The sequence below is a fragment of the Buteo buteo genome, chromosome 3 (genome assembly GCF_964188355.1).
Source record: "Buteo buteo chromosome 3, bButBut1.hap1.1, whole genome shotgun sequence".
Classification (NCBI taxonomy): Eukaryota; Metazoa; Chordata; class Aves; order Accipitriformes; family Accipitridae; genus Buteo; species Buteo buteo.
The window spans coordinates 28574248-28718426 of NC_134173.1; the positions used below are offsets into that span (position 1 = coordinate 28574248).

At 43.8% G+C, this 144179-nt stretch overlaps 1 protein-coding gene across 3 annotated transcripts; it reads right to left on the reverse strand.

Moving 5' to 3' along the window:
* Nucleotides 1-8891: 8891 nt before the first annotated feature.
* KCTD1 (potassium channel tetramerization domain containing 1) lies at nucleotides 8892-114840 on the reverse strand. 3 transcript variants are annotated; one of them, XM_075023182.1, is made up of 5 exons: nucleotides 114753-114840; nucleotides 46566-46744; nucleotides 19089-19233; nucleotides 16464-16769; nucleotides 8892-12541 (listed from the first exon to the last, which is right to left on the reverse strand). In XM_075023182.1, exons 1-5 carry the CDS (start codon nucleotides 114759-114761, stop codon nucleotides 12383-12385), a joined length of 798 nt encoding a protein of 265 aa, XP_074879283.1. In that variant the 5' UTR covers nucleotides 114762-114840; the 3' UTR covers nucleotides 8892-12382. The 3 variants fall into 3 exon arrangements, with proteins under 3 accessions (XP_074879283.1, XP_074879281.1, XP_074879282.1); XM_075023180.1 differs by lacking the exon at nucleotides 114753-114840 and adding an exon at nucleotides 79223-81210; XM_075023181.1 differs by lacking the exon at nucleotides 114753-114840 and adding an exon at nucleotides 47206-47502.
* Nucleotides 114841-144179: the final 29339 nt, after the last annotated feature.

A 144179-nucleotide genomic window follows, 5' to 3' on the forward strand; every position in this document is an offset into this window, starting at 1 on the left:
CTCTCACATAGGAACACTTTGAATATTTTCCCCCACTCCTATGGAAGTCACTGGTGAAGCTTCCCACTGAAGTTGTGCTGGATCCCAAGTCTGTAAATGCTGCCATATTAAGAGGGAGAAGACAATGCAGAACATAAGATAGAAAAGGGAGCCTTTAACCTGCTGAACAAGGCTAAAACACAAATCTAGTGGTTATGTTAAACAGTCCAAATGAAAATTATCCAAATGTACAGGATTATAGGAGAAGAAAGAAAACAGATGACTGGAAAGAGATGATGAAAAATGGGCTAAGGGAGGAGGACCATACAAAAGCTGGGAAAATGAATGGGAAAATCCACTCTGGGATGAGGGAAAGGCCAAAGAAGATGTGAAAGGAGGATACAAGTGGAGGAATGCTGGTGTGAAACACAGGAGGTGCTGGGTGCAGGGACAGACACAGGGGTTTGACATGAGGGTCTGAGCACCATCGATGATGTGAAGAGACTTCCCTGAGGAGTACTGACACCTCCAGAGAGGCTGGAAAATGTCTGAGCTGTTTGTGGTCTCTACAGAAAAAGACATAGGGGTAATGGGGCAGGGAAGGAACAGAGTGGGGGGGGTCCCCTTGTCTTGCTCAGCTTGCTAGAGATGCCCCAGGGACCAAGCCTGGGCAGGTGCTGCAGGAGCCCCTGCTTTTTCCTGAGGGGCTTCAGGGCTTTCTGCAGGACCAAGGAGCACAGGGTAGGGGTATGTGGCATGGAGACCAGGGCAGACCCCGGTGGCTCCTCCACCATGTACCCCCTGCCCTGACACACACGCACACCCCTCTTTGCACCACTCTGCTGCTCCCAGCCTGCGAGCCAGCACCAGTGGGGTACCCACAACCCATGTTGCCTCTACACCCCTACATGGCACATAGATATTTGGGAGCCAGGGTGCTTGAGAAGTTGCTGAGCTAACCCGGGATGGCGGCTCTCCCCACAGACCCAGCACGCAATGCTCCTTGGCCACCACGTTTTAAACCAGGTCCATGCACACGAAGCTGGGAGCTCAGTTTTGACCTCTCCTCCTGTTCCTGTCCTCTCTCCGGCGCTCAGAAATTTTTGGCCACAGTTTGGACAGGGTCTTGGCAGCACAGCAACATGCTCCCCCCCTGCTTTCTTCAGCGAAATACTCACCAGCACACCGCTTCGGCAAGGAGACAAATACCTCAGGTTCAGAAAACAAATTTTGGACTTTTAAGAACAGTGAAATGAGGCAGCTGCCCATTGTGGGCAATTTAGCTTAATGTGATACTGAATTCAGCTGTTTAATACACCCAGATGCTCCAGCAGTGAGTGTATTAAAAAAATTCTTCAATAAATAATGGACATGTGAAGGGGAGGGGGGGAGTTGTTTTTTTCCTTTTTTAATGAAAATGGCAAAAGCAGTAATTTGCTACTGTACATCTGCATCAGTTATTTAACATGACATCTTGCTGTAGTAATAATCCATCAACATCCAGTATTACATATGGATTCATAAAAAGGTTTATGCTTGTGTTGGTGCATTTGCTGTCTGCCAAACCAATTATATACATTTTACAATAAATTATACATATTGAACTGAGAACCTGCTGTGTTAATTGCTTACATTTTTAAAGGGGAAAAACATGGTCATGGAGTGATTTTTCTTTTTAAGTATACTGAGAACATGGCAGAACATGCTATGTCTTCCATTTTTCAGAGCTGAAAAATCAGTATTTAGCCCAACAATCAGTAAAACAAACAAAAAGATCAGAAAGAACAGATTTTGGGAAGCTTTCTCTGGTGTCTTCTCACTCGTCTTTCTTTTAAGCATCTGTGTCTTAGCTTGGTGAGGTATGGAAATATATGCACAATTTCAGTACTGCGAGTGTCCCACTGAAATGAAGACTAAAGTTTTACCATACTGACGGCTACGGACACCCTGAAATGCCTTTCCAAATCAGGGGCCCACAAGGGAGCTGTGAGGAGCACTGGGTCTACCTTTCTCAAAGCTCTGCTGTTCGTTTGTTCATTCTTCAGCAAGAATGTCATGTAATTATGAGCTTCGCTGTTTGCAGAATTTCTATGAGTAATACTTTAAATATAGTTTATTACATCAAGCTCAGCACTGGCACCTGATGGCTTTCAACCCCCCATTAGGACTGAATCCCCATTCCATTCCCTACTGAAAAAAAATGTTGTAAAAGATCTCTTTCGACTGACAAAAACAAGAGGACAGAATTAAACCCTCAGATTATAGGACAAGGAGAGGAGAGCAGAATGAAGAGATGTCTTACTTTTAAGAAGATGCAAGACAATTGTAATGCTCCAGAAGTAAACAGCATAACTTGAGAGTGACACTTGGAGGAAGTTTGTGGCTTCTTTGGATCTCTGAGAAGTGCAAGGAAGCATGAAAGCCTTTTCCCTGCTGATTTTTATTTTTGAGGGAACACATGCAGACTATTTTCTGTTTCTGACACTGCTCGAAAGGCTCTGTTTTTATTTATGTTTGTTTCATGTGAGTTCCCAGTTGCCATTTGGGAGAAGAGCTCTTCCTGCAACCTACTATCAACTTTATCCCACTGTGTGGAGCAGAGAAGTTCTCCTTTCCTGCACTTCTCAAAGCAAATCTTTACTCAGACTCTGCCTTGCCGAGGTTGTCTCAAAACAAAATTAAACTCCAAGGTGGGGGAACAGACAGACACGGAGTGCATATTCATTTTTAAGAAAAACAGTCGTGTTGTTAGTGTAAATAATGATTGTTTCTGAAAAAATCTCTATATTGTTTATATCTCTCTTGATGAACTTTCTTACAGTCCACAGCACATGTTGAGCAAGACAGAATGAAGTGATGGCCAGGCAGAAGATTGACTTTGTAATTAATGTACAGATGATGGCAGGAGAAAGTAATAAGAACATCATCTGTAACAAAACAGGCTTTTTCAGGATGTCTCTTCTTTTTTGCTCAGCATAAAGTGGCTGGCCTGTATTTTTTATTGCAGTAACAAGTGTAACAGTGAAGTTTTTCTTCTTTAAAGAATGAAAGCAATCAAGATAATTTTCTCATCCATGCACTTGCACTCAAATTACTGTCCTTCTCCCACTCTGGCATGCTAAGGAAAAATTACATGCTAATCACTTACCCTCATTTATCATTCCCACATTTTGCCATCACTAGCCTGAATTCACAAGTGGCCTACAAAATACAGACCTAATACCAGAGTTGCCAGTGAGCCTAAATGCTCTTCACCTGTGACATTGCTGTTAACCATTTTTGATGACTTACAGCTTTGTTTTCCTGCATTAAGACCCTTTCTTGTTTACACAGTGTTCTTCCTTCCGTACGCTGCTTCCACCCCTGCAGAGCTGAGCTTGACCTGCAGAGCAGCAGGACTGGGACCCAGGGCGCTGAGCCCTCCATCCAGCTCACTACTCAAGCATGCACTGTCACTCGGGGACACAGCGGGCCCGTCCCAGTAATGCCCTGCTCACACCACTAAGTGCTTCACCAGCACCCTCAGCCCCCGGGAAGCCCCAGTGCCTTTCCATGACGGGCTTTGATGCCTTCCTCCAGCCTGCTTTCCCCGGTGTAATTTTTTTTTAACAAGTCTTGTGGGTTTATTGAAGGTGCTGTGAGCACCAGGTCTACAGTAACGCTGTTTCCTGCAGATAGTGCTTTTTCCTGGCCTGGCCGCACACTTCTGCAGCCAGCACTATCTCCTCTCTGGAAATTTTTTGCACTCCTGGTGCGTCACTCTGCAAAAAGAAGAGGACCTTGACGGCACCAAGCAGGGGGGTAGGGCTGCATTTCACTCTCCCTGACAAACTTTTCACATCTCTGTCAGTCCAACCTTCTTGGAAACGACAGAAACACAGGATGCTTGAGGCTGGCAGGGACCTCTGGAGATCATCTCGTCCACCCCCCCTGCTCAAGCAAGGGCCACCTAGAGCTGGTTGCCCAGGACCGTGCCCAGACAGCTTTGGAGTATCTCCAGGGGACCCAGAGGATTTGCCTGAGGGTGTTGCAGGGAGCCGGGCACCCAGGACACCTTGCTGCCAGCAGCACCCCTCCCACCCCTGCAGCCCGGGCAGTCCCTGGCGGGCGGCGGGTACAGGAGCTGCCCGGGCCTGCAGCCCTCCCTCGCTGCGGGACGGTTGCAGCCACAGCGACTGTGGGGTGGTTTCTCCTCACTGGTGCTGCTCATGCAGCAAGGCCCAGTGAGCTGGGGAGGGCACCGACACAGAGGGACCCTTTGTCACCCATGCCAGTCGGTCACCACTTCTGCTCTGCAGAGCACCAGCTGAGACTGGACCAGCCGAGACTGCTGCAACAAAAATAAAGCCAAGCCAAACATTGAGGACAAGTAAATGCCCTAATTTTTTAATGACATGCATTGAAAGAGGCAGTTCATCTTGTATTGCAGCTGTTAATCAGGCCAATGAGAAAGACAACAAAAAAAGCAACAACCGAGGATGTGGCTAAATGTCTCAAGTTAAAAAAATAGACGTATATTTAGGCGTACTAGCCAAAAGTTGTTAAAAAAAGACATAGCTAAAGAGTAACATTTACTACCAATATGTGCAGAAACATCTTGCTTCTCAGCTTCTCATCACAATATGGCCCCATATCATGTCTCTGATGGAAGAGATTAGAAAAAGACCCACACCATACACAACAGGGAAGAGGAAAGAAGCACTTCCTAAACACTTTGAGAAATGCACTTTTTTCTCCCCTGCCAAAACAAACTATATGCTACTCTGATTGATTTATTATCTCGGCATTGCCCTTTGGGCTTAGTGGATATATTAACATTAAGCAGGTAAAGACTTAAGAATAATCTAAAATAGAGCTTACAGCAGTCGCAGATCTGACTGACTTCTGCTGATGGATGGTGAAAAAGAGAGAAATATTCTATTAAATTTAGGGAAAAAGACAGTTGTGTTTAAATGTGTTAGTGAGAAGGTGGTGAGACTACAAGTGGCAGCAAATTCACTACCGAGCCAGTGCATGAACAACATGGTGCAATTGGTTCCGTCTCACAGAGAAGGTCCTTCCTCTGAGCCTGACATTCATTCACTCTCCAAAGAGCAACTGAAGGATTTTTCCCTTTCAGAAAGTGGCAGATCAATCAGGAATGAACTCGAATGCATGAAACCTTAAACCCACCAAGTTACATGCACTGTATTTGATTTTTCTTAAACATTGTTTCTTTGTACTTCCTCGCTAGCCTTCAAAGTACTCCAAGTACTCTGCTCATGCAATATCTGGTTTCAGGCAAACCAGCGTGGCAGTTTGCCTGAGCTGAGAAAATATGCTTGAAGTCTGCATTCACAGGCGGCTTCAACATCCTAAGGAAAATGCTTTGTTTTTGTAGCCTGAAAGTATGTCACAAACATGAATAGAATTATACGCTCGCTCTCCCTCGCCCTCAATCCTCTTTACCTTAGGAAAAAATTATACACTTCCAATTACAGGGCCAGTTAAAATCAATACAAAGGTGGGAGAAAACAGATCATTTTTCTTATGGAAGTAACTGTTTTCATTAATTTTTCATTAGTCCTGCTTTTGTTGTGCTATCCATCACTGAAGGAGCTGGTATGCAGTAGATTACATTTAGGTTATCTTACATGCTTCCAGGATTTAGTAGATATTGCCTGATAAAGCTGCAAGCTTTATGGCTTTAACTTACACCTATCAATAATGCATCAGAAGAGAATTTTTCTGCAGAACAGCTGTCCCTGAGCCAAGCAGCTTTCTCCTGGAATAGCTGCACTGGTTACAGCGGAGATGATAGCACAGCTTTTAAACTACTCATCTAAAGGCTACAACTGTGAGAAAGAGGAGCAGATGCTTAAGGAGGAAGATAATCCGTGAGGGTTTGAGCCCTAGTTTTGCGCTGTTGTCATTTTTATTTTGGAGCGTTTGAAGCTGGGAGACAGCCGTGCCTTGCCCCATCTCAGCAACCACACCTGAAAAACATTCCTGCCATCAACCATCCCGGCGTGCATCAGGATTTTGTTGTGACCACCATATGAATGACCAAAGCTTTTTCACAAATTGCACTGGAGCTTTTTGTTGCTATTCCCCCCCTCCCCCGTAATGCCTGAGTTCTGTGGTAAGGAACTGAAATATCATAAACAGAAAATTACAGTCACTACTGAAGAGATGAACCAGAGGAAGGAGATGAAGACATTGGTAAACCCTACTTAAAACATGAAAGGTGAAGGGAATTTTTTTTCATTTATTTTTCTCTCACTTAGGAAGGAATTAGAAAAAAAAAATCCCAACAGTACCATCAAGCCTAACATGGTTGTAGTGTTACTTTTTTAAGCTTATTCAGACATTTCAAGGATGCCTTGTATTTGCTTGAATAGCTTGCAACTCTCAGCTTTAAAAAAATCCTGTGTCATAGCACCTCACCGATTCCAACCTCTTCCTATACTGCAAGAGGGGTTGTGAAAGAGGGTGGCAGCTGAGTGTGACTCTTGAAGTGCAGCCTGCCACCCGGGTGGGTGGAAGTCGAGCCTCTTCAGCCTCCTCAGCTGCAAGACGAGCTTATTGCTACTTTCTTCCCTTACAGGTGGAGAGATGCTTAATTGAAGGTTTGTACAATGCTTTGAAGAGACCAAGCACTGTGTTAGGGCCAAAATTATTACTCTTGAGCTTCCCAGGCACAGCCCCAAGCAGAAGAAAAACAAGCCTCCTGAACTGGAGAAAGCAAGGGAAAGAAATGCACAACTACTTTTGTTATTTTCTGGTAATAAGTGTTTTTAATGTGAGCCACCCACAGCTGAAGTATTTATTCAGAAGCGGCAGGGATTAGTGAAATCACTGCTCCAGACCTTCAGAACTAATGTCCACGTTCTTCTTGTTTTGTCTTTTGTTTTTGCAATTTCTTGGACATTAATCAAATGAAGTAGCAAACATCCACTAGGGTTCCTCACTAAGCACTCTGGTTTGAACTGAAGCCAGAATGAGTGCAGTACACAAGTTTAGGGGACTTCAGCACAGGCAGTTTTTGTTTTAAGTCAATGCCCACTCAACAGGTTGCTGCCCTGCCCTTTAGACCACATCCTAATGGCGAGCAGGCAAGGCCAGCCATCCCACGCTATGCATTTTCCTCAGGAAAATCAATAACAATACTGACAAGCTACATAATAGAACAGAAGCTAGAAGACCATTTGGGGTTGTAGATGAGATCATTTATCAGTCCAAACTCCATGCTACAGAGACAGATCTCCCTCCCGCTATCTCTCCTCAGACCAGCAAGTCAGAGCTGTGCTCTGAGGTCCAGGGGACGGGGCTTGCTGGGCTGGGCAAGGGCACGGGCACCAACACCCCATGCTCCCCGAGGGGCACAAACCCAGCCTGTTCACACCAGTGACAGCCCTTCCAGAGAGAAGAGCTCACACACATACAGTTTGAATGGCGCTCAGAGACGAGAGTCTGATGGAACCAAGCACTCTGTCCTGCAGTGGAAAAATACTGTATTTTTTAGAAGCAACATGCAACAGAGACGCCGTAGTATGGCTGTCGATGCAACAATACTGACAGGCGATCACCATGCCATGCCTCCTCTCATAATCCCTAATTTACGATAATCAGTAATTCAGCTCATACCTTGGCTGTGGGACAAGTTCACCATGAATACAAAGGGCAGAAGATGGGATCCAGCCCATAATATCTGACATCAGTTGAAAAATAACACACACCTCACTATTTTAGGGGCACAGGACTCAATAACGTAGCAAACCCCCAGTCAACAAATGTGGAAAAAACCCAAACAAATCACAGATTCAAGGAAAAGTGGACTTTTTCCCCATCTGTCAGGGGACACCTCCATTTCTGGAGCCCATCCTTGCACAAACAGAAGACGCTGCAGCAGGCTGGCACTAGGATTTCCCCCCAGCATCGACATTAGCATCCTGGTTACCAGCTAGCAGAGCTAACTCAGCTTACAAGGGGGTGAACTTTTGTACTATGTGCCTGCATCTTTTTTTGGAAGAGGAGTAGGGATATGATTTTAGCAGTTTCAATCTCAAATACATGATCCCAAATATTAAGTCAGGTTTGGGGTTTTCAATAACCAGATCAATGGTAGCAGCCAAAGCCAACACAGGGACCTGATGCAATGTATTGATTTTTGGTGGTGGCGATCCCTCCAGACCCTCAAGAAATAATATACCACTCAAACTGAAGTCTGAGAAAAAGCAACTGGTCTACAGGCCCTAAGGATGCCTTGGTTTCATTTCCACTGTAAATAAACCTCAGGCAGCATGAATGCCGACATACAAATACCAGTTGTCCCTAGAAATAATTCATAATATAGAATTCTGCAGTCAAGAAATGACAGATGGAAATAAATGTTTTTATTTTTCTGAAAAACCCACGATTGGTCAATAAAAATTATTTTCTCACCCCCCAAAAAGCCAACCCTTCCTCCCCCAAGTCCCCAAAAATGTGAACATTAAAGAAAAATGCACTTGACAAGTCATTTGGGTGACAGTAAAGCCCCTGTAATTAGTATAGCAATCAATTTTTAAAGGTTGCTGCAAAAAATTATGGTCATGAACAAACTGTTTCTCTTCAAATTGAAACAAGTGCCTGTTTAGCATAAAGAAAAGTAATTGAATGGGTGGCTCAACTTTCATGTTTTCAGAGGGTAGTAGGTTGTCCCCACTGGATTTTGTTATGGATTCTATTGGACATCAAAAACCAATGCCTCAACTATACCTGCTCGTGACAGTCAAGCACTGAAATGATCAGCTTTCTTCCAGACATGTTGCAATAGAGGGGAAAAACATTTGCCAGGCCAGATTATCTGGCCAATAAGTACCTGGAGATAGAAAAAATTAGCAGCATCTATTTACAAGCAAGGCTTCTCGAGAAATGGATTAACCTAGTGACTGAGTGGGACTTCACTTTCTCTGGCGCAAGGTAAATTAACTCGGTCTTCAATGGGACACTTGCTGTTTAAAGGTTCACCCAAGCGTGCCAGGATCCATACTTACATTCTGTAGCTGTTTGGTACATTAAGGAGGCAATAGAGGAAGAACTAAACCCTGCGTCAATGGTTATTGCAGAAATCCAGTGTTCACATTACCAAAAGAAAAGGTGAAGACCCAGTTCCTCTGCCTGTGTCTCATTGTGGGAAGGGGTGTTAGGTGGCATCTGCAATCTCTGCATGTCCACAGCAGTTCTCCTGGCAGCTGCTTAACCGAGTAGTTGAAGTACAATGTTGGCAGCTACTGTTCACTGCAGCTCTTCCTCTTGCTATTAAATACAGCACCACTGAGAGCATAAAATGGAGTCATACTTTTTAATAAAAAATTAGATAAATTTAAACTACTGTACATGTCAAAATTACTAACCCCCAGAAACAAGGTGACCGTAATCTGGTCCTTCTTGGTTCCCCTTGCTTCCCCCTTCCTGGATCTATTGCTCATTCATCTGTTGATCAGTTTTTTGAAAGAACATTTTAAAAACACATGGTTACAAGTCTCAATTGCAAACAGGACTAATCTCATTTGCTCTCTAAAAGTCTACATCTAGCTTATTCCTGCATACATTTTTTATCAGCCATCGCTTTGTTTATTCATGACCTCTTACTCCATGACCACATCGTAATTGCAGAGACATTTACATTCAGGGTCTTGGAGTGGTTTTTGACTCCATCAACAAAGAACGAAGGCTCGGTGGGAGGGTGACCCGGCCAGTCAGGGGCTTGGGAGGAGCACGAAGGTATCCTCAGTGTCGTTGAGTCGGACAGGTATGCGCTGGGCAAGCAAAACCACCAGCTGAGCACAACCTGATGGCTTTTGGAGCAACACAGTGAAAAGCATTAGTGGCAAAGCTCCTCACCCTCCCCACCCAGCCTATGCCAAGGCTGCGGGTGGTGTGGGCGCTGCCAGCGCTGGGGCAGGTGCTGGGGGGCTGATTTCAGGGCTGCTGATGCTCCTGGCCAGGCAGGCTTGGGGTACCTGCTGGCCAAGCAGCAGGGAGCAGGGAAAGGAGCTGCAGCCCCCCGGCTCCAGACTGCACCGGAGCATGTGCCCATATGTAAACACGGCGGCTAGCAGGGCAGGTCTGGATTTGAGAGTACCTTTGGGCTTAACAGACAGTGTAAACATATCCCCGGGTATGCTGTGGAGGCCCCAGAAAGTGAGGCTCCACCTGGAAGCGTGGGGAGGGCTCCTGCAGCAAACAGTCTCTGAAACATCAGGTCACCCCGCACTGCTACCCGTGTACTCTCAACCCATGGGGACTGGCATCTTTTTCAACATCACAAATTTCATATCACTTCCAACAGTCTGAAGATCTGTTAAAAATATTTATTTCCCAGGGTTTTAGCTTTCCGACTTCTATGCAAACTAACAACCAAATTGTGGGCAGTAAGAGCAAGCATTTGTTTATTTTGTAAGAGGACTACTTGCTGCTAATTGAAAACAAGCTTTTTCAATGAGGCAGCTGTTTCAGTACTGTGAATAGACAGATCAGCATCACATTGAAGATCTAATAACCCGTTAATGAACCTTAATTTTTGGAGCCCCCTCCCTCACCCATTTCCACATTTCAATAATTTCAAAACCATTGATATGTGCTGCCAGAGAGTTATTTAAGTATGCCCTCTGACACCTTTTAATAAAACCCAGAAAAATGGTAGCTTTTTTTTTTTTTGAGTTATCAGACTATATTAAAAACCTTGTTACATGTATTTAACAATTTCTTTTTTTTCTTTTCTTAAATAAATAGCAAAGTGTCACCAAAATGAATGGAACGCCGGCACCATTGCATCAATAGAAACTTCCATACTAGGATGAATACACAGTCATATTCTGGAATATTGCATAAAAAGATACTTTGGAGGAACGGTGGTGGTTGCTGGTGCATCTTAGGTGGTGAAAGCATCAACTCGTGAACGGTCCATGCAGCGGTATCGTGACGTGGCGCCTTTGCAAAATCTCACCTGCCCGAACCAGGCAGCTGCAGAGGTGGCCTCAGTGAGACTCTGCAAGAGAACAACTCGCAGGACATCTAATGCAGGACATGGACTTACCGCCTGCTATTAAGAGCAATGCAGCCAATGGCATAACACAGGGGGCTGACCATCTCGCTCTCTAGGCAGAAGAACACTAGCTTTAAACAAGGGAAATGAACAATGTTAAAAACAAACAGGCTGACTAACACTCAGCAGGGCAAGGGCTTGCAGAGTTGAAGCTGCCAACTCCTTAGGCAAGAGGGAAGGATGCAACTGTTGACTGTTACACTGAAGGTTACAGAACCAGACGTCATTTTTTGATGGGTTTCCCTGGCCTGAGCTGGTGTTATTTTTAACTCTGACCAACAGCCTCTCTTCAAACCAGGACAGCGCTGAAGGAAGACCAGCAACGTGCGGCACGCCAGACAGATCCTGCAACAGCGCCTGCTGCCTTTAACTCACTCCACTGTGCGCGGGCAGTGCTGCCCGCCCGCTGCCTGCCGGACCGGCCGCCACGCCACGCGCTAGAGTGCAGTGAGCTAAATCCCACCTCTCTGCTCCTGTTGGCTTAAATCAGACCCTCGTTATTTTAAACAGAGTTTATTGTATTTAATACATTATAAAATTTGAAAAAATTGTAGGAAAGCAGCAGATTCAAACCAGAGCATCTCTACCAAATATTAATTATTCTGGCCCCCTTTGAAAAAACACAAAACAAAACAAAAACAACAAAAAACCTCATTCAAAAGAAAAGTTAACCTTTCACATCTGTGAGGGCAGACAAAAAGTGTGCGACTTCTGTACAAACTACATTTAAAATTTCAGTCGACTAGCTTTCCAATGCAATGGATGGTTGTCTCCTGAACACCTGCCCATCCACCTCTAAAAAAGACAGACATAAACCTCCATATGCAAATAAAGTTGAGTCAAGGTGTGTACACATTAAAAAGTGGATGGCTGTTTGGCAATGGAAAATGGGTGAAGAGTAGTCTATGTATCCCCCCAATGGTAATGGCTTGTACACCGTTAAGTGAGCCCGAGTAAGGCCTAGGACACTTAATGGCCATCACAGCACCAACCTCATCTACCACTTTTTTGTTGTTGCATTTCCTACCCTTTGACATATACATACATATATATATGTACATACATACATATACATACATATTTTTTATATATATGTGAGTGTGTGTGTTTTCTTTTACACCTTGAGGTTATTATTATTATTACTACCATTCCAAATGTTCCCATATGAATTCAGGTGTGGTCTCTATATTTGATATAAATGTGTCTTTTATTCAATTTTAGTTCCAGGACTTGTTTGGAGTCCAAACTGCACATGAAATGTCCCCCTTTTTTTTCCTTTCTCTTTTCCTTTTTTTTTTTTTTTTTTTTTTTGCATAAAGAAACATGTCCATTTTAGTCCAGAGGCTCTTGCTTTATTCGAATGACGGAGGGTGCACGAGATGTCCTTCTGAGTTCTCGTCTCAGTACGTATTCACTGAATTGGGAAGAGTCCACCCCACCTCCACATGAGCCAACAATCTCAAACCCTCTTTGCTGTAACCTCTCAAGTACCTGCAAAAAAGAGGAAACAAACACCAATGTATAAGTAAATAAACAGACTATTTGGTGTCCGAGGATGATACTGCTGTTTTCAAATGGATCCAGCTAGGAAACAAAAGTAGTGACACCGATCTGCTAACTGGTTCCCTCAGCTTCACTGTATTGGACTGATTTCTGCTGACTTTTTATATTTTATTTTTTAGTACTGTCAACAAATCCAGTATTCTTCTAGCCACAGAAACATGCCTGGAAAAATGCATTCTCTGCTTCACAAAATTTGCAATACGAAAGGGCAAATACAGGATTGCACAGCAGATACCAGAGGATGCTGACCAAACACCTCAACTAAATGGTGACAATGCAGATACTGCGGCCATAATTTCAGAAAAGTTACCGTCATATTTTCTAGAGACTTAAAAACCAACCGCGACTATGAAGGTTTGTGGCTACAGTTACCTGTGGTAAAACCTGTGACCTTTTAACTTTAATTATGGGACTAACGAGTTCTGCCTTTTCATCTTCTTTCCTCCCTTCTCACAACCTGAGTGTTGCTTCCAGTCGGAAATAAAATGGCAAAAAGAAAAAGAGAAAAAAGAAAACAAACACAAGGAAAAAAGAATAGTCAGGCATGGTCTGGGAGCAGCAGGGAGACATGCCCAACACAGCTTGCCCAACAGATGATGGTGCAAAGACCTCAGCTCCCAGCACCAGCTCCAGGGTGCTAAGAACATGGTCTCCTTCCACACCACTATTCCACTATTTATTTTTTTTTTAAATTACCCATGTTCATGCTGGTTTTCTGTAACTGCAGGGCTGAGGCATTCTTTCCCTTGTTTACACTCTTTGCTACTTTTATCATCATCTTTATCTGTTCTGCTGCCTGGGCTTCCTCCACCTCACCTGTGAAGGAGACTCTTCCAGGGCTTCACCAGGGTCAGCTGTGATGGCCACCGGCCCCAAGGTGGGGGGCTGATGCTCCCGCACCCCACAAGACATGGGCCTCTCTGTCCAGCATGACCGGACCTCACTGCGTTGTGCTGGGAGCAAGTGCCTACTGAGTCCTTCCCAGCTATTTCGCCAATTAGCAAATTGGCTTGCACGTGTGCTGGGACAGCAAGGGCAAGCAGAGCGGCAGAAGGCTGCATGGAATTGGGGTGGGGGGAGAAGCAAGCTGTGGTTTAAAACCACTTAAATCAAGACATACCATGTCTTTACATGTATTGCTTCAGGTCAGCAAATGTCCTTCCAAAATACCTGAGCATGGCTAATTGCACGGCAGACAAATCTCAAAAAGGAGGGGGTGGGAAAAGAGACTCAGAAGGAACCATCAAAACATCTCTGCAATTTTTGTTTACCCTGATCTTTAGCTTTTAACAATATAAGCCAAAATCCCCCCAAAATGTCTCAGTGCGAGCCACTGAAAAATAAAGCAGGAGAACTTAGGTCCTGAGAAGAAAAATGTGGTGGAAGCAACTGGTCAGGAAACTAGCCCAGCCCTGGACAAACTGTTTGGTCTGTCCCTCACTCTCCAGATCTATTTGTAGTCCCTGTCCCGCCCCACATTGTTATTAGGACTGGGAGATGCTTACGTTCCCCCAAAATGGAAGATGCAGCATTATCAATGTGGGAACATCATCTCTCTTGAAGCCTGTGTGTATTTTGCCACTCTGACTTGGGTTTTTCACATCAGTAAATATGCTTGGCAATTCTTATTTGTGTGACAAAAATGTAACCATCAGAACAAGTGATAAACAGCTAAAGGATACAACTGCTTTGAGAACTATCATATGACATCTGGCTAAATAACCCTCCTTGAAAGTCCTATCCCTTTTCAGTTGTAATCCTACATTTAAGGCAGTTCTAAATTTGCATTAGTCACTACAACAAAACAACTTTGATATTTCAGCATGACAGTAAAGGCCAGTAGGAGACAACTGTCCAAGCATAACATGGGTCAGCCGTATCTCGACAGGCCTAGATAGGTCTATCCCGACTCCTGTGTTAAGTGCTAGCACACATGCAGCGCCTGGCGAGCCTTCGGTGCACACTGCGGCACTCAGCTCGCTTCCTCTGGGGAGGGAGCAGAGCAGAGCTGCTCCACCTGGACAGCAGGACCTGGCAGATGGAAAGACGCCAAGCTCAGCTTGCAAGTCTCTTCTGCGTAAGAACTTGCTGATGAGTCCGCACCATTTCGGAGGTGTGTCTAAACCAAACAGCAGCAATAGTGCTAGTGACAATTCCAGATGCGAAGAGCTGTTCTCCCTCCAAAATGCTGGCTGTGCAGGACGTGCTAACTAGGTGGAGACAGGTGTGTGAGGTTGGTTGTTTTTAACCAACAAAGGATAAAACAGATGACACCATATGTTTATTATTATTATTCCAGAAATTACCTGCATTTGCCTCCCAGATTTTTTCTTAGCCATTTCATAACAGCTACTGATTTTAGATACTGCTACGTAGAATCATAGAATAGTTTGGGTTGGAAGGGACCTTGAAAGTCATCTAGTCCGATCCCCCTGCAATAAGCAGGGACATCTTCAACTAATCAGGTTGCTCAGAGCCCTGTCCAACCTGGCCTTGAATGTTCCCAGGGATGGGGCATCTACCACCTCTCTGGGCAACCTGTTCCAGTGTTTCACCACGCTTATCATAGAAAATTTCTTCCTTCTATCTAGTCTGAATCTACGCTCTTTTAGCTTAAAACCATTACCCCTTGTCCTATTGCAACAGGCCTCTACTATGCCTTAAAAAATTAGGAAAAACCCACTGAAAGTGAGACAGGAGGGTCTTCCCTGAAACCACAGAAATGGATGGGTCCCTGTTTGCAATAAGCAGATGTGCCTTTGCTTTTGTTACCACAGCAAGGAGGAAGATTGAACGTGTTTTCTTCGTCCAAATTAAAAAGGATATAGTGATTTATTCAAGAAGTATTAGAGAGGTGTTTATCAAATGCAAAAGACCTCGGTAACACTGGAAAAAAGATGCCCTAGTTTTTAACCACACCTGTGATAACTCCTCACCCCCCGCTGTACCCTTCACATTACATGTCTTGCCTGATAGTCTCATTGAAGGGTCAAAGTCCTCCTAGGATGTCCCAGTTTGAAAGATAACAGAGGGGGCTGAGGCAAAGTCCCCTCTACAAGGGTAAGACTCAACAGATGCCTTCTCCTGTGTCTGCAGGCTGCTCTCTTCTCCAGAAATACTGGGTCCTGTTTCAGGAGGAAGGACGAGAAAGGAAGACGACACTGGCTGTGCTCTCCCTCTGTGGAAGTGTGGCCCTCCTTTCGGTAGCTGGCCAGTGCTACTGTCCCATTGTCTCTTTCTCTCATTAAATCCCCTTTCTCCTCACTTCTCACTTGTTACACCCAGAGTAAAAAGACTGGGGCTTCTCCTTTTTGCTCCTCTGTTCTTCCTATTTAGTTTCAGAGCTCCTGTGGACGCTGGCAAATCAGATCATCTCCACTGCCTTTCTCAGGTGAAGGGACAGCTCCCAATGCCCTCACAACACGCTCTGTGGGGATGTGGCGTTTTCCCTCCCTGGCTTGAGACATCCCTGTGTCCTCTCATCAAGCCAGAAAACAATTTATAACAAGCAAGGCAAGGGACTGGAAGCAGGTTTGAATGGTTGCCCTATATTCAAATGTAAAAAAACCCCACCATGTTTCTCCAAATATACAATGTCTTTATAGTGAGGCAAACACCTATCTTCTAAAGCAGGTTATTAACACTACTGTAGTTTGCTTGCAAAGAGATTTGGTGATGATATGTGTGAATTAAATCGAGAAAGCAGCCCTGACCCACAGAAGTAAATAACTAGTTCAAAGTCTCCAGCTGATTTTGTTCACCAAAATGCTCCAGTGACAGGGAAGAGGGTCAACCCAGTGGTAGCCGGCCAGTAGGCTCCCTTCCAAAAAATGCATACATGACTTCCTACCTGAACTGAGTTGAGGTGACAGTATCCGTTCAGTGGAAATCGGATGACATGCGTCGAGTCGTGATTCCAGCCGGCGTTGACGGAATTACACATCACGTCTCCGATTTCTGGAAACACTTCTTCTATCAATGACTTATCGCCACTCAGTGTAATCCTCTCTCCAAGATCTGGGGCAACTCGTACCACCAGGCACTCACAAGACTTTGAGAAGCGGCCACTCTCCCGGTCCTGTTTCCACCTTTCCATCTCTCCTAGCATGGGCTGAAGCTGGAAATACTTTGCTTCTTCATATAACAAACTGTAGTCCTGAAAGACACGTATATTACTGTGCATAATTAAGAAAGAGGCATTGCTAATGTACCGCTTAATGTATATGGTTATTCAGGCTAACGCCGCTCTAGATCTGGAACCCTTCAGACATAGTTCCTAATTACTGTGTAGGAAGGTGTAATAAAATAACAGTGCAAGCAAAAAATAACCATCAGCCACTTGAAACAGACTGGGTATAGCAGCACTCGTTACGGGAGGGGGAGGCTATGCTTGCTCAACTCCCTCCTGCTATGGAATAATCCAGGCAAAAATCCCACTTTTCCCCGCATTTTATCCCCACAGTGATGTCATAGAATAATGACCTCATTGAACAGATGGAACAGAATTCAATCAGGATTCAGAAAATTCATCACTACGATCCATTGCATCTTACAGCAATACTAGCAGGCATTGTAACAGGTATAAGAATGTAAATGAGGGAGGCTGCAATGGTTCTTAGTGTAAAATGATTCAGATATTTGCATAATGGATTGCACATATTACTGCATTTTAAAAATTAAGTATTTTTTAATACCTCCCCATTTTGCCAACAGTATTGTTTACTACATCGTCTCAAATGCCAGAGCAGAGAGAACACATTTCCAAGCATAGCCAGTACTGAAGTAATTTACAACTGATGATCTGGAGTCTGTCTACTGCCGTTTTTTAAACTAAAAAAAATCTTGTTTTTCTAGGTTTAAGAGCATAAGACCATTTGGAAAATATTTATACAGAGAAAAGCAATACATGAGTATTAGGGAAGACAGAGGAATAGAATGACAAGAGGAGACTGCTAACAGTCAATATGGCCCTGAATTTGAGATATAAACCAAATACTTGATAAGAATGGAATACCTAAATCATGCTCAAAATACTGCTTACATTTAATGTGTAACAAAAAAGTCACACAATCTATTTATTTCTAAGAAACAAGGACTGCTGTTCGTTTTAAGCACCGATCTTTTGGACACTTTAAAGCACAACTGGGAAGGACACCCATTTGAACATCATGTTGGTTGGGAGAACTTGCGAAGACTTACATTTCTAATTTCAGCACAGCTACAGTATATTTAAGTGTTTAAAAGGCTCTGCATATATAATTTCTTAATAACCCACAGAAGGTGGCTTTTCCTTTTTCTGTATTTCTGATTACCTTCAGGACAAGTGCCAAGAGCAGCACAAAACCATGCTAAGGCTTCAAAAGAGGGATATGATGCTTATCGGCTAGTTCCAAACTCCCACATTATTCAGGTAGATCTGCCCTTGTCACGCATGGGAGAAGTAAGTATGCGTCTACAGCAGATGATTCAAAGGTTGCTGCAATACAGCTCTTGAACTCAACCTCACACCTGTTATGCCCCAAACACCTGAAAATCTGTCTCAGATACGAGGGATAAAAGACTGCACACCAGTGTGAACTGTTCTAACCCTTCCCCATCACCTCTCTTGTTCAATCTGAGTTGCTATATTTCCTACGGTGAACTAATGGCACAGCCAGCTACGTTGATACGCATTCATTAAATAATGATAAAGATCTGTTCTGATTGCAGCCGCGGTCTCCAGCACTGAATTCGCTGACAGCACGCATACACCCACATACCTACAAGCGGATAAACACAGAACAGCACGCGGAGTCTGAAGTTCTGCCTGTGTAGGCTAATGTCTAACGTGGTAAACCACCACAAATTTAATTTGTTATTAAAAAGAGAAAAAATGCAGGCTCTTTAATAAAGTTTAAATAATAAATGTGGAACTATTCTTCCCTGACTTCTCTAAAACTCCCAAATTAAACTTGCAATATGCATTCAAGAGTCTGAGGGAGAAAATATTCGATGACGTAATGCTCAAATATTACCATGTGTGCAGTTTATTTTGTCAATACTGTGATTCCCACACCGTTCTCTGAATTTCAGCGTGGGAGTGGAAGCTGGAGCTGCTGCAATCAGAGGGGAAGCATAAAAGTGGATGAGAGGACAAGTAATCAGCAAAGCTCACGAGCAGTCGGTTCCAGACTGTAACATCCTTTCTGCCTCCATCAGGATCCTACGATATTTAATTTCCCTAGATCAAACATGGCAAGGTTGCTCCATTATGCTATAGCCAGGAGGGGAAAATTTAATATTGATGCCACTCTAGGAAAGGCTGACAGATGCCACTTTAGCAACCCCATGCTTACTTTTGCCACGTACCTAAAATCAAATCCCATACCCTACACCCCACCCCCCCACACACCGTCTAGAGCTCTGTTTTGACTACATGCCGGATACCTGCTTTACCAAGGTACATGCAAAACACCCAAGTCCCTTGAAATCTCACCTTGAAATCATCAGGAATGAGGAGTTTCGATGTCCTTAAAAAGTTCAAGATATATCTGAACATCTGCCCATCTCTGTCAATGAAATAATGCTGCTTGAGACTGTCGAGGACAATGGGCTCTGTGCCATCAAAAAGCCGGCCGATTCTGGAGAGGAAACAAGAGGCAAGCGGCAGGGTCAGACCAGGCTGGGCTCAGCAGCCACCCGAATGGCCCAATGCTGTAAAACCCCCTGCGCTGGCTTCACCGAAGGAAGCAGCTTTGCAGTTGCACTTCATAAGAAAAGGGTTCATTTCAAACCATGATTTAAGCTGGGTGTTTTCCAGTATGGCTTCAGAAAATTTTAAGTAGCACAGCTCTGCTGAGGAGGTAGAGGGGGAAGCAGCTGGGGCAGGAGCCTCTCGCACCAGCCTTTCTGCCCAAATCCATGTCTCATGATACGACACCCCTTTGATGATTTTGGACATCTCTCTCAATAGCCCCCATCAGCAGATGCCATCCCCCCCAGATGCACCAACCCCCTTGATTGACTTCATTCTGCTTTCCGGGGGACTGCATGGCGAATCTGATTTAGTTTAGAATTGCACTTGGGAAATGTGGGGTTTTTTGGTTCTTTGCTTGGGTTTTGTTTGGTTTTAAACCCAGTTCATTTTTTGGATGCCATTTACTTCAACCAACACTTGAACAGGCACAACTGAGGGGGCAGCACATTGTGGGAATAAGAAGCTGGGAATACAAAGGTTATAATATTTCAATGTGAGGTAACCATTAACTATTTGTGGGAGGTATCAATTACCACACACTAAAATAATCAGGAAAAAACCTTCAGTTTTGACAGAGACCACCCACCCACCACCAGAACCACACAGCCACCTAGAGAGCCTCTGTCAGCCAACAGGTCTTGCAACATCAACCGCTGGGCACACACACGTTTTCTAGACATGTGCCCCACAAACCTGCTTTTGTTACAGCAACAGGAAGGGCTGAAAACTCTGAAGAAAAACCCTGCCAGTGTAACATGAAATACACGTTGTGTTTCTGCACCAGGGCGTTTGCAAAATGCTCCTGAGTCACTCGCAGTTTCCCAATGAAATTGGCAGGAGTAACTGGTAGGTTTGATTCTGTGTGCCTGTTTATACGTCTGCATGTGCAATGTGGAAGTACTTTTTGATTCTTTCCAACAGCAGAACTGTAAACAAAATGGTCTCAAAATAGCTCCCTTGCAATACGTCACACGGACACTCCGTGTGAAATACTGCCGACAACTTGGGATGCGATTTCAGAGCCTTGTCACAACCTGTTACATTCTGCAGATACTGCGTTTTCATTATCTTAATGAAAGGGCTCATTCATATGTAGTTTTTGTCCCAGTATAACCAATCTGTTTTGGGAACCAGCACAGTAAAACCTCTGCAGGTTACTAAAGAGCATACAGTAGTATCACTGGGCATCAGCACGGAGCTGGAGGACCAACAGGCACTTGTATTCCCTGATCACACTCAGTTTGTGGCGTAGGTATGGTACAGGTCTGTCTTCTCATAAAAAGGATAGAGTGAGCACAACAAACAGTCATGGCACGCTATTTTTGTTTTACAAGAAGTGAAGAAGCAACCATTCCCCACCACCAGTAGAAAAAAAAACCACCAAAAACTCAGAGGTGATCAGCCCTCCTGGCTGCATGGAGCATCCCAGGCTGAGAGACACCCCCATCCATCAGCCAGCAGAAGGGGATCACCAGGAAAGGGTCAAGAGGCAAAAGACAGAAGCGGTTACCAAAGACGGGGAGGCAGCAGGGTTTGCAGCGGGGTCTCGGGGAACTGGAGAGGGACAGGGCTGCAGGTGACCACACGCCACGTCACACCCACAGCCATACACCCTCCCTTCAAAAGTGGCACAGCCAACCCAAATGGAGTGTGAAGGGATGTCTGTGCCTGCAGCAGCGACCTCGGCAGTACACCCGGTAATAAGCTGTGAACAGAATCCAAGTCTCATCTATTCTTTCTCACCAGGTGGGAGAGATGAAGACCAGGGAAGAAATAAAATGCCATTAACCTCAACAGGCCATTGACAATTCTGTAGGAAATGTCCGAATCAATTCAAGTCGCATGAAATCTGTAACGTATAAGGAATTAAATATATTTTGCAGGATGATCGGGTACAAAATATTTTTTTCAAAGCCATCCCTTAGAACAATTCAAGCTTTCTTCCTTGGATACTTGTTACTGCCTGCCCTGCTGCTCAAAATGTAAGCTGTGACAGGCCATATAATACAGGTTCCCGTTCTCTAGGTGGATGAGCAACATTTATGTCTAATATGGATACACTCAGCATTTAGAATTAATTTTCCCCTATACTTAAGCATGTTGTCTTGGAATCTATCATGGAAATCACACACAAAACATATATATTTGGCCAAGTCAGTCATTATTGAAATGTATAATGGTAATTGGTTTCTGCAGCATTTTCCTAGTTCTAAATTACTACTATAATTACATATTTTAAACCTCTAGGCTTTTTGTCTTCGTTTTATTAATTGTTTAGGAGAATAACAAGATAGTATCAGAGGATGGAGCCTTCTGACAAAACCAAAATGCTGACAAGAGTGCACAACCATCAGGAGTGCTACCTGGGACCTGAAAGCCGTTGGGTTTGGGCTGGAAGAGTTAACAGAAAGCGCTGCCTTAGTGCAAAAAACCCAAGGAATTGCAAAGTCCCAATTCCCCTGGCATCCGCCCCCAGGGTCCCTTTGCAATACACAACTGCACTTTCACATGTTAAAACAGCTTTGGAAGGGTAGACCCCCAGCAGAAAGACTTCTGTAAACAAAATTAAAGTTTTTTTCCTTTTCAGATGGAAAAATGTAGATTCCAGCTTCCTTCACATGGCCTCCAGGGAAAGACTTGAGATAATAGGGGACCCAAATCTGGTGGCACGGTCATTCTCCTAAACTGCATTTGCTACACTCATCAGGAGAGGAGACTGGGCTATGCCAGGATTTGGGAAACGACCAACGCCTTCACCCTCCAGCCTCCCCCTGTACTCCTGGGTTCCTGGAAGCACAGCGGCAAGCTCTCTGCCGTGCCTCGCTTGGCAACTTTTCTATACAATATGATTTGAGTAACCACCCTCCCTGTCACCCATAGCTCCGGCTGTCACTCCTGCTTGGTCTCACAGTGCAATCACAAATGCTTCACAGACATCAATCCACTGGCACAAAAAAGGAACTGTTAAGTCATGTTTATTAAAATTTCACTCCCCAAGAAAACCTGAAAGATGTTTTTCCTCATCTTCTTGATGATGTTGGCCAATGATTGGCAAAAATAACTTTTTTTTTTTTTTAAATTACAAATACGTAAGAGCCGAATGGATTTCCAAACAGGAAAGTGCTTTGAAGGAGGCTTGCAAAATAAGCTGATAATTATATGCAGAATTAGCCAAATATCAAGGGTAAAGGATAAGAAACTGTAGTCCATTTACAAGAAAATGTACTTCTGAAATATTTAATTAAAACTAACAGGCTGGAATTCTCTGTATATCAGGAAAATTAATGTCCCATGGGTTGAAAGTGCGACCTCCAATGGGTAATAATTAATGTCTATGGCTTTAAGTATCATGTTCCACTGTCAGAAATCGAATGCTTCAAGGGTTGAAAATATCACCAGTGGAAAACTCAGCTTCTGTCAGATAATTTGGTTTTACTTTAAGGACACGAAACAGGTACAGCCACAAGCCTGGTTTTAGTGGGCAGAAAACAACTGGATATGGAAGAGATCAATATTTTACTTCCACAAAATACTGTAGGGATCCTACTCCCCACAGACCAGCACTCCCATAGCAGTGTTTCTAGACCAAAAAGCTAGCATGGGGAGATGACATTGCTTACAGGATTTTTCAAATTCTTCAGAAACAAGTCCTGTTTGTCAAGTATAAAAATATACTCAGTCTGCAGCAAAACTGTATACATAGTGTAAGTGTTTATAACCTTGCTTTCCCCATGTATAAATATTTATATATATTATTATACACATAAAGAGAAAGACTTCCCTTTAGGATATTCTGCCTCAGTCAAGAATTTGGGGAAGCAGCAACAATTAGGAACAAGATGGCCAATATTAATTAAACAAGTCAACCATTGCACAACTTTCTTAACGCTTAAGAAAACTGACACGGTTCTGCAGATTGTTTTAGTGGCTTCAGTGGACAGAGATAAAATTCTTCACTTCTGTAATCGAAGGGATACAAGGAACATGGAAAAGCTGCAAGCCTTGATGTTTGCAAGCATGCAGAATATTGCATTATTTTCAAACAAAGGTAGAAATAAACTTTTTTTTTCTCTGAGAAAATATAGATTCCTTATTATTACATATATTCAGTATATTATCTCTCATATTATCATCTTTATCAGAGGACACTATGAACTCAAAACTAACTGAAAATCTTTTGCAATAAACTTATTTTCAACAGTTCTAAGCTGTCCGCTTTCCCCACTCTCTGTGTCTTTTGCAGAACAAAAAGGGAGAACTCCTGGTGTGAAGCCCTTTTAATAACCCGGCAGAGGGAACTGTGCAGCAGGAGGAGCATCAGAGATGCCCTGGCACCTGCAATCCCATGCTAACGGCGAGGCAAGTAGCTGCCTGGGACTCCACTGAGGTCAGATATTTAGTGGCTGGCAAGGGGCAAAGCACTCATGAAAACACATCCGGCTCCCTCCAATAATGAATTACATGGCAAAGAAAAAGGATTTTAGTTGAAATCTTACTCACCTGGTTGGAGCCACTGTGGCAAAGTGAGTAGGGGTTTGGCCCTTGAAAGGGTAAGTGAATGCAAGTTTTACTATCACATCATTATATTTATGTGGCTAATGGGAATGCTTATTTAACACTCTGGGGTGTGCAGAGAGCGAGCTGGAATAGGCTTTTACTCTTTTTTTTCCTCTGTGACTTCTTAGTCCACGTTGTCCTTATTAATTTCTTTTCATTTTCTTTAACTAAGTGCTCAAAGGCAATTTGCATAAGAGCCCATTATAAATTAGATCTGCTTAATAGTATGCTCATCTCATGGCTATTTAATTTTACTTTCTTGTATGTCTAAATTATATAATTTTGCACTGTCCCCTAGAAGCTAGTACATTTGAAGAGGCATCCACACCAGGCAGAAATGCTATCCTATCCAACTGGAGAATGATGACGTTTCTATTCTTTTTTCAGAGGACCACTTTAACAGTAACAGCCTGCTCTTCTTTTTTGAATACCTCACGTCATTTGGATCCACAGTGACTGAATACCTAGCAATCTTTATAACTCTGCATAACAAAAGTTGGCTCATAAACATAACAGAATACATTTGCAATTTTCAGGAACATATATTATGAAAACCGCATTTTAACCAAATACTCTGTTGTAATCTCTTGCTCTCAGTGCTATTATAATTTGTTCTTATCTCTTCCTCCTTACATTTAATTTAAGGTTTCATGTCCATGAGTCTCAGGAATTCCTTGGCACAGACAGTTCCTATGTTATCAGAAGAGGCATGAATACAATGATTATAAAGCAAAGGCAACAGGGGAAAAATGTATTAAAACCTAAAATCTCATTAAACCTTCTATAGAAAAGATATTTATATAGAAGCCAAAATGGCAGAGCAAGAAGGATGTACAGGAGGATGTATTGAAACACCAGTTCTTACGAGAGTTAAAAGAAAATGTTACGTGGCACTTTAAAGAACAGATAAATCCCCGATACTGAGTAGAAGGATGTCAAACCTTTGTGGAAATATTTGCTAAAGATTAAAGAACTGAATCATTTACATGGAGATCAAGACTGTTATTTGAGCATGGAAGCGAAAGAAAAGGTAAGGGCAAGCTCAGAGGGCTAATAAAACATTTAGAAGAAATTGAGATAGACAAGAAGTGGTGAATAGTCTTAAATGCCGAGTAAAGCATGTGAGGAACAGATGGGAAGGATCTGAAATGATGAGTGAGGTGGTATCGTCAGGGAATGCATCAGAGAAAAAAAAAACAACAAAGCATGGGATCTGCTGTAACCTGCCTGATCAGAGGCAGCACCAGGAGCAGAGATGAAAGCAAATCAGACATATTACAAAATGAACTAACAGTCACTGGATCTAACCCACATGGACAAACTGACACATTAACTGGAAAAGAATAAATTGCACAACACCCTGTAGTGCACCATGTAGTCATGTTGCAGGAATGCTACTTATACTAGAGTGAACTCTGGCTTTCTACGCTGCATATGAGCATGGAGGTGATGAGACGTGTAACTAAATGACAGGTGAACAAAAGAGGGTATGTGGGTCACAGGAAACATTGGGGTGAATTAAAAAATGGATGGCTAAGGCTTCAGAAGTTAGTAGCAACAGCCTAATCTCTGTTTACCTGAAAAGGAAATTTTTCCAAGAAAAATAAAACCTGTATTTTTCCCGCTAAACAGGTGATCTACCTACCTAGGAGATTCACACCAGAAGTAGTAATTACACTACAAAACAGAGCTAATACAGTAACTCCCCCGATGTACATAACACACTGGTTGACAGCCTTATGGTGGGTGCAGGGTGCCTGAATGTCCAAAAAAACCACAGGCTCTGTCACAGCCTTCTCCCAGCACGTTCAACCCCCACTCCCAAACTCAGGACCATCATCCACCCGGACCCAAATGGCTCTTGTAGAAATGCTGACATTTTAGAAAGGAAAGGAATAAATAGTTGGGATGGGATGTCAAGAGCTGGTGACTCATGGCCAGAAAGCTATATATGTGGGCAGATGGAAACCGTCTCCCACGTCGCACAACGGCAGGCAGCAAGGGTGAGGCCAGGAGATTGTGATGCCCAGACTGCGGATGATGGGCCAGGGAGTTTCTGTTTACCATATACCTTCTCCCTCTGCTCTGGTATACCAAAGAGATACAGACAGATAAGAGGAACAGGCTGCGGCCCAAATCTGCACCTTTTCACACAAGGCTGGGCAGGTAAGTGTTTTAAAAGCAATTCTAATACCGTGGCAGCCAAACCTCCTGAACCTCTAGGTTGCGTTACACGCTTCACATGTGGCTGAGATGGGTCTGTCCTCTGCTCTCCAGCTGTTCCCCCACCCCAAACCAGGATCCTCATCCCCACAATCCCCATCACTGTTGACAAAGTGAGCTTCCTCCATCTGGCAGACACCGAAGTTGCTGACACTTCCCAAGACGTCGCGTCTATCCCTGACCCTCACAGGAACTGTCTGTGCCAAGGAATTCCTGAGACTCATGGACACAAAACCTTCAATTAAATGTAAGGAGGAAGAGATAAGACCAAGTGCTCCCTCAAGCCCTTTTGCTACCACACAAACCCGTCTCCAGAGAGCTTAAGTCTTGCAATCCCCAAATAGGCTGTTCCTTCAGCCAAACCACCATCTACAGCGCGGTACCGCAGCCCCTCTCTCCCTCGAGGACCCCGAGACACCTCTCCGACTGGCTGGCTGGCTCTCTGACTGACCGACCCCGCATGCCAAGGTAAGGAGACTGGGAGCAGGGGAGGAGGCTGCAGATACCTGCCACCGTCCCCTCTCATCACCAGGAGCGTTTTGCTTCAGCCGTTTGTGAGGCCATCAGGCAATGAGCAGCTACATGCAACGGCTCACCTGCACGCCTGCTGCTCCATAGCCGCAGCTTGACCACTGGTATTTTCTGCTTTACAATACCATCTCTCCTTGCTCTTTTTTTCAGGCTCGCTCATGCACTGGATATAAAGAAGAGCAGACTGCAAGCCTTTAAGCCCTGCATCTCCTCCAGTGCTTGGTATCTTGCAAATAAGTCCTTAAAAACTTTCTAGTTTTCCAGAGCATATCAAAACCACTTTTCCTAAAATAATTTAAACCAATGAAATGTTAAATCAATTATTCATGCAAATACTTTTTCCATCTCTGTTTTTTGTAACCAAGTTTTCTTGGCAATGATAACATTTCACAGAAAAATTAACAAATATTCTCGTTGCTTGCCAAGATAATTTTACTAAGCTTGAATCCAATTTCATTGAGGTACGTTATTTATGTTTTATCTTGAGGGAAGCTGCCTATTAAGTTAGTAGCAACCGTGTCCTTTTGCTTATGATACGGTTATTACCAAGTTATCAGGAGTACCTTTAAGTTATTAGGTGCAATGGCAAATTAAGTACTTTGCGTCATAATTAGCTAATAACTTTTGAATTATATTTTAATCATGTTTAAGATGGTCAGGTTTGCTGTGAGTACAGATAATGGAGGGTAGGAGCAGAACCAGAGTGTTTATCATTCAATACCAAGAGCCAGAAAGTAGCTAAACTGGTGGATGCACAACATCCTAAAGGCCATGATAATCTATATATTCAGAACACTGAACTCCTTCACAGGCAGCAATGTAAAAAAAAGTAGAACTTGTGTCTCAGGATCATGTTTAAATAAAAAGCAAAAATATATTAGCTCCAACGCACTCTCCTTTAAGCCTGTCAATGTTTCTTAAAAAAGACATGTTGGCAATACCCATCTTCAAATCCCTATCGACAAACCTGTAAATGCAGATTCCACAAAGACAGAACACTGTTAAAGCAACTTAGAAGAAGCTGCCAGAGCCATTTCCCTTTCAAAAATCTGGATGTTGAAAAAAACCCTGACCAACCAACAAAAAAACCTTCTCAGAATGGGGGAAATCCTTTGATGTATTCCTTCATACATCAAGTTTGCCCCTCAGCTTTCATGAATTTCATTCAAACCGCTATTAGCTCTCAGTATTTCCTCTGTACCCTTGAGAAGACTCAGCATCAAAATTCCACATACGAATCACTGGAAATTAGGAAATGCTCGGAGATTCTCCATGAAATCCCTTAGAAAAGTTGCAGCAAAATGAGTTCTGCATCCAAAACCAACAGATACCCCAGTTAAGCACGTATATGCTATGTAAGAACTGCTATGATATCACTAACTCTGCCCCCTTCCAGGATGTTACTTTGGGAACCAGGCATCACACTGTGTATGCCTGGAGCCTGTGCCGCTGTAAGCGACAATCATTGCAATGAAACCATAATGAATCGAGCTTTCCAAGCTCTTCACAACTCTGACTACTTGGCCAGAAATCCTGTCTATGTTGTTTTGTTAACTGCTGCCTCCTCTAAGAGAAAGGACAACACGTTTCCATAGACAGGACAAGAACACACTTGCCCTTCCCTTTGCAAGAGCTGCACAAACTCCTCCTGCACTGCAGCCCATAAAGGCAAGAGACTGTACAACTAACCTCTGCGTGCTGTACAGGGGATCCTACGGGGACTGCTTCTCAAGAGAAAAAGCAGCCACTTCCACATTAAAGCCTAAGTAAAAGCTTCTCATTTATGAATAAAATTCAGAGAGAGAATGTGCTTCTAAAACCTTTAGCTGTTAACTGTGGTGAGCCTGTGGCCCCAGAAAACACTGTCCTCCAGAGCCCAGAATGGAATAAAGTATTCCCAAACATCCTCGCTCCTCTGCTCTCAATAAATACCCATGCAAGTCACTTGCAAAGTTCATAACATCCTTCTCAAGTGCAGTTCACGCAGAGGACAACAATTTGCTACTGGGAGCTTGTGCAGCAGAAGCCTGTAAAACAGATTAACAGGTTTCAACCCTGCTGCTGAACTTGGGCTCTGTCACAAGACAAATTTGAGAGGGAAGGTGGAAAGGATGTTCAGCCTGCTTTTTTAAAGCCCTACAAGAATAGACAAAGGAAAAAAAATACACATATAAAGAACGTTATGAAGGTAGTCAACACAAGCTCCACAAGATATATCAGATATTAGAGACGCTCCTGCAACTTTCATTTGCAAATCTCCCTCTCCATGAAAACACTTTAGACTCGATCTTTAATGACCTACTGTTTTCCCACAGCACCCTCAATTCAGCATGCAAGCTGGGGATAAGCCATGGTTGTACAGCGTAGCAGAGAGTTGCCCACGGGACCCCTGCTTCATCTGTTGGAGGAGTAGGAGAAGGTCTAATGGATGAGGAAAGGCCTGCAAGAAGGGAACACAGGCAAGACAGATGGGGGTTGCCTTGGAGAAATGAACTCTGTCCAAGCATGTGCCAGATTTCCTGCACGATGCTACCATTAAGGATGCCTGCCTTACTTTTTTGTGAAGCAAGAAAGTACTAGACTAAGGAATGCTGCAAAGAAAGCATGCAAGACTGACTCTTCAGAACAGGACTTGAATAATACACAGAAAATACAGCCCAAGGACACGTGCTGAACTGAGGAGGAACAGGAGATGCTGATGACCTGTTTAGTAATTAAGCACCACATTTCTCTGTGCACAGCAGCAGGCAATCATGTATTGGAGATGGTATCAGTACACATACACCATGAAGATTACAAACTAAGGTTGCCCTGGCTGCCCTAATAATGTTCTTTTCCTATAAAGCTGACTTTATTTGCAATGAGAGAAGCTGCAAGGCCAGCTACACAACAACACGTTTATTATACTTCTCTCAAACATTTGTGTTTTGCTTTACTACTTAGTTCACCTGCTCACAGATTCCTCCACCTAGACTGAAAATGGTACTTCCAGGCTAATGTCCTAGATTATAAATTCTTTGAGAAAGGCAATCCAGATAGCATGAGAGCGTACACAACAGAGGCAACGAAGATGTGGGTGTTACAAGCACAGCATTTACTATGAGAAACACAGGTCTGTACACTGCTTTTGTTTTGATTAACTCTAACTTATATACATTACAATTACATTGCTGTGATTCCTAGTGTGGACACACACATGTGCCTACAGAGAGACGTGTTTATACCCGTATAACTCATTTCCATACATTTACATGTTTAACTGCTTCCATGCTAGAGGTTGAAATGATTTAAGCATTTCAGTAACTAGGAAAATCACACCATTAACCAAATCAGTTCATACAAAACCTGTGCACTAATCAGTTAAGAGGACAGGAAAGTCCACCTACAACAGCTTAGACAGTGGCTCTGAGCAATAAGTAGTGCTTAATGCATAGGTTAGAAATGCCAAAGCCACACCTGCACATTCTGCTGGTGGTGGGGGTGATAAAAAACACACAGATAACATTATTTCCATTGACAAACTTTACATACACAAACCAGCGGCTTTATTGTTTATTAAATTAGATGCTGTCATGGTATAATCACCCCTGCAGCCATACCAAACCTAACAGTATGTCAGATGTATTTCTGTGGAGGAGGTAGAGAGAGAAGAAAGGAAGAGAACCGAGATACACAGCACAGAAGCAATATAGCCCCACAAATAGTGGCATAAGGAATAATTAATCCACATATGTGAAAACAGACACTATAATTGCAGCCAGTGAAATCCTCAAAAATACCACATGACAAAACTAAATGTTACAGCATGGTGCCTTTAATACGCAACAGCCAGGATGTGATTCAGCTGCCTAAATACAGGTGTCTGGTACCACTCGAGATGCTCTAGGGCATCTCTGGGACTCCCAAAGGTCTGAGGGATGGCACAGGAACGCACACTACTGCAGACTCGTGCTCTCCTGGAGCAGCCACAGGAGTCCAGGCAGGAACTGTGCACGGGCACTAGCTGCCTGTGTTGAGGCGAGCATATCCCACTAACAAAATGACCAGAAACTAACTGTACCAAAAACCTTATATTAAACAAAGTCTAACGCTATTCTTCCTAGATACTCATTTCAATAGAAAATCAGGCTTTATTAAATAAAAAATAACAAATTTATATGATATGAAATTGTGAGCAATAGTTTGTAGGGCTCCTAAAATGTGTAGGACTTTGTAACGTTTTTAATTTAAGCGCTATTTTATCCTGCAACTCAGGTTACCCTCACACAGAGGAGCTGACTGTTCTTAGCTTCTTCCCGAGATGCAGCTTTACCAGAGGAAATACAGATGAGTGTCATCCGAAGTCATACTATACTGTAAGTGTGTTAGGATCCCCATTTCCTGAATGCAGGCAGTCTGACTCTAGGATCAAGCTGCAGCGAATGGACAGACACAGACCCCTATGGAGGGCAAGCAGCCCAGCCCACCTACACGGGACTGGATCTCATTCCGTGTATGCCTCGTGCACCGCTGCACTGGAGATCCTGCAGCTGAAAAATTATGACAGCTCTGTCATGTAGCAACTCATAAATTCTGAACGCAGGCAAACAAGCGGGAAACAATCTGTGGAGAAACAGGCAAGCAAGCATAACTCCATCAGTCTGGAGGATTTACAGTAGTAAGGATACATGTCTTGCATTGGTTGTGATCTTCCTGGTAGAAACCAGCACAACCCAACAGCCAAAATTTCCCTGTGGCAATTCCAGGCTGCTAATAAACAAGAAGTTGCGTACCAAGCTGAGCACTGCTTTTAAACTAGCAGAAAGATGTTGATCATACAGCAGACTACTGGTTGAGTTTGTACGTTTTCATTCTTTCGTTCACTTAACTTTGAAGCCTTTCTTTAAAAAGACACAACCAAATTTAACTACACTTGGATTAAAATAAGGGTGTAGGGGGGAAGCCATTGCCTACAGGTCTTTCCATACCGCATCTGTCCTTGTCCCCAGACACTGGTACCACTGCACAACTCTTGTATCAGTAGATTAAGTTGCAGCTTGCACTAATACTGCAAAAAACCTGATCAACAACCAACGCAGGTATGTATGCCAAAAGGCTATGACTCCCTTACCAAACAGAAGAAAAAAGCTGATGCTTTAGTGAGAAAAATCCTGAATTTCAAAACTACAGTTTTTTTAGAATAACGCAAGTTCCAATACAGGCATTTTCAGGGACAGAAAGCTGTTTCAAAAAGTTCTCCTCCTCTCTGTGCTTGCTGAAAATACAACATGTTACAACCACCTTGCATTACCCCCTCCACTTGTGTAGCTGCTTAATACCGATACTTTTTGTTCTGTATCTGAATGTAATAAAATTTCAAGTTAGCAGAAATCCAGGTGTTTTGGTAGATTTCTGATTTTTTTTTTCTTGCATCACCACAAGGCATAGATATAATTGTTTTCTACTATCTTTACAGGAGATCTGCAGAACCACATTATCGAATGGTGCGGAAGCCTGAAAATGACTGGGGTAATCAAGAACTGCGCTGTTTCCTCAAAGCCGCGCCTCTCCAGAAGCCACCAGTGTTGTAACAAACAGTTTGGGGCTATGGGATGATTCTGATTATTTTCCATTACCTTCATAAAAACCTACTTCTTTAGAGGCAGGCAGAAGCCAATTAGCACAATGAAAGGAAGGAGTCTGGAGAAAGATAATGTCTTAAAACAACCAACTCTGACCATGAAGCCAGACCACCAAACTATATTCTCTTGCTAACCACCACATGCACAAAAATATGTATTTATTTGCATTAACCAAGCAGTCCTGTCATAGAAACCTACAGTGCAGTCCTTGGCCACTCACTGTTGCACAACTTTTCTTTCCCCAGTGTATACCACAAGATGCCTACCAAAAATAAAAAAAAAAAATCACAGAAGGCGAATGGACTCGAGTGCCCAGCTGTAAAGCAGGAGGCAGAGAACCAGCTGCTGAGCACCAGCTTCATGATGGGTTTTAACAGGAGGGAGAAGGCACTGGAGGTCAGATTGGGCTTTGGGATACTACCACTGATACTGCAGCAATACAGTCAATAGAAAAGCAGCAAGAGGACTGAGATTGGCTTGCAGCTGCCCCTGTCAGATGCTTGCCCCAAGCCCTACTGCTCATCAGCTGTGCCCATAGGACCCACTCCATCCCTGCATCCAGCAGCCCACCCAGGGAGAGCTGCGGCTGTGGTGGGCAGCAGCAGCGCAAGTACACAAGTGATCTTTGCTGCCTCTAATCGCCACCAGCCACCACCTGCCTGCTTTGATGTTAGAAGTCCTCCGGCAGGGATATGCCCCAGGGACTTACACTGCTGGTAAGGAAGGAAGGAGTCTGCCACTTCTACGCCAGTAGTGCAAAGGCAGTTAGCGATGGCTCTGCAGGGATCAGTGAGAAGTGTTGACTAAGACTTGGGCCTTACAAAAGACTGTCAAAACGAAGGGGTATTTCTCCACTGTGCTTCAAGGGCTGGAAAATCCTCTGCTAAACAATACTGAGGGGTACAGAAACAGCCAGTGTATGACTGCGGATGGCAGCTCAGGCTTCTTTGCAGGATCAAAGTCAGACAAGACATGTTTGCTCCTCAGAGTCTGTGAATACGGGCAAAATTAAATTCCACATCTAATTTTGGGAGTGCATCACTGGCTTATTATTTATCATCAGACACTTAGACAAGACAAAGAAGGAGTTTCACCTCAACCTCCGAAGCAGGGAAAGCCAACAGGAATGCATTCCTGCTGGCTGAACCGTGTGGAGTCACTTGGTACCGGGGGGGACCGGCTCTCCCCTGTGCTACCCGCCCTCCCACCCCGCTCCCTCACCGCCCTGCCATGCCACCACAAGTGTCCTGTTACTAAGGCATAATAATATTAGCACAGCGACGAGGAAAATAAACTCTCTCTGCTATGATGGATGTGCCCTCATTTCAGGCGTACAGTTAATCATCAATGTGCTACAACAAACTTGACCTTTATCAGGACTAGATTTCACTGACACTTTTTTGGGGGACCTCACCCCATTTATTTTGTTCTGTCTGAAGCCTATGCAATTTCTGGCTGATCAAACTTTCATCACCGCTTACCTTACCCAGTGGAAGCACACTGCGAAGAAAAATATTCAGGCATGCAAGGCCAAGGGATGAAGTCCTTCCTGCAGTCCTTCATAGCAACAGAAAGGGCCCTTGGAAAAAACACTCCCAGAGGAGCCGCAGCCAAGCTGTCCCAATCGGGAACAGCCCAGTATGCCCCGGCAGAGCTTCTGCAGGCACAGGGACAGGTTTGGAGAACAACATGACTAATTTTTCTTCTTTGAATGAGAACTGCACTACCGGCTTTATGCTTTCTGCATGGTACAGAAGCCTGTTATATGTTCTTCATGACTCCTAGGGCCCTTCATGTTTGTCATGTTTTCAGGACTTCATTAATAAAGAGAAGGAAGGAGGACTCACACCTCTGATGGAGCTACTTTCCATTTTAATAGGAAATAAAGTGACCCACATGGAGGCTAAATGCAATTGAAAGTCACAGCCATACCAGCTGTTTCTATTTTCAAACCAATGCTTTGTGCCTTGTAATGATACCAGACAAGCAGTGACTTCCAGTAGCATCCTTTTCACCCCTTCTTTTGTTGAGCCTACCAAGAGAGAAGTATGAAACATACCTGATTAGGGCTTTTATTTCTACTTCCCAAGCAGGAAATTAAATGCTCACCTCGAACCAGACCTCTGCAGTCCAGAGAGCAGCATCCATTCAGTTTCAGAGAGCTACACCATTAATCCAAAGCGGAAGCAGGAAAGCGCAATTGTAGCTCTGCTGATGAGTTTATCGGGGTTAGCTACTAAGCAAGAAAAGGCCAGTATGAAAGGCATGGCCCAAGGCCCAGCTTTATGAGACAGCAATATTGGAAACTGGGAAAATGAGAATGCCTGATAAAAAGTGGAGCCTCCAAATACACTTTAGCTACAGAAAAGCAGCAGTTTTTCTCCTCTCCCTTTCCCGTGAGTTAGGTCTTCCACAGGGGAAATACAAGCAGGGAGGCATCTTTCCTGCCACCATTCCCCCAGCTTACATCTTTCCTAGAATTTACCACCACTTCCCTACTCGTGTATCTCCTTTGCACCAAAAAAGGCGGACACTGTCACAGGGCTTTCCTCTGCGGCAGTGTGCTGGATCCAGCGTGACTCCCTATGGCGTTACTGCAGCGGGGCTGGAAACTGCCATGAGCAGGGGTATGGCACAACACCTACGTCAGGTTTTGGAAGGCCAGAGGGAAGATTAACATTCAGGGGAGCTCATTCATAGGAAAAGCTAGCAAAGTAAAATTAAACCTTAATATTCTGCAGAGGATGAGGACATTGCTTTTGAGAACGTTAGCAAGACATGAGAAAAACCTATTTAAAAGTCAGACACTGGCACATAAGGAACCAATCATGTGGACAGCAAAATGTTTGGAAAAAGTGAAAGAGGAAAATAAATACAGTCTACATGCTTGAAGAGTATACATGCTAATTGTCTGCTTTTCATATGCTTGATGGTGACTTCAGTCATATGCAGCTGTGTCCATGGCACTTGGAGAACAAGCAAATCTTTTTATTGTTTCAAACAGAACACGAGCAGTTTCATATGTGACAACCTCCAAGTATAAAATAAAAAAAAAAAAACCACACCTTTTTTCTAAAACTCTGAAATTATACTGCTAGTAAACTAGAATTTAATAGCAAAAGTGAATAAAAAATAGCTTTTGAGGCTGGGGAAATTACCATCATGGTGTTATCTAATCTCTCCCCAGAAGTCAAGAATTATGACTAAACCCTTCCAACACAGACATAGCCTGAAATTCTATGTCAGAAGTATGTCCAATTGCATTTGGCAACCCTTAGTCAAGAGAGAGGCTGACTATAATTGGATGAGTATTTGAAGTGCTTCATTATTCATGTAGGAAGGGTAGGTAAAAAGTGTTTTGTAGTCCCAAGACACTGGAGGGTGTGCGTTATTGGGTAATAACCAATTAGGAACGTTGACAGCACTCTGCCTTTAGGATCACCCTGGCCAATAAAGCACCTGGGTGTATGTTGTTGTGCAAAGGCACACACCCACTGCCTACTGCTCAGTTTATTTAAGCAGACCTTTCACCAGAGGAAATGGAGGACACCCCAAAGCATGTGCGTTTGACAACTCAGTTGCATTCAAAAATACCGTTTCTTCATTCCTCCCTTTGCCCTCCAAAAATACATTTTTTCAATAGCACTTCTGAATTATTGATACTATTGGTTATTGGAAACAAATCTGATTTCTTCTCTGTTTTATTGCATATAATCTGCCAAAGAGCAACATCCTTATTATTTGCAGTAAGGAAACACCGACAGCAAAAGATCAGCGCCTAACCACATAAACTGGTAAAAAACACCACTATGCCATTAAGTAAATACTGCAAACTCAGAACACCAGAAATCAAAGATCTTCCTTTCGTGCTAGTAGTTTAAGAAAAACATACGAATCATTAGTACAGGCATGCAAAAGACTTAAAAAACTTCAGTGTTTAAAAACTAACAGTTCTGACACTTGCTCACAGGAACCAGAAATTCAACACCAATTCAGCTCATGATAGAGCAATCCAACCCTTTCACTACCTCCTAAAACAAGGCTAGAATGCATTGATGGTACAAACACTGATTTTTCTTTTCTCCTTTATTTTCTTTATCATTGTAATGAAAAAAAATCTGGAAGTTTGTATTCTGATCGAAAGCAAAGCAATTTTGTGCAAGATGCCCAACAGGGCTTTCATACCTACAAAAGAAACATTCGAAACTTTTCCTGAATGATTTGCTTGTTTCAAACATGTAAAATATGAATTCAATTTGTTATAAGGATGAACATATCAGTTCTTCTGCAGCTCTCATTTTCTGGCTTGTATCTTATTTAGCCTATCCTGTGGCACTGAGAGTACTGCAGCATTTTCTCTGAAATCCCCCAAACGCCACCTCACCCGCTCCCCCATGTATCACAGATGATGATGTTTTGATGAAGCATCACGCACGGGCCCTCAAGATAATGGATTCAATGGGATACACTTAAAAGATCATTTTTCTCTTTTGTATTGACTGCTTGTGCTGCTCTAAGACAGGAAGGGCTTTCATTTTTTATCTAAGCTGTAAGACCCTGAGGGCCCTCTAAACTGTTTAAGAGGGATCAATTTTCAGATGGGTAGAAGGGGCCCGGCAGACCTTCACAGTTTGGAATGCCTTCTTCCCCTCGGATCGCCGACAAGTTTGGGCGAACCGAAAACCAGCTCCCAGCGGAGCTGCTCTCTGGCATGGCACTGCTTCCTACTGTTTAGGATTTGTGGTTAGCATTTGCACAGAACTATAATTTATAGTATGCATACACAGAACAAAATAAGAAAAAAAAGTTTTGCAGAAGCAAAATAATCACTATTGCTGATGCAGATAAACAGCAATAGAGCTGCTAAGCAAAGCAGTCCTTGGCACTGGTGTAATGGCAGGAAACCATTACCCCGTGACAAGGGTTTAATACACTGACATTGTTGCAATTACATCCAGGCAACCTAACAAAACAAATTCATTGTATGGCAGAAAATATTTCCAATTCAACATTGCAACATTTATTTTTTAATTACAGCACAAAGAAGACTTTTGGGGTGTGGAAGGACGTAATCCATCATTTGCTCTGAAGTGACACACTTATGGCAAATGCTGTGTATTATAACTTTCTATGCCACAATAAGTAACTACAAGCAATTTCTTAGGCAAGGAATGCAAAGGGTTTGGGTGTGGTCGTGGGAGATGCTGCTTATCCCTCCATCTCCCTCCGTGTCAGCGGGAGCCGAAGGCAAGCCACATGTTGCTGCACTGGGACTTCAATCACTCCTCCTGTTTCATGCATGTGTCACACAGCTTGTGACAGCTCTCTACCTGCAACGCGTCTCATATGAAAAGAGTTTTACTGTTCAAATTTGGCCTGCGTGAGAACACAAATACAATTTTAAATTAAAAGGAATAGTATTTTAATAGGTCACTTAAAGAACAATTATGTCTACCATTTGACTGACAGGCATGTCACATGTTAACATGAAAATGCCACTGGGGTCTAAGAGGTAAGTGTTAATCTTTACCTTTATAAATTGATGGACTGCTGAAGTATACCCCATTGCACTTAGCACTGCTTTGCTCAACCATCTCATCTTAGGAACAAAACCCCTGCATCTTCCTACTAGTCTTCCGTTTCACCTTTTTTAATCCTTCACAAACACAAAGTTTCTGATTCATGGAAACTGAATTGCCAATGTTGCTCTCCTTCACTGAGTGCCTGTTCTGCAAAATGCAGTGGTGTGTAGAAATACAAAAGATAGGTCTTCAATAATTAGCTTGGGTACCAGACGCGGCACAGCTGAGTTAGCTGGAAGCAGGATAAACGAGTCCAGGTGGAGCACTGCGTTATATTGCTTGGAGCATCTGAGCTAGCCCAAGTGTCTACGCACTGTGGAAGGACTGGGTGGGAAGGTCACCGTGAGACCACTGCTTTCCTAAAGGTGTGCCCCTACAAAGCATGCCACAAGAAGTAGCTACAAGCTCAGCTTAAATGCTTTCAAACTGTTGCAGGAACCCCTTGGTTCTCTGAAGCAGGCAGAAAGTGCCTTGAAAGTGCCTAGAAAATTGTCCAAATGAGGTGTAGAGACAACTGTGCTGGAGGAGTCCTACAGATATAAGCTAATGTACACATTAGAGTTGGAAATAGTTTCTTTTTATTACTGATTCAAAGACTCAATGAAAGAGATCAATGAGTCTCAGAGCATCCTTCCAACTGATGTCACTAAGTGTGAAAGCATCGTCTGCGATATCTATAAAATATGCTGGCTGCTTAACTACTCAAAGAAAGCACACCATTAACAGGATCCAGAAAACCAAGGATGTGTGGGGACAAAGGGACAAGCAAGCAAGCGGAGTGCCTTGATCAGGTCAGGTGAAGATCACTTGTGACCTCTGTGAGCTCTGACTCCTTCCAACAGAGACAAAAAAGAAATTAAGACAAAGCAATGAGGGAATTCAGATGATAGAAGTAGGGTCAATGCTCAGAGCAGAATGGGAACAGAAAAAAAAAAGATACTCAAGGCGCAGAAGTCAGAGAAAGCAACATCCTGAGAGCTGTAGACTAAGGGGAAAGAAAGATTGAGAACAAATGACAAAGGAGAAATAAAGCTTGCCAGATGACAGTTATGACATGACCACATTTGAATAAACGGCAAACCAGTTAAGTTAGAGGACACATCCACGTAACAGGAACTGGTGATGTTCCCCTGCCCAGCACAGCATTTATGTGTTATTTGCATTAAAATGAATACAGATAACCATTGGGTCCTAAGCAGTTTTCACTGTTTCCTGTGCAACCTTTGTAAATACATCCCCAAATGGCAAACAGACTTGTATACATGAAACCCAGCCAGAAGGTTGATCATTACCAGAAGGAAGACAGACAGAAATTGGAATCTATATCCTAAAGCTCCAAACACACCCAAGAGGTGGCCGGGTGTTGACAGTAAAACTGGAAGCCAAATGTTTACTTCTGCAATTACGTACGTACTAGATGCCAATTTGCTTAGCAACTACATTGCAAATTATGAAAGACCAATGAAGTACAAACAGCTCATGTGGGAGCAGGATGAGAACCTAGTGCTAACATACAGAGGTTCCTGAGTGCAAGGACTGAGTACAGCAAAAGGCAACTGAACCTCAAAACTATGGTTCAAACCCAGACCCTATCAGGAATGACCGATAAGCAGAATGCTTCAGTGCCACCTCAGTTTCTGATGGGCTTTTTCTTATCAGATCAGCAAAACCCATAGACTCAGCACTCTTTTTTTTTCCTTCCCAAGTATTTTCTTGGTCAGTCAGAATGAGAAATACTGCTTGGGTGCCTTCAGCCTGGTTTATGAAGCCATGCTACTGAGTAGAAAAGTGCAAACACTACAACAACAAACTTCCTCACTGACAAATTTCCACCCACAGAGCTAGTATCAAGCAGCCTTTGCAATGAAAGGATTTCTCGGAGCACAGACCCTTCAACTAGTTATTGACAACCTTCCCTCTCCCTGACTTACAGGTTGATCCAACCCATACAACCTCATGCAAGCCTACTGGGAAAGGGATCTATGAACCATACTGACGATATGGATTTTCTTCTTTCGCCTCAAGAAAAATGTTTGTTACTTCAGAGGACTACTAGCCTCAGAAATAAGGAGCTGAAGCCTTTAGCTTTGTAACACTCCTGAATGTAGAAATTTATTCCCCTGAATATTTCCATCCACACTGTCATAGCCATGCAGCCATAGATAAGCATGGCATGAATCCCACAATAAAGCCTGCACATCTACTTTCTCTGGGTCTGTGTATGTGCAAAGAGTACTCTAACAATCCACTATCTTGGTTTTGCTATCATTTTATACATTTGAGGGCAAAAGCATTGAACAAGTAGAAAACACTGCTTTTTATCCTCCAAATAAATAACACACAAAACCACTTTTACTGACACTTAGAACAGGTAGACATCAACTCCATGGCCCCTTTCAGTGATGACTTGCCACCAGTTACTACTGACCACAGAATGTGAGAACCTGCTAATCTGATCATGCTATTTCTTCCACCTAGTCACCAGCCACCAGCAACAGCAACAACTTGCTGACCTTGCAAGTTAGACATATTACAGGACTAAAATTCAGAAAATACTCACTTCTACTGAGGCGACAGTGATGACTGACCTGTGGTGATCATTAATTGAGGCAAAATGAGGTCAATATATACCCTGAGTTCAATATACACACCTAGAGATACAATTAATCTTGGTTCAGCCAGGACCAGAAAATACCCCTCTGAGCTCTTTACTGACAGATGTGTGTTACAAAAGATTTCTCCTTACAGTATTAGTTGTGTAAATTTTCTCAATTTCTTGAAATAGGCATAAAGTACACTATAATTCACACTTCTGCTTCTGTTCCCCCCCCCCCCCCAAGTTTGTATATGGGGTTACACCAACCAGAACAACTGTACTGTGTAACTGTACTGAGAGTCTGGTCCTTGTGAATCAACATTTCATTTTTCACTAATACATGCTACTGATGATACTAACATCATCAACTGTTTATCTCAGTTACTGGCATCTATAAATATTTATGCTTAGAGATAGTAATCTTTTACACTTTCAATCATCATCCCAAAGCATTTTACAAATTGCTTTTTTGTTAACCTTGGTAGGAAGCAACCAAAGCTCAAAGTTAAATCAGTTATCTTGGGTCACAGAATGGGTCAGTGAGAGAGTCAATGTATTTCCCTATCCCAAGCCCTCCCTTCCCCTTGCCACAAGACCATGCAGCAATCCAATGATGAAATATAAAAGGTGAATAACTAGATGAGCAAGCCAGGATAGGTAATAAAGATTAAATTGAGCCTCTGCCAACTTCTGCCTATTCCCCCCTGCCAGGAATGTTACAAAATACTAAAAAACTGGACCACTCACACTAACACAGCTGGCTGAGCTAGCATATAGCAATATTGGAAACTCTCAGGGAAGCTTGCTCTTTACAATTTGCAACACAATGTTTGTTCTCAAAAGTTCAAGCCTGTTGTAGTCTTTAGCTACTACAGCGTCATGGCTATTTAAGAACCGCCACCTCATGGGGCTTTAATGTTGCTACTCTAGAAAGATCACCAAATACCTCCACAGATAGAGGTGTGCCCTTCAGGAAGATGAATTCAAAAAAGGAGAGTGGAAATAAAGATATACTAACTCCTGTTCTGCTAGTATTTGCTTAAACAAAAATCCCCAAATGCTTATTAGTTAGAAAACTTTGGATTTATCTCTTTAAACAATTAGCATCACATGGCAGCAGGTTGAGAGGTACTATCCAAGGTGAGTAGGAAACGTGTGATGGGGCTGCTTTTGAGGAGACATTACAGAGGGAGTGAGTCCTATGCAAAGCGCAGACCTCCCCCCCTCCAACAGACCTCCTACTGAACCAGAAGTCTCTAGCATGGTGTTGCAACCTGCAGAAGTTTGAACTAAGGGCCACGTTGGTGTCTTATTTTGGAACAGGGCACAGTCTACAGACAACAGAAACCGCCAAAGCTCTGAAACAGGTAAATAGTGCTAACTTGCCTAATTCATAGCATGTCCTTGGAGGTCCACCAAGGCTTTCTCGCAAACTGTCAAAGGCAGCCAAGGACAGTCTGGGCATTGTCCTAAGTAATTCTGTGCTCTTGATGCAAAATAAAACCTTAGCAACCAAAAAAATGCCAGTGTCCTAAGTGGATCCAAGTGTGTGAAATTTAATTTCCCTGAGGGCTGAGAGTGAAGATTGGGCAAGAAAACTGGGACACGAATGGATTGGTTCATATGAAAACCTGAAACAGCCCTGGGCAGAAATTTGGAAGTATTGTGAAATACCATATAAGAAGAATCCATCTTCATATGCAGGGAGAAACTCAAGATAGGAGATGTAGCAATGCAAACAGATACCCCAAAAGGTTCTACAAAGAAATATATACAAGGTTTTTAATGAAATCTTCCCATTCTATGGTGGGAATACAGGATGTGGCAATCCAATGCCATGGTGTTATGCAAATACTTGCACCAGATGACTTGGACAGAACTAATTAAAAGCCTAGGTGCTTTGAACCCATGAGATAGACAACACTGCTGATATTGCTGATATCAGAGATATCAGACAACTGATGCTCATATGATCAAAGTTAAACATCTTCCCATTCAGTTCTGATAATCCATTGAGGTTGTCTTAGCCTGGTGCACAATAACTTTTGGTAGATACCATACAGACAGCGTTAAGGCTGAGAGATGTAGGAATGCTGACTCCAAGCAAAGGGTTCGATCCTACTGCAAGATGATAATGCACTGAAAGAAGGAGAGTAGGCTGCTCAGGTTCAAATGTCAGAACTAACAGGCCTGTGCTTCCTCTGCTTATAATCATAAATCCTAAAAATTCAACCCATTTTCCACATTTTCTCTGGTGACCATCAGGAACAATGGGACAGCATGCATGTGCCTCAGCTCTCAGGGGAGAAAGGCTCCTTTAGCAGATCCTCATCTTGTATCCATCTTCCCTGGAATAAAAAAATTGAGGCTTTTTCTGGGTGGTGAAAAGCTGACCTATTTTTTAAAAAAATCTTCATTTGCAAAAACAAAATAATAAAAAAATCAGTGCACCCAAATATTTAATAGATAACTTTGTGTTGCCAGGTATCATCCTGCAGATCTGGTAACTTAAAGTAAACTGAAGGACGTTGAGAAGAGGAAGGCATGATCTAGTTCAAACCAGAACAAATTCCAAAACAACAAAACTCCTAGCAGAATAGAAACAATTTGTTTGGTCGATTCACATGGACATAGGAAAAACTATCAGTCGACAACTGAGAAACAGGAGGGACATTCTGTGTATGGGTGAATGCATCAAGGTCTACAGTCTTGGTGGAGAGAGCTGCACAAAAGGACACCTGCCCCCTCCTCAGGCATTTAAAGAAAATTACTATTTCTTTCAGCAGACTGACCTTACATTAGGTCTTCTTGGTAGGTATAGTGATTCAAATTGCCTCTTGAAGCTTAAGTCTGGCAAACTGTATTATTCAGCTGCATGAGATCATGTCTGAGGCATGGTCTCACTGGTGTCTTGGGAGAACCTGAAGCCTGTTGATGAGATAAAATAATCATATGGGGTCTTCCTTGTGAAAACAGTGGGTTCTGCCTGGTCTGGAATATAACTGGGCTAATTTGAATTCTATGCTACTGGATTTTTAAATGAATTTGGGGGAGGGGGTTGCAGTTTAGCATTATTTCAGCTTCAGAATTTAAAATTCTAGGATTACTCAATTCAAACCATCTATTAGATAAGCTGCTTCTCTGTTGGATTGCTTCACTGTCTCAGCCTTTGGCCAGAACACAGAGAGGCTCTGATTCCTTGGGCTCTTCAATCACAAGAGCATTTGAGAGAAGCCCTCAGTGGTCTTTCCATAACAAAGGGCAGGGACCAAGCATCAGTAGCAAGATGCTTTTATAGTCACATCTGGGTTTCTTTGGAGGAATGAATGGATACCCATCAGTAGGCATTTTACATATCAAGGCACAAACCAGGTTGGGGGATCTAACAAAAGAATTACGGAAAATGAGCCCTGTGAGCTACAAGTCTTTACCTGATATCATTCAAGGAACCGTTTTTTAAAGTACTCTTTCCACTTCCTACTCTACTGTCCAGGAAAGAGAAAATAGAGAGGCACAAGATGAGATGCTATTGAACCCAAAAGGAGAAGTAAGAGTACACTTGCTCCAAAGCAGAGACTGCTCTATCAGGATAGCCCTCCTTCACACCAGCAAGTCACAGTGACTCCAAAGCTGCTGGTTTGGATATCACCCTTTCAATCTCACAAAGAAAGACGACTCTGGTACCTGGCCCACAGATGAAAGGTTCATTTTAGGCTTCTGGCCCTTAGACTACATGTAATACGAGTCAGAAGCCTAATGACTTTCATGTCTCAACCTGTTAGATGCTGGAGCCTGCAACCTATGCCTTGACTCATCCCTGGAGCAGTGCTCTTTCAGGCAAGATAATCAAGACCTTATTTTTCATAGACAATACTTCATATGACAGTAAGACTCAGGAGGCTTCAGCTGGCCCAAGGATATCTGTGAGACCCTGCCTTAGTTTTGATCTCATTCACATATGTGATATTGGCAGAAAAAGAAAACATACAAGAAATGTTGACCAAAACCTTGGATTAACTAACAAAGTTAGTCTGCAGATATAGACTGACCAGATCAGGCTCCAAGGAACAATTTGTATTAAGGTCCAAATATTACAGGATAATTGGTACCCAGGACCCACCATATATATATATATATACACACACACATACACACACACACACACCCTACACACACACACACCCCCATTGGAAAAAAAAGGTTAAGGTAAAAATTCACAGACAAAACCCAAACGACTATATTGTGATTGCCAGCTTATTGCTTTATGTCATTGTCTTGACATCCAAACGAGTTTAATAACTGCTCTTTTGAAGCTGTTAATGTTAAAAAAAAAAATCTCAAGTTTTGGAAGTGGCTGGGAATTCCAGGTTCTAACAGCTAGGCTAGAAATATTCACTCATCAAGGGGTTCAAAAGACATTGTAAGAACTGAAACACAAACGCATGTCAGAACGACTTGAAACAGAATGACTATAACTCAGAGTTTGGGTTTTCTTTCAATTATGTTTGAAGAGCTTTAAAATGTTTAATTTATTAAACAGGCTTTGATACTACAGGCACAGCTTCCACTTTCAAGTGCTACAATGGCTCAATTGAACACAGAATACATTAAGCTTAAATTCCACTGCCACCATACGCACTCATGAAAGACATTTTAGTGTTTCTTCACTTAAACTAATATGCTGTCCAGGTAAATTTGGCATGGAAACAGAAGCTGCATATATTAATAGCAGCAGCCTCTCATACTGCACACACACCAGTTTCAGACACCATCACTACTCCAGCTACTGAAAAAAACGTTAAGTCATCACAACTCCTAGTAGCTGAACACAAGCAGGTCCTAAAAAAGTTCCCCAAAACTATAGATTTGTTTTTTGAAGAACAGTTCAAGTTTTTCCAGACATTTCTTCAATCTCTCCTGGCAGGCCTGTGCTTTGGCATGGCTTCTATTACTTCCCTCTGACTGCCCTTCCTTGAGGAGGTTGTTGTAAGAAAGGCCATGTGCCCAGCTGTTTCTTTTTCATATGCCTTTATTTACTGTTCTCTTCCTCTAGCCCTTATCAGCTGCTAGTGTCAGAAGCACTACTCCAGTCCCACCTAAAACCAAGTAGGCAATGCTGCAGAGGCAGTAGTCCCAGTGAAACCCATGCTTAGAACAAAATCACATCCCATGAAGTGTGTCTTGCACCCTTTGGAAAGGCGGGTCAGAGTGGTGGGATCAAGAAACTCAGAAACTGCCCCCCGCGTGGAAAGACCATGAAGGTAACACTGCCTTCCTCTTAGAGCAGGATCAGGCAGCGAAGGGCAAGGTGTAGACTAATACCGTAGACACAATCAACACCTGCTAACTGACACCCAACTGTTAGAATTACAGTATCACTACAGTGTTTATCTGCCATCACCACCACGTAATATCTACACACACTATGTTCAATGCACTGTTGTTTTCTTAAAGATGCACTCTTATTTCATCTACTCTACATACACCACTTGCTCATGCATGCGGAAGTTTTCCAACTGCTTAATACCAGTAAGCTACCAGAGTCACAAATGTTTCATTCAGAAGGTACATGAGAGTTAAGAGTCTAATTATTTGAAAAGTCCTAAGACTCTATAAAAAGTATTCAGTTAATGCTGTCCTATATTTTGTTACATTCAACCTTGCCTTTACCTCAAGTGACACATTCAAGATTACATGTTGATAGTACAGGAGAGTGGTTACTGCTCCAAAAGAAACAAAACAAATACCCGAACACCCCCACCTTTGGACTTAAATGCAGTATCGCTACAGTTTTTGAATGTAATAAACCACAGAATGGGTGCCCTGGCATAAAACCAGAATTCTAGGTGGTAGAAAGTAAGTGCTCTTTACCATTGACTTCGTTTCAGTACATATGCATCGGGATTTGCAGAAATGCCATTTGTCTGAAACAGTGGAGCGGGGAAAGAAAAGTCAGTCTCTAACCTCCTACGAACAAAGAAACCTAATTTAATTTTGAAACAAAAGGAGCTAAATTTATCATTCTAAGACAGCCCCAGGACGTCCAAGCATGAAATGGAAGAAAAGGAGTTGCCAAAGACATGCAGAACAAGCTTTTTAAAGTTACCTGGAATCAGGATATTTTGTAAGCGTGGCCAAGCTGCTGGTATACATGTGCCCACCCACATCAATGTGAACTGGTGCGTTGGATTTTGTGAGCTGTGCTGGAGTGGGGATGCCTTGATTGTTCAATGGAGATGCAGGGGATCTAGTGATCAGAGGTCTTGACATATTGGGCCGACTGTCCTGTGAAGAGATAGACCTGGGTTAATGATCTCCTTAAACACCTCACAGAAACCCACAGTCTCAAGTCAATAGCATTGTCTCATAGTCTCACCTTATGATTTTTATCTTATTAAAGCACAGAAAAATATTTGGCAGTTTTTAAAATCAACCCAGTTCCAAGAGTCTTAACTGGCTAAGTTTAAAATATGTAAAGTGGGGCAAAATCAGTGATAAAACCCACAAAGTAGAAATCACGTTCAATAAAACAAGTTCTTCCCGAACACTGCTCGTGACAGACAATCCATACCAAAAAAAAAGTCATTCTCGTATTTAAGAGGTGACAAAGGCTCTGACAGAAAGAGCTGCAGACAGAAAGACCCAGAACAATTACTATTTTCCTTAATTAAGATGACCCCAGGTAGACTTTCTGTTCCTTCCCAAGCCCTCCGTCGCTGCCGTACAGTCAGAACAGAAATACAAACCCTCAACTCCTCCATCCTGCACACTCTTCTCTCGAATTCCCAATTCACATAGCACGGAAACAGAAGCAGAAACACCTGGACTAGTCAACTGCTCATGGACTGCAGACCACTGGACATCGACAGCCTTTGAGAAAGACATTTTCCATTTAAAAGTTATACGTATGGCGACAGATGCCCCCGCGTGCCCCGCATAGGCTGCAGGTCTGAGCGACTTCCCGAGGCAGGCGAGCTCCGACAGCGGAGCGGGAGCGATGCTTTGCTGATGAAACCAACTTTTAGTCACAAAGGAAGAGATGTAACGCCAGCAAAGAGCAGACACAGCCTGCGCGCGCGGCGGGTGGGGCAGGGCAGGGCGATTTGCTGGAGCCAGTAAGGCAGGCTGCATTCAAAGTTGGGGATTAAAATAGAAATGCATTCGAGAGCGGTTTTGAGACAACCCCGCTTTTGACTGAAGGAAAGCTCCATACAGGGTGGAATCTTATAGGGATGCCCTGAGAACTAAAAGCCCTTGCAAATTACTTAGTTTTACATTTAAAAGGTAAGCAAAGCAGCGAGAAGTCAGATACACTTCATCACAAAACTCTCTTTGTTCTTTCGACACGTCTTTCAGCTGTAAACATCTCCGCAGAGCCGGGCAGCAAACCTCGCAGAAGCGGAGCACGGCCGTGAGAGAGAGTTACGGGGTATTTGGACTAGCAAAGTCCGCTGCCAACATCATTTCTCCATTTTTCATGGCTGTTAACAGACTCAAACCATAAAGGCAACATGAGCCAGGTAAATGTCTAACTGAAATGATTTACAGGCCAATGTTGCACAATAAATCCAAGTAATATGTAACAAAAGGCACCTATAAACCACAAGGTACTTAGCTAATTTTCTTTCATACGCAAAAGCAAGCTTAGGTCAAATACTGATAAAAACGAAGGGGATGAAGAAAAACATCTAGTTTGGGTGTTGGGGGGGAGGGTTGGGTTTCTTCTGTTAATATAAATTAAAGAAGTTAATATAAATCTGCAGAAATACCACGCTTAATCACTACGAATGCTTGAGGAGGCGCCTGCAGCATAATGAAGACAAGTCCAGACAAAATAAGGTACACACGCTATGCAAAACTAATGTCTGCTATAAATGCTATGTGGTACAACCACCACCCAAGATGCTACTGATCTGCAGTATGATATTTAGCAAAATAATGAAGAAAAAATTAAAAACAACTGGAAAGGTGAAAGTAAGAAGGCAAGGAGTGATACAAACTGGGGGCAAAAAAAAAAAGCATGCATTGGACGATTAGCAGGAGGAAAGCAGCGGGTGTGAGGAAGGGAACACATTTCAGCGCTTAAAAGCAGACAAACAGTTTGAAAAAAATAAAATATAATCATCAACAAAGGCTGAGACTAAAACGAAAAACAAATTCTGTAACTTGTATGAGGAAGACACCACAACCTCCCTTAGCAGGATCCTCTCTGGCAGAAAGACACAGCCCTGTTGCAATTTAGCACACTGCAGCACCACCGAGTCTGTAATAGTTTTTCAATTGGACACATTCTCCTGTATACCCTGCCTGGGGCTGCTCGGGAGAAAATGAACAGATTTGCAGGGTTAATATTGTAGTTAGGCTGGGACCTCATTCAGCATAGCTGCGATAGTGCCGGCTGTGTGGAATGGTAGAAGAATGTGTAGCATAAACATCACTGCCAGGATGGGAGATAGGTCAAAGGAAACCAGTTTCCAAAAATGAGATGTAACCAAGCTGCCATTTACACAGTCTACCTACTAAAATTCCCCCCAAATAAAAACACTTTATAATAAAACCTTTTGCTATCTTATTTCACCCTCCTCCTTTTCAGCACTTCCCCTTCAAGTTACCTGCATTTATTGTGCCTCGAGAAACAACGCCCATCTGCTCAATGTTTAGGTATTAAATACAATAATGCTAACTTTGCTCCAGCCTTAGCTCACGAAGCACATTTCCCTGGATAAAACCAGTTCACTACTGTTTTGGAGACCACTTTGAAATTAGGCAATGGTATTTCTACTGCAGTTGCCCCAGAGAAATTAAAGCAGAAATGGGATTCAGAGAACCAAGTACTTAAAAGAAGTTTCTTTTATGTGGCAGAACCCACTAGCACAGCCACAGCACAGAACATCACCGTCAAATGGGTACGGCATTAAGACCACTCTGACATTAAACACATCAGAGTTAAACAATTGCATTAGTTAAATCACCGTATTGGTTCAGCTATGGAAAGGATAACACAGGGATAAAGAGTCTCTCTGAAGAAATACATGGCTCGCGTTCGATTATTGCAAACATGGAAGTGAACAAGCTTCGGTAAAAAGTGGTTAGAACAAGGTACTGCTGGTAAATTAAGCTTCTACTACCTAAAGTGATTACAAATATAATTCCTTAGAAACAATTACAAGAGGAGAGAAGGGAGTCATAGAAACTAAACTTAATGGGATCCAGCAAGCTATCTAGAACAGCTGATGACAAAAAAGGATCAAAAAGCTCTTCAGAAGCCTTCTTTGGTGTGCTTGGTGTCAGGCAGGTGAGACTTGCACCCAGGAAGGGTTTATAGCTCAGCCATGGCTGTTCCCACACAGGAGATCACAGAGGTTGTCATCCACCTCAGGATCCGCACCAACTTTATTCACGAGTGGGACATGCAGCACAGCTAGCGCCTGCGCAGGCTGGATGGGCAGCGACCTTCCTGATCTGTCAACAGTCCGTTTTTCACTTGGCACCTTTTCTTTTCAAACATTTTAATATTTACCCTACACAAAGTAAATAAGAACAGGAAATCCCAGGTTTTACAACAGCTCCTGTGGACCAAAATACTTCAAATACCTCGTAAAACATTTATCATTATTAGTACTCAAAGATTTTTTTTTCCCCTCAACAACTTTTCAAAAAAATGAGTTCTGATTTCCAATCAGAATGAATTTACTACTGAAACTATGTACTCAAAAGTGCTAAAATCTGTGCGCTAGGCAGGTTAAAGGCATTTAGGTTGTACAAAACTTTTCAGTTTTGGTTCAGCACACAAAACCACTGCTCTATTACACCAGTTTGGGGCTCCTCCGCTTTCTTGCTGATATTTGGAAGGAGTCTTTCAACAATGAGCAGTTCGTAGGCCCAGGTCTTTTGAGTATATCTGAACCTGCTTCTCATTTTCTGCTCTAGGCAAGCCCTCCCCTAGGCTCAACAGAAGCAAAAGCAGCCCTGCCTGAACTCCTCCCTGGGATTTACAAAAATCCTTATGATTTAGAAGTCTTTCTACCAAAGGGGATTAAGGATCATGGAGGAGGGCTTTCAGATCTCTTTTCCTCCCTGCCTTTTTCTTCTATACCACCTTCTCCCCAGCTCCATTTGAGAATATTGTTAAAGAATAAGCCTTTACATCTGCATTGAGAAAACACAGTAGCTGTAGGGCTGAGATGCACAGCCATGCAACTGGTCTACCAAAGAACAACAACATAGGAACCACGTCAGTCTTCTGGTAGCAAGTGGAAAAAGTAAGCGATATCTGAAGAAAGCAAGTTATTACAATGTGCTAAGTGTACAAAAATCAGAGAGACAGGAGGCTTTCTCCTCCCTTCAAAATATTCACTCACTTTAGACTGCTATGATTAGCAGTGGTTTCAGAAGTGTCATTTACACTCTGTGGTCTTGAGTAAAGTCATTCCAGTTCCCTCCTTAAGCCAGAAACCTCAACAAAAACCATGCCACTACAAGACAACCCGAGCTCACTCACAGGAGGACTGACATTCAAGTACAAAACATCTACTTGACTCACTGGACAGTGGGGATCATTTTGGGTTGCAGGTCAAGACAGTGCTGGCTGGGGTTATTATAGCCAACATCTTCCCTGTGAGCCAGCCCAGCTCAAGCAGGAGTGTATATGTATATATGCTATTCAATATACTGTAGCTCTAGCCTTTGTATCAAATTCTAAAATTATCAGATGCTCCCTGTCACAGCCCAAGCAATTATTTCTGCTGAGAAACTCAAAGTTACATATTTCAAACTCTCCTGGATTTTTCTGGGGGGAGGTGAGGACAAGCTTGTCTTACCTCATCTAAACATTAGAAACAATAATCATGCAGTAGTTTATTCTAAAGCATCAAATCTGTCTGTATTCATTATCTTTTTTTTCCACAACAGAAAGCCATGAGAGAGATGTTTCTCCTCACATAAGCTTGGTGCCCAGGAACAGCTGGCAACAGCAGTTAGCACACCCACATCAGCCACCTCCAGCAGAAAAGTCTCCTCTGAAGTTTGTTCACTTTATGGGGAATGAATCCAAACAGTGAAAAAACTTCAGAAGTTGGAGACAAATCCCTTTTCCTTCAGTCCAAAGCAGAAATCACTCAAGTGTCATGGACAGCTATGCACCTGACTCCGAAATAAACAGCAGGCTGATGCTTAGGGGTGGTTGTGGGATGCAGGAAAGCCCAGTTCAAGTCCCTCATCCAAACCAGGAACATTAGGACTACTCTCAGATTCGGCTCCTGCACAAGCATCCCATTTTGAGGATGCACTTTTTCAAAACAAACATTTCATTAAAGATTTAAAAAAAAAAAAAAAATCATGTCTCACCACAATGCTTAAACAAGTATCCCCCCCTTTTTTTCAATTCAGCAAAAACAGTCACCACAACAAAGAGGCTGGAGAAAGCATTTATTCAACATAAACAATATCAGTACAGTACAAACAGCACTTCTGGAAGGTGTAGCAAGCAGGCAGAGATACAGAGCTACGTGTCCAGGAAGCTCAGGTGCTTGTCCTGCTGAAGGGGAAAATCCCACCCTGGGCACCTCTATGGGCCAGCGATGTCCTCACACCAAATTCTCTGGCTATGGCCATGGTATGCTACATCCACAGGTGACACCAGGTTGTGCCGGCCCCTTAGACAGAGCCCTGCAAGGTGGTCAAAGACGACCATATGCACGACACTGAGCGTGCAAGCTGCATTTTGGTCTCTTAAGGCGTGCGTGCCTTGCAGTGCCTTCTCTTCACCTTCACTCAGAAGAGCCCAGAAGCACAAAGAAGTTGGCCAGATCTTTGGCAAAAAGTCTTTACACGTGAGCACATCCATACTGTTTCTTCTGCTTCTTCACCCTTCAACCGATAGCTGGTAACTTTCTGAGGACATGGTTGGGCTGTACTGGTGCCGCTGGGTCTGCAAAACAAAGAAATAGCGCATTATTTTCCCCAGCGAAAATATGCTGATTGCACTGTCATGTTTTGCCTTTCATCAATATAATCCAACTGCTCTTATCCTCACAGCTGCGAGCTTTAGGATTGCTGACTCCAAACATGACGAATTATGTTTATAAAGCACAACTCCAAAACAGTTGTGTTCGAGTGCCACATGAGAAATGGGCCCAAAACGCTATCAGCTGCAAGTCAGTACTACAGTAAGCTGAGATACCAGGTCCCCTGAGACTCAGCAGTAGTACTAGAATTATTATTTTAGACCTCTGGAGGAAAAGCCTCATTTTAAATCCTGAATGTCTGTCAACATGTGACAGAAGGTCAAATTATTCTATGCAAGACAAATATAATGGAGAGCTTGAGAAGTAGGAAGGTTTTCTTGAGATGCTGAGGCACCCAAGCGTAGCAGACCTACTACTATACTATTCCAAGCAGCTGCTCACTCCTCCCACCACATGTGCCCTGCTTGCAGCACTCAGTATTATTTGCAAAAATACATGCAGCAATACATTTTAGAAAGGTGGATGCCACAAGGCTGCCTGAGAGAGAGGACAGATATATCCAGAGGGGTCCATCATAGCCAGGGTGTAAGGTATAGGCTATCATGAAACAAAACCTTGGCTGAAACCCTTTCCTGGAGGTGCTAGGAACCATGTTAGGTTGTATTCTGTATCCTGCAATTGCCCAAATACCCTATAGCCCTATAGCAGTGGTGACTGCAGCACTTACCCGACGGGACGACTTTAACTGCTACATCCTCCTTGTCCCAGAGGTACTGGCCCCAGGGTGGAGCGCCGATCCAGCCCTGCGAGACTGGGCTCCCTTGCTCCACATCCCGTACACCGGCTGCTCACAGCCTCCTCTTCCTCCTCCTCGAGATGCTGGCGCTGCTGAGCACATACACCCGCTCAGTGCTACAAGTGCTGGAGAGATTGTGGTTGCATTTCCTCGGTAAAGCAAGCCTTGCTGGGATTTCATCAGAGCTGATCAGGACCTAGAATAAATGCCACAGGTGCAGAGAACCAAATGCAAGGCAAGGGGCTGAAGGAGGCAAGGTATTTGTGCTGGATGGAGAGAGCTGCCTACCTGGAGATGCAGGACAGTTAAAAATGCCCTCGGACAAGAGCTTGAAGACACTTTGAGAATCCCAGCACCCAGTAGCCAAGTCTGCAGCACACAACTAATTTCAGCAGAACAGCTCTAACCACGCCTTCATCAGAAACCGGTCACTAAGACCTTAAGAAAAATTGCTAACTGAAGAAAAAGGATTTAGGGATAAGGGTAGGAGTCAAATGAGGAGCTGTGCTTATACCAGTATGGCAGTAAAGGCGAGTCCAAAACCTGGAAAAGGTCAAGTTTACAGAGACTGGATGCATCTGCTCAAGTGCTTATAAACTTCTCTGAAGATTCCCCTAAGCCTGAAACTGCAGACAAAAGTTTAATACCTCCCTCAAGATATTCTATAAATTTGTACTCTTTATGGAAGATTAACTCAGCCCCTTGCTTGTTTGGGTAAGCAGTGCTGAGGCCAGCCCAAATGTTTTCATTTATTACATTCAGGCCCTGCAAGGAAAGCTCTGTTCTTCTGCTCTGCCTACCCATTTCTTGCTGTGCACACCCTCTATGCTTTGGTCAAGCAAGTGGTAAATGTGGCTGACACAGGACTGGACTTAAGCCCGTAATGCAGGCAGGATCTTTGGCATATATCCAAGCCATTGCACTATTAAAAAAAATCCCACGTATAACTTGGGGGTCTGGCCTGGATTCACTACCCCCAAACACACACAGTTCCACTAGCCACTTTGTCTTTCATAATGGAAGACAACTTCTACGGTCTTCAGACGTGCTGATTCGATTCTCGCTCAGTAAAAGCGGCCATTTAATTTACAAGCAAAACCGGATTTGAAAGCTGCCCTCAATTACTGCACAGCACACCACTGCCCACCTGACACTGTATAATCACAGGGTGTTTATCCCAGGATGTAGCAGGCAAAAACATCCCCTAACCATGCTGGAGGACGCAGTGTTTAGACACAGGAGGACATAGGACCAAGGGTCAACAGACCTGCTGTGCTGCTTCTAATGGTGTCCTATGATAGGAGCAGACTGGATACCTGGCATTTCAGACCACTGCCTCTACCAGGAGCTTGTCTGTTCTGCACCAGCTTCTACTCAAACTAGCAATAAAATTGATTTAGGAGTAACCAAAAGGAAGCGTAACTCCCCAGCCTGAGCCTTCTCTAACTGGACATGCCCAGTTCAAAATATTTCATGAGGTGTATAGCAAAGCACTTCAGTGACCTTCATTCAGCCTTCTTTATTCTCACAGGCAAAAGGGGGATCCTGCCAGATACTGCAGAAACTATTACTAGCCTGTAAGTGGCAAGAGATCCCTCAGTCTCAGCAGAGAAAGGCTGCAGTCATTGTGGAAACTTTTTAAAGAAAAAAAAAAAAGAAAGAAAGAAAATAGGAAATGCTATTAAAAAGATGAGCAGTCCCTGGGAAAGAGGCTGCCAGGTCTGAGGAGCCTTTAGCAGCCTGGCAGCCCTGCCCACAACACTACAGCTGATACAAAACTCTTTGCTTCTGCTGCCCCAAGGACAGTTTCATTTACTTTCCTTTAAACCTGGAAAATAGGTCGCTTTTCTTCTCTTACCTCTATCAAACCTCAGGTAGCAGAGACAATGTGAATATACCTGTACTTCATAGGAAAGCAAGCACACAAAGGGAGTTTCACATTTTGGCAAAGGACAGAGACGACAGACCAGTTCTTCTCCGTACAAGGCTTCATTCATTCCAGCGAACAGCATCGCTCCAATACTTTGGACCACTTCATCCCTGCTGCAAGAGGCGTGGCCTGCCGGCACCTTTGCAGATAACGTACCTACACACTCTGGGGCTCCATCCAGAGTCTGTACCTGCTCCCTGACAGAGGCAGCCGCTCGGGCAGCTCTCCCCAGCCCTTGGGAACAGCCCAGCACAGAGCAGCCAACAGCTCCTGCCGCCTCCGTGAGGGATGGAAGATCTCCCAGCTCATCTCCTGCACCCGTGAAGACAGGCGTGCAACAGCCACCTCCGCCCCATGCATGTACGTGGGGTTCGGACCAGGAACGGACATGGAAAGGGAGAAGGGAGCTCGGAACACTGGAATCCATCTTCCAACTGTTCCCAGGTGGACACCTTGTAGGTTGAGATATACTAATAATGTAATTTTTAGACAGACGTCTCACTCAAGTGTTGTTGCCTTTTATCCACTTCTAGCAGGCACTCTGCATGTTTTGTAAGAGTCTTTACATAAGAAAAGGACAAGAAAAAAAAAAAACCACTCCCTCCTGGGTTTAGAAGGAAAGGACTTCTGTTTGCCAGCACCACGCTGGCACATTTGAATGCAAAGTTAAACAAATCCTTAAAGATGGTGTCAAAATTTGAGTGGGAAAGAAACCAACTGGTTACATTCTTCTCGGACGGAGTTTGCAATTTGTCCGATAATCTTCTGGTGAGAAGCAACACCAAAAAACAAGCATTGCTGAAATCTGTTTTGTTTGTGAGTTAAGATCCTATCAGTAGTACATGAATAAAGATTAACAACTTGAATTGCAGTCATATCTGAAGATTTTAAAGACCCATAAAAATGCAGACTTCAGTGGGATAACTGGGAGATCGTCATGAACTGTCAGAATTTGAGAAATGGGGTTTTATTCTTTAGATTTGACTCACAAACTGAAGAAAAATAGGCCCATACTGCCTTATTTGAAGTTAATTTACACTCCAGTTTGAATAGCACCTGCCCTTGGGTATGTTCCAGAAGAACATCTACCTTTCCACAAAGGGAGGCTAACACCCATTGTAAAACTTCCAGAGGCACATTAGATGTCTGTTCCCCCCCCAGCAATTTCACCCTTAGAAGTAGAAGGAACACTGCCAGTTACAGCCTGTGCTGAGGAAACATGAGTTATAATTTTACCCTGGGAAAATTGCTGAACTGGGAGCTTCTGGTGTGGCATAGGTCTTGCCTTCGCAATCCACTGGTTCTTTTGATTCAGAGAGGCTTTGAAAGGGTGGTGATGAAAAACATAGCCTCTCCCTTTGAATCAGCCAGCCGCCTGCTTTCCTTTGCACTTTTAAAATTTGGTTTATTAATTTGCTTAGGAGCAGAAAGAGATAATACTGACCCATCTAGAGAAGATGCGGTTTTGGACATATCAACAGAACATTATCTACTTCATATTGAACATGCAAACAACAAAAAACCCACCTTCAGACTATTTGAAGAATTTTGTATCTGGAATCACCTTACCAGGCTTAAGAAAAACACAGGAAAGCCTCTATTAGCCCTTCCTGTCATATGAAGAGGAAAAAGGAAAGGGAGAAATTATAAGGATCCAATAAAACAGTGTCTTTGAAATACTGTAACACACAAGAGCTCTAAGCACTCTCCAGATGTTTCTTGCAGCAACCAATAATAAAATATTCTCAGATGGAATTGTAATTTTGAAGACATTGTGTCCACTTAGTAATTATGAGACGAGGCAATAAAACAGATAGACAGCTTCATCTATAACCTAACTGCAGAAAAAAGGCAGAAAAGGGCTTTAAAGCCATACATTTGTAGTTATCTAATTTATGATGATGATGTAAACAGAACTGCAGTTTTGACAGTTACAGTTCAGGCTGGCAGAGAATTAGAAATACGGTGTGAAATTGTAATCTTAAATTATACATCCCTTGCTCCCGTTATCAATGCAACACAACGCTATGGGCAAGAAGGACCGACTTTTAGGAGCCCTGCATCATCACTGGGTTTTCCTCCTGTCTCCCTCCCATCCACCTCCCCTCCCAGCAGGTCTCCAAAGCCAAACTTAGCAAAGCTCAACCCTATCTCTCAAAAATTATAATCTACTGAAACCCCACCAGATGGACAGAGACTGCCAAGAGGGAGGACAGTGCGAGGAAAGCGTAAAAGCTGAACTTACTGAAATGACAGGCTTTTTGGAAGTCCTTGTTAAGATGGACTGCAATAGGGAGCGTTTACTCAGCTCTACCACGATCCCATGCATTTCCAGGGCTGGCTGGGACTTTTTCCTCTCCTCTTCTAACTCCCATTAAAATTATCAGCCTACAGATTTCATAACAAGCAGGAGAATGAAAAAGCCCGAACACTATCACGAGAAAAATCGTATTAACATTAGCTATTTCAAAACGCACGTGGGTTACTTAACACCTCAGGACAGGCGGCATAACACCACACAGGTGCTCCCGGTGCAGGCACAGGAAACAGATCCCTGCTAAAAATACACATACGAGGCAGCACGCAATGACGGAGACCTCCCAAGAGCTCTGGAAATGGGCTATCCATGCAGCACGTGGGACCTGAACCGAAAACCGTCGGTGACCCAGATACTTCCCCGCCCCATACTAAAATCTGTCTACCTTTGGATTTTAAATCCCTCGGAGGAGTAGGTATGCTTTTTGGTGGCTGGTAGGAAGGGGCTGAAGTCCTGAATTAAGCTAAATACAGCCGTGGTTAAATTCAAAATGCTCCTTCAATGCAGCAGCACATAAAGATTTTTAGTTCGTTTTACCCCTTTTCTGGTGTTTGAGGTTTTCTTAAATGCTAGGAAGGCATTTAGGGACGAAGGGAGAAAAGGAACGGTAGCCATATGACTATGGGGTCAAGCAGCAATTTTTTTGGTTAGTGTGAAGGGCAGGATTTGAGGAAAAGAGAACACAGGAGTCTGCTCTGGAAGGCAAGAAGAGTGCTTGGCAACATGACGACCATATGGCATATGAACAAAGCATATTTCAGATTTGGTTCATTTGATTCCATTATGTGTAAAAGATACTTTAGGATCCAGGGCTAAGAAATACCATTTGGATTATTACTGTTTTCAGACCTGTAGAGATTTCTCCAAGTAGTCATTGTAGCTCGTATGATAAAAACATCCATTTGGCACCTAATTTTAGCATTTTTTTGCCTACAAGGGTGGATTAACCCTGAATCTATATAACCATATGCTATATGGTTATATAGCCAACAGAAGCCATCATTGCCACGGCCAACCTCATGAAGCAGCAATCCACTATCTAGCTGTAGACAGAATGACCTCTGCTAACTAGCTCAGCAAACTCTTAATTTTATATTAAAAGGCTTTTACTTGACCCGACACCACATCAGACCAAGCACATAAGCTTAGAACAGTGTATGAAATCTTATACAATATACATTTCTTTGGATGGCATGACCTGCTTCTAAGTCTGTGTTTGTGCTGCTCTGGTCACTGATAACACGCAAAGCACCAGTGCCTGGACAACAAAAGGACCTGAAAATGTTTAAAGAAGCAGAAAAGACTATGCCTGTCAACCAACAAGAAATGCCTATCACACTTTTCTCTAGCTACTGGCTTTCATGGCCTCCAATGTGTAACACATTTCAGTAAAATTGAAATGCAAGAAATAAAGACACATTAACAAACTGGTAGTACATATAGTTGTGTTATGACACAGAAACCAACAACAGAGAAGAATCACATCGTTAGATGATTGTGAGGGACAGCTTGAAATTAAAAAGGCAAACGGCAGCTTCACCAAGAAAATGAAAGCTAAGCAAAACACACAGTTATTTTATTTTTAAAACATATAGAAGTTAAGCGAGACAACCCAGGACAGACAGTCAATTGCCACAGCTGGACCAACCACCGTGGGGTAAACATTTAGGAATGACATTTCTCTTTTGGTAGGCTATTGTAAAACCGGGCCCTTGAAGAAACTGGTCCTTGCCAAGAGGCTCACCTAATTCAACTGCCGATGAGGCAGTAAGCTTTATAAGTTATCCTCTTTCAAAATAATACTTGAAGAAATCTTTTGTTGGGTTGGTGGGAAGACTTCATCTAATAGAGAAAACAAACCCACTGAATACCTGGAGTGGTAATAACCAGTAAGACTATGCTGATAAGGGGAAACATCCTCTATAGGTCCAAACTGGCAACTCTGAACTACAGCTGGCTTCTTCAATAGACTAAAGACAACTTTAAAGAAGGATCAAGATGGCAAGATCTGGAAGTATCTTAAAAAAAAAAATCTTTAAAAGAGCAGTTTGAGTATCAAAAGTATGAGCAGGTGTCAGGTAGATACAACCACCAGCTACGACAAAATAATAATTTTAAAAATAACATGCAAAACCCCTGCCACATTGCAATAGCGGCCGGAAAAGTGGAAGAAACCATCACAAGAGGAGGAGTTGACAGGTAAAGGAGCAGATAAAGGGACGATCGTACACAGCAACACATCCGGAGTCTTTAAAAGACCAATTCCAGATTAAGTCTGGGAGATAACATCTGCAAAGGATTTTATCTGGAACCAGGTAAGTTTGAGGGAAACATCAGGAAGGCCTGACAGCTTGCATCTTTCTTCATGCTTGTCTCCTGCTGTTTTACTGATGCTTGTCTCCCGCCCAGAGGAGGAGTGCAGGAAACCATCAGACCAGCTCCCTCCCTGGCATGGCAGGAGAAGAGAGAGCAGAGAGGCTGAAGCACTACCGTTCCTGCAAAAGGCAAGGCAAGGAGGCAACAGAAATGCAAAACGCATGTTGGGAGTGGGACACCGGAGCATCCCCCATTGGAACAACAAAGCCCTCCAAGAGAATGAAATGGGCAGGCAGAAGGAGGAGGTGGCATTGAATCGGTAAGCGTGGGGAGACAGGTGGTGAAATTAAAAAAAAAAAAACAAAACAAAAAAACCCAAACACAAAACCCAAACACTTAAGTTGACAGGCTTTGGTCTCCCCTCTGGAACAAATACTCAAAAAGCTTGCCTTCGGGAACAGATGAATTGTAGTGTCAGAAAAAAAAGAGTATTTGAAACAAACAGGAAAGGTTTCAGGGGTCTTGTGGTGATCGCCTAGTAGAGGGTAGCGGAAATTAACTTCAGCAACAATTCCTAAATTATAGATTTGTCTCATGGCAGCCACCTTCCTCCCATTACAGACACGCTCAAGTGATTGCTTGATTTCTGCTGACCACCACCCTGGACCTGAAGAACCAAAGGGCATTAGTTTGGGGAGAGGTTTTTCTGGGGGGAGTGGAGGTAGAGAGGAAGGATGCATAGAAACATTGTTTTGTTTTTCAGCAGAAACACTAAACCTCATGTTTTCCACCAGCACTGCCCTGCACAGCGAACAGAGCTTCAATCCAGAAGACAACAACAGGTAAGGAGGGTATGTGTGCACCTTATTCCACATATTTGACAAGCAGTGTGGAATGAGGTGTGGCGAGTGGAATTCGTAACTCCAGCCCTGGCCAGGAAAGGTGGCTGGATGCCAACCACGCCATAAAGGTCTCGTCATCTACACTTCAAGTGAGGTCCTGAGGATCCCAACACTTTCTCATATTGAGGTGTGCCACAGATACAGAAAAAAAAATAGTTATATTGCAGCCACAGGGGTTGATAGCCACAGGAGTCTGACCTGCCACACACTTGCTCTAACAAAATCTCTTAACCCATCGCACAGTGACGAGCCTTACAAAGTGCTCTGCACTGAGTAGCTTCACTGAGAATAATGCACTCTTGCCAACAGCAACTTCACTTGACCAGAAGCAAGCCTGGAATCTTCTAGGAGGCTGACGCTGTGGTAACTGGTGGAAGGCATCTAGTAATAAGGATGGAGGTTCAGCTAGTGAGGGCACAATGAAGCAAACCAGGAGAGTCATCTGGGACTAAGAAACCCAGAAGAAATCTGAATGCATGGCTGAGCTTAAGCAGTAGCAGTTACATTGGAAGTGTTTTTTAACACAAAAAGGGAACTGAAGGCAACCAGATAAACTCTCATACGTGCAAATTAGAATCAATGATGATCACTGATTTTTATAAAGGGTCTAACGATACAGTGCAAACTAATTCCTGCCATCTGAAGCATGGCACCATTTGGTATATTTAATTCAAAAAACCTTGAGTGCATTTTTTTTTTCCTCCCCTTCTTCTGGCTCTCTTGCCATGCTGACGCTTGTTTGCATTACATCTATTTTGAGCTAAATTAAATAGGAGAAGCAGAGTTTTGATTCAGTAGTAGCAATAAATGGGGTTAGCCTGGCATTGATCTGTGTAAAGGGGCCAAAGCTAGGACTGCCAGAAGCAAAACGTGGTCAGTGAACTCTACAGCACCAAGAGTGACCCTGCAGCTGAATTCCTAGCCCTGATTACAACAGAAAGAGACTTGCTTTTCTGAACAAAGAGTATTTCAGGCAGGAGATTAGCAAGAGAAAGTCTACTTGCAACAGCAGACGGAGGAAACGTACCAAAAATAAGAACCACGGCACACTTCAGAGGATTTTAGGAAGCTTCTGAGCAGTGCAAAAAAAATGCCTTCCTTGCTCTACGTTTCTCATAAGCCAGCATTAGGTCCAAATGCTGAAGAAACAGTATTTTTCTTCTGTATCTCAGTTAAATAGCTTCAGTTAGTTAGCGTGCAGCAGGGAAGATGAGCCAAAACCATGTTACAGGTAGCACGCTGAAAAAGTTACCTTGCAGACTAAGAACATTTGTCTTACAGCCTACAGAAAGGGAAATCATGTTTACTATAAGAGAAAAGGCCCCCTTTATAAATCATGCTTAAAATTTAGCCAGCAAATTTATACAGAAGAATTTCACAATCCTTCGGAAACGTGGATCAAATTCGCTCGCTCTCTGGGTGCTTGTGCTGTTGTGCAACACAAAACAGTGAGAGCACAGCAGTAAATCTAGCCTCATGACTATCAAGTTTAATCACAGTGTATCTACGATGGAGAACAAAGTGCCTCTTATTCCCACTGCACCGTGACCCCAGCGGATCTCAAGCCAGGCAGGGTCGGTTCAGGCCAGCGTTTGGAGAGATGCCGGCAAAGCACTGGAATTGACCCCTCCAAGGCTGAAGCGAGCTCGCACCTTGCTCCCAGCGAGGCCGCATCACACAGCAGGAGCACACAAGGTGTTGGGCACTGGCAGACGTCCCTATCAGCACCTTCAACCACCACTCCCACCGCTCCGGCAGGTCCGCCAGCTATTCACAAGTCCTTCACGCAGCAAGAAGCTGTTGAGAAGTGCAGCTCTGCCAAGCGATCGGAGGCTGCTGAGCAGCAATGCTTCCTATCCTCGTTTTTTAATTCATGACATCTGGGTGGCACCAGGCTGAGTCTCCAGAGCTCACCCTTGCTGGAAACCCTGAGACAGGCCACTTGCCCAGCGGTGCAGCCCCGCTCCTCGTGCTGGCTTCACCAGGAGCAGTGGGGACCTCACCCCCCCTGGAGCAGAGAGAGAAAACCAGAGAATCACTCATCATCACTATTTAGACTTTCAACCTATTTCTTTTCCACATTTTACAATGAATGCTCATTAACACAAACGTTTCCTTAAAAACAAGGATCACAAAATACTAAGCCATGTCAAATCCTTATGAATGAACCATTGAAGGTCTTCAGCTCATTCTTCCCCCACAAAGTCCCATAATGGATTTTTGCTTGCTGCTTTACCAAGTAGGAAGGGGTGAGGTGGGGACCCACAGAGGAAAGGGAGGGCAATTTAAAGAGTCTGTCGGTGTACTGGCAGCCTGCAAAAAATTAAGTCAGAAATCTGCAAGAGAGCACCCTGTTTTTTTAATGCCTCTCATTTGTCTTGCCACTCTTATTACAGGGTTGATTGCACCCTTCACTTGAGTTTTGTGGTGGTTGCAATGTCAGAGCACGGGACATGTGGTTGTCACAACTGGGAACTTGCTGACTGATTTATGTGAACTTACAAACCCACAAAACCAAAAGATATTTGTTATTCACTTACATTCTGAATGTTCCTTTCACCTCTCATGGAATACATTTCGGGCAAGTGAAAGTTTATTTCTAGTTCAAAATTCGGCTTCCCTTCTGTAGAAGAGAGCCTAAGCGTAATACACCTTTGCTATGGAAATCACCCCACAATATCCCCCCCTGAACAGCTCAAGGTTAATATACCTACATCAGTAACAGCATCTCAAAATTAAGTTGTCATTTTAACTGTTTAGTGGGCATTGAGACATCTCAAATAGATAGGTTCATTATTAAAAGCGGCAATTATTGTAAATTACACTCTTTACAAGAACAACAGCCTAAGCTTTAAATACAGTATGATACCTGTCTGATCATTCCCTTTAAATGAGGATAGCTGAGGGCTCACTCACCATCAAGCAGCAAACAGCTGTGCAATTTAGGACTACTCTTTTCTAACCACTCCTCTCCCCAAGGCTACCACCCCCATAGCAGAGCTGGCAAACAGACCATATGCCCATGCCTCCCATGTTCCAGTTCAGACACCAAACACGGCAACTCAAATTGCTGGTGACGACGACAGCACCCAAAAAATAATAATCCCTTGACCAGGGTTTGCTGTAGCTGCTGAAGCACAGGCATACGGTACCTTTTGCTGACTCTGCAAGGGAGCAAAAGCCTTCTGCAAAGGAGGAGGGCAGCCGAGGGCAGCAACATCAAGCTAAGATTTGCCAGGGCTTGTCTGTCAGAGGACAAAGTCTTGCATTTTAACCATTTTTGGCACATTCAACACTCGGTATTTTCAGGAGCTTTCTAGGATGTTTATGAAACAACTGCAAGGTAGGCAACTAAATTGATGGCAGCACAAAGAATGCCTTCCCACATTCCTCTCCCATGCTTTACCGTCGAAATAAATGAAGATGAAGTTTATGTTTCCCTAATTACAGTTTGTTAAAAGGAGAACAGGTTGTTAAGTTATGGTAAGAAGTCCATGAGCCTGTACTCTGCTTTGAATACCACAGCGATGTAGATTTTACCAAATAAGAAGACCGGTCAAAACATTACTCAGAAGGAATCCACGCTCTGGTATCATCCAGCGTAAAACAATCTACCTTTAAACTAGTCACATTAATCGAGCCAATCAATTGGAAATTGTTCTTATGAGAGCTATTTTAACATAGGTGACATTCAGAACACTGTCAAGTTTCAGTCATTTAATATTAAATACCAAAACAGTAATATTACACATTTGGTTTATGAGATTTTTGTACCATACATCATCTGCTATTTGCTTTTAATCCTGCATTTCCCCCATTAAATACTTACAGTATTTATATAGCCTTGTAAAACTCTAGTACAAAAGAATAAGCAACAAGAACTTTTCCCCGTACATTACTTACCAACTTAATTATGTAATGTAATGTGAAAGGTTTATGCACACCAGCTGGATCTCATTACGGCTAAGTTTCTGTCTTTTTAAAGTGTACTTTATCTGGAACATTGAAGTCACTAAGAATTTCACTTAAAAATATGTTGAGCTGGCATACACACAAGTTTATACTGCAGGACGCTAACTCATTAAATAGGTTCACAACAAGTCAAGTTTGTGGACACTTATTTCTGAAGTTTAAAATGCATCAGCTAAATTTAAATACTTGAAGCCAACTATGGATTATTGACCCAATGCCTCAGCCTAATTCAGTCTCTCCCTCCTAAGTGTCACAGTAACCAGAGAGATGCTACTCCTTGCACAGCAAGAAAACTAGCAAGAAAAACAAAAAAGGAAGTTTCAAGAGAGCATTGGTATCACCTCCCTACTGATCAGTGCTAAGACTGAGAGGTGCAGCAGCTTTATATACTAAGATCCATCTAAAAAGCAGGCGTTTCAGAGCTGCAAAGAATTCAATAGCAAGACAAAGAGGTTATTAAACACCCAGCTGAACCAAAGCAAACTTGTCACACACTTTGGTATTACCAGTTGAGAGATTCCTGTTCAATCGTGAGGCAAGAATTGCGGTTTAATAAACGCAGAGAACAAAACCAAGCATAAAAAAAATCATGTGCAGTGATTTTATTTTTGTTGTATATTTGACTGTAATTACTGTCTTAAGTACTTTAATTGCCTGGCATCTCCTCAAGTGCCTTGCCTGTGGGGAGGGGAGGCAGGGCAGTTTATAGTTTGTTATTAATGAATGAAGTACAAACAAGTTTACCTTGTTTGTAATCAACATTTCCATCAAAACAGTTTGAGAGGAAAATGCAAAGGGGTCTCTTCATCCCACAGACCCAATATGACTGTGTTAATATCTGCTTTTTAATGATTAATGTCCTTCTGCCACATCACTTACACCTCAGAGGGGGACCTAGCAAACACCTTTAGAAGACCCACATGAGAAGCATCACCTACTCACCCATTCCTGTTCTCTTCTACAGACATCTGCTTTTGGCCACTGATGTGGGGATGGGGTACAGAGACAGACACCCTTCAGGTCTGGCCCCATATGACCTTTCTTGCATGCATTCTAGGTGAGAAGAGGGGGTGTGTGCACTGAGGGGAAATATGTTCTGCTTTTTGCAAGCAAATCTGCAGGGTCATTTACAATTGCTCTGGAATGACATGCATCCAGCCCCTCTCAGCCGGAAATAATTTTTGCCTGGAGTGGAAATGGAGTGGAGGGAAACAAGAACGAGTGACAAAAAGAAACCCGTGCAGGATAAAATAAAATATACTCGCCTGCTTCATTAAGAAATGATTAGACACAAGAAGCCATCAGTAAAAGTCAATGCAGTTATATGAAGATGGTTAAGCCAGGAGGATGGAGAAGCAAACTGCTATTTTTCATGATTAGTGAAAAACACAGAGAGTACGAATTTGGCCATTAGTCTTGTTTTTCCACTTAAATCGGTACAGGAATCTGCTACTTTTAGATAACATAGCATTCACAGCCCAGCAGACCATCCAGACAGCAAATGCACCACGGGCAGAGCGAGCTTCCTCACACGGCCGTCAGCCTGTCCTGATGGTCAGGAGCTCACCTCTGGGGTGAGGGCAGCTCTTCCCCTGCCTCGCCACGCAGGATGCCCACCGGAGTGACAATGACTGTCAGTTCCGGTGGCCACCTCCGCTCTGAGGATACTTGCCCACTAGGATCCGATTGAGACCACTCATTTTCACGTAAGTCACAAAAAAACCTGCTAACGACTTTCCATTACAACAGATGAGAACTTTCTTCCCCCACCCTCTTTCAAGCTAGATTGCTGGTGCAACCAGATTAACATCCCTTACCAGCTTTCTCAGTCACGTAGCCCATCTCCTCCTCCTGCCCTTTAATCAACTGGCAGACCATCTCCGAGACTGCCATCTCCCATCTCTTGAAGCACAACCTCGTACTCTCATGGTATCGCCCTGCTGGCAGGCAGATGGAGTGCTTCTCACTCCAGGGAGGCTTTATGTTGTGGTGGCCACTTCTCATATACTTTTTTCCCCAGTAAAACACAAAGCTTTAATTTTCAAGTCGCAACAAAACCAGCATATTTGACAGCGTCTCCAAAACACAATACTACCGCTTTTACAACAGTGCTTCAAGCATCCCCCTACCATTGCCAACGAGTAGATATTGCTGATCAGATGAACGCTTCTCCTTGAGTAAGTTTCATATAAGGTGCATAACCATGTATCTTGATATGGCCTCATATATAAAAGCACGGAAGCAGATGCTGTAAATACTGATCTGAGGTCTCCTACTCATTAAGATGCATAGGCAGAAACTTGATAGAAGACAGAACTGAAAAGAGCCTGTATAGAAGTTTAAAATAAGTTTATGAAAAAAGTGGAGTACAGTATGATAGCAGGCTAACTTCTTCTCAAGAATAGGTTGCTGAAAGCTAGCATCCAGCCATCTACCACGAGAACCAACAAGAAATTCCTGACTTCTCAGACCTATGACCCTACCTTTGTTCCTGTAGGGAAAAAAAATGTATTTTGATTAAGCACATCACTGAGGCATTTAAGGTTGTCATATATAACATGAACTGAGTACACAAGAAAAATACAGGCATTAACGTACAGAATAGACTAGCATACAGAAGTCATTTTGGATACAGACAGCTATTCATAAAATAATTCAACAATTCTAGTATTCCACTAGGAAACCGCGAGTCAGATAAACATGGGAAAAACAAGACTCTCCAACTGTCTCCTCTCCTCTAGATCCTGTAAACCTCCCGTGTGCCCTCCCATCACACAGTGGAACTGTTCTCTCTCTGTTTGGCATCCAGGTGGGATGAAGCTGTCTGTGAAAGCAGGAACCCACCAGGGTTCTTCCCAGAAATTTTATGAAGCAGCTTAAAGATTAATGGAGTAGATGACTAGTTTATACAGCACTTTGATCAAAAACATGTTTTCCCAACTTCCTCACTGAGTTTTAATAAGAAGTGAATGAGAAATTGATCTGGACACTTTAGTTTACAAGGAGTATTTCAAGTAGCTTAAGGAAACTAGTTTATTGTCCACTAGGCATAAAAACAAACACAATGCTTATAGGCCATTTTACCACAGCGCTTCCAGTGGATTTCTTTTGGGATATGTACCCAAGAACTAATGCTTACTCTGAAGCAAAACTCTACAGGAAATCACTGGTTTAAGTGTCACAGTTTTTTAAGGTTAAGGGAAAAATCTTTAGATTTCAATTTCCATAAAAGGCAAGAATACACTGTACTTAATTTACATCATACCCATTTTCTTTTCACTAAGCTGAAAGTTGAAGAAAACCAAGACTTCCCCTCCACACGTCACTGTTCTTTTACATTTTCTTCTAGCATTTTTACTAAAAAGTAGAAAGACCCTCTGGGTCTATCTTTTTCTTGATCAAATCTTGCTGCAGTGCCTACCACATTCATTATTCAGCGTTAGGAGAGAAGGATTTTTTTTAATCCTAATTTCCTCCTCCAGTTTTAGCCCCTCTTCAAACAGGAGCATTATTTCCCACCCTTTGAATCCATCAAACTAATCCAGCAGAAGCACACCGGTATACAGAAATTAATCTAGTTTCTAAACTGATGTGCTACAACAAGATGGTTGGTAATGTTTTCTGACCCTGCTTTCCCTCTCCTCCTTATTTTCCATTTCAAATTTTTCCCAGATCTTTTTCTTCTCACAAAATTCTTATGTTCCGCCTTCAAAGTCCTCCTAGCACCATTAACACCTGCTTCCCAACCTCCGGATAGGTTGGTAAGCTCACCTCTGCTCTCCTGCCCTCCTAAAAAATCTAGTCCCTTCAGGTAAAGGAGACAAGAGCTATTTCAGACCAGTGCCATTAATATTAAAAAGAATAAAAGCTTTTCAGATTGGAGCTTGTTTTGGAGGTTTTCAGTTCTATAAAGAATTGGGGGGGAAGACATTTCAGTTCTTCCTTACAGCATTAGTTTCCTTTTTTTTGAGGAAATCCTGAGAGGACCCAAGGAGCCCAGAGCCGCGGGGGCTGTCAGCAGCGGTGCCCAGAATCCCTGCGGTGGGGGGGCTGCACGGTCGCTGCTCAAGCGGCAGCATCCGTTTGTGCTGCAGCCTGAACCCACTCCCTGCAGGGATGGGGGGGCCACGCAGGACTCAGCCACCCCACGCACCCAGCGAGGGGCCGCTGAGTCGCTGAGGCTCTGTCACTGGAAACCTTCACAGAAGAATGCCCGAAAGACACCACACCGGAGCATTTTACAGCAACTAACGGTGGCGAGATCACAACCCTGCAGTAAAAAAAAGTGTCCAGTGGAATCAGTCCAGCCCTTTACAGAAATAGAAATACCTTAGTACATTAGAATATTCAGCTAAGTTACCAAGCAGGGGTGGGGGGTGGGGGTGTTTTGCTTTTGAGCAAAAATTTGGACAATGGGCCTTGTGAAATCTAAAAAAAAAAAAAAAAACCAACAAAAAAATATCTGCTAATATATCTTTTCCTGGAAAGATATAGATTTGACCTGATCCTTTGGTATCTCTCAACAATTAAAACAACACACATAAGCTTCTGAAAGTGTCTGCTGTATGTTTTACGTGAGTGTAGCAATTACTACCATATCATTAGCCTGTACTGCCAATCTAGCCTACTATTATATTCATGATCCTGAATATATCTATCAGCAGTTTGGAAGTGAATATACCATACTGAGGAAAACTGATTGGTTAAAATTCCACTTCAGCACAGGCATGAGGAATCCTTTCCTAATGAATTACCATAGTAAACTTTAAAAAAAGCGTTGAATTATCCTCCTCTGTACCACAGGGATACTTTTGCCATTTACACAGTAGTGTAGTGCTACTTCCATACACCAATGCATTAGCATTTCAATTAATACTATGTTTAGTATTATTGAGTCCCTGTACATTTTAAACTCAATACCCATTTTGACACATTTGTACTTGCTAGTTACAATGAACCTGGCTTTTCCTTAGCTTTTTTTGTTTGGCATTGCTTACTTTTGATACTTTTCAACGCCTAAAAGTGAAGGGAACAGCTTATAACTAAAAGTACTTTCAGTGGAAACATTTGTATCCAGACACTACTTAAGAGACATCAAAAAGCCTCACAATGTTTTATTTGAGACCAGCTGGCAAATGCAGGTGTATTTTAAAAATAATGCTTTTTTTTAAAAAAAAAAAAGCTAACTTGCAAAGACTTCTAAAGAGATAAAACCAGAAATAAGGCTGCTTTAGAAGTGTGTCAAATACCCCAAAAGGAAGGCAAAACTGCAAAGTTCTGACAGGATATTAAAGTTGTTTCTGCTTTTTAAGAATAAAACCATAACTGTGTTACCCATACTGCTTTGGATTGGCAGCAGCTTCAGAAAGTTGATTTTGAAGCAGTAAGTCTGACACTGAAACCATGTTAGTCTCACTCTGCCTGTTTTATTTTCAAATAGTACTTGGGCAAAAGAATCAGAGTCAAAGGCTGGGGGATTTGCATTGCCATCCTTTCTAAGGAACATAAATTTTTCAAGCGTTTGTGCTGGAAAGCAGTCATATTCCTACTAACATCAGTCAGTTTGAGAGAACTTACTTCTCACTGACCAGAGCTTTGCATTATCCCTTTTGCCTCCAAGAACAGTTACTTTTCCACTCCCAAGTTTGCCAGTCCCTGATTAGTGTGCGTTTTCAGAGAGAGAGTGTGTGTCCAGAGAAACTGTATTTTCAAAGAGAGATAATCAGCAAGATACATTCTTTAGCATTACTAAAATAAAAGATATGAGAAAGTGTAAAGTATACTAAAAGGCTAAACAGTTCTTTCTAAACTGGTTATTTGCCAAAACCCACAGGCTTAGAGCATCTTATTATTTCCGTCCCGCCATCTAAAAAGCATTTTAAAGAATCAAGTAGAAACGTGAACCTGGTCTTGCAACGGTCTAGGGAGAGCTTCCAGAAACCAGAGCTTCCAAAGCAGTATGGTTGTGATGACAGGAAAAAGACAACATGTTTTCTAAACCCAATATGGAAACTAGTACTGATAAATTTGATAAAAGCCTACACAAAGCATCATCTGCTGATCACCACAAATGTGCTGTGTAATAATTTTCTAGCTAACTCCTGTGATAAACAACTGCAGCCAGTATCACTGTCGTACCCAAGATGAGGGGAAAGAGCAAAGAAGCATCCTTTACACGAGTGCTGCTAGTCATAAAATTATTAGAAACACTGGGAAGCCCTCAAAAAGGCAACCAATTCAAGCACGTTCCCTCTTTATCCGACATTGTCACACCGTTCATACTACGGCTGTAGGTCTGTCTGTTACATCTGTCTGTTACGACATCTGTGCTCCCATTTACACTTTCCAACTCGTCAACCTAACTCTCACAGTTAATTTGGCATCAAAACTATATGGGTTAATTACAGCACTTCAGATGACTCGCATACTTCTGAATGGGGCGATTTCAATACAAGAGAAGGAGTTTATCAGGCATGTCGCAGGTAACAGCCAGCCCTTCTAAGAAGGGAGGAAGGAAGGAAGCTATTTCAGCCCACTTCACCTTCCTCACTCCTCCTCTTCCCCACATTTCAGGCACAAGGAGAAAACAGTCTCAACCCACCCCAAGCAGAACTGAGGTGAGGAGGGCAACGCGACCGGATTTCCCCTTCTCTTCCGTGCTAAACCCACATACCCTGTGTTCCCACCCCCGTGTCGGCCAGACACACCACATGCTTCCGCTGCTTCTTCTCCAGGGGAGCTTGAAGCCAGAGGACGCTTGGTAATTAACCACTGATGGTTTCCTATTGCACCCGAGAGTTTCGGTGCTGTTCCTCCGGGTGCACCGCAGACACCTCATCCATGAAACGAGAGCTCACGCCAGCAAGGTGAGCACAGGCTTTGCCACCGGTAACCATGTATCAGAGTAAGAGCTCAGGATGACTGCACTGGACCTTTAAAGTCCAAGCATCAGACACAGCACGCTGTCCTTACTTCAGGCCAACCTTTCCCTGCCACTTTTGAAGCCTGCTAGAAACACATGGAGCAAAATCAACAACAGCAAAAGAAGCAGCTATATATATCGCTGTGGTGAGTAAAAGCTCAGGATTCAGTAGAAGGGTGTTGAGAAACCGCTCTTGAAATTTCTTCAGCAATCCTTAATTTTAAACATACATAAATGGACACACAAAAAAAAGAGGAGCTTAAAATACAGTGGTGTTTTAGGGAAGCTATTAATTTATGCACTACATTTCTGACAGACAGATACAAAAGTATTAGCAGCATATACAGGCGCCAATTTGCAGGGAAGCCTGAGAGCTGTGGCTCCTTCATTAGAGCTACCAAGCACAAGAGTCCCAACTACACAGCCTCCTCTTCCTCCCACTTCCCATCCCAAAAAACAAACTAAAACAAATGACAACATCATCAGACACGGTTCCCAGGCACTTTAAGGAGAAGAGAGTGAAATGAAGCACTGTGCTAGAGATAAGCCCATCTCAGAAATCACCCCAGCACCTCCACAAGATCTTTGGGATAAGAAAACAGAAGGAAAGCAAAAATTCATCCTGGCACCCCGCCTCCCATAAAGAGATTTCTGCCCTCCTCCTTTTGCAAGGACAAGTGCTCCAGCCAGAGTTACCTGAACAGCACCTACCAAACTATCTACCCCCCATGAGCTACTCCCACTACCAAAAAAGCTACACTCAAACCTCCTCTCCTAGCTCCACCTTAGGGAAGCTTCACCAAGGGATTTATAGTCCATTCCTCCCCGCAGATCACATCAGCTTTGTCCTCCTGGACTCCCATTGCTCCTCAATGGAAAACCATGAGAGTAGTACAGGAGAAGCATCAGTTCCACACTGCTGGTGCCACTGCTGGAAAAGTTGCGATCACCCCTTGCCAAAAGCTAAATGATAGCATTATCCAGGCTACACTACCCAGCTGAAGTACCAGAAACACTGCAAAACACATCAGCACAGTGTACCACTCAGGCTAGTACATGAAGCAACTCAGAAGTCCTGAGGAGGTGCTCGCTCAAGTACCTACGCACAGGACTGTGCTATACGGAACAAATGTGCCCTAAGCATACAGTGAAAAAAAATGTTTTCATATATTGGTAAAGTGAATAGGGCTTAAAAATTTCACTCAATTTCAATTTAATTAAAATGATCTGTCCTAGCTACAGAAGTGTACAGATACATACAACAGGCAAGCATATCAATTAACTAAGAACTTACTGGAAATGTATATACTGCATCTATGCACTACAACTTTGATTATTTCCCAAATTAAAAATGGCATTAAGAACACATCAAAGGCACTTGCCCTCATTAGGGATTAAGTCCTTAGCAAGTCTGAGGGTTTTCAGATCAACTAACTAAAACTGGCTGAGTGCAAAAGCACATGGATTTCTAAAAGCCCGTAAGAGCCATTTTTCCTTGTAGATAATCCCCCAAAAAACAACCAGAACAGAACTCAATCGTGTGTCTTCCAATGTTACTTTTAGATCAAGGTATTATGAGAAGTTCCAATCCCTTCCTTACTCCCCCCTCAAATGCCTGGAAGAGACTTAGAAAGCATTCCCTGGAAACACGATTATATATTTTTACTATCACAACACTAATAAATCTCTTCTACATCAGATAAAATGCAGTTACCAACATGTGTCCCTTGAATCCAAAATATGATAAAAAATTATCTTGCACATACATATTTGGCTACATGCCCTTAATGATTTCCTTCTGAAAAGAAGGGTGCATTTATTGCTTCAGAAACAGAAAAGCAAAATAATAAGAAAGAAAGGACACAGGGAAAAAGATGAACAGAAGGGCTTCAAAAGTGACTGAAAATCTACAACATCGCTAATTAGGTTCCAGCTTCTAACACAAGAGTGGGTGTACCATGGTCTGTTATCAAGTTTATAGCCAAGGGCACAAGACAATACAACCCCACATTCAATTTAATTACAGCCTATGGCTTTTGCAGTAGTGGTGTGTTTCAAAGGGTTTAAGCACTCATTTATTTCTACACCATACATGAAATAAGGCAGCTCACTGTCATACAGACTCACCAATTAGACTGAACAGTTTCTGATCTCTTGCTCTCTAGAAGGAGAGCAGTGGGCAATGGCAAATCTTTTACAGGATAATCACAGAAGACTTTTTGTTAAAAAAACCAAAACACCAAACTCTGCTGCCTTTAAGTTTGTGCATTTTATCTTTGATGTGCACAGAGGAAGAGTACCAACATAGTCATTTCAGATTCTATAGAATTTTAAAAAGTGTCAAAATACAGCAGTGCTTCAATGATGCTGGTTTTTCCTCCTAATTGTACTAAAAAGGTCATCTTCATTTGAGTTCTACAAAACCGATCACCTCTTGCATTCTTACCACCACTGAAGGCTGGACCAAGCAAGTTCTCTGACTAGCTCACATAATGCAACTAAATAAAAGGAGTCTAATTTCTAAAAAGTAGAAGTATTTTGAAAATTAAAGTGATAGTGGAAGAAATCGCCGTCTGAAATAGTTAAAAAACTTAATACTTCCAATATATCCTTCCAAAGCAACTAAGAGGACCTACAAAGACTGTATTAGACTTTAAACTTCACAACCACAATTCCAAATGCGTGTATCAAAACACCATTCTCAGATCATCTGCAAAATACTCTTCTGAGTCACCTCAAATCAACTCCCTCCTCAATAGCTGATCCAAAATGGACCAACTCCAGTCTAGGAAAGAAAAACCAGTTCCCTTCATACCTTTCATTGCATGTACTGCCTCCAAAGCTGTATACGAGATCGCTGAGCCTAATCTCTATTCTGCTTTTCCTGCACTCATCTTGGGAAACATTCCCATGCCTATCAAACTTCATGTTAGTTATAAGGAACATAGCCTGGGATATCCTACTGTCTTCAAAAAAACCCCATCTCTGTTCAACAATCTTTAGAATCATTCACTTACAAATAACACTGACTTCCACTGAAGAAAGCAATAGCCAGAATTCACACATTTTGCTATGGAGACTGGTAAGAAAGCTGTCTTTGGGGCCCATATTTGACAACCCTGCTACCCTGTCCCCTGCCTCCTGAGGATTTCAGAGCAATTTTGATGACTATCAGGTATAATAGGTCCCTTCTACAGTTATCACTTTCCACACCTGTAACCTAGCAGAAGATTAAAATCTTCCCCATTAAAAAAACCACAAACAACAACCAAGAAACAAACAGTAGCCTCTAAGGTAGGTACCCTTTCTTTAACTGTAGGTTAAAGTTCCTTTAACCCTCACACCAAGATCTTAACCTCAGTGTTTCTTTTAAAAAAGACACCAAGCAAATCCTGGATTTTCTTGCAACCTGGGATAATCCATTAATCAGAGAGGATGGCACTAACTAGGCAGCAGGGCAGCCAGTACTAACCTCTGAAACCAGATCAAGTAAAGTACTGCCAGAAGAACTAACAAGGTATTTAGCAGTCATCAGTCTTAATAGCTACTATACTTTAAGCCTTTAAGATAGGGATATTGCCCCATCTATTATCTGTATAGAAATAAAGCCTAGCATCCTAACACTGCCATCCTAAGCATCCTTCCCTGAAGCTGAGGAGTTCTCCTGCCCTGTATACTTGGAAAGCACCTAGCGATGATTCTCATCAGACTACTATAAACATTTGTACAGAACAGAAGCCTTTTTTGTGGCCATTTTATGGAAGTGCAGGATGTTCCCAGATCAAAGATCAAGCAGAAAGATTCTTATCCACCTCCAAAAACAAAGACTAAAAAGAGCTAGACTAACTTCTTAGTTACTTTGATTTGTTCCCAGTTGTGCCTGCTGCCTACTTATATTTGTCATGTGCTACTGTTTTGCCTTCTTTTGCGAAACCTGCAGTCAAAACTAGATTTCTGGTTCTGGTCAAAGTAAGCCCTTCAAAGACAGCATAAGGCAATGAAAATACATGTGCCAGATCAAAAGAAAAACAAAAAGGGCAGCTTTGGATTTAAAGCAGGAGGAAAAAATGTTTAAGGATACCCCGGAAGAGCCAAGACAAATGCACGTGGGTCATGTTTTAACGACTGCGTGTTTGGCAGATATCTTAATAGCCAATGAAACTCTTCGCAAGCAGCCCAGAGAAACCCAGCTGAGTTAGAGAACCAACGTAACAGAAGCATTTTCAAGTGACAAGCAACTCTCCTCACCCATGGCAGAAGCCAATCTATTTTCCTAGACCTATTTTGGGGTATTACTACTGTACTAAGTTCAGCGTGTACCAGATCTATAAATGTCAACAGCTACCACCACATTGTAGCATCAAAAGCTTAAACTTTAGCTATTGTTCATCTTTCAGTAACACGAGAGATGAACAACAGCCAAATTACATCCCTCTGTCATCAACTTGAACAGAAGTACTGCTGTCAGTGGCAGGAAAATTACTACACTTCAGAGCAAATAAGGACTGAAAAGAAAGTTGTGCCATGATGGCACAGTGCAGTATGCTTAAAATATACTCTATAAATGCTGCTCTCAAGGCTGCAACCTAAAGCAATAGTTGGATCAAGATGAACATTTAATGTACCTTTCCCTAGCTCTGGAGGAGGCTCCTACAAACCCAGCATTGAAAGACATCTTGGGGCTAAAACAAAAGATGGGTGCAGCCACGATAGAAAAGCATAAAATTAACATCCTTACTCAAATTCTTACACTTAAAGTTTGTAGTCAGTGCAAATTGAAGATATCCTATTTAGTGCCTTCATTTAACCTTTTCCATACCTTGCTTAATGCTATCAATGCTATAAAAGAGCATACATGCACAGAGTATAAAGATGCTACAAAACCCACCATCACGCCACTATTTTTTCACCAGAATATTGCACAGGTCCATAAGGGCAGCAGAATCTGTCCCCTGGAAGAATAATTAGAAAGGCAACCAATAAACCACAAACTTATGACCTTCATGTTTTCAAGGAATCAGTAATATTTGTCAACAGCGGAATTTAGTGTCACATTACTTGATGATATGTATTCAGTAAAAAGGCCTGGAAAGTCTTTGTTTATAATTAAGCAATAACGATTGAGGGCCAGGGCATTTCCTGGGGATTAATGACCAGCTGGGAGAGTCAATGGCTTGAGGCAATGCCTTGGGCCATTAACCCCAGCCAGTCATTAATTTCCCCAGGAAATGCCCTGAACCTCGATTAGTGTAACTATTATAAAAGGAGACTAGGGAGAAAAAGTTTACCATTAACATTCTCCCAAGGAAATCTATTCCACAGCCAGTATTTTTTCATTTTGTCACATGCCAGAAGAAGTGCGTAAGTTAAAACTGACACGAGAAGAATTGGCGATTAAAAAGAAGAAAAAAAAAAAAAACAAAACCAAAACCACAAAACACTTTTCCTTCTCCTAAAGACTTAAATTAACGAGTTCTGTAGTGAAGGCAAGATTCAGCTACAAAAGTGGCTAGGCAGCTTGTTTAGCTCATTAAGTTGTGAAAGGAGATGAACATTTCCATATAATTACTGAAAAACCCCACACTGTCTAGTATCTTTGCTGATTGCTCATTTTCTTTCTTGATACACTGAAGAAAACAGCACATGCCTGTGTACTCTATCATCTATTTTAGATATTTCTCCCTTTCTCCCTATAGTCCGCCACTAATGAGAATTACAGCTCCGAATGCTTCACGTAGGAAGCACAGCTCTGCAACAAACAGCGCAGCAGCTGGGTTTCTCCTCACCTAAGCTGTATGCAAGTGTGAAGAGATTTGTGGGCCCAGGTAGAGATCAAGCTCTCCAGCCTGATGACTGAAGGTACCAAGACACCTCATGTAACAGGTTAAAGACACATAATACTCTGTAACCACTAGCTGGATCAGAACCGCCCTGCCCAGTTCCCTCTTCTCCCTCCCGTACTCATGTGCGCTGCTGCTCTAAAAAAGTTAAACCACACCTGAAGTTTCAAAATTACTTTCAAGGTCATTAAAAGCGAGGGAAAGAGGAGTCTAGGGTTAAGTACAGCGAAGAGCATTAGCTTATACCTGAAATAATGAGCTAGAACAAAAACATTATCTGCACATAATCAAGCCTCTAAGCCATTCAGAGACACCAGATACACACAGCAGGAGATCAAACTACAGTACTCCACTGAAGTGGTCCAAAAAAAAAACCCAAACCCTACGAGAAAGGAGAGGTCACAGGTATTTTAAAGAACATAGGTGCTTATGCAGGCATTCACTGGAAGCCTCCTTCTCCCTCCCTCCCCCCAATTAGCCTTCAGGCTGGTTGATTAGCTGGCAAACTCTTTGAAAGGGTCAGTCTGTCCAGAACTGGTATTTCCACTTGGGAAACAGCTCAGGCATGTCATATACCTGTGCTCACCCAGCGCCACGATCTCCGGCCGACGGCTGCGATCCCTGTTATTACTCGACACAAGAATGTCAGAGGGGTTTTGTAATCGCGTAGGGCAGCCAGCAATAAAGTTCTTGCCTGAAACACGGTATTTTATGGGGCACAACGCAACTGCGCACGCTTTATAGATTTAGTTAGAATGACTTCCAAACTTCAAGCCAATTGCAGAGGTGCAGCGAATCTTTAATTGAAGTAATTTAGCTCCAGCCCTCAAACACCCGAAAGGAAAGTACTTTTTGGAGGGGACAGGGAGCAGGCACCAGCACGTGCTGGCACACAGCAGAGGGGGTTCGCAAGGCGCACATTAAGGCACAGCTCAACAGCGCTTTTGACAAGATTGCTGTACCTCAACGAAACACAGCTAACGAACTTGGGCTCATTCCACAGTTAAGCTGCACCTAAACCCGTTTAATTGTGCTATTACTGTAAATTTCGCCACTACGGTAACTAACGCAACTAGAGCCAATTTGCCTTATTAAAAAAAAAAAAAAAAAAAGAGAAAAAAGGAAAAAAAAAAGAGGATCACTGCCAGGAAACAGAGCTATTTTAAATAAACAAATACAAGATGAATGCAATTGCCATATTAACCCTCTTGTTAACTTCTGAAGTTTAAAATTACACCCTCATTACTAGTGTGTAATTGAGTATTCTCCCAGCTGTTTCCTGCATTTGAGGTTATTCAAATAGTTCATTAGCACATCAAGAACACCACACACACTAATGATACCTGATGCCCTTATCTACTATTGTGGCCCGACTTTCATAACTCGCATCTCCCACAAAAAGAGAAAGAAAAAAGGGGGGAAAGAAAGAAAAAGGAGGGAAAGGGGGAGCCCCCAGGGCTGAGCTGTCTGTGCTGCTGCCAAGGGGGAGCATGGCAGCACCCGGGCACCTCTCCAGTCCGACCCACAGGCACGCAGCAAGCGGCCACTGGACTGGTGGCAGGGGAAAGAAGCAACTGGGGGGTGAGGAAGCTGGGTAACTCGCGTCCGGGCTCATTGGGACAGTGAGTGTTGCCCCAGAAGCCACCCTGGGGCCGGCAGTGTGCGTCAGTGCCCAGCCTTGGGGGAGACGGGGAAGAAAGGAGGGGTGCAGTGGCGGCTATGTGGGATGGGGTGCGGGGTTGCCACCTTTTTTTTTTTTCTTTTTTTTTTTTCCTCCTTTCTTTTTTCTTTTTTCCGGTTACCTGTGTGGGGGAAACAATAGCAGGTGAAACTACTGTGGGTGAGGTGGTGCTTCTGTGCCCATTGGCTTCAGGGAGGAGGTGAGGCAGGGGGTCGTGTTTCACTGAGACCACCACCACGGCGGGCGCGGCAGCGTCCAGGGGCTCAGCGGGGCGGCGGCAGAGTCTTTTGGGGGAGGCGGAGGGCCCACAGGCATCGCCACCAGCCGCGGCCCCCGCTGGGAACACCGCCTCGTAGAGGGCCCGCTTGGCCGGGGCCACCGCGGCCGCTTCTGCCTTCACTGGCGCGTCGTCACCGTCTTTGGGCAGCACGTAGGGGTTGGTGGCGGGCGGCCGGGGCCGCGGCCCGCCATTGAGGGCAGCGGGGGTGTAGCAGCCCCCGCCGGCGGGGTGGTGGAGGAGGTGGTGGTGGTGGTGGTGGGGAGGGGGTGGGTGGTGGGGTGGCTGCGGTCCCCCCAGCTTGGTGCCGATGCCAGCAATGCTGTTGAGGGTGGCGATGGAGACGGCGCCGATGCAGTGGTTGGTGTAGGTCTTGGAGAGCTTGGCCGCCTTGGAGAGCATCTGCATGCGGGTGCCCAGGAGGTTCTTGCCGATGGCCTTGTTCTCGTACCAGGTGATGTCACCCTCGCTGCAGTGGTCCCGCGGGCGCTGGAAGAAGGCCTTGCAGAGGGGGTTGCGCTTGGAGAGGTACTTGACGAAGCTGGCGTAGGGGCAGAACTCGGTGCCGGTCTCGTACATGCGGGGCAGGTTCTCCTCGTCGCTGCTCTCCGCCCGCTTCTTGCTCCAGGAGGACGAGCGCGACTTGTGGTAGGGCCCCAGCGCCTTGAAGTAGACGAACTTGCGCCCATCCTCGTCCACGGCCAGCCCGAAGGAGTCCTCCTCCAGCTCCCGCTGGTTCTCCCGGCCCCGGGTGCAGAAGTACATGCAGGTCTCGAACCAGACCTTGTTGAGGAGCCCGAAGGGGCTCTGGGTGCTGAAGACGCTGCAGGTGTAGAGCTTGCGCAGGTCGGCGCGGGTGATGGCCTGCTTCTGCACCACCGGCCCGGCGCCCTGCTCCTCCAGCTTGCGGATGACGGCGGCCAGGGTGAGGTTGGCGGCGCGGAGCTCGGGGTCCTTGGTGAGGTCGAGGGTGCGGCAGTAGGGCGGCTCGTTGAGGTAGCGGTTGAGGGAGCTGCGGATGCTGATGAGGGAGGACTTGGAGTAGAGCTGCCCGCTCTTGGAGCGCGCCTCGGCGTAGAAGGAGCGCAGGACCCGGCAGAGCGCCCCCTTGTCCATCGTCTCGAAGTCGGGGCTCTGCGCCTTCTCGCTCAGGTACTCGCGGAAGATGCGCACGGCGTAGCGGGTGGCCAGCCGCGTGTTCTCGCTCAGCCGCGCCCGCTCCGGCCGCTGCAGCAGCAGGGCCGCCTCCAGCTCCGCGTCCTCCGCCGCCCCCCCGGGGCCGCCGCCGCCGCCGCCCCCCGGGGCAGCCGCCGCGGCGCCCCCCGGGGCCGCCCCGACGCCGCCGCCGCCGCCGCCGCCGCCGCCCGGCGTACGGCCCGGGGCGGGCGGCAGCGGCTCCGTCTCCTCCTCGCCGTCCCACTCCAGACCCATCTCCTCTTCCTCCTCCTCCTCCTCCTCCTCCTCCTCGTCCAGCAGCAGCCCCCCATCGGCTCCGTCCTCCTCCTCCTCCTCCTCCTCGTCCCCCGTTATCTGCACCTCCTGGATCTCATCCTCCTCCTCGCCCTCCTCCTCCTCGCCGGCGCTGCAGTAGCGGTGCGGGCGGGGGGCGACGCCGCGGCCGGGCGGCCGGTCCCCCGCATTGTTCCCGCCGCCGCCGCCGCCGCCTCCCCCTCCGCCGCCGCCGCTCCACTCTCCGCCGCCGCCGCCGCTGCCAGGCATTCTCGCCATATTGCCGTCTCCCTGCCAGTCCTCGGGCAGGGCGCATGCGCTATATTGGACCGCAGCGCTGGAGCGCTTTTGTGTTTTAATGACCTTCAGCTACCGGGAGGCAAAGCCGGGCTCTTAAAGGGGCCGCGCTCTCAGTGGCGGCGGCGGCGAAGGGGCGGGAGGCGTTGGGATGGATGGGGAGGAGGCAGAGCCGCGCTAAGGGGGTACCGCGGGGAAGGGAGAGCTACTTACCGCGCCCGCCGCTCACCTCGGGTCCGTCCCGTCCAGCAACGGAGATGGGCGCCGGGGGGGGGGGGGGAACCGCCGGGCCGGGGCGGACGCCCCGGCCCGGCGGTTCCCCCCCCCTCCCCCGGCCCCCCCGACAAAAAGCGCGCACCGTCTGTGGAGCGGCTCTTTCGGAAGGGACGGACCGCCACCACGCAGCTGGGACGGAGGTCGGCACGCCTCGCGCCTCCTCGACCCTCGCCCGTCCTCACTTCACAGTAACTTAAAAACAAACAAAGACAAAAAAAAAAAAAAGCCACCCCAAAAACTCGGGTCGCGGCTGTCCCGCAGCACCGCTCTGCTGCCCTCGACGGGATGCTGGCGGGGCGGACCCGGTCCCCCGCCGGCGGGACCGCCGCGGCATCTCCCGCCGCCGGCCTCGCACCTTTAGCCGGGCGCCTGGGACTCGGTCGAGGGGCTCGGGAGATGGACGCTCGGGGCTTTGCATCCGTGCGGCTTGGAATCCGCCGGGGAAGAGCCAGTCGGTAGCCGCGGCGCTCGCCGGGCTTGCGGGAGCCCCGACGAGGTGGGTTGCGGAGAGGGAGAAATCAGGAGTCTGGGAGCTGGCGGGCGCCGCGGGCCGCTCGCTAGCTCGCTGGGGCTGCAGACTTCAGGGCAGCCGGAGGGCACTCGGCCCCCCGTACCGCCGCCGCCGCCTCTCAGGGATCCCAGCTCCTTCCTCGGCTACCCCCTTCTGCGACGGGGCAAAACCCGAGGGAGACTCCCGCAACCGCGGGGTACGGAGCCGCCGGACCTAGCGAGGCCGCTCCGCGGGGGCTTTTGCCGCGGGGAGCCCCCCGAGCAGCCCAGCGCGGAGAGGAGGGGGGAGCGGAGCCTCGGCCCTGTCCTCGGCCGGCAGGGAGCTCCCGCTCCCGCTCCCGCCCGGCTCCGCTCCGGGGAAGCCGTACCCAGCGGCACCGCAGCCAGCCGCCTCGCTGCACACTCCTTACCCTTCCTTCCCCGGGAAGGGTCGTTCGCCGGGCCGGAGGGCACAAGCCCTGCGGCCGACGCACCGCCGGGGAGGGAGCCTGTCCCACGCGGGACGGGACGGGACGGGCCTCGCCAGCTCCCCGCCGGCAGCAGCCGCGCTACACAAACCAAACTACCCCACGACCACCTCCCCCGTACCTCCTAGCCGGGCGATTTCTTTTATTTCGTACGTTGAAATAAATATTCATTACGACTACTGGCTACATCTGAAATTATAGCCTTAATTGCAGAGCTGCTGGCCTGAGTTACCACATTTGCTGCTTACTCATCCGTAGGCAATTGCTCAGCGCCGGGCCCCGGCCGCGGTGGTTACCTCGGGGGGGGGGGGGCTCGGTGCCGGTGCCGGTGCCGGAGGCGGGCAGCGCCGAGCCCCGCGGCCGCCCCCCCGGGAAGGAGGCCGGCGGCCACCGACGGGGCGTCCGGGGCAGCCCCAGCCCTCGCCGTCCGGGCAAACGTGGCATCCCATAGCAGGGATGCGCAAATTGTTCAGCAAATTAGGCCAATTCGAAACAAATAAGCACTCCGGGAAGAGAGCCTGCCACTCCCAGAAAATAATTGAAAAGAAACCCGGCACTGTTATATTGATGTAAGCCTGGAGTCAGTACACGGAGGTCAAAGTTGTTGCATGCACTAACGAAGTTGTGCTCGCTCTGCAGTTTGAGAGCGGATTATGTTCCCTCTTAGGTTGATGGCATATATATGTATATATACTCTAGAGATTTTTTTCCTGTGCACATAAAGAGGATATAAATAACATATTTTTTTTTTTGCCCCTGTCATATGCTATCTGCAACCCAATCCTGAAACAAAGTCTCAAAGACCTTCCAATGATGGACCAGATGCTGAAACAGACAGCTAAAAGCAGCAAGACCTTGTTGTGGTTAAAATCTAAATGCCCCAGACAAACTCCTTTTAGGAGCTATAACAACCACCCTAGAAGACAGAGAACTGCAGGGCTTGCAGGATACACCTTTTCTGCGGAGATCTTTCTTCCTTTTTTGTTCCCATAAGTGCTAAAAATGACATGATTGGCATTAACCTTTGAACTTGATTCTGTCTTAAGATCGTAGAAGAGATGAAGCCGCTTTCTTTTTTTAAGAAGAGCTTTTCAGAGCCACGAGGGCAAAAGGTAATTGAACGTTTGTTTTTTTTTAACTTTAAAAAAGATGAACACCAGGTTGACAGCTTCTGTACTTGGATGTTCATTTAATCACCATTTCCTGATTACAAGAGGTGAACTATGTTGACAGACTTGGAGATGAATATGGAGCCCAGGATACTAATAGTAAGTATAAAGGACATACAGAACTTGCAGTGAGGTTGGAGGGGAAGAACGTATACGGAGCATCCATATTACACACATCAATTGGAAGCACCTCAGCAGCCAGGGGGAATTCAGAGAGTAGGAAGTGAGGTGTTGAGCATGCTGCAGGTGCCCATAACTGGGAAGACACCTGCATAAGGTACATACCTATATAACCTATATGTATATATATGTGTGTATGTGTATATATACATATGTAAGTTAATCACATATGTGTTAACTTACCTATCTGTCTACATTCCTAAAGACAAGATTTAGCCTAGTCAGTTGTATTCCAGAAGTTTAAATCCTATTGTTCAAGCTCTTAAGTTAGACAAGGTAATCGAACCACATTCCAAAACTGCCAGAGTTGCACAAGGTTGTCTAATGCAAGTTGGCATAATAACATTAAACTTACATCCACTCCACCCTCCACGTCACTAATCAGAATTTTATCCTGCCGAGAGCTCCGCGTGGGCATAGACAGCATTCTCCCTTAGGACTCAAGGTTTGAGGCTGATTCTTATATAGGTCCTCTCCACCCTTGGAGATGTTTTATTTCCACTGTCAGTAAAAGAAGATGTAATACCCACAGAACACTAATAATGCACCTGCCCCGCTAAGGTTGCAACCCTAGACCAAATTATCCTTCCTTTTCTATAGTTGGAGATCAGTTCATATGCCACAGAATTAGCATGTCAGGTTAAGAACCAAAACCAAACCCCCTTCTCCATGAGTCAGTTGGTTACAATAAAGGTAATGCTTGTAACCGTGTTACCAAATAGTTTCAGGCCTTTCCTCACTTCTTTTTTAAGCTACTCTTCCCCCTGGCCCCTGGTCTCACTCCTGGCAAGCACAGAGCTTGCTAGAGCCACGCTCTTTGACAATCCAACTATTGTGCTAAAGCTCTCCACAGCCTTATTCTCCTTCAGACTAACACAGGCTGGTTCTCCTGTAGCCTCTGTAAGTAGTTATTTCACTTAGAGCCACCTAAGTCTTCCTGGTTTGGTGTTTCTTGGGAGGTTTTTCATCATGAAGCTTCACTAGGAACTAAACCGGAATATCTCCAAAAGCCAAGAAGCAAAGAAAATCCATTGAACTCATTTGCTCCCTGGGATCCAGTCTAGGCATCTAGAAAAGATTTTAAAAAAACAGTGCTTAAAACAAGCTTGTTGCTTAACTCTAAGGCTGACCGCACGGCATCTTTTTAAGAAAACAGCTTTTTCTCCATGTACACCTGTACTGTTAGTTTAAATGCAATAAACGGGTTTGTAAAATGTGTTAATATGTTTTCTAAACACACGATATTTTTGCTGTAGAGGCAGGCTATGTGGAAATTGGTATGAGAAATCCATATTGACACTATAGAACTAGAAGGCAAATAATGCTTGGGACTCCTGGAAAATTCACTTAGGGAAAAAGCATGCCCTAGAAATTCTTCTCCCACCCAGAAACATACAGTTTTGAGATAAGCTTTTTTAGCATTTCAGAACTGTCACTTCAAAATGCTAATTCAATTTTTATTTTACTCTTTTACTCGGGTATATGATATTTCTAGTTGTTTCATTACTTCTTGATACTACGGGCAGCCAATGCTGCCATATAATGTGCTATAATAGATTTTAAATCTCTTTTATTTAAAATTTTCTTTTTTAGATTAGTGTCTCCTGTCTGCACAGCAATGAGATGGCTTTATATAACTCAACAAAGGAGACATTGATTTAGAAGAGTAATGATGTATCCATCAGTGCTAAGTTGCAGCTGTTCTTAATGAATTTTAAAATACAAAAGCTATTTCACCTCTTAGATTGTCATATTATGAAATGTTAGTGGTAGTTGCACATATCAAAGCACCAGCTACTACCGACACATTGTGAAACGTGAAGGCAGCATCAAACCAGCCCCCTCACGAAGCTCCACGGTGCCAATTGAAAGCATATTTCCGAAGGACACTCATATTTTTTTTCCCGCAGGTATTTGCTGTTATTCACTTGACTGCTTTTTTTTTCTTTTACAAAAGCAGTATTTTTGTTGCTGAGGCCATGATTTGTTTCCCGATTGCTCCTTTTTCAAAACAAACCAGAGAAAACCTGGGTCATCATCTTTGTAAGAAAGCACGCGTTTAGTGCTTGGCAAATTAAAAGTCAAGACTTCGTGAATCATCGTTATTTTCAGTGTCAGGCAGCTGGAGCTTTTTTGCTTCCAAAAAAATAGAAGAGCTATGTTGTCAGACAGCTTGGAGAGAGGCAGGTAATAAATTGCATTGCACTGCATAAAGGTTTTAAGGTTCTTTTAAAATGTGTTGGAGGTAAGTTGCCAGGAGATATATTAACGTTTTATTTAGCTGTGTTTCGGTTTATGTTTGTCTTTGGTTCTGTGGTGATGAGGGCACTTGAAACACATTGGCTGGTCTGTGAGGCACAGCAGTAGCTGGTTATAGTTGCTCTAGCAGTTGTCCGGTTGTTTCTATGAACTACTGACACCGAGCAGCCCAGCACGTTAGTGGCATGACATTTATCCTCTGTGAAGAGAAAGAGCTCTTTCCATTCAGGCTGATAATTTAAGTTAGTTTTTAATCCTTCTCAACTGGGCCCATAAATTCTATGTGGAGGTGAAGGAAATTCAGCAGGACTAAGCCAGTAACTCAAGAAAGGAACCTCCAAAGAGACTTCCCTGTGCAACCACAAAGCCTTGTTTATAGGTGTTGTAGGTCTGTGTAAGTACAAGTTTTCACTTTATACAGTGTTCTTAGTACTATGTAATAGAGCATAAATTGATGCTGTATTGAATATGGAGTTCTTGAAATCCTATTTTCCGTTCATAACCTTCCAATAAAAATTTATTTTGAACTAAAAGTTCAGGCTGGAAGTCACAGTGGGCTGGATGAAGTCTAGAAATGCAAGGGAAGATTACTGGTTATATGACAACAGGGTCTAGCTGAGAAGGCTCCTTAAACATTCCTTTAAGAAAAAAGGAAGAAAAAACCTGAGTCCTTACAATTTAACAAAAAAAAATGTAATGTAATGAGACTCCGAAGAAATGCACTTTCCACCTTGTTTCTGTACTGTATGGACTCTATCTCTTTACTTTTTCCATCCCCATCGCATGACCTGAAGTTTCTGTGTTGCCACGAGATGTGCTGAGCGCTGATTCCTGCGCAGGGCCAGAGGTAAGGCTTTACACCCTGCAAAACTTATTCACGCCAGGCTTTTCTCAGAGCTAGGGGTCCTCAAGGGACAGGGCAACAGCTGGCCTTCAGCACAGCCTGGAAAAGGGAATCTTCCTCTGACCCTCAGCTAGTGGCTTTAATGCCTCTTTATACCATGAATTCACTGTCAATATACTTTTGTTTTGACTTAGTGACTGAAATAAACTGATTATTCCCCTTTTCTACCAGTATTATGTCTGTGTCATAGTGAATTTGGAAATTCCTTTTCAGGTATTTATGTAGCAAAAAACCCAGCACCAATGGCCTGTCTACTTGGATTTTCTTTTCTCAATTGAGTTATCTCAGCTGGATTGACACAAACCCAGTTTAAGCAACTTTAAAACTGGGTGAGTTCAAACGAAGCCCACAGAGGGTGCAACCATACTGTTAAACAGTGTCAGAGCCCCGCTCAGGCTCTCACCCAGACCCACCTTTCTGTTGCTGAAACAGTAACTTACAATTAAACACAACTCTTCAATTTTTGTATGTCCCCCTTTCATTCTCCCCCAGTTTATTTGATATGATGTTTGCAAATCTGACCTGTGCAAATTTTGCACCTATTTTCTTTTAAACCATCATTTGGTCATGATGTTTTCTGGCCCTAGTAAGAGAATGCCACATTCCCTTCTCAAGGTGTGAGATGCTAAAGCATCTCTGGTTATCCTGTGAGATCTAAACATACAGAAACTGTCCAAATAAGGTTTGCATCACAGATCACACTAACTTGTAATGCAGCATTTTAGTAGAAGGGAATAAATTCATAGGTCATATGGAAGAAGAGTACAGGGACAAAAAGTATAGCATGTTTACCTTCAGCCCCCATCACGTCCTTTATCAGAGCATGATTTGGTTCATATCAAGAAAAAAAGTAGTAGAACATGTGGCAGAATATGAATAGATAAGGAAAGTTTGCGTGCTAATTTTGATTTGACTGGTCCTTCGTGCAAAAGCACTTTCACAAACTAAATGTTGCTAGTGTATGTGATTTCATATAAAAACTGGGGGAAAAGCTTCAGGGTATTGTCAGGACTTTCATTTGAGGTTCAAAGCCAGAGGCCATGGAATAAAAGAGACCTGAACGGTCTCTTTGCAGTTTGCACCTGTATTTTAAGTTATAGAGGGTAAAGCCTGGAAAAGTGGAAAAACCGAAATGATTCAGAGGTAAGATAAAGCAAGCTTACAAAGTTTAGTGAAAAAGACTGGATGCACTGGATGTTATCTCTCTTGTTTTGTCAGTATCCAATAATACTAAAACAGATGAAAAATACCTTCTAACAGCTGGTATGGTTACCAGTATTTTGTTAGAGCTTGGCATTTTAAAAAAAGGAAACCACTTCTGCAACTGTTGAGAATGCTTAAGTACAAAACTTTTTTGTCCATCCCTGAGTTGTACCTTGCTTTGAATCGCCTTGCCTTTTTCCATCCATGAAAGATTAAGCTGGCCTTGATTCAAAGTTTCCTTATTTGAAGATCAAGGCTAAAATTCAGTTTCTTTTCACGGAACTAGAAGTGTCATCAAATAAATAAAAATAATTTTAAAAACCCTCAGAGCCAACACTTTGCACAATTATGGACTGAATTATTTATTTACAAGCAGGTAGTTATTTGCTAGAAAAGACCCTGGTTTTTAAGGTCAATGAGCATTGTTAAAATAAGCAAGGAAAAAATTGTAAGCTCTTCTTTTGCCTTGGACAAAACAAGGTCACATTTGCAATTTGCAGTGCACGATCTCTCCATTAGCAATCTTGGCAAAGGTTTATCAAGTTATTCTGAATAATTTCCTCCAAGTTATGAGAGTGTCACTTGGCCTGTTACAGGCCTGTCCCTACAGTTTACTCTGCTGTTTACCTGTGTTTTGTCAGACTCATTCTTGCTGATTGGTGTCAAAGGAAAAAAAGCAGTTTTTAAAATCAAAGCTTCAGTGTGGAAGGATATAAAGTGTGAAATCCAGACCCATTGCTTTCATTCTGGCTTTAGTGATCATAGAAACCTGCTGTAGGGCAGGACTAATCTGCCAGAAAATTATTATTGAGCCCTGGTAACTCAGATATATGTGCAGACTTGAAAATGTTGTTCTTTGTGCCAACTCCAGGTCCTACAAGAACCTCACATGGTATCCTCCACCTGGCTCAGAAATATGCTGCATTCCACCATAAAGAGGAGGAAGTTTGTTAATTCCCAGGCAGCTGTGAACAATTTAATCTCTTTCCAAACAGCCCAGCATCCTATTCCAATTGCAAAGTTTCTTGGGGGATGGATAGTTTGAAGAGCTGGTAAGAGATAATAGAGCCTTTATTTCAAGGTCATTCCTACGGATTTGGCCTTGACAGTAACATCTTGATAACAGGATTGCCAAATCTCCTAGCCTCATGATACTTAGTGGGTTTGGAGCTTCCTCCTCCATATGCTGGAATAGAGGGGTTGAAAATTAGTGTTTGGAAGACACGTTTGAAACTTTTAAGTACTGCTCTGTAGAAACTTGGAAATCAGGTGGAGAACCACAGTTTTGTAATTTTAGGGAGAAGAAATCCCTGTGATTTTTAAAATAGACTTCTTATTCTGAAGACTGGTGGTTGGCACTCCTGGGATTTCCCAGATAAACTTGCCTATTGGAACTGAGCTGGTATCTTGGTTTTCCGGACAAGTCTCTAAATTACTGACTTCTTTTCCTCTCAAGATTTCTTTATCAAAAAATCACCATCCAAATCCTGTGCAAGCCATTTTTGCCACCTCTTTGGCAATATGTTTAGAAGAGTCAAAGAATCACAAGGAACTACTTCAGGAAATTCATATCCAGATTTCTTCAAGTTCTCAGAACCAGTAACTTTGTTCTGATTATTAGAAGGTCTCTGCATTCAAAAACTTGTACAGGTATTTAAGCCAGCTGTACTTCTAAACAGGCTTGCACCTGATATGGTTTCCATGGGAGCTGCTTGGTGCTTAGCCACTTGCAAACATGGCTGCTTATGTAGATAATTAAATTAGAGTTAGTGAACACAGTGATCTTCTGAAAACCTGACCTTTGGTCTTTCTGGTACACTGGTAGAAGAGTGAAGGAAAATACATCCTTTCTGTGCTTTACATATTCTGTACCACAATTTTTTTTTTTCCTCTGAAACAAGCTAGATGTGACTTTCAGGATACTTCTACAAAAGCACCCGCTATTTCACTGCATTTTCAGCAGTTACAGTTGGATTGTTCTGCCCAACTCCAGATACAGCATTTCATCAGCTTACTTCTATTTTTATGAGTTCCCAAATTTTAAAGCTTTTCTTTTGTTCAGCAAGTTGTATTGGGCTTGGCTTACACTAAAAAGTTTAGTAATATTCTCTAGGAACTAGTTTTATGCTATCAGAAAGTACTGGTGTTTAAAGTACTTGGGAATCTCAGTCATACGTGAAGTGGAGAGGCAGAATTACAGGAGCTTTGTTTGTGAAGCTAAAGGGATCAAAGTATCTGGATTAATTTGTAATGTTTTTGGGACGGGCACTGTATTTGAAAGGAAGTTCTAGATTCAATTTGTTAACCCATCCCTTCAAATGAGCTTGTCAGACCCCAAACAGGCAGGGACAGGATTTTGTCTTCTGAATTCCAGTTTGGCCACTAGTGCCTGGGCTAATTAGCACCAGGTAGAGAGAAACCCACACGCTGCTGAATAAACTAGAAAAAATCGGATGTCCCACTGAGGTCAGCAGCACTAATTAGCACCCACAGACAGGAAATCTGCTTGAACCTGCCTACCGAGCTTCCTGGCTTTGGCCACATCCAAAATCTTATGGGAAAATGATTCTGATGCTGTACCATGGCAGAAGCACGGTGGATCGCTCATGGGCTAACCTGTCCACCTAGAATTTTTATAATAATTCTCCCCTACTGGGGTTGCTGAAATATTGTTGTATGGAGGGTACAAGTGCAGAGGCTTTTTGGCCACCCAACAGATCAAGTTTGCCCCTGCAGGGGTACTCTCTGCCTGGCTCTTAAGCTCTGTGAGGTCCAAGAGGCCTGGTACTACTTCGGGAAGTCATGTTGAGAGTTTCAGCTCTCAACAGTAGAACCAGTAACACACAGAACCTACACAACCACCTCCACTTTAGGGAAGTCTGTCAGGTCTTCATTTCTTCATGCTTTCTGGCCACAAACTCTGAGCTTTCGTGAAGGTGCTCCCTAATGCCATGGACAAATGCCGCTATCCCCTTCGCTGTCCTGCTCAGAAGTCCACCCGAGGGACAGGCTGCTGATTTCTGGTTTTGTGCACGGTCTCTGAAGGGCTGTTGCGCCTCTTAGGCTTTATCTAGAGCTGGGCGACTGTTGTTAAAACAACAAATATAGCTAAACCAAATACTTCTTCAGTATTTTCGGATATGTTAGTGGAGCAATACCTCTAAGCTTATAGTATTTTTACTTTTTTATCTGCTGTTCAATAAGAGAATTTTGAAATAAAAAAGAAGAGTTTTCACCCTCTGAAAGCTTCAGAAAAGTCAAACAACATTTTTCATCATAATTTGAACGTAAGCACTGTGATATTTGTATTAGGCAAGCCTCCTCCACATAGTACATCAGTAATAATACATTTTTTAATGAAAGGTGGTAAATACTGGCCCTAGAGTAGTTTCTCAAAATCCTATGCATAAATGATTATTTTAATAGGCAGTAGGCAAGCTAGCACTTGCCTATATGAAAGGCTTACCCTTCATTTTAACCTCAGAGGGAGAACCATTCCTCTCACTTTCGTCTGCTTTGCAGAAAGGGCATGAAACAACCAAAAAAATGTTGTGAATGTTCTACAACTTTGGATATGTTTTAAACTGGAATAAGAAACCAAACCAAAACAAAAAATCACCTAGCTGAAAATAGACTAATGTAAATAAGGAAACAAAAACAGTTAATAAAACTTCTGGCTTGGATGACACAGGAGTTTTACATAGTGCTAAAGAGGATCTCTTCCCTCAAGTGTATCTAAAATGTCACTAAGTCAACAGAACAGTACGCAAAAATGGGCAGTAATTGTATTGTATTGGCATAACCAGTTTGAAGACACTTGGCTGGGTTATGAAGAGGACACATTTGTCATGTGGAAATTACCTATTACTACAAAGCACCTGTTATCCAATACTGCCAAGTACTTCAAGAAGCACCCCAAAAGCAAGAAAAGAGAAAACCCTGAATCTAAGACCACTGGTCGCACCTCTTCTTTTGCATTCTGCCATGAAGAGTATCCTTCTACTCCGGGCTGACACAGTCTGGATTGACTCTGTTGAATCTGCCGTAGAGCAAGGCTTAGCGAATAGACTGGGGAAAGGAGAACTCAGTCTCAGCTGTTTGCAGTCATCTGAGAGCTTGTGGTGATCCATGCCACGCTGTTTGTGCTCGCTGCAAAATGTATACACCTTGGGGGAAAATATTAGTAATCTGGGCACAAGAGCTAAAGACTTTCCGGTAGAATAATCTGCATCACATATTTGGCTTAGTTTCCTCATGGAAGAAATAGGAAGCCCTCTTGCCCTGTGTAGTCAACCGTCATTCAACTTACTACTATATTTTTAAAGGACATAGTAAACAGCAAGGATGCCAAGACTGCTGCTGTGCCCTAATGATATATGTGAGACCTTAATGTTCCCCTGTTAATACAGAGCTCAGAGTCATGAAGAGAGCAGGAAGTCTAGAAAATCTCCCATCATGTTTGCAAACCCAACAATATTGGGGGGAGCTCATCTTGGATTCATGACGACCAGTCTGACACATGATGACTTGCAAAGTCATAACAGACAGAAGTACAATTTCGCCATGGGCATTCCTCTTGAATAAAGACACACCCCCACTCCTCCCCCACCCCCCGAAATCCAGACCAAACAGATGGCTATTTCCTTCATTAGCACCCCGTCTTGCTCCTTTTGAACAACTGCCACAGCTGTATCAGAGAAGATCTGATACCAGGATGTCAGGGCTGGGCTCATTAACCAAGGCAATTAAGCTGGAACAACGGTGAATGACAGCAAAAGGTGGGGGGCTGGAGTTGGACTACAAAAGAATATCAAATTGTTCTGAAATTACTCCCACTCAGGTTGCGCTTTCCTCCAACAATCCCTGTGTGCCCCCTAAGTCTGTTGGCAATTATCTGAACCTTTACAGCCCTAAAGCCATCCTGTTGTCAAACTGTGTGCAATTCATCCTATACTTTTCTGAGAGGAGCATTTAATAGAAGAAGATGTGGTCTGGCTGCCTGCAGTTTCTTCCCATCAGCAGTCCCAGTGGATAGAAAGTCATCGTGGGAGCATTCCTATAGCCCTGATCCATCTATGATCCTTTGGCATGTCCAGGCATATTCATGAGCTCTATACCCGGAACAGGTGAACGCTTCTCAGTAGCACAACTAAATTTGAACTCTGCTGTCCTAGTGAAGGGGCAGTGGTGGACAGAGCTCAGGGCCAGAGCACATTGGACACAGAAAAGGGAGGGACCGATGTGACAGAGCCAGAAAAAGGGTGCTGTAGAACCAGACTTCCTTCATCCCACAGCTGACAAGAGGTGGGATCTGACTCTTTTCCCTCCCAGCAGTGACTCTCCCTTGGTGAAGGCAGCAGCAGGAGCAAGCCTCGTTTTCTAGGGCTCTGGCACAGGTGACGTGGAATTGGGTCCAGGGCTGGTTTGTTCCTCAAGGCAATCTGCTGCCCTCAGTAACTTCTGTGTTGCTAGAGCCTCAGGTCAGCTCTGTTCAAAACCTCCAGCAACCTTCTTTGAAGTCGAACTGCTGGAGTCACAAGCAAAGCCTAAGTAAATTTGCTGTGCCTGCAGAGGCAAGAGAGGATTTCTCCTGGGACACTGATAAGGACTCTAGTCAGTGGTGCCAAGCAGCACATATGTTGCAGAGGTCATGCAAGCATTGCCATTGGCAGACAGGGTCGCTTCACCCCAAGTGGAGGCTGAGAGTGAACAAGAAGTCTGGTTTTAAGGCACACCAAGACTTCTTGCATTTGCCTTTTTTGCAACCCTCAAAGGGGTACAAAATCTACTAGTTTCTCTTTGTTCACTCCAATTAAAAGCAACTCTGGAGAAATTCATCTTAGGCCCCTTCTCCTGGTTTTCCTCCTTTGATGCCACTCTTGGCAGTCCAGTCTCATGCTGATAAGATGGGCTGATAAATGTCCTGGGCCTGGTGCTATTCCTTCTGCTGTTACTCTTCTGCGAGAAACCCCCTAGTTTTTCCCCTCTCGCTTGCGCATCGCACCTACGTGACGCAAACCCTGCATATCAGTCCCAGCTTGGGCAATGCTTCCTCCCCTCATCTGTCCTCCACTCTCTCCAAATCACCTCCTTCTTTCTCCCATACCCTCTCCTTCACCACCTATTCTTCCTTCGGGAATGAGCAGAAGTACGTGCCCAGCTGCCTGAACTGTTTCCTAGATTTCTGTTAGTGGGATTGGGAAGATGAAAGACAGGGAAAGGTGGGGCAGAAAATACACGGAGCTGATATGCAAAGCTACCCTGAACACCTCTTCTACTATCTCCTCCTTCTGCTTTATCTTTCCTCCTTTGCAATCCCTTGAAAACTGGCAGGAAAAAAACTGCATGCCTGTCAGCTTCAAAGCAGAAGAGAAAAACCCCTTCCTCTCTGAGCTGTGATTGTATCTCAGGATGGATGACTTCCCACACTTCTCTAGGAGAATGCCTGTCTGCTCTGCTGAGCATACAAACAGCTGAACAGACAGTGCTACTATCTGTGGGAAAGACAGGATGATCATCCCCCTCTTTCTCCAAGTTCCTCCATTCTTGTATAACCCTGCCTGCCTCCTCAGAAGGTTCCAACTTCTCACCTTGACACATGGTGCAAAACAACCGTGATGCTCTACTCAAGGTGGCACCAAGTGCTGCAGCGGTCTGCCGGTACTTGTCTCCCCAGCCACACATAGGGGAATCTCTGCGCTTTCAGCCACGTGTCCTTGCAAGTGTTTGGGTACAACAGTGCCCAGTCCTTGCCAATCTCAGGTATTCATGACCAGAATCTATACCCAAACAAAGCATGAAGAATGAGAAAAAGCCTTGATTATTTTTTAAAGAGCGTATTTGGGAGTATTCACTTAACTTCCGTTTTTGAATTTTCAGATTGCATTTGTTTTCAAGTCCTGTTCTGCATTCCTCTTCTCCCACTGCCCTATCCATTCACTGCCCATCCCAAACATAAGGGGTAAGGATGACCGTTTCTTGCTTTGAAATCAGAGAATCTCTTCATTCCTGGATATGAGGCACTGGGAAATGTACTGGGAGGTGAGGTGAGGGAAGAGGCTTGGCAACCCAAAAAAGAATGCAATAAATGAGTTATTTCCTTTCAAAGCATTAAACTCCACACCCTAGAGTTACTGGTCTTTATGACAGCCTAGTCAAATAGAAAAAGACTCAGAAAAGCAGAGGAGAAAGGTCCTATGTTTCCAAACTGATGCACGGACAAAGTGCCAAATGATTGCATTTCTTTCATTTGCCACAAACTGGGTTAGCTTTGAGCTTGAAGGAGAGAGAATAGCAGGTTTTTAAGTACTGCTTCTGGGCCTGGCATCAACACTTCTGTTGCCATAATGTCAGACATCAGAGGCAATACACACGAAAGGATGCGGGCCAATGCCTAGGCAAATAGAAGTGGGAAAGAAGGACTGAAAAATACATGCACGTGGCAGGGAAGGAGGACTCCATCCCTCCCTACAAATGTTTTGAAATTATAACCTCAATTTCCTGAATTTCAGCAAATAAAGTCACTTCAAAACAAAACCAATGAAAAAAAAATCTCTAGAATTCTGTGCAAGGTTAATTTGCCAGAGGCAGATTTTGTTCTCTTAATTGCCATTTGCCATGTACCAAAGCCACAGTCCCCAAATGCTCTTGTGTGTTTCCCATCAGGCAAGCACACACATGATTAAGAACATTTGAGCAGTCATCCTTAGAACTGTGAAAAAGATAAACCCTTAAATGAAGGAAAATTAGTCTTCTCAGCCACAGAAACCATGGCCTCAGATGCTCCTTCCCCTTGCCATCCACCAGGGCTCCTGAAGGGCTGTTGGATAACTGGGGGTAGATAAGTGGCTCTGGGGACAGACTATGGGATGGAAAGTGCATTGATGGAAAACATCTGAAACTTTGATTTGCACCCTTACTTGGGGGCTCCATCGAGAACTTGGAGCAATTTAGAGACACGTATTTGGCACTTCTCAAACAACTTCAGCTGTCAAGTAACTCCCTGATTTATTCTCTTCTGCCTCATACTTCCACTGTTTTTTCTTCCTTCTGTTTATTTTCAGACCATCGCTTCTTCTCTGCCCCGTTTTTCAACTTGTATCACCATGACCTGGAGAATTCATATGCATTGCCTGGTGCTTTTCTTTACTTTCCCTTGTTCTCTCCAACACTTCATCAAGCACAATTGTCATGAAGAAAATATTTACCTCAAGAAATTATAGCAATCTGCTAATCAAGTAGTACATGACCAACTACAGAACTCTAAAAGACCTCCCAAGTCCCTTCCATTCTCTGTTACTAGGCTTCCTTTACCATTTCAGGACTTGTCTACCCTTGACAGTTTTACTAATGTGACTGATTAATGGAAGAGTTTTCATTTTATATTGGCCAACAATTGTACTGATAGAATCTCATCACCGTTATCACAGTTGCATTGCTGTGAAGATGACCTACACAAGCCACCTTTCTGATGAGAACACCACCACCCAAGTGCTGTGCAGCTACAAGTGGGCATCACTTCTTTGATCTTGGATATATCATGGAGGCTGCCTTCCATCTTAGGAATTAGAGTGACACACTACAAACTTCTGTATTACAAAATTGTGTGATGTAAAAAACTTCTACCAAAGCACACAGAATTCAGTAACTGTGTTTAAAAACCTCTGGTACTTGCATTTCCACAGTGTTAGACAGCACTAACATGATACAAGCTGAAATGGTGAGGTCGCTGCTCCAATGGGAGCACAGTAATGAGGTCCAATATCCACAAAGAATTTGCATTCATATGCTATTGTTCTGGAGTCAGTTAATGATTAACATGGATTAACTCCTGTGCCTTATGGACACAATATCAGTGTTTCTCTAAAATGCAGGGATACACAGATATACTGTAGGGATTTTGAAATAGATTATGTTCTTTAAGACTACATAGTGGTAAAAAGCAAAAATCTTACAGATTATTAAAAATGTGTATAATTCCTGACTTTGCTGGCAAGGACCATTATTTTACATGTAGTGCCTTGGTATTTCAGGTCATACCTGCCTTGTGTGATCCCATGTGCACGCTGCAAACAAAGAGAACGTGATAAGGCAGCAGGAACGTGATTAAGCTTTGATCAGAGGATGGATCCTGACTCTTATGTTGCTGAGAGTTTGTGGGCACCAAAAAGTATATTGTAAGTTTGCTCAGCAAGCTAAGGGTGTGACATTAATGCAAGTCACCCAACACTGGAGTCTTCCATATAGCCACATCTACAATAAAACCACTTCCCCACTAGTTAGATTAAAGCCAGCATGGCTATGCTTCTTCTCCTACTGCCACATTTGCTTTTGCACTTAATGATCTAATCACATCCTCTTTTTTCTACAGGGCCTTTGCCTCATTCAGTGCCCAGGATGGATGGGACTCATTGAATAGGCATCTGTAGTCTGACAGTTTGTCTGCAGATTTGCCTGGAGCTGCAGATACATCCTTTGATTCTATCCCTGGCTCTGCCACAAAGTTCCTGTGTTAAGATACTGGACTAGTCACTTAAACCAACCAAAGTGGGCACCAAGAGCTGCTTTTTTATACTGTGGGTGCCTGACTTGCATCACTTGAGATCTCATTTGTGAAAGAGCTAAGCACTCATTGCATGCAACTGGGACAGAATGCTACAATAATGCTAAATACTCTGAAAAAGATAGACACTCAGCAGCTGAAACTTAAAATCAGTAGACAGTTTTAGCCATGATCTCCTTGGACTTCCTTTCCTATATGCAAAATACTTCTTCCTGCATGGGCACAGTGTGACAGTTACAAGTACGTCTTTGGGAAATGGTATTTTTGAGGTTTCAAATCCCCATTAGGACGAAAAGAAACCCACTCAGTTCTGAGGGGAGGACCTCTCATACAGCTTCCAGGTGTTCAGGTTGTCCTATGCAGTTGCTCAAATCAGCAGACTTTTGGCATTTCTAGGTCGTTTGTACATTCAGTTTAACTGAGAAACCTTTCCCCATCAGGATTTCATCAAAACTGAAAAATTCCAGCAAAAAGCTTCAGTTTTAACAGAACTTTTCTTGTCACACAACTACTTTGTACACATTTCCTGTCTGGGCTGCTGAGACTATGGTAGGACTCTCTGGGAAGAGTGTACCAATCCCACTGTACAAGTTTCTGTTTCCAAAGTTTGTTGCTCTGGGTGAAGTCAGACTAGGCTTGCAAAGGCACCTCTTTCATCTGAACTCTGCTGTACCAACTACAGATGCTCCACAGCTCCAGGGGAGCTCACCTGGCTCAGGTCATCATGCCATGTTACAGACACAGAGGGTGACCAATCTCCTTGGAAAGCCCAGTAACTCTGGGCCGTCCATCCAACCTGCAAGGTCTTCAGATTTGCTCAGAAGGGTACGCTGCTTCAGTCCTAAAGTAGGCAATTGATACAATAAACCATCTGAATGAAGCTGCCACATATGTAAATGTCAAAGCTTTATACCTTCCTCACATACATATGTCCCTGTCTACACTACATCTGAATCTCTTCATCTTTCAGGAACAGACAATCTCTCAGAAGAGAGATCACCTGCCCTTCCAGGCCAGTGTCCAAGGGCAGCAAGGAGCACCTTGAGTGGCCGTATTTACTAGGCGCTACAAAAGCAGGTGTAATCAAAGCTGCTCCAAGGAGAGAAGACAGTCATCCCATGCCTCTTGGACTCCAGCCAGGTATTTCTATATCCATTTTCAGCAAAGCTTCCCACCCTTTGAAGACGGCAAAATTTAGGCAAGACTATTAAGAGAGATGGAAAGGTTTCAGGAGGTTGTGGCAGCAACTACAGGCTCTGCTGTCTGGGTTCCGTGCACATCACTTCTAACAGGGATCAGTGCAATCTGGCATTTAAATAATGTTACCGTGGGAGCGGTTCTTCTCTGCAGTGTGCTACAGTTTCTTGTGTAGTGTCAAATTTGGTATCATTTTGACATCTGGTCTGTGGCACTCATCCATCTGTTGTAACTGAGTAGGTGTTGGGTGGGGTTGGCAGGAGAGGCTTGTTTAAGTGTTTGTTTTCATCCTGTAGAGGAACTGCAGAGCCAACTCAGTAATTAATTAAATACTCATCTTTAAAAAAAACCATGTGTGTACTAATATTCTAAAGAAATGGTGAATAAGGCAGCTGGTGCTTCTCACTGCTGAAATGTGGAGACTTTGTTCCCATTTCTCCTTGGTTCCATGTTCAGGAAGCCTTCCCCATTGGGCTGGCACTCTGGTTTCTATTCCTGACTCAGCCAAATGCCTCCTGGCTGAATTTGGATAGGTCACTCCATCTTCTGTGCAGCAGTTTCCCTCTAAAATGCATCCAAAGCTAAACACCTCTTTTGTTATAAACTTTGAAATCTGCTGATAAAAACTGCAATGGAAGAGGTGACCATTATCATTACTATCATTATCTTGCTTTGTGGTTACTCTAGTCAAATAAACATCGTTTTAAATTAACCTTTGGTGTCATCTGCTCATAGCAAAAGAGAGGTTCTCCTGAGCACAGTGGAACCACGTCCACAACTTCCGTGGCTGCCTCTCCAGGTAAATCTGTGTCTTTTGGGAACTTGGTTCTCTCATTTCACTCTGGAGCACAAAAGCACTTCTATCTGTTTAACTACCTACCCATAACCTTTCATAAATGCATGGTGTACCAAGCAACCCTTTCCTCCTCCATGTGTGACTAGGGAATGCTCCACCTGCTCGGTTTTAACTTCTGGACAGACCCTGGTATTCATTTCTTTGCCTTAGGACAGTGACTCCTGCTGTTCTGCTTGCCAGTCTATGGGGACATAGTTGCACTTTCTATCTAGCAATCAGTTTTACCTTGCTCTGTGATCAGTTTACATATTGAAGAAGTTATTGATAGCACTTATTAATGCCTTCAGCAGAACATTTATTTGCAAATGTAATAGATAACCAAGGAAGCAGGGGAACTCCCTACGCATAGCTAAATATAGCAGGTTTTGTCCAGTGTGTCTAATCGTGTGAGGTTCTGACCACCTCCACAGAAACCCTGGCACAGAGAGGGATGCTTGGAGCAGCTTGCAGATTGCTATTTTGTGGCTGGCAGACATGAATGCCAAATTCATTAAAACTCAGAATATATTTAAAGATGCGCACCCACCTATGGAGATTACATGATTTGCCCTTGAGAACAGATGAGAAAACTGTGATCTGGCTGTTCTCTTTCCTCCCTTTCCCTTCTCACATACACATAGCAATAGGTGTTACCCTAGGAGTCTCTGTAAAAGAGTTTGTGGGAGGTTCATCACATATGGAATGCTTCCTATTTTCTGGTGGCCCCTGTAAGGCCTGGCATCTCGGCACTCTCGCAGGTTAGTGACTTTGCACCTAAGATTATCAGTCCTGTTAGACAAACACAGAAGTCAAATACTGATCTTTCAAATGCAGTTTCTTATAAAATACTCTGCAAGAGCAAGAACAGAAGCATCCACTGGGGACACTGATTAAAAAGGACAAAATGTGACCTTCCTTTTTTTTTTTAACTAAATAACAAAAAAAAATCAGCGTTGGCAATATCACCCTGAAGTCACCTACATTTTACCTATACTGTCACTCTTTACTGCCAGTGAAAGGTGGAGGAATTCAATTGATTTTATTTGTAGATCAGGTTAGGCTGAGAGGTTTTGTATTATTATTTCTTAGCTTCCAGACTAAAGCACGTACTGTATGTTGGAACAAAATTCATCTTCCATTTCTCCACTGTGATTTGTGTCATAGTAAACTTTTAGTTTCTTCTCTAAATTATTTCCCTCTCTGCAATTTCCTCTGGTGACTCTCGGACCCTGAAGTGCCACTAGCTGCAAAATTACAAATAGGAGTATTTTGAACTCTAGTCATTCACCAGAAACTCATAATCCTGACATCCCACAAATACTGTATTTGCTGTGAGATGAAAGGAGCTTATTCTCTGCTTTAATCATGTCCTATTCATTTCCATAAACTAGAATTTCTCCCTATTCATCTCTCCATTTCTTTCTTGCCCACCCCAGGACTGACAAAATTTCATATAACCTGTACTGAACTGAACATTTTTCACTAGTAATTTTGCAACAGAACATGGCCACTGCAGGAGTAAGGGAAGGCAAATACACAAGAACAGTGAAAAGAACCTTTGAGTTACAAAATTTAGTCATTTTTAGGGACAAAAAGTACGAAGGGATGAGTACAGTTCTCCTTAAAAATGGATCATAGCTTTGTTGTAGGGCACTAAGTCCAGTCTTCACACAGCCTTCTCTCCTGTCTCTCTCCCAAGGACCAGCCTGGGTGAATCTCGCTGTGCCAGCCTATGCTGGGCAAAATAGTATTTTCTGTCAGTTATGTCCTGCATCAGAGGGTTTCCATTTGGTATCAAAATATAATTCCTCTTATCAGCTTTAGACTTGCTGGCTTTATGTTTTATTGTATTTCTGATCTTTGTGAGAACATTGCCCTGGCTGTTTCAGTTTGCAAAGGTAGGGAAACACACAGAAATAGGCAGGAGTGATGCTGCAACCAGTTCTGGGCAGGAATTTAGAAAAGCTGAGTCTTCCAGGAATAACACCAGTTTCTTTGTTACAAACTAACACTGCCACACCAACCTTTTCCTAATATTATGAAAGAGTAAAATGAAACGTATAATTTCTTTTCTCGACTGTATTCTTTATATCACCTACCTTTATCCTATCCTCAGTTTTCTCCCTAAACAAACCAGCTCTCGCACAGCCAGGCAGTGACTTTCCATCTCTCCACGTCTCTGTGTTTGTGCGCATTCTGGGTCCCCTCTGTGTTTAACTTTCGTACAAGAGGGTGACCAGACCAGTTCACTCAGGCCAGAGGCTCTCTCCTTGCAGGCCAGGCTTTGTACCCCCCTGGTCCTGGGCAGCCCCCCAGCCCAGGGTGAGGAGCCTGGCTGTGTGACGGGAGCCCCCCTCACTGCCCCTGGGTCCCAGTGCTGCCTGGAGTCTCTGCAGCTCTGCCTTCAGGAACCGGGCACCACGGTCTGCCCCTTCCACCGCTGCTCCGCTCTCGCGTGACGCGTACAGTAAGGCTTTAAGAGGTTTTTCATAACCTGATGGCGCAGGCAGAGAACTCAACATATTTATTCTCACATTTGTCACTGTCTGTGTTATCAAAGTGAAAAATGAATGTCATCTTCCTCTTCACATAACTGTATTTGGGTCCCCAAGTTTTTCAGAGTCTTGTCTCGCCCCGAGTGACCCAGGAGACAGACAATTTTTACAATGTTGTTACCTCCAAATGTCCCAGCTTATTGTTCTAATAATTAATCAAAGTTTTAAAGATCACCCCTAGGGTCTATCTGTGGGTATTCTCCTGCCATCTTTGCTAACCTTTCACTCTTTGCTCCTGCAACACTTGCTTTCTTTTGTAAAACAGATGCTAGGGCAGAATTTTGCATCTCACCTCACGACTGCTAGATTTTATTAGCGGTATCTGTGAGAAGAGTTATCAAAGACTTTCTGAAATGTCCTCTAAAATTTATATTAAATGGTTGTGCATAATCCATGGCTTCATTGAGATACTTCAAAGTTTTTTTAGGAAGTTAAAAAGGCATGCTTTTCTGTTACTGGATCAGTCATGCTTAGCATTAAGCTTGTGTGCAGATTTTATAACTCACTAACTTACATTTCGACCTTTCTTTTCCATGTGGCTGAGATGATCTTGATTTTAAAGTAAAATACATGCCATGTTCTATTGACTTGGTATAGCAGAATAGTCTATTTTTAAGGGAAACTTGCATGATTTTGTTAACAGCTATCAGCCTTGATTGATGCCATCTGCTCTGGGAGGTTTGTTACTTTAGCATGTCAATCCTGCAGTTTCTCTTCTGATACCTGGATGTTTGACAGGCCCCCATCTTTAGTAATTAAATAAAATATGTAGAGAGTGAATGTATTTCCAGTCAGTAAAGACTGATGGGAGGATATAACGTAGTCTCTGCAATACCCTTGTCATTTTTAATTGCCCCTTTGATCCAGAAAATCCACTAATTCTCTTTCAGATGTTTATATTTCTCATTTGTTTGCAGAAATGTGTCTGTTTGCACTTGAAATTTCCTCTCAGTCCTCCTGTCTCCCATCTTTCATTTTTCCCTGCCAGTTTACGTTCCTTTCTTTTGGGTTAGCCAGGGCTAGATTTCCTTTTCCCGAAGGTTACCTGTTTGGTTCATCATACTGTGTTTGTTTTTTCTTGCCTTCCTGCTTCCTTTTTGGTTTCGGGGTATGCATACCTTCTGTGATGCAATTATGGTATGCTTAAGTAGTTCCATGTTGAGGCTAAGGATTGTAATGTCTTCTCTTCTGACTTGTTTCCTTCTCTGTACGTCTTTCTAACCCTCTCTTCCCTCCGAATCCAAGAAATTTAAAGGATTATATTTTAATTGCAGTGCAGTTTAAGTGTTAGCTAGCTATTAGATTTCTATCTCCACCCTAGGAGGCTCTGTATGATGTTTTGCGTTTCTTGTGTTTTACTGTGGTGGGGGATATTTGCATCAGCTTCTTTATTTAAGACTGGCACAGACCCAAGTCTCTACACTTCTAGATACTACATGAAATACAGTTCTGAGACAAACAAGCAGCAAATGCAACTTCAAATAAAGGTCCTGCCAAGGCACTTCGAAGGGAAATGACAAATTCAGATTGGTCAGACCATTTGATGCCGGAGCATGCTTCAGTGAGTTCAAGGGCACTAGCAGGGTTTTGGAAAAAAGCTGGATGTGTTATCAGGCTGGCGCTCTCCAGGAAGGGAGGAGTTGCTTGGCTTTTTTTACACCATGATCCTGTTTAACCATGTTTGCTAAACAAGAAACTGGGAAAAGAGTTAAGAAAATACTGGTTTAAAACCAAGAGACACACATGCTTTGTTTTAGCATCTCCCTGCCATGGTAGGACAAGCTGTTTTAATCAGTTTCAAAAACCACTCACAGCTCTGGAACCTAGAGGAAGAAAAGAGGCATTTAAAGGAAAATGCCAAGAGCACTGAGAAGGGGGGAAACGAGAGGATCAGGGAGGAAAGAAGTGACATCTTGCCTTCTGCTCACACATTGAAAGCGGGATTATGATCCGTACAGCAGGTAAAAAGGGGGAAAAATGAGGAAAGGGTCAGGCAAGGCTCTGAATACGAACAAATGGTTTGCATATAGAGGCTGGCCATAAACAACACCAAATCACTGGACTGCAAAGCTGCAACTAAATCCACACAGGTCCAACTTAGAGCGGGGGACCTGGGAGTGTTCCTAATCTGGATGCCTGATCCAGTCCCATCCCAGCTCTGCTCTGGGCAAGAACCTGCTTCCCTTCCCTGCAAGCCAGCGTGGCAGCCGGGTGGGAGCTGAGCGTCCTTCAAGCCACATCCCTGGTTTGGACATGGTTTGGACATCTCGGGAGCACAGCAGGCGTAAGTGCCACCGCACCCAGTGGAGGTCACTTCAGAAAGAGTGTCACTGAGTTCGGCACAGTGGTATGGGGCCTATCTGGCTGTGGCTAACTGGAATCAATGGGAAAAGCGTCCTTCCTGATGTAAGTGCAGGACTGAGACCTGCATGGGAAAGAAAGAAGGAACTTCCAGTTTTACATTAAGTTCTCTGTGGCCTTGGCAGTAAGGCAACGTTACATTCACTTGACTTTGGCTTTAAAAGGAGAGATATAAAAGAGAATAATAGCACCAACATATTTTTAGGGCACAGAAAATTTAAAAAAAAAAAAATATTTTGAAACTGACCCTTGGCAGCCTGTTTAAAAGAGCTTGAAACTATCTGAACTACACAACGAAAAAAAAAAAAAAAAGAAAGAAAAACATGCCCACGAGGGCTGAAAAATCACTTCAGTAATAGATGACTTTTAACTTTACATCAGAAAATGTTTGGCAGGCATAATTTTAAAGTGTTAAGGAAATGTGTGTGATAACTGCTTGGGTGAAAGAGCAAATGTAGTCCACAGTGAGATTTAGCAAATGTTCACATAAGCAATCAGAATCTGGCAAGGCCAGCTGCCCATGGAGAGGGGCAAAGAGGATCACAGCTCTATACTTTGAAAATTTAATGAAGTCCACTGATTTCTCACAGGAAATTTTTCTTTGAGCATGTTCATGTGTCATGGGAATGCTAGTGAGCAGAAGGCTCTGACAAAATGCCAGCTCTAAGGCATAAGGGAAACAAAACCCTCCAAGCCCCACCAAAGGCCAAACCACCCTTTTCCTCTTTTAAAGCTGCAAAGATTCTTGATGTACCAAACCCCTGAGCATCCTTATGTGTTACCCTTAATCACACAAACAGGCCTATTGACATGATTGGGTTATCAAGAGAGTCTTGTAGGATTGACCCCTTTTCAAAGAGAGCAGGAGAGCACCAAACTTCCCAGGGCTTGCGTGGGAATGTGCTCAGAGGCTTGAGCCAGCCAGCAAAAGGAGCAGGCAGTGCTGTCTGGGGTATTCATGGGAGCAGCAGCTGACTATCTGCTTACAAAAGGAAAGAAGGGCATCAAAGCTAAAAAAGGAGGTACAGGGCTAAGAGGATAACAAGCAGACAAAAAAATGCAGTTTAAACCACAATTTAGTTATCCTTAGTTTTATGCTACAAATATCTAAGCAGCTTGCTTTTGTTATTATACTGGAGTAGCATCCTGTCAAAGAAGTGTATTCTCTTAGCACCTTTTGTGGCACAAGATGTTTTAAAAAAAGTAGGTTTTACAGTTCAGACACCTCAAAGATCTCCCACCCCAGTGCTTGAGCCATGACCGTTTTGCAGCAAGCGATGACATTCAGGAACGCATTTGCTTGTGAGATCCCTTGGAGCGTGGGGTCGTGAGAGCAGCGCACACCCAGCTGCAGTGTTGCAGGCTCCTGTGTGCCAGAAACGACGAGGCACTGAATGACACACCAAGGCAGTGAGGTGCCCCAGACCTGAAGCGGGCTTTTGCAGAGTGATAGAGGTGCTAGAAATATGTAACAGCCAGGCCTAGCTGAAAACGTCAGAGGAGGGAACCAGATGGGTGAGTCTTAACGTTCCTTGGTAGAGTCTTGACAGGTTGTGGATAATTAGTTTGTTTAGACTGGAGACAAGCCAGCAATACCTTAGTCTTGATCCCACATGTGGGAAGTATGAGTGGGAGTGAGGGGTACCCAGCGCCTCCCAGGAATGGGCCATGTCCTACATGTAAAAGGTTGGAATTTGATTCTGTTTTTCACTTTCAGCAGGACTGCACTGGCTTTCCAAGTCCCCAAGGACGCATGAAATCCATGTGTCTGTTTGGCCCAAATCATTTGTAATTCATACTTTCCATATGAAGTTCACCATAAAATAACAAAGAGAAATGACTTAATTGAATTTGTTTGGAACCCAATATCAGAGGAGTGTAACAAATAGAAAACAGTCAAGCGCCATACAATCAAACAGTTAGGGAGAAGTTAAAAATTTCAACACACATGCAGCTGCCTTGTGGAGAAACAATCGAAACTACTACATTTAATATGGCTGTGCTTCTATAATAATTTCCATCCAGGCGTGGAAAAACACTTAACATATTTTGCTTGGAATTTCCCCATACTGTTTCCTGGGACTAAAAGGGAAACTGTGGATCTCTGCAGCTGAGTGATTAGCCCAAGGTCATAGGGCAGGAGATCTGGAAGCAGAACTTTGGACTCTCGGTGATGTACTTTAACCACAAGACCATCCTTCAGTCTCTTTCACGCTGATGACTTTGGAACTAGCTTTAAAAGATCCAGTGAGACGCAATGATGGGAGTGCTAGATAACTACACTAGATAGCCAGAGGCAACAAAAATGATTAGAGACATGTGGGGGTATTTCTAAACAAAAAGATTAAGACCAGAACTATTTCATTTAGAAAGGAAAACAGTAAAAGATGATAGAATTGAGGTACGTAAAATAATGAATGGTGTGAAGGAGAAATCAGATGCCCTTCATAAAACAAGAGGGCACCTAATGAATTTAAAAAGGCATTAGCTTATAAATGGATAAGGATATCACTCTTCAGCTTATCTCTATGCAACCCGTGGAACTCTCAGTTGCAGGACATTGATGTAAATAGTTCAAGAAGATTAAAGAAAAAAGGAAAGATTGTATGTAGCCAGTAATAAATACAGATTTTTGAGCCAAGGAAAATACTTCTTCAAAGCTACGGTTTTCCCCTGAAGGAACTACCTCTTTCCCTGAGAAAGAGCTAACTTTTTTTATTCCTGATTGAGTCTCACCTGCCCGAGTACAGAAGGCCCAACAAAAACTGCAGCTGCTTTCTGATATGTCCCCAAAACAGGAACACTCCTGCCTACACATTTCTCAGGAAGCCTCTTCCTCAGAACGCCATCAACGGCCTTAGAAATTCAGTTTTCTGCTAATAGTAAAAATCATGTCCTCATTTTGCCTCCAGGAATCCCAAGCTGTCTTTGTACCACAGAGGCCACTGTAAGGAAAAGCTGGAGGATATGGAAGGTTGCACTGTCTCGTTCTTTTTCACTCAGCTCACATCTGCAGCCACCTCCAAACTCCACTGCTTCTTTCTCTCCCTTTCCCTCTTCCTCAGCTCCCCTGAGCTCCCTTTGATAATCAGGGTGTTAATTGTCCTCTGTCGATCTAGCCTGCCCTTTTCTCATTTTCTCCTATAATGGTCTTCATGCCTTCACCTACAGCCACCAGCTGGTACAGCTGCCTTGATATCACCCATAAGGCCCCCTCCAATACAGATGGCAAGCCCGTCTAACCCCTTTCCAGCCATACCACTCCCAGCGAAACAGGCTGCTATAGATAAATGGTGCCAAATTTGCCTGGCAAGCTAGGAAGGTCTGTTTACCTTGTGTGAGTGGTCCTTAGTACATGGATTATCTCTCTTCAGTGTTTAGAAAAATGTTTGGTATAATGGGTACACAAGTTACAGAAATGATAATGATCCTCTGAATTATTCAGCACTGGTCCCCGGTGCTGAATGGATGGACCATCAATCTCTCTTAGGACATCTGAACTAAACCTCTAGGTGAGTCTTGACTTATTTAGAAAGCAGTACAGTACACCCTGGGAAGATCGGCATCGGTATTTTTGTTAAGAGACCCCCATTTCATTCCTTCCCCTGGGTCTGGGCGACCGTGGCACTCCTACCTCCCTCCCCTGATGGCTGCGTGATCATGCTGACGGGCTTGTACTCCCTTTGTAAGATGCGATACGCACAGCACCTCTTCCATCTAATGCCTCTGCCAAGTTCGGTTCACACAGGGAAATAAAGCTCTTATTTCATATGAGCACTTTGCCTTAACTTTGAGCTACTTTAGCAGCTCCTGGATACTTCGGTTTCCAACAGTTATTTGTATGTTCTCAATGCCTGCCACTCTCTTCCCCCTGCTCCTCTGGCAACACGGATAGCAGGAGCTATTATTAATTACTTGTTGAATACCTGCAATGCTCTGCTGCAGCAGGAGAGATGGTCCTTCCTCACCAGGATTTATAAGCTGGGTGTACAAGTAAACTAGCACACAGACAGTTTGCCAGGTGATTGGATGATGAAGAGGGTGTTTTTTAAGTTTATGTTTGTAGAAGGTGGGCAAAAGAGAAAAGGGCTCTTTGTTCTTTTTTCTTTGTTAAATCTCTCCTCTCCTTGTTATAGAGTATGATGAAAATAAAGTGAATGCCAGTAAATAAATCAGAGGAAAACAGTAAGCATTAAAGGTCTAACTTGGAAAAAAATGAAGAACTATAGGAACAGAAATAGTTTTGCAGCTGGAACTGAGAAGAAATTATGAATCCTATCTAAAGGGCAAATCGGCAATTCCTCCCACTGACAAACACTTACGCAAAATTTTCACTGATCATAAAAACAGACATTGACGGAGGATTTTTTTTCTGTGAAAAATTGAGGTTATTTTTTTTATTTTTCTGTCAGGTGGTCTTTTTCAAATTTCTATTTAATGAAAATTCAAAATAGTGGTTTTCAGGTCTGGTTTCAGTTTTGTAAAAGATTCTCAAATTGCTTTTTGACAGATTTTTAAAAATATATACTAAAATGTATTTTTTCTTTTTTAAAAAACTAAACCACTTCTTCACTGACAGAAATGTTGATGAAAAAACTTAGTCAATGGTAGCCTATCGGGACTGTGCAGGTAAGGTCACTGAGGCAAAGGGTTGGCAGTGCTTTTTTTGTAAATATTCTCCAAGCAGCCCAGGTTTTAAAGACATACCCAAAGCAGAGTATTGCCAAATTCAAGGTCTCACTTTCAATGCTGAATCTTCTGGATCTTGTATCAGAAATTGTTCTTGGAAACTATTGCCCAAACAGGGCCAGTTTATGTCCACATTTATTGTCCTTTATCTTGAACAGTTACTTCTCTTTTCTCTGGGATTTACTACCTGTATGTATTTATAGGGAATAGTCATCTCTCTTTCCAGACTACATTTTGCTAACATGGACATTCAAGCCTCTTCTAATCTCCTTTCACAGGACAAACACTCCATTCCTCGATCATCCTTCTAGTCACGGTTCCACCTTAAGTTCACCTTTCTCAAAGATGGATACTCAGAGCTGCAGACTGTGCTCTGGATTAAGTTTCACCTGTGCCTTACAGAGAAGTACTAACACTTCCTCATGTCTGCTGGAAATACTTTTCCTGAGACAACCTCCCACCATTTCTGCCTGACCAAATGTGGCTTCACAGTTCTTCCGTGAGAACTAAAAGCTATGACAGGGGAGGTCTGGCAAAACCTACTACAGCAGTAGGAGACAGTTTTGTCCCCACGCCAGCTGCCTGTTTGATAGAGGCAACCACAATCACGGAGTCAGGAGTGGGGTGCACACGCCTGAGCCTACGTACTACCGGTTACAGTCCCGCATGTTGGCCACCCTGCAAATCATCCTGAATTACACCAGTGAAAATAAAGGAAACCCCATAGATGCCTATACTGAACCTGAGGCTTGAGGCAGAACTGAGTCATAAATGCTGGCTGAGGGGGAACGACCACAACTGTAAAGGTCTCGTTTGAGAAGCGGAAGCAGAGCGAGCCATTAACCTGGGTGAGACAGAACTCATTTCCCTATCATCTCGGGGCAACCCTGCTGTGCAGTGTTACTTTTTGTTTTTTTTTTAAAGGCTGTTCCTTATTCATGAGTGTGCTGGGCAAGGAAAACCAGTTGAGTAAAAGCCACTAAATAATTTGTCAGAATGAGTTGTCCTTTGCCCCAACAAGCACTTCTAAGGTTCGTATCCCTCACCCGTAGACTTTGGCTACATACAAACCACCTGCAAAGCCGCATTTGCGCTAACCTGCCAACCACATCAAACCGGTAACTTCCATTGCCAGTGGGCTTAGCCAGCCAGATGAAGAGCTATCAGGAAAAGGTTATCAGGTGAGCCATTCATTTCATAAACATGGGCTTACAACAACTGAACATGCAACTGCATCAACTTTGGTTCAGTTGGATATGGGATGTTGTTTATTTGATTTCTGGATCAAAAGCATGATTAAATACACATTAGAGAACCCAAGATCATTAAAGCTACAACTTACATCATCAATATGGAATGTGCTAATGGCTTTCCCATACATTAAGATATTTTTTGAAGGTGTTATCAGCTAGGAAGATAGTAGTTACTCCCTCCTCCCACCTACAGACATTCTCTAAATGTATATATATATTCAACTTAATTTACCAGAGAGGTAGTGAAGAAGAGATACCTTTGCCTGCACAAATACTAAAGGTGGACAAAATAAAAATGAAGATGCACATTTTATATTCTTCTCCTTCAAACTGAAAAAGATGAAATTGTATTCAGTGGAAAGTAGGACAACAGAAATCTGTATTTTAACACAGAAAGGCAAATTAATTCTTTGTGAAACAACACAGAAGTCAATGGCACTAAACCAGAGATGAATTTTACCCAGGCTGAAAAAGAAAACATAAGTGCAATGCAGACCAACAGAAAAGATTCCATTTAAAGTAAGAATTATGTTTCTGTCAGAAAAAAACAACAACTAACTAAATTTGTTTCCTGGAAGGAGATCCAACTTGGCTCTGCTGCAGCAGTGTAAAAGGATCCAAAATAAGTAACAGCAGGCATCTCTGCTAAAATTTGCTTCTGATCGACATTATTTTTCCTCTGGTACCAGAGAAGAGTTGAACACATATTGCAAGTGAGGCACAGTAGTTTGTTGCACAGATCATGAAAAAAGAGGCTAAAGCTCTGGCATTTAAAACTCGGCTCAGCCAGGGAGTCAGTACATGGTCTTAAACAAGCCATGTACACTCTGTGGGGCTAATTCCCACCTAAATGCTTTCTATTTCAGACATGCAAGTTCAAATTGGGGAAGGGGGGGAATAGTCTTAATTACACCCATGTTCTATGTCTGCTTCCCCACCCATTAAGATGTGGGGTCAGACTGTCACTGCAAGGGGTGTTGACACCACTGAGGGACTATCAGCACCCTGAAGTATCTTCATCTTACTAAATCCAGCGGATGACTACTTACACAAAAGCAGGAACTTTACATTATGCTTTAGTGGTGGCAGTTTGTATATATCAGCACACATTAATAAATGAACAGTAAAGCACCATAATCACAATCTGTGCATCTGTGTCTGTTTTATGATATCCTGAAAATGTTTCTAAAGTAGTTGGAATACAGAAAGCAGAAATTATCATTCCTTCCCAGCTGGGCTCATGTGAAATGCTGTCTGACTGTGACTGGCAGATTTGATATTTTGTTAATTGTGAGAGACCCCACTTTGAATAATGTACTCACATTTGTTATGATCAGTGAGTATTTCCTTTCACATCGCATTTTCTCCATACATAAACTTAATAATCCAATAAAGAGCCTATGTGAGCAAGTCTTACATGCAGCCTTTCCTCTATGGAGGGGAAAGGCTGGCTTTTTTTTGTATATGATAGTCATGCAATTTTTCATTTCTGCCTGAGTGAGATCCACAACGAATGGAAGTCTTCCTCATGCAAAATCATTTGTTCTCAGGTTGTTCCGACCTAAAACTGAAGGCTTCATTCAGAGACATTCAGTAAGAAGCACTTCTCAGAAACCAGTAACAAAAGCTGCACTAGACATGAGGAAATTTTTCATTAAAAAAAGACAATACCAAAAACCAACTAGGGAACTACGCTGATGTGACGGATGAAATTGAAATGGAAAAAAAAAAATAATCAAAAGCCAACATAGTCCTGAAGTTTCACAGTAATTTGTCTTTTAAAAATTAGATGTACACCAAATATTCCCCCCCCCAAATCTTGCATCTAATTCAGTCATGTTCAAAATGGAATTTAGTTGAAGGCAGCATTTCTAAGGGACAGAGCAACACCTAAGGTCCAAATCTGACTTAAATCCAGAAGAATTCCACCGAAATCAATGGTTACAGCAGTGCAAATCAGCAAGAGATCTAAATCTGTCCTAGCTGATTCCAGATCTATCTTTTATCTGCTATATGGCTTTAGGCAAGTCAGTGACCTTCTTTTTATTTCTCAGTTTCTCCATCCGTAAAATGGTGATAATACTGCTTGTAATACATGAAGACTGGGGGGACTAGTTAGTTCCCTAACATGGTCTGGATATGAAAATTGCTGGGGATCAATAATTTTCTCCATCACCTTTATTGAGTCTTTATGATGATGATACTCAGCTTTTTGCTTGCTTGCATATTTCTCTCTTAGAAACTGTGAGCCATGGCCTGCAATCCTTATTCAAGTTTTACGCTCTTTACTTCCGTGGCAGGATTCGCACGAGAAAAGCGAGCACGGAATTTGGAACTTGGCCCCAACAGCAACAAACTGCGAGGATATTTCAAACAAAACTCGTAAATCACTGCATGAAATTAATCCCGTTTACGTTCGTTTTTTTAGAGCCCAGAGGAACGTGTGTATTAACTGCCCCACTGATGCCCAAGCAAACAAGGGCACAAACAGAAACGCCTCAAATCCTTCTTCACCCTTATTTGAATAATGTACGCTGCGCCGATGTTTGCAGCAATAGTCAATGTTGTTCAAACAGTGAAACGGGGGGGGATAAATACAGAACCACCCAACCTGAAAACACCGGAACGTCTGACAGCTCTGAGAGGGACCTCTAGCGTGTGCTAGAACATTGTGTGTGGTGCTTCGGGCGTAATTAATACACCAGAACCACCGCAGTCCTTTCGAATAGGCGAGGGGAAGTTTCGCCAAGTGCCTGCGACCGGCGGGGCGAGCATCCTCCCGCGGGCGCTGCCGAACCCCACCGCCACCCCTTAAATTGCCGCTTTTTTTTTTTTTTTTTTTATTTCCCGGACTCGGCGCGCGCGCCCCCGCGCGCGCGGCGCCAACTTCCTCGGACCCGCCCGGAGTTTCCCCGCTGCGCCCGCCGGCAGCGCGCGGCCCCCGGCCCCCGCCGCCGCCCGGCCCGCGCCAAGCCCCCCCCGCGGCGCTCGGGGAGGGGGAAGATGAAGACGGAAAGTTGGGCTGGAGGCGCAGCCTTTCCACCGCGCTCCTGACAGACAACAACAGTAATCGCTCCAGCCACCAGCCCCAAAGCCCCCGCGCCCGGCGGGTGCCGTGCCGTGCCGTCCCCCCGCCCGCACACCGAGCCATGCCGGAGGTGCGGCGAGGGGGCTCGGCCCCTTCCCTCCCCCGCCGTCCGCCGGGAGGAGCCGGAGGTCTCTCGGCAGCCCCCGCCGCCGAGAAGGAAGGGAGAAGCGTTTCGCCCCCGTTTAATTTGCCCGAGCGATCCGAGGACGCTCGGTGCCCGCAGGGCACGCTCGAATAAACTTGTATCTCGCCGATCGGAAACAGGCGGCGGACGGCGGCTTTTTTTTCTTTTGGCTTTTGAAACGGCGGACGCGGCTCCCCGTCTTCCGGGACGGCGGCGGACACCGGGGGACGGGGCAGCGCGGCCGGTCCCCGAGGGGCGGAAGGGGGGGGCAACCGCCGTCCCGCCGCCAACGGTGGCGGCGCCTCAGTCACCTCAGCCCCCGCGGCCGCGCGCGGCTGGCGGCAACGGCGGCGGCGCCTCAGCCCCCGCGGCCGCGGCGGGCCGGCGGGCAGACAGGCGGCGCGGAGGAAGGGCGGCCGCTGCCCCGCGGCCCCGCCGCCTCGCCCCGCCGGCCGTGTGGGGGAAGGGGCCGGGGGGCCGCCGTTCCCTTCGCCGCCCCGGCAACAAAGGGCGCCGCGGGGGGCGCCGCGGGGGGCTCGCCGCGGAGGGACGGCGGTGTGGGGGGAAGGTGCCTCCCGCTCGCTCGCTCGCTCTCTCACACACACACAATGGCGGCCCCCTCCTGCAGCCCGGCGGAGAACAATGCCAGCCGCGCACCCCCCGCGCGAAAATACACAAATTCAAATCAAATAAATCCCCCCTCCCCCCGCGCACACCACCCCCTCAGTCTCCCCCCCCTTGGAGAGGCGGTGGGGAAAGGAGGAGCCCCCCCCCCCCCGCCCGCCGCGCCGCTTCCCCCCGTCCCCGTCCCTCCCTCCCCGCCTCCCCGCGGCGCTGCGCGGGGGCGCGGGTTGCGCGGGGGAGCGCGGCGGGCGAGGCGGCCGCGCCGCGTCCCCGCGCGGGGTGCGAGCGCCCGGCACATGCGTGGAAGCGAGCGGCGCCCGAGTCCCTCCGCACCCTCCGCTGCAAACAACAACAATCCCGAGCAGCCCTTACCTGGAACATCGGAGCCGCAAAAGTGTCCCTGGTTTTTTTTTTCGTTTTTTTTTTTTCTCCCCCTCCTTTTTTTTTTTTTTTTTCCCTCTTTCTCCCCTTTCCCCCCCCCCCCAACTCACACTTCCGATATTTCTCTCTCCCGGCAGCGGTCTGCTCTCCTCGCTACACCAGAGAGAAATGCAATAGCTTGGCTAAGGTAGACAGAGCAAAATACAGAGAATAGTTGCTCCAGGGCTTTGAAACCCCTCAAGGCAAGGATCAGGATACAATTAGCTCATGTCTCTACCTCCAGTCTGAATCAATCTCCGAAATAAAAGTTAAATTAAATTAACTGATCACACGGGCATAAAATTGATCTCCTTCGAAACGTGCATATAGATAGATAGATATATATAGCGTGTATTTTTTTTTTTGGATTTTTTTGGTGGAAAAAACAGTCTCATTCCAGCCTCCAACTTGCTTTTTACTCTCCTCTTGCACAGAAAAGCTGATTTTAATCGTTGTGATTAGTTTTGATGTAACGTTTCCGCGGGCGATTTCTGCAAATGGATGGAGTGTTTCTTTGCCAGAAGAGGGAAAAGCAGCAGATGATGATAATTATAAGGATTGTTGGTTGTTTCTTTCTTTCTTTCTGTCTCTCTCTCTCTTTTTATTTGTATTTAGATCTGTCTCTTCACTTTCCTGAGTTGACCTGACATTGCCATTGCACTAAGGTCGCACAACTTGTTGATTAGGATCACCTCCCGTTTTGATCGAGGGATATGTGATAATTTGGCAGTAGAGCAACACATTTTCTGTTCCCTTGGCTATATAACTTCCCAAATGACGTGTATAAAAATAAGCACATGGAGACTGCTTTGCCCCAATCAAGTCTGAATCAATGCCTGGGGGTGATACACAAACTCATTTCAAATGTTCAACCATGCAGAATTGCAGAAAGATTGAAGGAGTTGCACTGCATTTTTTATTTTTTTTATTTTTTTTTAAAGCAGCAAAATTAAAAGAAAACAAATCCATGTAAGCAAATCCAGGAATTTACCGCGTAGGTTCATGTGACATTGCTTGCAAATGCTACTAACTTTCCTTCTCCAATTATCCAATTGAAATGGAGCCTTGCCTTTTTCCTTCTCTTCAGCTGGGAGTTTGCAGCTCCCTTCTCCTGAAGAAAACAAAACTGGGGATAACCGAATAATTTACAGATCTTGTTCTTGATTCGGGTTGCCTTATTCTACCATTCTTCACGTCCCACTCCACTCTATATTGCTTTGTGCAAAGGTACTGTGTATAGAAGCTGTATTAATTTGTTGTTGTTGTTGTTGTTAGAGTGGGCTATTTTGTTGTAAACCCATGGGTCACCTCCCATTAGTGTCACATCCTCGCAGTATACTTTTGTGAAACGGTATGTTTCTAAGCACTTCACAGTCCATTAATTCAGAGACTTTGCTGACATTTCTTATGAAAAAGACCAGGCTGTGAGGCCAAAACTGCCCAATAAAGCGCCTGAATGGAACCAGACATGTCCAGCAAATACCTACAATTAGCTTTTCATTACATGTTTTTGGTATTTTAAAGAAAGTAATGCAAAATACAACAATCGCCTTTTTCTCCTAAGGCAGTTGCTGCAGCCTAAGGAATGACTAATTCTCTTGCTTAAAAATACATCCAACCCAATACATTCTTTTTGTCCTTCCTCTTCTCTTTAAATGATAAGCATAATAATGTGGTAGGACTTCTCACATAGGAATCGCACCATTTGTGAATGCTTTGTCATTGCGATATAACCAGCATAAATACGTTAGGTTAATTAACCAGGAATGGCTGACAGAAATTAAAAGGAAAAACTTTAAGTAACCACACACTTAACATGCCCCAAGAAACACTCAGCATGGCTTCATCCTCAAATTTTATTTTTAATATTCTTCCAAAAACTAGTAGCACACAAGAGGAAAAACTCCCCTCATCCATTTATGACTTCTCCAGCTGGGTTTGTGTGGAACAGGGTCATTGCAACCCTTACTAATGTTATGCAGCTTTAGCAACAGCGTAATTTTTAAGTGCTTAAAGCTGGTTTAATAACTTATAATAATAAAGATTCTTATGGTTTGTCAATTAAAATGCAGTAAAGAAAATTTTCAGTTTTCCATCCAGATGAAATGAACAGTTAAAAGTTCAGTAGACCTGTGTCTTGACCTAACTTTATTTCTGTCTTACAGTGTGTCACCGCAAAAATTGTTATGGCTCTTTGTATGTGACCGTTTTAAATGCTTCACTGCTCTTCTCTTTCTAATAAATAAATAAAGCAATGCCAGCAGCCTGGCACTCATTAGTGACCTGTATAATCCAGAGGAAAAATATCAGTAAAGGAACAAATTTTAATTTCAAGCTTGCAAGTGGCTATTATGGAGAAAGGTGAAGAAAAATAGCAACGTAGCATCCTTTAAAAATGTGAAAAATATCCTTGTGCTGTTATTTTACCTGCAGCAAAGAGTTTATCAAATGATGTCAGCACTAGATAAGAAAAGGTGTATTTTCCTAAGAAGTAAGAAAATGTATTTATTACCTCAGGAAGGCTCATTTGGCAAAACTTTCATCTCAGAGTCAGAAAATCATGGGCTTAAGTCTCACATCACATTCATGGGATGGGGCAAATGCCCACTGGGGTAGCTGCAGACCATTTGGGGTAGATGCTGTTGCGTCCATTTGTCCACTGGCATATCATGACGGATCTGCAGCCTGGTCCTTCCCTCTACACAGTGGTCAAAAATAATAAACACACATGAATAAAATGGAGGTATTCTCAAAGAAGCCGATGTTCAGTGCTACACTGAAGTACTATCTGCATCTCTTTTCACATGCAAATTAAGCATTTCCATAGTAGTTTCCCAGGAGAAGAGAGGAAAGACCCTGGCTTTGCTTATTCTTCCTTCTCACAGCTTTCAGTATCCGCTACCTTCCTACCTTAACTCAGGCCTGAATTTACTACTGGTGTGGCTGTAATGTGATCTAGGGTTGAATTTTTGTCATCGGGAGAGTTCACAAGAGATCAATATAACCCAAAAGGGCTGTCACATATATCTAAATAAGTTAGCAAGGTTTACCTTTATTAACTGCTCAGAGGTAATTTGCATACAAAGGAGAACACATTAAACCAAATTCTGTTCTGTTTTACTTGGAGTTATCTTTTTTTAAACAGGTTTACATAAAACTACATTGTGTTTGTGCATTATGAATATTTTACTGATACTGAATAGCAACCTTAATGAGCTCAAACTGAGCTCAGTATTTGATTTCTGAATTTTTCCTCAAATCACCTGTTCATAATTAGCCTGTGGAAAACTATAGTGGTTTTGCCGCATCATTGTCAATGTTAACAGTTTGGAAAATTGCAGCTTTTGAAGAGGCAGGTTTTCCAACGGCTGCAGATCATATGTGTCCGCTTGCTAAAGGGCATTATTTCTGATTTAGCTGTAATCCTGTCTGGAAACAAATACATGGGCTCTTCTCAGGAAGGCCCTCATGTCAGCTTGACCTTCTTTTGAAAGTCCCCTCCTGCAGTTCCATAGGCTTCATGTGTGCTGCAATCTTGTTTCAAAAATATTAGGAAGGTCAGCTAAGTGTGGAAGGAAAAGCTAGCAACAGTTGTCTGCATTAGGTGTTTTCTAAGTAAGTGGTTCTTTTTTCCTTTTAGAAAAATAAAAAGGATTTTACATTGCATTTGAAGGGGGAGATTTATGAACACGGTTTCTCCAGATTTGTTTTCCCCAACGAGTGTTAAAAATAATGTATTTTTTCTTTATTACCAGTAACATTTTGATGCTGTATTTGAAGAAATAGATTTTGTTATTTAACTGTGAAATGGATTGAACTGTGTAAACCATACCAAACAGTGAAGTAGCCTAAGCAATAGCATCCCTTCTGCATTTGTGAGAATAACAGGGAATCAAGCTACATGTCTACTATAGGAAGGTGGCTGAACTAATGCAGCAACAAGTACTTCTACCCTGTTTCTAAGTAGTCCTTATGTACCACTTGCACTTATGCCCCTTTTGCTTTTGGTTCCATATCCCACTACAGTTCCTGTTTGTGAGGTTCTGTCTGTGTTAGGCAATGCAAATGCATACAGAAACAGAAGTAGTGATGGATTTCCATGTGGATCCCTTAGCTTTGCCATCAGCTGCCCAGATATGACAGTTCTGCCTGCCAGTCACTGTAAGAAGAGGTGATGTCTCTAGATCACAGCAACAAAATCTCTTGAACTCTGAGCTCACTCAGTTGTCTGCTTCAGAGAATAAGACCAGAGTCTGTGGGTGACTGTTTTAAGGAGAAACAGCATCACTGGAGTGGGACATGAAGCTCATTTATCTAATTTTATCATTGGTATGAAAACTCCCAGATTGAACCAGGTTCTTCTCCAGAAACATCAGTTTTTAGTACGCCAGAATCTCCTGGGAGTTTCTGGGTCCCTTGTGAAGATAACGGATGATCTTACAGACTGCATGGGTAATCAAGGGATCACAGAGTAGCTTCGGAGAAATTGTCTTGTCAGGTTTTTGGGGATCTTCCATGGGTGTCTTTCAGAAGCCTTCAGCACCTCTAAATCCCTCTGCCAGCAATGGGAGCTTGAGATGCTAAGACCTCTAGCAAATCATGACACTTGTGGATAGGTAAAAAAGAAGGGCTTAGAAGATTGCCTTTGAGCATGCAGGATTGAAAATGTGAACCCTGGTGTCATTGCCTCCTATGTGGATATGCATTTATAATGGACTTCGGGAAATTCTCTGCATTTCTCTGATGTTCTCTGCTTCCCTCTTCCCACCCCAGTTATCCCTTCCCCTGAGAAGAACCCCCTCAGCTTGCTTGGCGATTGCAGAGGCTTTCTGAGGGGCACAATGGGATAGTACCATGCTGGCTTTGTTTGCTGCCTTCAGACATTCATTGCACAGAAAAGTCTGTCTCTCTTTGCTGCAAAATACATGGGAGAGGACCAATTCTATACAACCTGTGAAGGCAGAGAGCAAATCAGAGTCCACCTCTGTTCCTGCTATCTTTTACTTTGACTGGATTTCCCTTATGCACATTTGAAACCTCTCCTCCCATTGCAACCCAGATGTTTTATTTGGATTAGTCAGTATGCTTTGCAAAAGGACGAATGCACCCTTAAGGTCACTGTAAGCTTTTCTGAGCTGGATCATGTGAAATACCAGCAGGGTTGAACATGGAAGAAACTTCAGTTGGTCTAACTGTTCAGATAAAGCGTGCAGAATTCAGGGCATAACTGATAATGTATCTCATGAGATTGTACAAATTGCTCTAAGATCGTTCCAATTTAACTGCTCAACTCATTCTAATTAAAGACTATGCTGAGGAAAAGAGGGTAAAGCGTGCATGCGCGTGTATGTGCGTGTATGTTGGGGGAGAAGGGAAATCGGTAAGGAGAAAAATAAGCATTTGATTGACTTGGTTTTGCTATTTTATATTCCAGTAGCCTTTAACAAAAAACGTGGTTTCTAGAGGTAGTACAATCTGCCTCATTCTCATTTCATCTATTCCAGAACCACTCAGTTTTACTTCATGGTCCTATTGCCTGAGCCAAAATTGCTCACAAGAAGCCCTATAATACAATCGAAGTACCTTAAGGGCACCATAGAAATTTATGTTAGTGTATCTCTTTGCACATCCTTTGGATGTCAGGATCTCTCTGCTTTCCTACCTATAAAAATTATTCCCTGAGCACACCTATATACACAGAGACAATAAGCAGAGGTATTTGGTGTTGTTAAATAACAAAACACACCAACAACCTTCCCTCCTGGATTTTTAACAGTAAACCCACCATTCTCAGAAGGGTTACTCAACTGTACCATGAGTTTTCAGAGAGAAAATGGACATTGATGTTACAGTGCTCTTTTTCAATATAGCTGCTATTTCTAAACACACTCTTCCAGAAAGTGTGAGATACCAGCATGATGTGGTAACACATCGAGATAGTTATTTGACGTATGAATTTCTACTCAATAAGCCATCCTATTCAACTGAGGAAATATTTCAAAGGGATACACAATATAGCTGCAAGAGAAACTCAGGCTGTGAAATCTGGATTTGTGTCTGTGTTTTGAATAGCCCAAAGTCTGGGAGTACGTATATTGGTCTGGGATTGTCAAGCAGCTGATCTGGATAAAGAAAGGGGCAGATTGTAGAATTTGAACAGGGCTATTAATATATCCACCCTTCAGAAACAGTCTGTTCCAAGGTTTTAGACCTACAAATACTGATTGTAATGAGTCATCCACAGATTTTGGAAACAGACTAATTTTCTAGACTCTTTGGAGAGCAAGTGTATCTTTTAAAAAGGATATTTGAAAGAGGTACTTGCTACCCTTCTGCTAAAGAAGCAGCAACTGTCTGGAACATTCCCTTTCCAAAACGAAAGCATATTATGGTTTGTGTTATATTTCTGTGCAACAGAAATTACCCTATGCTCTTGTATTGGCTTTGTGTGGCAAGGTTTTGGTAATGGCAGGAGGTTACAGGGGTGGCTTCTGTAAGAAGCTGCTTGAAGCTTCCCTGTGTCTGACAGAGCCAATGCCAGCCGGCTCTAAGTCGGACCTGCCGCTGGCCAAGGCTGAGTCAATCAGCGATGGTGGTAGCGCCTCTGTGATAACATATTTAAGAAGGAAAAAAGTTGCTGGGACAGACAGAAACAGCAGCTGGAGAGAGGAGTGAGAACATGTGAGAGCAACAACCCTGCAGACACCAAGGCCAGTGAAGAAGGAGGGGCAGGAGATGCTCCAGGTGCCGGAGCAGAGATTCCCCTGCAGCCTGTGGTGAAGACCCTGGTAAGGCAGGCTGTCTCCCTGCAGCCCATGGAGGTCCACGGTGGAGCAGATATCCACCTGCAGCCCGGGGAGGACCCCACGCTGGAGCAGGTGGGTTCCCGAAGGAGGCTGTGACCCCGTGGGAAGCCTGTGCTAGAGCAGGCTCCTGGCAGGACCTGCGGATCTGTGGAGAGAGGAGCCCACGGAGCAGGTTTTCTGGCAGGATTTGTGACCCCGTGGGAAGCCCATGCTGGAGCAGTATGCTCCTGAAGGACTGCACGCCATGGAAGACACCCATGCTGGAGCAGTTCATGAAGAACTGCAGCCCGTGGGAAGGACCCACGTTGGAGAAGTTCGTGGAGGACTGTCTCCCATGGGAGGGACCCCACGCTGGAGTAGGGGAAGAGTGTGAGGAGTCCTGCCCCTGAGGAGGATGAAGTGGCAGAAAGAACATGTGATGAACTGAGCGTAAACCCCATTCCCTGTCCCCCTGTGCCGCTGGGGGGGAGTAGGTAGAGAATCCGGGAGTGAAGTTGTGCCCGGGAAGAAGGGAGGGGTGGAGAGAAGGTGTTCTGAGATTTTGGTTTTATTTCTCATTACCCTACTCTGGTTGATTTGTAATAAATTGAGTTAATTTTCCCCAAACTGAGTCTGTTTTGCCCATGATGGTAATTGGTGAGTGATCTCTCCTGTCCTTACCTCGACCCACAAGCCCTTTGTTATATTTTCTCCCCCCTATCCAGCTGAGGAGGGGGAGTGATAGAATGGCTTTGGTGGGCACCTGGCGTCCAGCCAGGGTCAACCAACCACAGCTTTCAATACTATGCATGAGCTTTCAAAAACTGATGTTGCTAGCTTCTCTTTGCTCTCTCTTTGTAAAAACAGGAATCCACAGGAAGCAGCTGTATTTTTCTGTTTGGAATAATTTGGAGAAATCCACTTTTAAATCAATGATGTTTTTCTCCTAGCCACTTCCTGAAAAGCAGCAGTTTTTCACCTCATACCGATTTTACATCATTGTCATTTCCCAGGTTTGCAAGGAACTACAGGAGCTGGACTACTCTGGCCATACTTGATGGATGAGTTTATGCAAAGGAGGAAAGGTGCATAAATGTTAAGCTACTATGTGCTTTGCTCTTGGTTCCATATGTAGCGTATATATCACAGCTGCAGTTATAAGGGCAATTTTCATGTTTGAGTAATGTTCCAGTACCTTGTTTCATACAAGAAACTTTTAGACACTGAGCAGTGATAGACAACAGTAGGTTGTTGGGTAGTGGTAGGAGGCAGGGGTACGAACCCTGTGGCCTCATCACAACCCTTATTTGTTCATTTCCTGGTCAACAATAGTGGCTTGCCAGAAGCTCATTGGTATTTTAATCCATGCCCTGCTGGTCCTGTCACAGCTGCTAGGGGAACATGAAGAGACCTACAAGTTTAAAGAGGATTTTAGTTGACTGCCTGTGAAAATAGACACAGTCATCTCCCAAGGCAGAGGCTGCAAATGTCTGCCAGGGAAAAACGCCCATCTGGCAAAACTCTCCCTCTCATGCCACAGTCACTGAAAACTACTGTGCTAGTTCATGCAAGGGCAATACGCCCATATATACCTCCAGGCAACCTTTCTCCATCCTGACCAGCATAAGACAGATGTTGAGAGAAGTCCTACCTTGCCAGCCAACCTCCTGCTAGCCTGCTTTGGGTTTTGTTGTTGTATTTCTTCCAGTCTTCAGTCAGCTTGTAAGCGACTGAACAATGGAGTGTACATGGTAAAGGGGAGCCCCTAGAAAAGAAAGCACATGATGACCACCAAATGTAAATCCAAAGACAGTTCAAGGAAGGTGGCACGAAAGAGGCATCTCACAAGTACGCATCGACAAGCGAGCGTTACTGCCAAGGCCATGTCTGTGGTAGGAACGCTCCCCTGACAGATATAATAGCAAATAGTGCTGGCAAAGAGTCAGCAGCTCAATGTAGCTGGCATAGTTGCTGGTGCAAAGAAAGGAATAGGGCTCCATGTCAAGGCAACTGACTGCCTTCTCTCTCTGCAACTACACTACCTGTACACACAAATAGCTACTCCGAAGTGAAAAACGACTACTGCAGATGCACTCACACTGGCAAAACTGGCTTATCCCTCTGTGTCGTGCACTTCTCTTCCCCAGTAGAAAATGCAGAGTTTTGCTAATACAGCAGCAGCCACCTTCACTCTTCTAACATCAGCCAACAGAGAAAAGCAGTTTCCAAAATAATCAGGAAAGGTCACAAATACTGAGAAAATGTTCCTTCGCCTTTGCCTGGGGATTTGCTGCCACTTACCAATGGCTTGGCTATGATATTGTCTCTCTTGATTTCCCCCTTAGTTTTAAAGAATGATGTTCTCAATTTGCCTTTTTAACTCAATGGTCAGCTAAACCACCCACACTGATGCATAGCACAGGAGCGATCCTCTCTCAGTTATTTCTCTGTGCGATCATAGAGACAGACATGGAAACACGCTAGTTGTGACTGTGCAGCAAATTCAAGCAAAACTTAAATCAGAGTAAAATCAATGAGATCACAGAGAAAACCTTGCCATTGTTTATTGCCTTATATTTGTCCAAGATAAATTTAATTTGATCATCAGTCATCCCCAAATTCAGGGTACACCAATGCTTTTTAATTCATCTCAGGCTTCTCACAATCCTCTTCAACTGCATGGGACGATGAGTACTGTCAGCAAGTGTCACTCACTCACTGTTTATTTTCTGCTGCCAGCTCACTAAGTCCAAATACTTGCTGAGAGAGGTTTCGGTGTCCCCTTTGGGAGCAGTCCATTCTCCCTCCTTTCTCACCAGCACCTACAGCCCAAAACCTGAAGGATTCCAAACACCCCTGGGAAGTTCCTGGGCTCCTTTGACAGCTGTGGGAGGGGAGTTGGTGTGTGCAGCCTTTTTCAGGAACAAGCTGAACTAAACCAGGTGTAGTCTGTGTCAAGGCTGGGTTAATTTTTCTTCTCGTGTTTATTTTCTATAGCACGCCTTAGAATTTATTGGTCATGACTTCCCAAGAAGCTGAGTGTCCCTGCTTCCCTGGGAGAATCGGGTCAATACTCTTTCAGCTGCTTTACAAACATTGACTAACTAATCCATGCAATACCCCCCAAGATAGGAAAACGAGGCAGAGAGATTATATGACTTGCCCAAAGCCACAGAAGGAGTAAGTGTCAGGCTTATTATGAACAGGGCATATAGATCAAAGGAAATACAATGAGAACTCAGTAGTTCCTGTCTCCCAGTCCACGTTTTACAACAGAGAACAACGCTACTTTTCTACTGTACAGCTTTTACAGGATCTTTTTAGTAAGGCATCTTGTCAAAAGCTTGAAGGAAATCCAAATACATCATCTGAACTATCCTATATTGGTGCAGATGACTTACGTTTGTGAAAGGAACTTGCGCACTTGCCAGATTTCAGCGAGAAATGATGTCGTAAGATCACAAAGGCGCAGTCTTTTTCTCAAGTAAAGTTAGTACAACTCTATGGCCTTAGCTATACAGCTGCAGGATTTTTTTTACATGTGTTGTAAAGTTTCTATTCTTAACTAATTTAGTTGCAAAACTTTACTAACTGGAAGGTTTAAACTGCAAACTTCCTTGTAATGAATGCTTGGCTTTTTTAATCATAGCACTTCAGGGAATGAGGAACTTGCAAGTAGATGTGTACCACACACCACCCTTCTGGATTTTTCAGAGAGTTACTTGGTGCACTTCAGTGATTTATATGTCCCTTGAAAAAATAATTTTCATGCCAACTATACTCCTTGTCAAACTGAAGTCAATAGCAAAGTTCCTATAGATTTAAATAATCCAGGTTTGTACTTCTAATTTCTATTTTGATCTCTAAATTAATATTACTGTGAAGATCATATCACAGATCCAAAGTGTAAGTTTGTGGAAACAAACATACTGTGATTTCATATTACTTTTAGTACTGGTAACAAACATGTTGTGTTACATTTTTTTCAGGTTTTAAACATTACCTGGTTTTACAGGAACTCCTTTACAGGAGTAGTAGTACTGACTACTCTTCCGCATATATCTGTATGTGTGTATATACACATACATATCTCTATCTGTGAGCAACAGAGTCAAAGCTATGCACAAACCCCTTACTTCTGCATTTCCTGAATTTTCAAATGATGAGCTATACAATCAGTGCTCTATTCAGAATGGCTTTCTCCTACTGACTTTCCTAAAATAATTTTTTTTTAAGAGAAAAATGGGAAAATTGGAAAGACTGCTGGGCAGATTGTGGAGACAATTGCAGGAAGAGAAGTAATGCCATACTCAGAAATTGCTGGGTTGGATCACAGACTGCCCAAAGGCTCTCTCAAGGTCCAGGTGCCCGTCGCCCTGCTTGGCCATCGGGTGTTTCTGGGTGACTGCAGACGGCAGCCATTTCTGTACACAATGGGATCGCCAGTGACGGGAGGTGACCTGTTTCCTGACTACCATTTGGAGACAATCTCGTCTTCTCAAAGGGTGTTTTCTTAATTTGACTTGCTGGATTCTGCTGTGTAATGGTATTTGATTACTCTTTAATGTTTCTGTTTTGTATGGGAGCATGCCAATCAGCTCCTCCTTTGAGAGACTGCTCATAATGGCGACAAGTTCATTCACCGGTCTTAAGAGTTTTATTTTGCCTTTCAGCCTGCTAATTTCCTTGCATTCTTAAACTTTACACTCAGAAGTTTTTACTCGGACACTATTTTCTGAAATCATACTGTCAGCGGTCTGACTTAATCGGTGAACATTTACTCCTCGGTTCCTGTGTCAAGTCACTGAACGAGCTGAAGACTTAGGCAGAGACTTAAGTCTCATTAAGTACAATGATACTTCAGCATGTGTTTAAATGCTTTGATGAACTGAGGCCTAAAGCCTCCATATTGTTATTACAGTAGATTAAGCTGGCAATTAAAATTTGCCATTTGGAAAAATGAGTTATTTCAGACATTGTTGTTAGGATGAGCATTCATTTCAGTATACTTGCTACCATGTGACTTGACAGAAATGCGTGTTACGTTCCCCCAGCACAAAGCAAAAATAAACAGCAGCAAAAGGCAAAACTCTTGCTTGTGGGGATGCTGGTATTTCCAGAACCTCTGGATCACAAGGTTTTGGAAAAACGTCTCTCCCAACCAGTCATGTATGAATGAGCGAAATAAGCTGGGAGTAGGTAAAATAGTTGCTGTCACTGCCTTATTGAATTTTGTAGGTAATTCTGTATCAGATTACCTTTGACTGTACCGAAAGCATTCCTCTTAATGTCACTTGCTACATCATTTGAGCATGGGGTTTGTAACGCACTTAGTTTCATAATCTCTTAGCCGGGGTGGTTAAATAAACACAGTCCCTACCTGTTTGGTGTTTTGGTTTATTTTTTTTTTTTAGTTTCTTAGTGCCTGGTTATACAGGCTGAATGGCTAAACCCTTCAGTTTTATTTAGTTTTGGTTCTGCTGAGCTTCATTTCAGATTTGAGAGGAATCCAAAAGGTAGGCAATGCTGTGCCACCTCAGGCACATTTTGGCAGGTGTTGGCACAATTTCCAGGACTCCTGCGGACTGCAGACCCCCTGCAGACCTGGGCAGGCCTTTCAATCCTTTCTACCTCACTGGGATGGGAGGTTAGCTGGCTCACCTCATTTCCTAGTAATGTAATTCTTTGCTTTTCTGCCATTCTTCCTATCTGGAGAGTGCTGTCTTTTCATTATTTAACTGACTATCCTGAGCAGCAGTTGTTGCCTCCTTATGGTTACCTTCCCGTGTTTACAAATGGCATAAGCTGAAAACAGGTAAAAGGTGGACGGACAAAAAGATCTGAACTGTGTGGATGCAGAGAGTAAGACAGGTAGGTACAAGAAGGAAAGTTTTGCTCCTCTTGGATGAATTTGATCAAAACTTCTTGGTGCTGTCCAAAGCCTTTAAGAGAGAAAAGAGGTCTCATCTGAACACGCCCAGCTGACTTCAGCAGTGATTTTTTTACTAAGTCGACAATACCTTTAATTTTGGATAACGTTTCCCTTGTAAATGAGATTAATACACCCAGCGTGAATGTGTGTTGCTTCATTCCTCACTCCCTCACTGTCACAGCTACACTGATGACATCTTCCAGAAATCAGCAAAATCATCGTGAACTCACTGTGAAGACTCACATGGCAGAGAGCTAATGCAGTGAAAGGGCCAGCAGCGTTAGTTGAACTCAAGGCCCGTGTATGTCCACAGAGACTTTGCTTCCATGGAACTGTATAAATAGTGGTAAGGTGATTTCATTTTTAGGATGCCAAAAATAAAAGTAAGATCCAGCTACCTGGTAAATGCTCCCAGGTAATGGCAAGCACAGGATACAGTCCTGCAGGATGGAATAGCCTCATGCCTGGCTCATGTCAATGACAGCACAAGGTTATCAGCACCATCAGCTGTCACTAAGCACCGGCACAATCAAGCCAGACAAGAAGGGATTCTTCTCTTGGTGTAAGAAAACAGCTCCGTGTACATCGTGGAAGCTTGCCCCATCAGATGCCTGCCACTTTTGATTGCCCATTTGCGTCTTCGTCGCAGATATTAGGGTTCAAATATGAGTTCTCATTTAAGCGTGACCATGTAAAATGACAAGGAGAACTCCCAGTGTCACAGTTATCCCACTGACCAGGGACTACAGCATCAGAAATGCATGTTTATGGCTTGCTTCAGAACAGAGCAGCAAGAGAAACCAGACTGGAAGTAAAACCTTGTAAACACAGAAAAATGCAGTTAGTGTAAGTATTGGTTTGAGTTGAGCTGAAATCTTCATTCCAAAGGTTTGAAATCTGTTAATCTAGTCCTGCTTGAATTCTTAGTCCTGAATCATCTCTTATGGTTTTAGCATTGAACTGGATGAAATAGCTCACAACAAATTAAATCAAAGGTATTATAAAAAAATGAAGTTTCCATAAGCTGCTCCTGCTCTTCTGGGCCAAAACCTCAGGAGGCATCAGGCACCCTCTGTAAATAAGAAGTCATTCATCATGGAGCTTGCTTTTACTTTTATTTTTGGCATCCTAATAAATAAAATCAATTTAACATTATTTACACAGCCACACTGTAAATGTAATGGTCTGGGCTGATTTATTTCATCTGAAGATCTGGCCCATTATTATTTGTATTAAAAAAATCAATGTGGAAAGAATCCTCACAATTCTTGTAATTTCCCCAAATGAACTTAATTTATGAAGGGGGTATGTGAGAGGATTTACAGAAGGAAGGAAGAATGAGTATCTTGATAATTAGTCTTGTCCCCCTCCCTCCATCCAGACTATCCTTAACATTACTTCTTTTAGAAAATGCAATATTAAAAATCCCCCAAACCAGCCTGCCCTAATCATCCAGTGGAATTTACTGTACTGCTACTGTGTAGTTTTATAGTGGAATCTACAGTGTGATCACAAACCAGCCTTGTTGTGTCCTAAATTTTACGGCACAAAGATTGCTTGGAGGAATAACCCCTTTTGTCTGGCACATTGGAGCCCAGATTGCCATGACTGTGGCTCATGTTTTGTTCATGTGTATACATATGTATATATTTTCACTTTCCGCTCTTTTTCATTTCTCTTGGAGCACTGAGGCTTGTGTATTTGCTAGTTTTAAATTTCTGCAGCAGGGGAGCTGAGGAATTTGCTTTTTTTTTTTTTTTTCGTTTGTTCCCTGAACTCTTCTTGCAGTTTAACAAGTCAAATACAAAACACGGGGGGAATAAACATCCACATGATGGTACTGTGCGTGATATCGCATCATTGATTGGATATACTGCATTGGAACATCACACAAAAGAGCCTGTAACGAAAAAAATTCAGTTGCCTGGAGCTTTGAGCTTTCAAATTAGGCTAAAGAGGTTCCCCTGATAACCAGCAGTGTTGAAGCTTTCAGTGTTATTTAGCTGCCCAGGCATCAGTAACGGTTTTCAGTTAGAAGGGCCTGGAGACCTAATGCACCGGTAAGGTAACCCACCTGCCCACTCAATACTTTGGGATCAAAAAGCCTATCTAAAAATCTTCAGTTTACCAAGCATAACTGAGAGCGAATGCGACTTTCCCTTCTTCAACACTATCTCTGTCTGTGCAGCCTATTTTGCATCAAAAGATGCATTTGAAAGTAGAGATCCCTTAGAGCTAAATATTCTAAACTGACAGAAGAATTTCTAGTGGCACACCAGCCTAAAGCCATATTTTTATGAGGACATCACTTTCTATTTCTAAGCTTCAGTATGCACTCATGCTTCCTCATCGCCAGGAGCCATGCCACATCAAGTTGCCTCCTCCCAGCTTTTATGTTTTTTTAATGGAGTCCGGTTTTCTGCCTAACTTACGGCTATCTCCCTGACAAATTGTCAGACACCTATGTCACTAGGACAGAGGTGTCCTGGTGCAGTGCAAGCCAGAAAGGACATTGTAGGTGTCATTAAAAAAATATATGGGACATCTGTTTGTAAATCTGATTATTCTTGAGAGTTGGGAGGGATTTAAAAAAAAACACCAAACAAACCACGAAAAAAAGAGACAATATCCAGTATTTAGTCCTTAAGTATAAGATATGAACTAGCAATGGACGAGAGTTTTAAGTTCATGGGCCTGATCCTGTATTGCTTGCCACCTCCCAGCACTGCTGTGAAGGGGAGCTGTGCTGGACCCTTGGCACCAGCAATACTTTGCACGACTGCCCTTGGGTTGCAGTCTCCTTGGGGCAAGGCTTCCGACTCCTTGTACATCTTATTCAGCACCGAGCAGACTGCTTGCACTTAAATAAACTGCAATCACTTCAGTGTCTGGCTAGAGCCTGACAAGTCATACTGCTGGGCTTAAAGAAACAATAATGGACCTTCCTCAATTTCATACCATGGGAAAGCACTGCTTTTACAGTAATGAAGCTCATTTTTTTCCCCGATGAAAAGGCGTCAGGATTTAGCTGCTCCCTTGCAGTGCTGGGGAGTTTAACATTCGCTAAAATATTCTAAAGGACTAGCACAGGATTTCAGTCCTAAAAATTCCGCATCCATCAAAGAAGGTAGGAATTTTTATGTTAAAAGAAGAAAGATGTGCTGTTATAAGTCAGCAACTTAAATGCCTTTATCTATACAGCCTGCAAGACATCTGCAGAACATTCAGCAATTAAATATGCCCCCAGCTGAACAATAATGTTGCTGCTTGGTCTGCATATAAATTAGAGTGAGTTAAGGGTGGGTGTTCAAGCTGGGCTCTGTTGTTGTCAATATCCTATGCCATAAGCTGCCCTTGAAATCACCCTGAAGTCTGGACAGGGCACTTGTAAATGTCCCAGCCACACATCTCTTCCCCCCCTTGCCCCCATAAAACAGAGCACACATCCTTGAAAGAAGGATAAGTACTAATCATTCATCATCTTAGATAGCTTAGATTGTCTCTCAGCCTGCCAAAATATGCCTGTTTGGGAGGTACAGAGGAAGAAGAAAGAGGGCATGGAGTATTTCACCTCCAGGTCCCTGCTCCTCATGAGTACCAAGCCAGGCTGGGAGCAGCTGGAGAATCTCACCTCCCACCCCAGCACCAGGGTTACTGCAGAGGTGCCACCAGGCACAGAGGTTGGGTTTTAGGCTGCTGAACTCACTGCAGCTTCGCCCGCTTGGCAATTTTGGCTGAAGGGCCAACAGACTGTGTTCTCTCCCCCCAGCAAATGGCTTGTCCAGCTGTGGTTTGCAGCTCCCAGGCAGGCGTATGTGTGTGCCTGTGCACACTAGAGGGGCTGGAGAAAGCCAGCCGGAGAGGTGCTGCTTTTCTTCCACTGCATCATTTCTGAGGGCGGCTAGAGGATGTTGGCACGCCCAGCTACCTGTCAGATTTTTACAGAAATACATCTTTTCTCTAGTGCCTTCCGTATAAGGATCCCAAAGTATTTTAAAGATGTTAAGGTATTTCATGAAGCTGCTTTAGTGAGGAAGACAACTTGGGGAAGGAACTGTAGGTGCCCACTCACAGGTATAGCAGCAACGGCTGCAGTTGCTCAGGTGATAACAGCCCTCGCTCTGGTCACCGGCCTCTCTCCTCTGGCAGAGGTGACCCCTTGCAGGAGCAGAGGTAGTGGGAGAGATGCCTGTCCATGCCTCTGTGGCTCCTGTGGGGGCTGGTGCAATGGTGTACATCCATCCTCGTTCCCCAGGGAAGCACAGGGAGCTGGAGCAGGGAGGGCACTGGCACACAATGCTTTCCGTGCCCCTGCTCAGAGGCAGGGACAGGGAACGTGGGTGGAGAGCTGGGGGGCACGGACATCCGCAGCGGCAGGGGAGAGATTTGCGAGATCTCATCTTTCAGGACCCCAGGCATAAACTTCTCAGATGGCTTGCACCTTCCTTATGACTGTAGCACCTCTTTGCTTACATTAAATTGCCTTGAGATTAAAAAAGGGGGAAAAAAAAAAGAGTGTTTAACTTTGCCTGTTGGGGCTTATCCTCCCACAGAGCAACAAAGGCCACTTTCGTATCTGAGAAAGAGAAACACTGGCTTGCTCATTGCTCACAGTAGTAACCTTGTGTGGATAACCTGGAGAGTACAAGAAAACACATAGCTACGTGGCACAGCACCTTGCGTGTTAACTGGGCTCTGGCACATGTGGTTTTATAGCAAAAAATCCAGTTGGAGCTCTGTCTTCTGGGCAGAGCTTTCCATGTCACTTCTCAGCAGGAAAGAGCTACTTATTCTGTGCCTTGAATCTAATTTGAACAGCACCTTTCTTTATAAGCACTACAGAGTATCTGTTTTCTTTCAGCAATTTTATGGCAACAAACAGCTTATACCTCTCTCTTTGTCAGCTTTTTTTTTTTTTTTTTTCCTTTTTTGGGTTATTTGAAAAGAAGCCCTGAGTTTAGCCCGGTAAAAACAGCACTTGACTTGTTAGAGGTGATATAATGGGATAAAGGCACTTACAGTATGCGGGGTAACAGCCCTGCATGTCTTGGTAACCATATAAGCTTCTGGGAGAAAAGTACAGAAATATCCAGAAGCAGTAAATATAGTAAGGTATGCATAGGGCAACTACAGACCATTAGCTAGGGACCCATAATGGAACATTGCCATCTTTAAAGGCATTTTTGTTTCTACAATTTTTATGACAGTTTTATGGCAATTCTGTAACTACTGTACTTCATTGCTTCACAGTGATTCCTTTTTATCTCTTGAGATTATTCCAGGATGTTAGGATGTAATATATGGAGAGAAGAGCAATCATTGCATAGCAAGCTACACATAAAAGAGTCATATAATCAATTGCTCTGATGTCATAAAAGTCACAGTCCACTGATCCGATGTCACCATGATGGATTGGGACTTTTAATGCTTCATTTATGGTGTTTAAAAAAAAGGGGGAAAGGGTGGTTATGTCAAAACACATGCCATTCTTAATGTGGCATTAACAGACCTAAATGGGATGCAGTGATATTTATTTATTTGACCGCAGAAGTGTGATCTAAGTTCAGTGTTAACAGCATAAATGTGGCTACTTCTGTGTGCTTTCAGAAACCAGTGGGCTAGGGCCAGGAGCAATGAATATTTACTCCAGCTGAGGATCTCCTCTGATGTTTTAATTAATAATAAGTGAACTAAGGGCTCAGCCATGACTTTGCCCCAGGTCAGGGGCAGCACATGGTGGCGCTATCCGAGGAGCAGCCTGGGAGACTGTGGCTGGTGGTGTTGCAGTTTGCTCCTGCTTCCCACATGGTTTGGAAAAGGAAATACCCCCAACATACCCTTCCCTTGCTTGCAGGAACCAGCACGTGGGGAGAGGAAGAGGAGCGGGGACTGGAACAAAGGTCTGCAAATATTGTCATGGGCAGAGCCGAATGGACACAGCAGTCACGCAGAGGTGGTTCTCCTCCCTTCACCATGGTCTGCAACCAGGGAAAGCTGTTTGAAGGGGAATATGTCATGGCCCTTAGTTTTCAGCTGAGACAGTGCAAGATGGATCATGTGGGGCCATAGGATTCAAGGCATCCACAGGTCACATACTGTTAGGATTTAGGACTAGAAAACTCCTGTTTCAGTTTTCACACTCCTGACGCAATACGGCCGTTGGAGGAGCATGGGCTGGTACCATTTTTGTGGTCACTATGTGGTGAGGAGAGGAAGTATATTACTTTTTCAAGGGAGGAGCTTGAGTCTGGCATTTCCCATCCTGACAGTCAGCCATGGCCCTCGACTGAAACGCATTAGATGGCTGTTCCTGCTGAAACTTTTATCAGGCTGGTCTTTGAAAGTGTCACTGACAGGTTTCAGGGTTTGTGCATGCTGGGGACATGGACATGTGCATGGCTAGGGACAGGTCGTGAGTCCCAGAAACTGCCCTGGGCCCACAGGACTTGGTTTAATTTTGGCTCATGTTAAGAAGCTTTTCTTTGCAATGTAGAGGACTGCAAAAATGAAGTTACTCTTTAGCATTTTTATACCACAGCCATGAAATCACTGCATACATGGGTTATGTGTAAGAGCACCACTACCTCAGTTTGCAATAGGCATTCGAGTTTTTGCACCTGGCTGGACTTAGGTCTGGAAAAAACCAACTTGAGTCATTCCTGTGCAACAATCTTGCTCGTCCTGGTTGCAGTTAAAAGATGATCCTTGTCGCATTGCCAGACAGAGACATTATCACTCTTCTACCAGTGCTACTCTTAGCTCCCCTCTCCATCCCCTCACCTCCCCTGCTCTCCAGCCTCTCCTTTACCTCTGCTTCTTTGCCCGTAATGTCCCCTCAGCCTAAAAGTGTCCCTCCTGGCTCAGCAAAAGTGAACAATGTGCCCTTGGAAGAGTTTTGAGCAGGCTCTCCAGGGCATATCAGCCCAGTGCTGGAGAGGGCCTGTGGGCTCACAGCCGGGTAACACCAGGCTTCCCCTCCACAGTGGGAGGGCGCGTGGTCCTGCTCAGTGCCCGGCGCCTGCCAGCCTGGGAAGAGAAGGTCTCGCTTGCAGAGCAGGATCCTCTGACTTCGCTCGGAAACCTATTGTGGGTTCCCTGGACAAAAGCGAAGAGGTTTATCTTTGTGTTCTGGCACTGTGAATGAGTCCTCTGAGGCTTGGGACCAGGGCTTTCGCTGCCACCAGAATACCCTGACAGAACCACCGCCCTGTGCTGCTCTGCATCTTCCCTGTTACCGAGCCCATTTTCTCCTCCTCGAAGGCAAAGTTGGAAAAGAAGCCAAGGGATCCATTCCAGATATCTGTACTAGCGCATATTTTTTTCACCATCATTTTTAAAGTATCATACAGTCCCCTTCCTTCATGTTGAAAGCAGAGTAAGAGAACTCCAATTCCATGCCCTCAGGCCTGAATAAAAGAATAAAAACAACACAACATTTGCATCTCTTTAACAGGCTCTGTTCTAGAAGTCTCCATGCAGGGAAAAAAAATGGGGGGAAAAGCCCCATCACTCCAGGTTAAATGGAGCCGTTCAGAGAGTACTGCAGGAAGGAAAGGCAGAGAAGAAAATTATTGTCATAAATGACCTAAGAATTCATGGCCTTATGATTGCAAACACAAAGTCTAAAAAGGTTACATTCTCTTGCTTCTCTGCCTACCCCCGATATCAATGAACATCAGCTAAAGGTGGCTGAAGAACCAATTTCATGCATCTACTGTAGAAGGAAATGAACTGAGCCAAGGGCAAAAATAAAATTATACAAATGTTATTATAGACTAGCCTGCTTCTGTCCTAGTTTAATTCAAATTTCAGTGCTGCAGGCTTTGCTGCTGGCAGTAGCCTTCCTGAATAAATCAACATTTGCTTACATCTAAATTATTAGAGAAACATGTGACTTTGTTTATTGTATAAATTATACGCAAGGTTAAAGCATTAACTGTTCAACGGGCTTTGTGCAGCCACACAATCACTTCCAGCCCCCACCCCCTCCCCAACCTTTCTCCCCCAAACACCATTTTGAGGATGAGCCATCCAGGGAGGGCTCTGTGGGGGCTACCTGGCAGGAGCATGGCTAAAGGCACAATTTCAGTGCCTTTTTCTCCATTGTGCTGCCCTGGGGGAAATCATATACTGCCATGCGGAGCACACAGGGGATGTAAAGCACCCTGGTGCTGGCTGGGTAGTGCTTCAGACCTACTTTGCAGGAGAGTTTATGGCTGCAGGAGGTGATGGGGAGAGCAGCCTTCAGTGCCTAGGCACATTTACAGGCAGGAGGAAGAAATCTGCTGCTACCAGGACTGTTGAGACGGGTGGAAGGGTCCCCTCTGCTTGCTGGGACCACAGCAACCCAGGGACTGGGACCACCGCAACTTAGGGGCTCCAGCGAGCCTGTGTGTGCGCGAGCCCCTGACTCCCTGTGGGTTTTCCAAGCTTCATGGTAACTGCTGCTCAATTTCAGCTGGCAAGATGCTCATTAAGAAACCTAAGCAGCTTCATTGCTGTGACCACACACGTCCCAGCCCTGAAGGAGCCAGGGGCTGGTGGAGCAGCCCACAGGGCAGCCAACGGCCCTGCGGCCAGAGCCCTGTCCCCCGGCTGCCAGCTGTGGGTCTGTGTAGTAACAACTGGAATGGTCTGTGGTCCCTCCCAACTGGACTCATTTTCCATAGCTGCCTTCCTTACTGCTCCCCAGATGGTGAAAAAAGCAATTTGCTTCCCCTTGGAAATACAATCCTATTGCAAAGAAAAGCACCACTGTAAGTCCTAAGCACTGCAGCAGTATAACTTCAAACTGCAATATCTGGGATTATTGCTGCAAAGTATTGAAGGATCCTCTTTTTAAAAGAAAGCAAGCAAAAAACCCAAAGGAGCTCTTCTCCCCCAAAGCCAGTACTGTCTCATAGACCAGTTGGTACTGTGCTTTTTGTCAGAAGTATATCACCACATAGCAGCTGAGTAAATCTTTTCCACAAAGGTATCAGATGCCACTAGCTCAGGGTCTAGGATATGGAATCCAAATATATGTCTCCTGGGTTCCTGCACTGAAATACTATCAGGAGGTTTCTGTGGCCAGACTGAACTGAATATTTTATTTACATTTCATTTACACTTACAAATTAATATATACTTTCAGTGCTGTTAAAGGGCCATTGAACAGAGCTGTAGTTTTATATTCAGCAACAGGATGTAATTTCCCTATCAATAAAATTGTTGTTTGTTTTTCTCTGCACTCGATTATTATGGAAATTTCACAGTTTCTCAGCTAAAGTGATGTCTAGTGAAATGAGCAGGCCACTTACGTGGAATTTTTTTCAAGTGTCCTTACTCTTTTCCATTTATGCTAATGTTATTTCATGCTAATAGCAGACTATATTTTGCTTTGATACTATTAAAACCTGGCTGGCTTGAGTAAAGGGAACATTTTTATAATGCTTTCTGGAAATGATCTAACACAGTAAAACCATCTCCATTAAGAGTGTGGTTTTGGAGGCGATTCTGCTTCCCCGCCCTTCAATCCAAAAACTGAGAAATCCTTTAGACATAAACTAATTTCACTGACTCCTTTTCCTATTTTCGTTCTTTGTAAATGATAACTTACTGTGTAATTTAGCTATGCTGCAAGGAGCTCTTCTTCCAAGAGGAATTCAGGAAGCGTATATTGTTTATCTCAGCCTGTGAACATGAGGTTTACAAATCCCATTACCAAATAATGGGATTGGAATTCCTATTTCAGTTTTTATGCATCCTCTTGCAAAAACGTGCCCTCCTTCTCCCTCCTGAATAGCTGAGATCTTCCTTCTCCATTAGATGGGGCTCTGCGTTGTGATAACCTGTCCTGGTTTCCTTCTTGAGTATTGCCACAAAATTCAGCGGGACTGTGCCCGCAGAGCCAGAGCATGATCGTTAAACATGAGAAATTCACCTTCAGCTTGCAAAGTAAACTAAAGTGAACTCCAGCTCCATCACCTGAAGTTTATATCAGATCCATGAGACGGGACTAGCTGATTGAAAAGACTCAGCGCAGAAAACGTAATTAATATTTAGGCATTTCTAACTACAGAGTAAGGCTGTCTTCTATAATCGCTCAGTTATGCCTGCCTTTGGAGCCTCCCACCCCAGTGGCATTGAAAACAGCACTGAGATAAACAGGTTCAGGTTCCTCATGTACACCCCACTGGGGAAGGTGTCTGTGAATCCCGTGGCTGTTTTGGGGAGATGTCCCAATGCAAGCTAAGTGTTCCTTGGCCGCACGCTGCTGCCTCCGAGCTCTTACACCAGGGATAAATCTGGTGCAGCGATGTCTTCCCTCAGTTGGAAAATTTGCCTCGTCTGACTGACAAGCCCGGGCACTGAGGTCAGCTGGGAGGACTGGCTGAACAGAAGGCTGTAATGAAGACATTTTCTCTCTCCTGGCTGACCTCCTACAGCCGACAGATTTGAATAGCCTCTTCTCCAGCTGACAAAATGAAATACAGGCTAGCGGAGATCAAAAGCACTTACCATTTATCTATCTAGTTATTCATAAAGTCCCCCATCACCATGGTATCTAAAAGCCTCCAATGAACTGGGGAGTTCCCCAGGGCCAAGAGCCTCCAGTGCTTCCTCATAGCAATCAAAATTGCTTCCTGAGGGTTTTTTTTTTCCTTCTTTCTCCTACTCAGAATTTTTATCCATTACTGCGGATCATTGTGGGGATTAAAGGGAAGATTGAATCAACTGGGCAAAAGGCTTTGGCTGAATTTGCATACACTGTCGGCCAGCTTCAGTGTTCTACCTTCTGATCGAAACACTTATTTTAAGAGTAAAAAAGTGGCTGAAGAGAGGAATTATAAGTTCCCAAACACAATGTCCTATTTAAGAGGAAACTAAAAGAGACAAGACTACCATTTTAAGATCAGGACTAGATGCGTTTTACACACCGAAAAGACAGGTAAGTGCATGGATGAAGTATTTTTACAAAAAGGCACAGAATTTCCCAGTGGGAGTTTTCTCCTTCCTTGCGATTTGCGCAGTGTTTTGACCGTCAGTCACTCAAAGCCAATACCTCAATGCTGACAGTTAGGGAAACAAAATGCATGTTAGGTGAGTGACTTGCCAAATGAGTCTCACTAGAGATGGAGGCAGTGGCAGGTGGATGTTGGTAGAGAAAGGCGGAAAGATCATCTGTTGTAACAAAGGATTTTAAATGTTTTGGTTAGGAAAAAATATCTCTGAATGTGTTTCTGCTTGGTTAGATGTTGACCTGTTCTGTACTCACTCTGCTCTTCCAAGTACATCGGACCAAAGGAGGGCTGTATGTCATGGTACAGGCACATAGTGCTGGGCTTAACACATTTGTCTGAACACGGGGGGCTTGTGCCATGGGAAGCATGGAGAGCATGCATGGGCCCCCAGCGGCCGCTTCAGGCTCCTGCCGGCCATACCCCCTGGTTGCCCCAGCCTCGTCTAACCCACCGGCATCTCGGGGGCATCAGCCCACTCTGTGCAGGCAACTGCATCACACCACTGCCTCAGCAACTCCTCTCTCACCCAACTTTGGTGCCAGCTACGGTGAGCAAAAGAGAGATGTTAGCATCTGGGTGTTTGCCCACAGCATCAGTAAATCCTGATCTTCTCCTCTTATTCTGGGCATTAGGTTTATAGCTAGAGAAGACCTGACAAGGCCAATAACATGCCTTTGGAATCCAACCCTCTGTCTTGGCTCAAAAGGCGACAACTCGATATTATTGAAATTCCGTCTAAAATCTTCATGTTTGCCTGCCACCAGGCTTTATAAGGCATAACCCTTTAAGTTGCTGGAATTAATCCCCCTGCATAATCAATGCTATTGAATAAATACAGTACTAACTCTAGCAATTTTTTCCATGAGTTTTACAACATTGAGCATTTGTCTTAAAAACCCAGCTCCTGAAGGCATTGTTGCATACAAATTTCAAGACTTTTTTAGAGCAAGTGTGAATAAAGAAAAAAATAAAAACAAAAAAAGACTATTTCTTTAAAAGCATTCCTATAATTTTTACACTAACCTCATGATTTCTCAAAATCTGATTCATGGTTTCTGAACCCTTACTGCTAGTGTTACTAAAAACATCATGGCATAGATTTTTTCAAGCAGGGACTCTAGCTTTACACAAAAGCAAATACATGTTCAGGATCTGATATCAAAAGCCAAACTGCAAGCAAGTTTGGCTCTTGATTTTCATCCGCAGTCTGTTCTTTCTGTAGTCTTCCAATCTAAACTAAAAACTAAACCCAGGACTGTTGAGGGACTGCAAGATGGTTATCAGGTAGGACCAACTGATGAACAGCCTACTATGCCTTGACATTGATGCTACCAGTTTCTTTTGAGACTGCAAGCAATTTTTTTAATTGGTCTTTGCTCTGTTCCCTACTTGTTAGCCTCTTTTTACATCACTCTTCCACTTCTCATTGATATCATGAGACCAAATTCTTTATTGTTTGAGAGGTGCTGGGATACTTCAGTGATGAACATCCTAGAACTTCTATTAACAAACTATGAAAAAATTTAGTCAAGTGATGTCAGTGTTTGCTTCTTCTGATTCACATTAAACAGTCAATGATTTATCAAGAACTTGTTAATTAATAATGTGGCCAACCTGATGATTAAAAAGAAACCCAAAGCAACAGAGAGGAGAACCTCTACTGGATTATTTTATGGAAAACACAATTAGGCTATAAAAGCAAGCTAAAAATAAAACTAGTAACTTCTTCATTGACCCCAGGCAGTTGCAATTAGATAAAGCACTCTTCAGTTTGTTTCCAGCAGTTTTGTGCAGTGTTGCTCTTTGATAGGACTAGCAAGTGCATTCTGCTTGGAGGAAGATTCATCTTGGCTCTGTGTGTGTGGGAATTTTGAGTTCAAATGAAGTCTTAGAAGAATCATATTTCAGGTGCCTACAATTTTATAAACACAGAGTCAGAGAGAAGTGGTTGCTGTCATAGAAGTACCTACTTGTGCCTTTATTTAAACATTTGAATGGCATGAGCTATGGTACAAGTCATTAATGTGACAGGGCAGAAAAACCTGGTTTAAAATAAATCTGTCCTATCTGTCCTTTATTGCCCAGGTGGTGGCAGGCATCCCTTTGTTTTGTAATTTGGCTCTATAGGACACTGAGGTAGTGGAGTTCCATTTTGGTGGACCACTTTGGGTTTTTATCACAGAATTTGCTTTGTCATTATAAATATATTAAACTATTTTAAGTTTACACCAAGAATGACTGCAGTAAATGCATTAAAACTATACTACATCTGTCAAGGAAATAAATCTAATGTCTGGTGAAGTATCCTTTGCTCGTTCATTTGATAGTCTTTAGTCTCATAGCTATTAATTTACAAAATTCAGTAATCCATAGTGGGGCTTCCACTAGCTAGTGCTAATTAACCAAATTCTGCCATATGTGTAAAAGCTTATTGGAATGCTACTCTGAGCAACTAACTGTTCTGCCCACATCAGATATCACACAAATCGTGCACAGAGCAGTGCAAAGGGTAATAAGCTCCAGTGTCCTGTATGTATAAACAGTCTTGATTTTTTGGTTAGGAGCATAATGTTCTATCACATGAGAAACCTGGGCTGTGGTGTTAACCTCACCTAGCTCAGAGCTTAGGAGCATCGCAGAGGTGATATTTTCAGCCTTGGAGGGATAATGTATCATACTTGAGCACCTTGTTCACAGCAGTGCTGCAGTCCTGAAATAGGCTATCATCACTTCTCGGGGCTGATGGCTTTGTGCTGCAAGGTACCAGTGGCACCTAATACTGTGAGGTGAGGGGACGTGGGTGTGGAAGGACAGAATTTAATGAGGAACAGTACTTTGCAGCAGTGCTTAAAATTCCTCAGGCTTTGTGTCCCAGTAAGCTCTGGGTAAGTGAGGATAGGCACAAATAGCCTGGACTTTGATATTAAAAAAAAAAAAAAAGAAAAAAGAAAAAGGTGTTTATATAGCTTACAATTATGCAGGGATCATTCAGGGAACTTTACTTACAAGTGTCTGCAGTGACTGCCTCAGCAGTACATAATTACACACAGCCACCCCTAAAGCAAGGCCTGTTTTTTGCTCAAGCTGGCACACAAACCTAAACCCTGCCCTACCCAGGACAGAGGAGACCAAGTGGCAGTACCATGGGACATGTGCTGTGAAGTCTCCAGTTCTCTGCCCTCCTCTGTTCAAGGGCATTCAACCTCCTCTCTCATTGCTAGCTGACAGGAGCCCGAGGGATGAGGGTCATTGAATTGGCTCTCCCTCTTGCTGAGTCCTCCTCCATCCAAGGGCAGCTCCAGCTGGGCAAATGACCTGCTTCTTTTGTGGCCAGCTGTTAAAAAACGAGTACCATGATCCACTTGGGACAGGATTCCAGGAAGTGAATCCTAAATTTATGTTAACTGTATCTTACAACAGATTAAATACCTCAGCCCCTGGAAGAGGCAAAACTGAAGATACACCTGTTTGTCCAGAGTTTAATGCCGTGTTGTGCTAAGCCTCAGGAGGCTACAATTACATTGCAAAGTGTATTGACTGTTTTGGCTTCCATTATGAGGTGCCTAGCTTTTGTCAAGCACTGTGTAGTGTGTTTTGACACAAACTATTGCAGTGATTGGGCACTCAAAAGTTAGCTAATAGCAAATAACATCATGCTGCCAGAAAAAGTTCAAGATATCTTTTGTGCCTCTAGATGTGAAGCTTGAAGCAGCCCATAAGCAGGTGTTAAGAAATTGGTTCAGCACCGACAGAGAAGTGTGGTACCTGATACGCTGGTAGTGCAAGCTCAGGCATGATGCTGCAGTAACATGAACATAGCTTTCAGGCAAGCCGACTTGCAGGAGGGAACCGTGTCTGTGCTTACCGATGACTCTTTGTCGTTCCAGTGGGGAATTCTACCCCAGGTGATCAGGCTTGATTTTGCCTAGCTAGGAAAAATGACAAAATCCAAATCCAACGCATTACGAATATGAGAAAAAACGATTGCATGGCTTCTATGATGGTCCACTTCAAGGGCTTGGCATCCCTTTTCCACAGCCATAAGACTAGAAACAGCAGAAGTGGGTGCCAAATCTAGACATCTCCATCCTTCTTGTAACTACAGAGCTTCCAAGATGTCCACAGGATGCAGGGATGGAGGTATGTATCAGAAGCATAGGTGGTTAAATGTGATTAGGAAACAGAATACACATGCAAGGATGGCCTTGGACCTGCTGCTGGTGCTGCTGAGTGAAGCTATGGGTGCGTGTTCTTTCTGCACAGAACAGCACAGGTTGAAGGTGTTCCCATCCTAGTTGCTGGGAGTTACTACTCCTGCCAGAAGACATGATCCAGAGCGAGCTCCTGGGCAAGGCAGCTGGGTGGGGTTACACAACTAAGGAAGGCAGTTTTTCTAACTGTCTGGCTTGAAGCAGATGAGGAAGGGCTTGTGTGCCCTTTTCTTGGCAGAACTGAGGTGACAATGCTTTCTAGTAGGGGCATGGTAACCCCCAGTTAGGAATGATAGTCTTTGACAGGCACAGCTGTTTGCAGAATCCATGACCTAGTATGAAAACTTCAAGTGTCACTGAAAAATTAGCTAGACAGTGGCAAGCATAGCATTTACAGATAGGAAAAAATCTAGCGAGGCTTTTAGGTATTAGAGGGCTATGGCACATGGTACTCTGGCAGCCACAGGGCTGCAGGACTTCTGGCTCACATCTCCCTCCTCCAGCCTTTCCCCACTTCTGCCTTCCAGCCTCCCCCAGAGGCAGAGTCAGCTGGAAGTGTGACCCAAGGGATGTCCTCCCCCATGCTGGCATCCAATGTGGTCTGTCCAGCAGCAGAGCTCAGCAGCTCCGATATGAAAGAGAGCACACACACAGCCTGCAGTTTTGGCTGCCTGCAAAAGCAAGTGCTGGCCCTCTGCCCTGGCAGCTGGAATGCAGAAGTGCAAAGTGAAAGGAACAAAAGCACTGCTTCCTTTCTCTCCTCTTTATCTATTTATTCAGTTAGTTAATCTAGTTTGGGATGCTGTCTGTTCTGTGGGCAGCCTGTGTCATCCTCAAGCTGCTGTAACCTTGATTAAACCCAAGTACTTTAATAAGGAGAGAGCTATAGCTCTGCACGGTGGTCCCACACTGTGCAAACAGCAGTAGGGAAGTACAATTACACATAGTGACAGATGCAGAGCACAAATGTAGGTGTTAAACCCACGTGCTGCTCACAATGCAACAGGGCTGGCTTAGCCCTATGGCTTTTCAAGGTGAATGGGCTGAAGAGCTGGAAGCTGACAGAGCGCGTGGGTCTTTCATGACAGGTCTTAAAAACCAAAGTCACACCACCTTTGGTCTGAGTGGAGGTTTACCTGGGAAAGTTCAGCAGTATTTTTTCCTTTCCTTTCTGGCCCTTCTTCCCAGAGGTGAGTCCTGGTTTTGTCATAATTTGGGCAAATTGTGCAAAAGGGATTTTGGCAAGATCCCACTTTGGGTAGGTAAACAAAACAAAATGAAAGACGGCTTTAGCATTGAATTTTGTGTAAGATTGTGTTCAAATCCCTTGTAAGAGCTGAAGCATTGACCTTCTTGGTTTCAGCTCTCCTCTTTTACAGCATCTTCATTCTGAGTAGATTCCTCACCATCAGCAAGTCTGAGAACCATGAACTTGAAAAGGATAGCAA

Coding starts and splice junctions, on each gene's coding strand:
- KCTD1 (XM_075023180.1), bottom strand. CDS start 81,106: ATGGCGAGAATGCCTGGCAGCGGCGGCGGCGGCGGAGAGTGGAGCGGC. Junction 46,745..79,222: donor CTATTGTTTCCCCCACACAG/GTAACCGGAAAA, acceptor ATCTCTTCACAG/GACAGTCGGCCCAATATGTC. Junction 16,770..19,088: donor TCATTCCTGATGATTTCAAG/GTGAGATTTCAA, acceptor CGTGTCTTTCAG/GACTACAGTTTGTTATATGA.